Below are 144,179 nucleotides of genomic sequence, written 5' to 3'. Positions count from 1 at the left end.
CGTGTACCGACCTCTCCCCCTTTTCCGCCCTCCAGGGTGGGGGAATCGGTGTAAAAAATATCACCTTTTGGTGCGAGAATAACCACATGCGCGCACACTGGAACATGATCATGACCCATAACAACGAGAACTACACGTGTTCAGCAAAATCAGGTCCAGAGTCACCTAATTCCCTTTTTCCACCTTCTCCAGTATGCGTATACCCCCCATTTCTGTTTATCTTATCCAATAGTAGCTTTGACTCCTGCTCCAATGAAACCTGCTTTCTGTCTCAGTGTTGGGATGCGCGTAACTTTACCAACGCTTTGGTAGTCCGCATCCCCCGTTAGGTCCCTGTTCCCATAGACGCCCCTAACACCATGACTCTGTTTCGAGAAAGGCGCGATTTCGGTGTTACAGCCGCCATAGTGCTCCTGATCTCCGCGACTGCGGTCGCAGCCACCGCCGCTGGTATAGCTTTAGACACCTCCATCAAATCGGCTACAGAGCTCAATAACCTTGCAGCCTCAGTAGCTTCTGCCCTGGACCAACAGTCCACACTTGATGGCAAACTGAAAGGAGGAATAATGATCCTCAATCAACGCATAGATCTCGTGGAGGAACAAATGGAGGTGCTCTGGCAAATGGCCCAATTGGGATGTGAGCGGAAATATCGTGCCCTCTGCATCACTAGCATTCAATATAAAAATTTTACACGGGCAGCTAATCTGTCACGAGACCTGTCCCAGTATCTTTCAGGAAACTGGTCCCAAGACTTCGATGGGACACTAGAAGAGCTGCGGCGAGAAATTATCCACATCAACTCCACCCGTCTAGATATCTCCGTAGCGGAAGGACTCTCTTCCTGGTTCCTCAGAGCTCTCTCCCACGTCAAGGAGTGGGCGGGCATGGCTGGGATGGGCGTGTTCCTGCTTGGAGGTCTCATGCTCTTACTCTGGTTGTTATGCAGACTCCGCAACCAACATAAGCAGGACAAGGTGATCCTTGCTCAAGCCCTAATGGCGATAGACGTTGGCGCCTCTCCCCAAGTGTGGCTCAACATGCTTAAGAAGGAAGCTCGGCTTTAGCTTGAGGTAGCTCTTGCACCCTGAGCCCATGTGGCACTGCACCAGGCCCGAGTACCTCAATGCTTAATCACAGCTTTCTTTAAGAAACTCATGGTGCAAGAGGGTTGAGAAAAAGGGTCCAAACCCTTTGTACCAAGCGGTCCCAACGCCAGCCAGAGGATGCGAGGCAAAGCACTGCAAGAGGTCTTGGACCCCTCTGAGAGGCATGCCTGACTGCATAGGGGTAGATGCCCAGAACCCCTCTCCAAAAAGGGGGCATCAGGAAGTATGATGGAGGTCAGGCCTCTGTCTCCGCCTCTGCTGGCAAGTTCCGCCTTGAGCTTCTGTTAGACAAAAAAGGGGGAGATGTTGGCAGCCGCGCTCAGAAAATAGCGCCCAATGCAGGGCAGCCGGAAGGCCCCGAACTTCCTAATGACAAATCATCCCACACCACTAAACTACATGCTAATTGCGCCTTGGCATAAGGACCAATGAGACCCACCAAATGGTTATGCTAATAAGGCATATGGAGCCGCACCAACCAGGTCAGAGCATGAGAACTATATAAGCAAGCCTCTCCTTCCCCTCTGGGTCCTGCCCAACTCATTTGTTTCACAAAGAGCTGAAGAATAAAGCTTTCTGCAGAAGAATCCTGCTGTTGTTGCGTGCTGTTCTTGCCGGCGAGGACGGGGCGCGCAACAAGTGGTGCCGAATCCCGGGAACCAGAACATCACCGGCACAGGGAGGACCCTTCAGACATCTGGAGAGGATTCAGAACTGCAGGTCAGAAGAAAGCCCGGAGGGGTAAGTTCCGAGAGGCCCCTGCTTTTTAGGATGATGGTTGATGGTTCTCTGTAAATAAGGAGGCACCATGGGGAATGCACCGTCATTAGTCACGGCGCTGCAGACAGCTCTCAAAGAGCGAAACTTGAAGGTCTCCAGCAAAGTCTTAGGATCTTTTGTGAAGGAGATAGACCGTGTGGCCCCCTGGTTCATTTGTTCAGGGTCCCTCTCAATCCCGAGCTGGGACAAACTGGGGAAAGATCTTGATAGAGAGGAGGAGGAGGGTAGCCTGAGGGGAGGCACCAGGCCCCTCTGGAAACTGATTAGAGCTTGTCTGCAAGATGAGAGATGTGAAAAGGTAATAAAAGAAGGTCAGAGAGCATTGACAGATATCCAAGAGAGCATGTCAGAAACGGAACGGGAAACAGAGAGCGCGCGCGGCCGAAAAAAGGCCACAAAAACGAAGGTAAAGAAACCTCAGAGTGAGGGAGAAAGCCCGCCTAGGGCAAAAGCGAAAGAGCCCCGAGAAGCGAGTGACAATCGCCTCGGAGAAAATAGTAAATACCCCTGGAAAGAGTTGAGGGACCTCCAACTCTCCAATAGGGAATCTGAGGAGGAATTAACGTCCGCAGAGGAAGGGGAAGAAAATAAAACCGCAGAGTGTAGAAGTAAGGGAACCAGCAAAGTTGAAAAGCGGACCAAGGAAAAAATGAAAGCAGGGTGTCCCCCGACGCCCTTTGCCCCGCCACCTTACGTGAGTGGCGCACTCTCCTTTTGCCACCCAGATACTCTTCAGGCAATTAGACAAATGTTTCCTGTATTTGAGGATAACGGTGTACGCTCTCACCAGCCCCTGAGCCATAAACAAGTTAAGGAGTTAGCAGAATCCGTTCGGGCTTATGGAGTCAGTGCTAACTATACCATAGCACAAGTTGAGAGATTAACAGAGACAGCCATGACACCCGCAGACTGGCAATATGTAACTAAGGCATGCCTTTCTAGTATGGGGCAATACATAGAATGGAAGGCATTGTGGCATGATATCAGCATGACCCAGGCACGCGCAAACGCGGCCGAAGGACAGCCTGCATGGTCATATGATATGCTGACGGGCCAAGGACAGTGGGTAGCCGACCAGACCGCCTTCCCCTTACAGGTATATGCACAAATAAACACGTGCGCCGCCAAGGCATGGAAAGCCCTCACCAACAAAGGAGAAGTATCAGGCAATTTGACAAAAATTATTCAGGGGCTGAGCGAGCCATTTTCTGACTTTGTCGCTCGTATGATAGAGGCCGCAGGCAGAATATTTGGAGATCAGGAACAAGCAATGCCCCTAGTGGAGCAATTAGTGTTTGAACAATGTACCAAGGAATGCAGACAGGCGATAACACCCTGGAAACAAAAAGGGATACATGCCTGGTTGAAAGCCTGTAGAGAAATAGGAGGGCCACTCACCAATGCGGGCCTAGCCGCGGCCATATTACAGAGCCACAAACAAGCCAGGATCACTAACAGAAGTATCAAATGCTTTCAATGCGGGAAATTAGGACATATAAAGAGAGAGTGTAGGAGCCCAGCTTCAGAACAAACAACCCAAAAGACCCCTGAGTTGTGCCCTAAGTGTAAGAAAGGCAGGCATTGGGCTAATGAGTGCCGGTCTATTAAAGATATAGAAGGGAAACCCTTAGAACTGCCAAAAAACGCCCAGAGGGGCCCCCGTCACCAGGGCCCGCAAATATATGGGGCAACCAGCACGCAAGTGTCATTCGGGAACAACCAGGCCCCCCAAGGAGAGCCACTTCAAGTTCCGCGGGATTGGACATCCGTGCCACCACCAGAATAGTGTTGACTCCACAGATGGGAGTTCAGCCTATCCCTTCAGACTTTAAAGGCCCCCTACCACCAAATACCATTGGGTTACTCCTAGGGCGCTCTTCTGCTGCATTGAAAGGCCTGGTAGTTCATCCCGGAGTTATAGATCAAGATTATGAAGGACAGGTAAAAATCATGTGTTCGGCTCCCAGAGGAATCTATCCTATATCCCCGGGAGACCGCATAGCCCAGCTCTTAGTTTTACCTAGTCTCCACGCCAATTATCCTGCTACCAACACGGAGAGGGGAGAAAGGGGCTTCGGCTCCTCTGACTGGGATTCAGCCTTCATAGTATTAGATTTAGCAGACAGACCAAAATTAACTCTTCAAATAGAGGGAAAGAGCTTTGAGGGAATCCTAGACACTGGAGCAGATAAAAGTATTATCTCTGCAACCTGGTGGCCCTCCAAGTGGCCTGTGACCCAATCCTCACATTCATTACAAGGTTTAGGATATGAGTCAAGCCCTTCAATTAGTGCCAAACCATTGAAATGGCGAGCCCCTGAAGGACAAGAGGGTACAGTCACCCCTTATGTACTCCCTCTACCGGTCAATTTATGGGGGAGGGATGTCATGAGAGACTTAGGCCTCAAACTCATTAATGAATACTCCACCCCCGCCCAAGGCATGATGATGGACATGGGATACATCCCTGGCAAAGGGCTGGGGAAACACCAACAGGGACACATAGAGCCCATCCTGCCCAAAGTAAAGAATGACCGTCACGGCCTGGGTTTTTCATAGGGGCCATTGAAGATGCCATGCCCATACCTTGGCTCACAGAGGAGGCCGTATGGGTTCCTCAGTGGCCCCTATCCTCTGAAAAATTAGAAGCAGCTCATTGCTTAGTGCAAGAGCAGCTCCAAGTGGGACACCTAGAACCCTCTGTGTCCCCATGGAACACACCCATATTTGTAATCAGGAAAAAGTCAGGATCATGGAGGTTGCTTCATGATCTGAGAGCAGTAAATGCTCAAATGAGAATGCTTGGACCCGTACAGCGGGGACTGCCACTCCTCTCTGCCTTACCCAAAGAATGGAAAGTGCTCATAATAGATATTAAAGATTGTTTCTTTTCTATACCTCTAAGCTCCAAGGACAGGGAAAGATTTGCTTTTACTTTGCCAGCTATTAACCATGAACAACCCAATGCCAGATTTCAGTGGAAGGTCCTCCCTCAAGGAATGGCAAATAGCCCCACCATATGTCAACTGTACGTTCAGCGAGCGCTAGACCCAATTCGTAAGACCTATCCCACGCTAAAGATCATCCATTACATGGATGACATCCTTCTTTGCTCCCCACAACCAGCGGAAATAGAAGAAGCATATATAGATCTCACTAGATCCCTAGAAAATTGGAGACTGAATATAGCAAGCGAGAAGGTCCAAAAATCTAGTGTTAGCAAATTCCTAGGAGCAACCATTTACACAGATGTAATTTGCCCCCAAAAGCTTGAGATAAGACATAATCAATTGCGAAATTTGAATGACTTCCAAAAACTCCTAGGGGATATTAATTGGTTGCGCCCATACTTAAAGATACCCACCACTGAATTGACTCCACTATTTAAAACCCTAGAAGGAGACCCACAACTAACGTCACCGCGCTCCCTCACACCTGAGGCATTACAAGCCATTCGCAAAGTAGAACAGGCTTTGATGACAGCACAATTAAATAGAGTGCAATCGAATGAACCCTTTGAGTTGTGTGTGCTTCCCACCCCGGAGCTGCCAACAGCAGTTTTATGGCAGCACGGCCCACTGATCTGGATCCATCCCCAAGCCTCTCAGGCTAGGACAATAGAGTACTATCCGGCAGCCGTGGCCAAACTTGCTTTGAGAGGAGTAAAAACCTCCATGACACATTTCGGAGAGGCTCCAGCTAAAATTATAACCCCTTACAGCGTAGAACAGATACAAGTATTATGTGCTATGAATGATGATTGGGCCATACTTGCTTACAGTTTCTCAGGAACCTTTGATAATCATTTCCCTAAACATCCCCTCATCAACTTCGCCAAAAATCATCTCCTAGTATTCCCTCGGGTCACTAGCCTAACCCCGCTGCCTCATGGAAAAACAGTTTACACGGACGGGTCTAAGACAGGCACAGGTGCCTATGTCCATGATGGCAAAGTTGTGACAAAAGGCTACACGCCTGACACTCCACAAATAGTGGAATGTCGCATAGTCTTAGAGGTCCTACAAATCTTTCCTGAACCTTTAAATATTGTGTCTGACTCCTGTTATGTAGTTAATGCAGTCAAATCTCTAGAAGTGGCCGGGCTAATTAAAGCGTCCAGCCCAGTAGCCACTTTGTTCAAACAGATACAATCAGCACTACTTCATAGGCAATCTCCTTTGTATATAACTCATATCAGAGCACATTCAGGCCTTCCCGGGCCTATGACCCAAGGCAACCACCTGGCAGACCTCGCAACCAGAAGCATAGCCTTTCCCCTGCTAGACCCTATCACCACAGCTTCAAAATTCCACACACAATTTCATGTCACTGCCGAAACACTGCGCAAGCGGTTTAGCATAACCAGGGCCGAAGCTAGGAACATTGTCCTTAGCTGCCAACATTGCTGCAGCTTCCTTCCCACACCTCATGTTGGGATCAACCCCAGAGGTATTAGGCCTTTACAAGTTTGGCAAATGGATGTGACGCATATTTCGTCTTTTGGGAAACTGAAATATGTACATGTATCCGTGGATACTTGTTCAGGAGTCATCTTTGCCTCCCCATTGTCAGGAGAGAAAGCTTCCCATGTCATCCAGCACTGCCTTGAAGCTTGGAGCGCATGGGGGTTACCGCAGATTCTGAAAACAGACAATGGCCCAGCCTATACCTCTACAAAATTTGCTCAATTTTGTCATCACATGGGGATAAAACATATCACTGGCCTTCCCTACAACCCACAGGGTCAAGGGATTGTGGAACGCGCGAACCGCACGCTCAAATCCTATTTACTTAAACAAAAAGGGGGAATTGAAGATATACCCCCCACACCAAAAACTGCCATAGCCCTAGCACTTTTCACTATAAATTTTTTGAATCTGGATGCTCAAAGCCATACAGCAGCGGATCGCCATAATCAGTGGCCAAAAGACCCACAAGAACTAGTAAAATGGAAGGACGTGTTATCTAACCAATGGAAGGGCCCGGATCCAATCATAATCAGATCCAGGGGAGCTGTGTGTGTTTTCCCCCAGGGTGAAGAAAACCCCTTCTGGATCCCGGAGCGCCTAACGAGGAAAGTCCTAAACAAAGGAGATGACTTCGCTGTACCTCCTGACCCTGCTCCTGACACTGGAGACCCCGACTCAGGGAGTATTGAGATGGGGAATCCTGTCTGCCTTTCCTAAGCCTATGCCTGTCCGTTTCAATGCAGCCGTTTTTCCGCGCTTTTTCACTACCAATACTAGTATGAACTTGCCCTACTTAGTTAAAGACACCCTAGTAGCTCCCCTGGGAGAAAACCGATCCTTCGTAACTAATGGGTCATTATGCTTCACCACTCAGAATCTAGCTGGCTGTATCTCCCTGAAACGGAGGAAATACGGATGGTTCAGTGACATAATTCTAGAGGCCAGTAGCCTCCCCGTTATGTCAGCTAAATTTGAAGGGCCTAATAAGGAAGGGAGCCCATCCTATAAGAACATGACTATCCACCAGATGGTTCTCTGGATCAATGGCACATTTGTACACTCTCCCAGGAACAATTCCACCGACAGGCCTCGTCAACCCAAATATGCCTCCCATTGTGTGGGCGACTATGAGGGAGAGCTGTGGCCCTGGACTGACTGTCAGTCAACTGTAGTAACGTGGGCAACTGAGAGGCAGGAGTTTACCATCTCCCCAGATATGGAGGGACGGCCAGCCAATGAGGCTTGGTGGCCAGTAAAGGTGCTCGAAGGCGAGTTTCGTCAGCAGCTGAGCATGAACCCCTTCCATAAATGGATGCTGTGTGGAGTCAATGGCTCGTGTACCGACCTCTCCCCCTTTTCCGCCCTCCAGGGTGGGGGAATCGGTGTAAAAAATATCACCTTTTGGTGCGAGAATAACCACATGCGCGCACACTGGAACATGATCATGACCCATAACAACGAGAACTACACGTGTTCAGCAAAATCAGGTCCAGAGTCACCTAATTCCCTTTTTCCACCTTCTCCAGTATGCGTATACCCCCCATTTCTGTTTATCTTATCCAATAGTAGCTTTGACTCCTGCTCCAATGAAACCTGCTTTCTGTCTCAGTGTTGGGATGCGCGTAACTTTACCAACGCTTTGGTAGTCCGCATCCCCCGTTAGGTCCCTGTTCCCATAGACGCCCCTAACACCATGACTCTGTTTCGAGAAAGGCGCGATTTCGGTGTTACAGCCGCCATAGTGCTCCTGATCTCCGCGACTGCGGTCGCAGCCACCGCCGCTGGTATAGCTTTAGACACCTCCATCAAATCGGCTACAGAGCTCAATAACCTTGCAGCCTCAGTAGCTTCTGCCCTGGACCAACAGTCCACACTTGATGGCAAACTGAAAGGAGGAATAATGATCCTCAATCAACGCATAGATCTCGTGGAGGAACAAATGGAGGTGCTCTGGCAAATGGCCCAATTGGGATGTGAGCGGAAATATCGTGCCCTCTGCATCACTAGCATTCAATATAAAAATTTTACACGGGCAGCTAATCTGTCACGAGACCTGTCCCAGTATCTTTCAGGAAACTGGTCCCAAGACTTCGATGGGACACTAGAAGAGCTGCGGCGAGAAATTATCCACATCAACTCCACCCGTCTAGATATCTCCGTAGCGGAAGGACTCTCTTCCTGGTTCCTCAGAGCTCTCTCCCACGTCAAGGAGTGGGCGGGCATGGCTGGGATGGGCGTGTTCCTGCTTGGAGGTCTCATGCTCTTACTCTGGTTGTTATGCAGACTCCGCAACCAACATAAGCAGGACAAGGTGATCCTTGCTCAAGCCCTAATGGCGATAGACGTTGGCGCCTCTCCCCAAGTGTGGCTCAACATGCTTAAGAAGGAAGCTCGGCTTTAGCTTGAGGTAGCTCTTGCACCCTGAGCCCATGTGGCACTGCACCAGGCCCGAGTACCTCAATGCTTAATCACAGCTTTCTTTAAGAAACTCATGGTGCAAGAGGGTTGAGAAAAAGGGTCCAAACCCTTTGTACCAAGCGGTCCCAACGCCAGCCAGAGGATGCGAGGCAAAGCACTGCAAGAGGTCTTGGACCCCTCTGAGAGGCATGCCTGACTGCATAGGGGTAGATGCCCAGAACCCCTCTCCAAAAAGGGGGCATCAGGAAGTATGATGGAGGTCAGGCCTCTGTCTCCGCCTCTGCTGGCAAGTTCCGCCTTGAGCTTCTGTTAGACAAAAAAGGGGGAGATGTTGGCAGCCGCGCTCAGAAAATAGCGCCCAATGCAGGGCAGCCGGAAGGCCCCGAACTTCCTAATGACAAATCATCCCACACCACTAAACTACATGCTAATTGCGCCTTGGCATAAGGACCAATGAGACCCACCAAATGGTTATGCTAATAAGGCATATGGAGCCGCACCAACCAGGTCAGAGCATGAGAACTATATAAGCAAGCCTCTCCTTCCCCTCTGGGTCCTGCCCAACTCATTTGTTTCACAAAGAGCTGAAGAATAAAGCTTTCTGCAGAAGAATCCTGCTGTTGTTGCGTGCTGTTCTTGCCGGCGAGGACGGGGCGCGCAACAAGTGGTGCCGAATCCCGGGAACCAGAACATCACCGGCACAGGGAGGACCCTTCAGACATCTGGAGAGGATTCAGAACTGCAGGTCAGAAGAAAGCCCGGAGGGGTAAGTTCCGAGAGGCCCCTGCTTTTTAGGATGATGGTTGATGGTTCTCTGTAAATAAGGAGGCACCATGGGGAATGCACCGTCATTAGTCACGGCGCTGCAGACAGCTCTCAAAGAGCGAAACTTGAAGGTCTCCAGCAAAGTCTTAGGATCTTTTGTGAAGGAGATAGACCGTGTGGCCCCCTGGTTCATTTGTTCAGGGTCCCTCTCAATCCCGAGCTGGGACAAACTGGGGAAAGATCTTGATAGAGAGGAGGAGGAGGGTAGCCTGAGGGGAGGCACCAGGCCCCTCTGGAAACTGATTAGAGCTTGTCTGCAAGATGAGAGATGTGAAAAGGTAATAAAAGAAGGTCAGAGAGCATTGACAGATATCCAAGAGAGCATGTCAGAAACGGAACGGGAAACAGAGAGCGCGCGCGGCCGAAAAAAGGCCACAAAAACGAAGGTAAAGAAACCTCAGAGTGAGGGAGAAAGCCCGCCTAGGGCAAAAGCGAAAGAGCCCCGAGAAGCGAGTGACAATCGCCTCGGAGAAAATAGTAAATACCCCTGGAAAGAGTTGAGGGACCTCCAACTCTCCAATAGGGAATCTGAGGAGGAATTAACGTCCGCAGAGGAAGGGGAAGAAAATAAAACCGCAGAGTGTAGAAGTAAGGGAACCAGCAAAGTTGAAAAGCGGACCAAGGAAAAAATGAAAGCAGGGTGTCCCCCGACGCCCTTTGCCCCGCCACCTTACGTGAGTGGCGCACTCTCCTTTTGCCACCCAGATACTCTTCAGGCAATTAGACAAATGTTTCCTGTATTTGAGGATAACGGTGTACGCTCTCACCAGCCCCTGAGCCATAAACAAGTTAAGGAGTTAGCAGAATCCGTTCGGGCTTATGGAGTCAGTGCTAACTATACCATAGCACAAGTTGAGAGATTAACAGAGACAGCCATGACACCCGCAGACTGGCAATATGTAACTAAGGCATGCCTTTCTAGTATGGGGCAATACATAGAATGGAAGGCATTGTGGCATGATATCAGCATGACCCAGGCACGCGCAAACGCGGCCGAAGGACAGCCTGCATGGTCATATGATATGCTGACGGGCCAAGGACAGTGGGTAGCCGACCAGACCGCCTTCCCCTTACAGGTATATGCACAAATAAACACGTGCGCCGCCAAGGCATGGAAAGCCCTCACCAACAAAGGAGAAGTATCAGGCAATTTGACAAAAATTATTCAGGGGCTGAGCGAGCCATTTTCTGACTTTGTCGCTCGTATGATAGAGGCCGCAGGCAGAATATTTGGAGATCAGGAACAAGCAATGCCCCTAGTGGAGCAATTAGTGTTTGAACAATGTACCAAGGAATGCAGACAGGCGATAACACCCTGGAAACAAAAAGGGATACATGCCTGGTTGAAAGCCTGTAGAGAAATAGGAGGGCCACTCACCAATGCGGGCCTAGCCGCGGCCATATTACAGAGCCACAAACAAGCCAGGATCACTAACAGAAGTATCAAATGCTTTCAATGCGGGAAATTAGGACATATAAAGAGAGAGTGTAGGAGCCCAGCTTCAGAACAAACAACCCAAAAGACCCCTGAGTTGTGCCCTAAGTGTAAGAAAGGCAGGCATTGGGCTAATGAGTGCCGGTCTATTAAAGATATAGAAGGGAAACCCTTAGAGTTGCCAAAAAACGCCCAGAGGGGCCCCCGTCACCAGGGCCCGCAAATATATGGGGCAACCAGCACGCAAGTGTCATTCGGGAACAACCAGGCCCCCCAAGGAGAGCCACTTCAGGTTCCGCGGGATTGGACATCCGTGCCACCACCAGAATAGTGTTGACTCCACAGATGGGAGTTCAGCCTATCCCTTCAGACTTTAAAGGCCCCCTACCACCAAATACCATTGGGTTACTCCTAGGGCGCTCTTCTGCTGCATTGAAAGGCCTGGTAGTTCATCCCGGAGTCATAGATCAAGATTATGAAGGACAGGTAAAAATCATGTGTTCGGCTCCCAGAGGAATCTATCCTATATCCCCGGGAGACCGCATAGCCCAGCTCTTAGTTTTACCTAGTCTCCACGCCAATTATCCTGCTACCAACACGGAGAGGGGAGAAAGGGGCTTCGGCTCCTCTGACTGGGATTCAGCCTTCATAGTATTAGATTTAGCAGACAGACCAAAATTAACTCTTCAAATAGAGGGAAAGAGCTTTGAGGGAATCCTAGACACTGGAGCAGATAAAAGTATTATCTCTGCAACCTGGTGGCCCTCCAAGTGGCCTGTGACCCAATCCTCACATTCATTACAAGGTTTAGGATATGAGTCAAGCCCTTCAATTAGTGCCAAACCATTGAAATGGCGAGCCCCTGAAGGACAAGAGGGTACAGTCACCCCTTATGTACTCCCTCTACCGGTCAATTTATGGGGGAGGGATGTCATGAGAGACTTAGGCCTCAAACTCATTAATGAATACTCCACCCCCGCCCAAGGCATGATGATGGACATGGGATACATCCCTGGCAAGGGGCTGGGGAAACACCAACAGGGACACATAGAGCCCATCCTGCCCAAAGTAAAGAATGACCGTCACGGCCTGGGTTTTTCATAGGGGCCATTGAAGATGCCATGCCCATACCTTGGCTCACAGAGGAGGCCATATGGGTTCCTCAGTGGCCCCTATCCTCTGAAAAATTAGAAGCAGCTCATTGCTTAGTGCAAGAGCAGCTCCAAGTGGGACACCTAGAACCCTCTGTGTCCCCATGGAACACACCCATATTTGTAATCAGGAAAAAGTCAGGATCATGGAGGTTGCTTCATGATCTGAGAGCAGTAAATGCTCAAATGAGAATGCTTGGACCCGTACAACGGGGACTGCCACTCCTCTCTGCCTTACCCAAAGAATGGAAAGTGCTCATAATAGATATTAAAGATTGTTTCTTTTCTATACCTCTAAGCTCCAAGGACAGGGAAAGATTTGCTTTTACTTTGCCAGCTATTAACCATGAACAACCCGATGCCAGATTTCAGTGGAAGGTCCTCCCTCAAGGAATGGCAAATAGCCCCACCATATGTCAACTGTACGTTCAGTGAGCGCTAGACCCAATTCGTAAGACCTATCCCACGCTAAAGATCATCCATTACATGGATGACATCCTTCTTTGCTCCCCACAACCAGCGGAAATAGAAGAAGCATATATAGATCTCACTAGATCCCTAGAAAATTGGAGACTGAATATAGCAAGCGAGAAGGTCCAAAAATCTAGTGTTAGCAAATTCCTAGGAGCAACCATTTACACAGATGTAATTTGCCCCCAAAAGCTTGAGATAAGACATAATCAATTGCGAAATTTGAATGACTTCCAAAAACTCCTAGGGGATATTAATTGGTTGCGCCCATACTTAAAGATACCCACCACTGAATTGACTCCACTATTTAAAACCCTAGAAGGAGACCCACAACTAACGTCACCGCGCTCCCTCACACCTGAGGCATTACAAGCCATTCGCAAAGTAGAACAGGCTTTGATGACAGCACAATTAAATAGAGTGCAATCGAATGAACCCTTTGAGTTGTGTGTCCTTCCCACCCCAGAGCTGCCAACAGCAGTCTTATGGCAGCACGGCCCACTGATCTGGATTCATCCCCAAGCCTCTCAGGCTAGGACAATAGAGTACTATCCAGCAGCCGTGGCCAAACTTGCTTTGAGAGGAGTAAAAACCTCCATGACACATTTCGGAGAGGCTCCAGCTAAAATTATAACCCCTTACAGCGTAGAACAGATACAAGTATTATGTGCTATGAACGATGATTGGGCCATACTTGCTTACAGTTTCTCAGGAACCTTTGATAATCATTTCCCTAAACATCCCCTCATCAACTTCGCCAAAAATCATCTCCTAGTATTTCCTCGGGTCACTAGCCTAACCCCGCTGCCTCATGGAAAAACAGTTTACACGGACGGGTCTAAGACAGGCACAGGTGCCTATGTCCATGATGGCAAAGTTGTGACAAAAGGCTACACGCCTGACACTCCACAAATAGTGGAATGTCGCATAGTCTTAGAGGTCCTACAAATCTTTCCTGAACCTTTAAATATTGTGTCTGACTCCTGTTATGTAGTTAATGCAGTCAAATCTCTAGAAGTGGCCGGGCTAATCAAAGCGTCCAGCCCAGTAGCCACTTTGTTCAAACAGATACAATCAGCACTACTTCATAGGCAATCTCCTTTGTATATAACTCATATCAGAGCACATTCAGGCCTTCCCGGGCCTATGACCCAAGGCAACCACCTGGCAGACCTCGCAACCAGAAATATAGCTTTTCCCCTGCTAGACCCTATCACCACAGCTTCAAAATTCCATACACAATTTCATGTCACTGCCGAAACACTGCGCAAGCGGTTTAGCATAACCAGGGCCGAAGCTAGGAACATTGTCCTTAGCTGCCAACATTGCTGCAGCTTCCTTCCCACACCTCATGTTGGGATCAACCCCAGAGGTATTAAGCCCTTACAAGTTTGGCAAATGGATGTGACGCATATTTCGTCTTTTGGGAAACTGAAATATGTACATGTATCCGTGGATACTTGTTCAGGAGTCATCTTTGCCTCCCCGTTGTCAGGAGAGAAAGCTTCCCATGTCATCCAGCACTGCCTTGAAGCTTGGAGCGCATGGGGGTTACCACGGATTCTGAAAACAGACAATGGCCCAGCCTATACCTCTACAAAATTTGCTCAATTTTGTCATCACATGGGGATAAAACATATCACTGGCCTTCCCTACAACCCACAGGGTCAAGGGATTGTGGAACGCGCGAACCGCACGCTCAAATCCTATTTACTTAAACAAAAAGGGGGAATTGAAGATATACCCCCCACACCAAAAACTGCCATAGCCCTAGCACTTTTCACTATAAATTTTTTGAATCTGGATGCTCAAAGCCATACAGCAGCGGATCGCCATAATCAGTGGCCAAAAGACCCACAAGAACTAGTAAAATGGAAGGACGTGTTATCTAACCAATGGAAGGGCCCGGATCCAATCATAATCAGATCCAGGGGAGCTGTGTGTGTTTTCCCCCAGGGTGAAGAAAATCCCTTCTGGATCCCGGAGCGCCTAACGAGGAAAGTCCTAAACAAAGGAGATGACTTCGCTGTACCTACTGACCCTGCTCCTGACACTGGAGACCCCGACTCAGGGAGTATTGAGATGGGGAATCCTGTCTGCCTTTCCTAAGCCTATGCCTGTCCGTTTCAATGCAGCCGTTTTTCCGCGCTTTTTCACTACCAATACTAGTATGAACTTGCCCTACTTAGTTAAAGACACCCTAGTAGCTCCCCTGGGAGAAAACCGATCCTTCGTAACTAATGGGTCATTATGCTTCACCACTCAGAATCTAGCTGGCTGTATCTCCCTGAAACGGAGGAAATACGGATGGTTCAGTGACATAATTCTAGAGGCCAGTAGCCTCCCCGTTATGTCAGCTAAATTTGAAGGGCCTAATAAGGAAGGGAGCCCGTCCTATAAGAACATGACTATCCACCAGATGGTTCTCTGGATCAATGGCACATTTGTACACTCTCCCAGGAACAATTCCACCGACAGGCCTCGTCAACCCAAATATGCCTCCCATTGTGTGGGCGACTATGAGGGAGAGCTGTGGCCCTGGACTGGCTGTCAGTCAACTGTAGTAACGTGGGCAACTGAGAGGCAGGAGTTTACCATCTCCCCAGATATGGAGGGACGGCCAGCCAATGAGGCTTGGTGGCCAGTAAAAGTGCTCGAAGGCGAGTTTCGTCAGCAGCTGAGCATGAACCCCTTCCATAAATGGATGCTGTGTGGGGTCAATGGCTCGTGTACCGACCTCTCCCCCTTTTCCGCCCTCCAGGGTGGGGGAATCGGTGTAAAAAATATCACCTTTTGGTGCGAGAATAACCACATGCGCGCACACTGGAACATGATCATGACCCATAACAACGAGAACTACACGTGTTCAGCAAAATCAGGTCCAGAGTCACCTAATTCCCTTTTTCCACCTTCTCCAGTATGCGTATACCCCCCATTTCTGTTTATCTTATCCAATAGTAGCTTTGACTCCTGCTCCAATGAAACCTGCTTTCTGTCTCAGTGTTGGGATGCGCGTAACTTTACCAATGCTTTGGTAGTCCGCATCCCCCGTTGGGTCCCTGTTCCCGTAGACGCCCCTAACACCATGACTCTGTTTCGAGAAAGGCGCGATTTCGGTGTTACAGCCGCCATAGTGCTCCTGATCTCCGCGACCGCGGTCGCAGCCACCGCCGCTGGTATAGCTTTAGACACCTCCATCAAATCGGCTACAGAGCTCAATAACCTTGCAGCCTCAGTAGCTTCTGCCCTGGACCAACAGTCCACACTTGATGGCAAACTGAAAGGAGGAATAATGATCCTCAATCAACGCATAGATCTCGTGGAGGAACAAATGGAGGTGCTCTGGCAAATGGCCCAATTGGGATGTGAGCGGAAATATCGTGCCCTCTGCATCACTAGCATTCAATATAAAAATTTTACACGGGAAGCTAATCTGTCACGAGACCTGTCCCAGTATCTTTCAGGAAACTGGTCCCAAGACTTCGATGGGACACTAGAAGAGCTGCGGCGAGAAATTATCCACATCAACTCCACCCGTCTAGATATCTCCGTAGCGGAAGGACTCTCTTCCTGGTTCCTCAGAGCTCTCTCCCACGTCAAGGAGTGGGCGGGCATGGCTGGGATGGGCGTGTTCCTGCTTGGAGGTCTCATGCTCTTACTCTGGTTGTTATGCAGACTCCGCAACCAACATAAGCAGGACAAGGTGATCCTTGCTCAAGCCCTAATGGCGATAGACGTTGGCGCCTCTCCCCAAGTGTGGCTCAACATGCTTAAGAAGGAAGCTCGGCTTTAGCTTGAGGTAGCTCTTGCACCCTGAGCCCATGTGGCACTGCACCAGGCCCGAGTACCTCAATGCTTAATCACAGCTTTCTTTAAGAAGCTCATGGTGCAAGAGGGTTGAGAAAAAGGGTCCAAACCCTTTGTACCAAGCGGTCCCAACGCCAGCCAGAGGATGCGAGGCAAAGCACTGCAAGAGGTCTTGGACCCCTCTGAGAGGCATGCCTGACTGCATAGGGGTAGATGCCCAGAACCCCTCTCCAAAAAGGGGGCATCAGGAAGTATGATGGAGGTCAGGCCTCTGTCTCCGCCTCTGCTGGCAAGTTCCGCCTTGAGCTTCTGTTAGACAAAAAAGGGGGAGATGTTGGCAGCCGCGCTCAGAAAATAGCGCCCCATGCAGGGCAGCCGGAAGGCCCCGAACTTCCTAATGACAAATCATCCCACACCACTAAACTACATGCTAATTGCGCCTTGGCATAAGGACCAATGAGACCCACCAAATGATTATGCTAATAAGGCATATGGAGCCGCACCAACCAGGTCAGAGCATGAGAACTATATAAGCAAGCCTCTCCTTCCCCTCTGGGTCCTGCCCAACTCATTTGTTTCACAAAGAGCTGAAGAATAAAGCTTTCTGCAGAAGAATCCTGCTGTTGTTGCATGCTGTTCTTGCCGGCGAGGACAGGGCACGCGACACTGAACTTTTTCCACAATTGGATGAAACAGAGTACAGTGCTCAAATTCATAAATAGAAGGATCATGCTCATATTCTTCTTTTATCTTCTTAAAATTACATCAAAATTAATGGTGTTTTGATTCCATATTCTTATTATTCTGGATATCATGAGAAATTATTGAATATACAGTTTGCAGTCACACAAAAAAACATTTTAAGGACCTAGTTTCCAAAATCAGACATACTTGGGTGCATAGCTCTCTTTATTAATAAAGTTATTAGCAAACATGGGAAAAATTATATGACACCTCTGGATCTTCATGTAAAATAATAATAATAATAATAATACTGATTCCATAAAGTTGTTGAAGAAATAAATTTAATATGCTTTATGTCAAATCTGGAGAATAATACATCCTCTATCAATAATGATGATAATCATTATTATTGCTGTTATGTTGAACAGAAAAATAATTAAGTGAAAAATGACTCATTTATTAGTTAATCTTTAGGGCCAGCCTGGAGTTGGAAGAACCTGAGCCTAAACTAGAACAGTCTCTTTGACTTCAGTTTCCTAATCTGTAGCCAGAATTATGTACAAGCCATGATTATGTCTAAAAACTAAGCTGCTTTAACTCAGTTCTGTGCAACTAGAACCAGAGGCTTAATGCTTTAGTGGGACATTAAAGATGAAATGATCCCATCTCCTCTTTTTTCTAGCTCTGTTATCCTTGATAGGTTAATTTCCCTTTCTGAGCCTTTAGTTTCTCATCAAAAATATGGGTAGGAAAATAATTTGCAAAGATATGTTGAAGTTTTTGAAGTATAAAATGAATGATATTTCTTGCAATTAACCATATAAAATGTGGCTACTGTTTAAGAACTAGTTAAAAAAATAATACGTAGGTTGAAGAATATTTTAAGGGTAATACATTTTAACATATTATCAGAAAAACGTATGGAAGTGATCTTGCATTATCAGATATTCTTTTCACTATCCTGAAACTGGCTACTCGTCAACATTTCCTAATACAAGTTTTGCTGTCTTTTAAAATTCATGAATAGCACTTAATAAATGCAATACCCATTGTTCCAATCATCTTCTGTTGTAATCTTCTCTTTATTTATATTTATACTCCCATTGTCTATTTTTGAGAAATTTTTAAAGATGATGATATGGAAAAAGCACATCTGAAATAATTAGATCTGGTGGAGAAATTAGGTGAAAGGGGTCAAATTACAAAGTTACTATAGTACAACAAATAAGCTCTGGGGATGTACTGTACAACATGATGACTATAGTTAGCAATGCTTTATTGTATATTTTAAAAGTTGCTAAGAGAGTAGATCTTAAAAGTTCTCATTACAAGGAAAATAATTTAACTATGGGAGGTGATGGATGTTAACTAAACTTATTGTGGTAATCATTTTGCAATATATACATATATCAAATCATGTTTTATAGCTGAAAATTATACAGTGTTTTATGTCAATAAAACTGATAAAAGTATAAAAGCTGGGCATGCTTTTCTTGAAAATATCTGATGGTTATAATGGCATCTGGGCTACATTTTGATGAAAAATTCATGAATGACTATTACAATTGAGGCTATCAATGGAGAAAAAATATGATTCAGTATGGAATGGGGAAAAGACAGTTATTTCCCAGATAACTGGTGTTGGGAAAACTGGACAGCTACATGTAAGAGAATGAAACTGGTTTACTGCATAACTGCATACACAAAAGTAAAATTGAAATGGATCAAAGACCTGAAGGTGAGGCATGAAAGCATCAATCTCTTAGAAGAAAACAGAGGCAAAAATATCTTGAACATAAGTATGAGTAACTTTTCTCCTGGGTACATCTCCCTGGGCAAGGGAAACAAAATAAAAAATAAAAGAGTGGGACTACAACAAACTGAAAAGCTTCTGTACAGCAAAGGTCACCAGTAGCAGAACAAAAAGGCAACCTACAGTACGGGAGAATATATTTGTAAATAATTCAGCCAATAAAGGGTTAGTATCCAAAATATACGAAGAGCTGATATACCTCAACACCAAAAAAACCTTATTTAAAAAACCCTATTAAAAAAATAGGTGGAGGACATATCTCCAAAGAAGAAATACAGATGGCCAACAGGTACATGAAAAGATGCTCCACATTGCTAATCATCAGGGAAATGCAAATCAAAACCACAATGAGATATTGCCTCACACCAATCAGAATGGCCACTATCCAAAAGACAAGAAATAGCAAGTGCTGGTGAGGATGTGGAGACATGGGAATCCTACTACCCCATTGGTTGGAGTGTCAATTGTTGCAGCCACCATGGAAAGCAGTATGGAGTTTCCTCAAAAAACTAAAAATAGAAATATGATTCAACCCAGTAATTGCACTTCTAAGAATATATCTGAGAAAAAACAAAATCCCTGATTTGAAAGATATATGCTCTCCTATATTTATTGCTACATTATTTACAGTAGCCAAGAAATGGAAGCAACCTAAGCATCCATCAATAGATGAATGGATAAAGAAGATGTGATACATATACACAATGGAATATCATTCAGTTATAAAAAAAAAGAAATCCTGCCATTTGCAACAACATGGGTGAACATAGAGGGTATGATGCTCAGTGAAATAAGGCAGGTGGAGAAAGACAAATACCATATGATGTCACTTATTTTTGGAATATAAATATATATCAAAACAGAATGAACAAAAGAGCAGCAGACTCAGACACTGAGAAGTGACTGGTGGTTAGCGTGGGGGAGCGGTTGGGGTGGGTGCATAGGGACGTTGAGGAAGATAAAGGGGCACAAAAATTCTCAATCATAATGTAGGTTGGTCACAGGGATAGTAGTATAGTATAGAGAATACAGTCAATGATTCTGTAACATTTTCCTATGTTGACAGATAGCAGCAGTATTAGTGGGGGAGAGGATTTAATAATACATGTAACTGTTGAACCACTGTGTTGTATGCATGAAACTAATATAAGATTGTATATCAATGATACTTCAATTAAAAAATGTGAGGGCAAAGAAATATGACTTGCGTAGAGAGAAAATAGGAAAGAAATGAGTTTATATATTCAAGACTAATATTTTAAGGCTATTTAGAAAGTAGCAAGAGTTGTAAGTGCTTATGCCATAGGAGCAAATGATTCGGTGAGTAAAATCTCTTTACTTCTACTGTTTGATTTCTTAATATAACACAGGATATTTAGGATATCATTTCAGTTTCATGATCAAGTGAATTAAAAATATACTACAGGTCATGTGAAGCTGGGTGCCAAGGAATTAGGGTTGTTATTGTGTTGAGATAAGCCTCCCAAAATGTTTGCAGATAGATGCAAATAAAGGGAAAAAAGGCAGGAACAAGTGTACAAAGGATCCCGTCAACTGAAAATCTATCATTGCATTAAGCAAATAGAAAAAAACAAAAAAAGGGGAGATACTTATTGCCGCACAACTAGATACCAGATATTTAACATAAATTGACCTTTCAGTTCTCAGAACAATTTTGCAAGTTATGCATTATTTTCATTTTACTGATAAGGAAACATGAAACTTAAAGACGTAAGTAAATAGGCCTAGATTTCCTCATTTATTCAGTACTATTTTGGGTGGTTGGATAGTATCAGTGGACAAAACCAGACAAATTCTCTGCCTTCATTGAGCTTACATTTCAGTGTTAAAAGAAAGGCAACAAATACTAAGTTGCGTAATATATTAGAAGGTAGTAAGTACTTTGAAAAAGAAAAGAAAAAGCAGGTAAGGAATCTTTGGTTTGGAGGGGCATTTTGCACTTTCAAATAATAATCCATAAATGTCCTTGAGATGGTGACAACTGAGAAAGATCCTGCAGAAGTTAAGGAGTTAGACCTGTGACTGACTGAGGGAAGAGCACTTTAAGCAGAGGGGACAGCAGGAACCTACGACCTAAGGTGGGCCCCTGCCTGGCGCTTGCCCTTTGGAGAAGCAGCAAGATCAGTGTGGCTGGAGCAGAGGGATGACGGGGGAAGAGTGGGAGAAGGCAGAGCTCTTTGGTGGGACTGCCTAACACCTGGGGCCTTGCAGGATTTGTGAGCACCATGGTTTCGAATACGAACGAAGTGCAGAGTCGTTGCTAGGTTCTGGACTGAGAAGTGACAAAACCTTACATATGACATCTTTCAAAGATGTCTGGCTGTTGTATTGAGAACAGTAGATGATGGTTGAACGAGAGAGAGCAGCCTGGAAATCATAATCCAATTTAGAGATCATGTTTGCTGAGTCCCGGTTTATTGCAGTAAAAATAGTGAGAAATTGCTGGATTCCAGAGATCATTTGAAAATACACAGGGTTTCCTCATAGACCGCATGTGGGGAGTAAGAAAGTCAAGAACCACAAGATTTTTGTCCTGGGCACTGGAAGGAAGGGGTTGCCAGCAACTGAGAAGGCTGAGTGTGGGGCAGATTTGGGGGAGAAGAACATTAGCTCTGTTTTGAATATGTTGAGTATGAAATGTTTATTAAATATGCAAGCTGAAATGGTGAGAAAGCATTTGGATATGAGTCTAGAGCTCTGGATAGAGGTCTATTTGGGAGAAATACACTGGGGAGTCATCAAAGTGGCATTTAAAGTTATGTGACTGAATGAAATTATGAGGTTAATGGAGATGGAGAAAAAATAGAGAAAGGGGACCAACACTTGATAGGATTGGGAAAAATAGTTTTTTTCATGGCATTATTTGGAACTTCCCCTGTGATAACATAATATGAAACAGCTTTAAAATACAGGTGAGTCGGGCATGTTAATAGAAGATATTTAAAATTCTGAACTTCACAGCTTCACAGGCTTGAAAGAGGTTATTTCAGGTCACCAACTGTATTTTCTAACCTATGCGCAGGAAATTAAACCAAAACCAAACTGAAACCCATCCAAACAGTTGGATATGCTTTTCCTATGGATAATCTGATGCTCCAGTGTAATATCCATATGTGGCATAATTAGAGACAATTCTAAAGAAGATGAACAAGTTAATTTTAGGTATTTTAAGCACAGAAGTTCTTCTAACTGTGTGTCTAAGATTTTAAGTGAAAAGTAAGTCTATTTCATTACATGAAGCTGACCACATCCTATTATTCTAAACTCTCAGCAATTCCTTATGGGAAAACTAAGTTTAAGGTTTTCTTCAGCTTCTCACCTGCCTTGTCATCCTCTTCCTGGTAATGAGATGGAAGACGTTCAGTTACAAATGTAAAAGATAATTTCCCTCTCCCTTCTGGGTTCTTGGTTTAATAAAAAAAGAGATAAAGAGTAGAAAAACAGACAGAAATTGAACATGCAGTATACCTCCAGTATACATGGGAAAGACCCAGGAAAACTAAGTGACTCCCCTTAAGGGTCCATGCCATCACCTTAAGTACCATGATCCAGTTAAAGACAAAATATGTTGGGTGGGGTTGGAGAGGTCAGTTATGGGAGGTTACCAGGAAAAGCACAGTAAGAAAGGGTAGGTTGTAAACAGATTCGCAGATTTGAATGTCTTCTCCACTGATCAGTTCCTAGAGTCAGTCATCCTCTTCCTGGTAATGAGATGGAAGACGTTCTTACAAATGGAGATCTCCCTTGTAACTGAGCATGTCTCTTACAAAGTGTAATTCCTATAGGGTTTTCACAGTTTCTCCTTTATTTCGTAAAAATAACCTGCTCAAGATAATCCTTATGCCAAAGAGACGTATTTTGGGGTGACAGATTCTGTTCCCCTTCACTTCCTTATATGATTTGTTCTCCAAAACTTGTGTCTGATAAAATTTATCAATACAGTTCTTCTTTATATACCTGTAAAATCCAAAGTCATATTCTGATTCAGCATGGAGGACACAAACAAGACTACTCTCTAAATAAAGATCAAAGGCTAATCTTAGGCAGCAGAGTATCTTGTGAAGCTTATTGAACATGGTTGTAAACAAGTTGATATATATAGATTGGTATTGGTTGAAAATTTTATTAGTATATACATCTGTAGGACCACAATACAATACTAAGTGATGGTCACTTGAGAAAACGTTTTCTTTAAAAAGAAAAAAAAATCAATTAGGCATACACTCAAGTGGTAATAAGAAAGCTTTGATAGTTTTCCAAGAGCTGCATAGCCAAATGAAGGGTTAGTTCATAAACACAAGTACTGCGAACACTTTGGTATGAGAAGGCTGAGATCCTCATTGACTCAAAAGTGTAAAAATCAGACTTTGAGTCTCTAATAAACTCCACTCAAGATATGTAACGCTAAGTAAATCCCTTAATATATCTGAGCCTCCTTATCTCCATCTGTAAAATGGGAATGAAGACATAAGACTTGCCCAGGTCTGAATGTTGTGAGGGCCAAATGAAATAATGCAGTGAACGATTTTGAAAATTTCAAGTTCTGGACACCTTAATTATGTAACAAATGTTAAAACAGCATTACCTACATGACTATGTGGATTTAGTAATTTTGACCAATTTGCTTTCTTAGCAAGGTCAGGCTTTTAGAAATTGGAAATAAGACTCGGAGGTTCACTTAGATGCCAGGAGTCTGGTGATGAAATCACAGAAACTGTTGTCTGCTTCTGTCCAAGAAAGTCAGTCCTAGTTCTATTGTGTTTTTGACGCTAGTGGTCAAGAACTGACCGCAGACGAGTCCAGCACCTTGAAAAACCTTCTCTGTGCTAACACTGCCCGGACCACCCGCCCGCGCTCCGCCCCCAATCCTCTCTAGCTCGCGACTAGAGGACATTTCTGCTGCTCAGAAACCCTGCTAGGCCGGGAGGGGACGGGGTTGTGACGATTCTTCCGCGCCGAGTCGGAATCCCCCTTCCCGTCCCCGCCTCCCGCTCTCTGGGCTCCGGGCGCCCGGCCCGCGGTGCCCGCAGCAGCCCCGACCGCGACTGCGGAGCCGGGGCGACGCGCGCCACGGCGCAGGCTCCGCGGTCCGAGCAGGCGCGTCACCGGTCGGCGGGACTCCGCGCCCCGCTCTGCGCCCGCCGCGCCCCCGCCGTCCGGGCCCCGGGCCGCCGCGTCCTCCCTGGCGGCTGCGGGCGGGGCCGCCTCGAGGTAGGGCCCAGGGGCTCCGCTCGGGAGGGCGGCCGGGCGGGGGCGCGGGCGGGAAGGAGTGCGGGCGGGGGCCGGGCCCGGGCCGGGCGGCGCGGCGGGCACTGCGGCCGCGGAGGAGGAGAGAACTGGCCCGCGCGGGGAGCGGGGCGCCGGGCCGCCGAGGCGGTGGTGCCCGCGGGGCGCGACGCGGGGCCGGGATAATAGGGGACGCGGGGGTGGCGGGGGCCTCTTGGCGTGGTGTGCTTTTTTGGGGAAGATCCTTCAGTCCTTATAGCTGTGCTCCTTGAAAGGTTGGAGGTGAAGAGAGCCCAGGGTTGAACTTCCCTCGGGACCCTGCAGCCCGCTAGGACGGCCCTCCAGTTTCCGGGGACGAAGGTGAGGGTGACTGTCACCTGCTGCTGTGGCCGCAGATGCCGCCCTAGGCTGGGTGGAGGGGGCGTCCAGGGCTGCACGTTGACGGCGGAGAGGCTTCTGTTGCTTTGGGTCTGATGAGCCTCCTCTTATGCGTTCAGTGGAAGGGACCCGGGAAGCAGCCCTCCTGGCTTGCCTTAGGGCCCCCTAGGATAAATGTGAGAAAACAAGACTCCCCGGGAGAAAGGGAGATGGGAAAACATGACATAGAAGAAGCAGAAATAGAAGAGTGAGATGGGAATTAAGTGAATGCTGAGAAATATGACAGGTCTCTCACCCTGCAGAAAACAATGCAGGAGAAACAATTTACGGGTTGGAAATGAGGGACACAGAGGAGGCTTACATATTAGAGTGTAAACCTTAACGTTTAGTTGGGTTTTTTTTTGATGCATTAGATTGGTGAGAATATAATTCTCATTTGAATGTGGAAAATGTTATTAAATACGGCTAAGAAGATTTATTTGGAAGAGTCTCACCATACGTAGTGTTTTATTGCTTATAATGTCACCGAGAAATTCTGGAGTCAGAAATCTTTTTGATGATAAGTGTTAGTATCATGTAAGTAGGAACGCCAAAAAGCAGACTTAAATCAATATGCACTTTTTTTGGCTAAAGGGTAACTTGAAAATTTAGTGTTTCTAAGTAAAAACACAATGAATTTGAAGTGTGGAACTCTTTATAATTAATTTTTTGAAAATCTTTGAATTCTTTAGTTAAGGAATTATATTTTCCTTTAGAATTGTTTGCTTTTGAAAAATATACACGCAGAATTTAAACAATATAGAGATTAAAAAAGAAAACAAAAAATCCAAATGTACTAGCACAAGATAATATTTTAACACTGTTAAACATCCTTCCAGGTATCTTTGTAAACATATACTGATAAATGGAGCAATTTACAATATTATATAATCATAGAATCAAATTTTGCATACTTACTTTTTATGCCTCATTGGGGTCGTATTTCCTATGAACCATTATTTAAACTAACTTTTCCTATTAAACCATCACAAAATGTATAGTGCAGTATAACAAGGTAGGTTTGAGCAATGAAAATTTGATGTACAAATGCACTAATCATTGGGTGGTAATGGTCATACTCCTTAATGAGATGTATAGCTATCATTTGCTTCATAAATATAAGGCTTTTTTCTTATTCTTTCTTGTAGATCGGTCTGCTGAAAATTTAATTTTTCAAGATGAAGTTTTTATTGGCGATTATCTTTCTGATTTTAATATCCTTGTGGGTTGAAGAAGCCTATTCTAAAGAGAAATCTTCCAAGAAAGGGAAGGGGAAAAAGAAGCAGTATCTATGCCCATCGTACGTTCTTCATGTCTTATATTCTTATAAGGAATAATGTTATTGCTTTTTTATCAAATATGGTGGTTTATTGAAACATGTCAGCAAAACTTTTCATATCAAAAATGTTTGTACCCATTAGTTTCATAGATAGAAAATGACAGGCTGAAGAGAGATTTAGAATGTGATAGAGAATTCCCAGTGTTAAAAGTAAAGTTTTATTAAGTTTTGTAAAGTGCCCTAGTCTTACATAATTTCTATTCATCTTTTATAAAAGCAGGAAAAAAGTTACTCTTTCTTTCTTACACCAAATATGCAAGTTTAATTGGATACTGAGTTTACATGTTTTGGGCAAATACCAGTTCATGAAGCTGGTTTTTAAAAAATACTCCTGAGTGAATATTCACTTAAAAAGTCAGATAAAACTATGATTTTAAAGTCTATTTAGTTTATATTGAGGCATGGAAGAAGACATTTCACATGGTAGATCAATTTTCAATTTCAGCATTTTTTTTTGTAAAGGACTTGTATTAGGAAATTAGAATATTTCTCAAAAAATATGTCATTACATTTGAAGTTACTTGTAAAAAAAAAAAAAAACCTAAATCCAGTCACTCATTTCCTACCAAAACAACAACAGAAAACTTTTGTGGTTTGAACTTTGTTTTTTTGTCTTCGTTTATTTTTTTTTAATAGAAAGGTTCATATAACTGGTGACTAACAGGAATTAATATTCAGTAGTTAGAGTAGTTGAACAGTATATAAATAAGCAATTTTCAAAAATATGCGCTTTTAGGTAACAGTGTAACATTTGCAGTGATCTGGAATAAAAATTAATTTGCTGTTACAAGTCATTTTTTATGATTTCTTAAATGCCATATTGATCACAGGTAAGAGTACTTAAATGTAGATTCCCTAGTTTTATAGATGTTGTTTAAGAGATACTGAGGTTCATTTTGAAAGCATAGTTTATAAAGAAAGGATATGATATTAGAATTAGTATTTTGGAATGGATATTTGCAGGAATGTGGGGGATGCAAAGTCTGGGGACAGTATCATGATCCACTTAGTCTAGCATTAAATAAAGCTCCCTATTAAGAAGGATCTCCTGGTTTTCACCTCAAATAGTCCTGCTTATTCCATTGCTACATAGTCTGATGTCAGGACCAGATTTCTAGGTGTGTGGTAGGTGGGCCTGAGTTATATTCATGTGTCCCTCCTTGGCCATCTGCCTGGTTGGATATGAAGTGTCCAGTGGGGCAGGTTTGGGAATAACCACCATCTGCCACCATCACTGCTCTTCACTGTTAGAGATTTTGTTCCACAGCAGGGAGATTAGCATTCAATAGAGAACTGGGCCTTATCAGACCTTATTCTTCCCAAGTGAAAGGACATATTCTCATATTTTAGATATTCTTTACATTAACCTTTTATTTGATGAATGTTGAAATATTGTCATAAACTGCTGTGTATGTCTTATAGTCAGGGAGATTGTCCGTGTTGCCTCAACTCAACTTCTGTCAGTCAGGTTGCTCTGTATGCGGATAGGGCTCTTTTCCATTTCCCTCCTTTTCCTCATCAGATGTCATCAAAGAGTTCTGAAGATGCCAACAGCAAGCCTGGTAACTACTGTCATGTTGCAAGAGCGTTTGGGGGACATTCTATCCCTTTTCAGAATTATACTATTAAATTGTCTTATATGTTAACTGAATGTGTACTTGTATAGTATCTGTAGTTGAGAGATTTTTAAAGTTAAGTCTTATGGGTTAAGACTAATATAATAAATATTCTCTTTTGGTGAATATGGAAATCTTCAAGTGGAAGGCCCAACATTTACTTTGTAATCCCATATCACAGGATTTTAGATATGTTGAGAAATTATTGAAATTTTATCTGTGAAATTTTCTATCATAGTTTAAACATTTATTTTTATTTTTTGTAATTATGAGACTAAAGCTTTATTGACAGTTACCCTGGTGATGCTGCTAAAAATCTAATTTATTAAAAAGTAGATGTACCTTAGAGAATTAGATTTGTATTGAGCATTTTAATAATAATTTATATTTTCTTACCACTGAATTTATAAACTTCAGAAGACTCGAGTTTTCTCTGGCTATGGTTGGATCCATAGTATTACATTTCTTTGAACATCAAGATTAAGGATGTCAGCTATAATAATATAATGTGAAAAAATATACAAATTATTTATATCTTAAAAATACAATTAGCCCATCTTATGTAAATTGATTAAGTATAGAATATCTTGATTAAGAGGAATATTTGAGATCACAAAATCTGAAAGCTAGGTACAGTTTTTAAATTCTCCTCAATGTGGTGAGATCTTGCCCAGTGATATTTTGATTTATTTACCTTTTTTTTTTGAGTAGAGTTAATGAAGCAGTAGGATTGTGTAGACATATGCACTTAATGTTTATGTAAGTGTAGTTAACATGAACTTTGATAACTTACCATTTTCCTATTATAACAACATCCACCTGCACCCTTGAGACTATGAATAAGAGGAAAATGTTTTAAAATAAAGAAGAAATGAAGAATTTGGGGTCCTAAACATTTCATCTATAATTTTGATGTTGAGCTAGAATTGTATCATAAACTTTTCCTGGCTCTTTACTATATTTTTAACTTGCATTTTTTTGAGATGTATAATATAAATATTTATGCTGCTGTGCTTTTTATGTGTAACTGAAACAGCAGTGCCCCACTGACTTGCTACCTGATAAATTTCCTTTCCAAAAATTTTAGAAATTTAATATATATTAAAATATAAGAAATAAACTTAAATGAGAAAGAATACTTTAAGTCGTTGAACACAGTTAGCTTTTGATTTTACAGCTTGGGATTTTACCTTAATCTATTAATCTGATTTTCTATATATTCTGCCTGAGTACTTTTGTCCAAATCTATCACTGTAACAACCACCTATACACTGTTAACTCCTGAGTCTCTGCATCCAGCCCAGACCTCTCTGAAGAATGCCATACCCATGCATCTAACATTTCTACATGGCCATCCCATTTTGACCTGAAACTCAGAATGATAAAACCTGAGCTCAGAAATCCTCCCCACCACTCCAAATGCAGGGTACCCTTTCCCAGAACATGCCGCCGTTACCTCCTCTGCTATCCAAACTGAAATGCTGGGGATCACTTTAGACCTTCTCTTTCTACCTTGGCTTTTCAAATTCATTAGTCTTCAAGTCTTCTCAATTCAGAGCATACAGCATCGTTGGAATGTGTCCTCCATTTTCATTCTCATGTGGACACTGCTTTAATTATTCCCCCCACCTTTTCTGGTGAATTTTTTGTTAAGTCTCCCTACCTCTTGTCTTCCTCCATCAGTTCATATTCCACACTAACCCTAGAGTGTATTTTCTGAATCTTCAATCTAGTCAAGTAGTTCCAATGCTTAGAGACTTTTTAAGGGACTCCATCACTTTCTACATAAGGTTCTGATTTCTTGGCTTCACAAAAGGCTCTTGCTGGACTGGCTCTGACAACTCCAGCATCTTTCTATCCCAGTACCTCCCCTACTCAGCCCACACATGAGTCAAGTCGCATACATACTTGCTCTTTCCCACCTCTGCAAGTGTTCTTCCCTTGACCTAAACTGTCAAAGCTTTCCCTCTTTCTTCAGTCGACCCCTTGCTCGATTTGAAGTGGTCTTCTTCAAATCCATGGCTATAAATACCATTTATTCACTGTTGACTCCTGAGTCTGTATGTCTGGCCTTGACCTCTCTGAAGAGCACCACATGCATACATCCAACATTTTAATATGACTATTGTGTAATGACTTCAAACTCAAACCCTGTTATCTCCTTGGGGAAACCTTTCCTAATTCTTACAGTCTGGTTTAAATAACCACACCCTGTGCCTCCACGGTTCGTGAATTGCCTGTCATGTTTATAATACTGTACGGTAGTCATCAATTGTGATTACCTGCCTTCCTCACTAGATTGTAAGCTCCTTGAGAGCAGTGTCTTATTGGCTAGATCACTAGAGATAATTATAGTGCCTGACACAAAGCATACTTACAATAAAAATTTGTTTAAAGAGTTAATAAAAACCTAAAGATCTTTGGCTCTTATAAGTCATTATATCTGGATATTGTTAAGGTACTTGAAATAACTTATATGATCTCTATGGACAATATTTAGAAATATGGTCTCAATATAGAAAAACTAGAGTTAACAACTGGTTGTTCGTGAAACATTGTCAAACTGTATGATGTTTCCTGGTGAAATTTTGGCCTTATATTCAACATTTTATCATTGTTGACTAAAATAAGACTATTGAGAAGAAACACTTACCCAAACTGAGGATAATGTGATATTGGGACACATAGTGAATATGTGCAACAGAATTAGGATTCATTATGACTTGAATGGGTTAAAGTAAAGGTTGAGTCTAAAAAGATTAAAGTATGTACTTTGGTCCAGAAATCAATGGTACACATCCTATACAGAAAAATTAAGTATAGGATGGAGAAACCATAGTTTGGTACAGCACATTTGGAAAACAATATTAAGTAATAATCATGGTACAAATGAATGCACACACATATATGACATATGTGACATACATGTGATAATAATCTGTGATATATATATATGCACATATCTAGCTAAGGAAGAAATTAGTGTTCTTATTTACTAAGTCTATGTTAAGTATAGCACTTAATAGAATGATATTTAAAGCAAAATTTTTAGAGATTTTTGCATTGTGCTAGTCAGTATTTTCCTGGGTAAGAATAATAGTTGAGGTAATTAAATTATGTATTAGGATGAGCTGAAGAAACAAATGTTTGCAAGTTGTTTTCAAATTATTGAAAAACCATGATATAGATGAGGAAATAGACTCTGTTCCTTGGCACCAATAGTTAAAACCGGGATTAATAGGTAGAAGCTATGAGGAGAAATATTTTTGGCTCCAGGTTAGGAAGAACTTTTTAATTGAGTTCTGCCTAGATATAAGTGACTGGGAACAGAGGTAGTGGATTTCAGTATAACTGGAGGACCTCAGTCATGAGGGGTAATTATTTAGCAGACATATTTTATAGGAAGTTTGGACATTGGATAGTGGTTAGACCAAATGGTGATATTTAAGGTCATTTCAATCTGTGAGAGTTTTAAGATTTTTAAATTCTAGTATATTGCATTTGCTTACAGCCTTACGATTATCCAATTGTGGAATGATGCAGAGAATCATCTTTTAAAAATTTTATCTTGACAGATTTAAGTAGTTCTGTCTTTATTTTTGATGAATTATATTGGAAAGCTCTACCATATAAAGTAAATATATCTTAGTCTTGTTTTAATAATAAGGATCTTAAAACCCTTGGTGGTAGAATTTCTTTTTGAAATTTCATGTAGAGTCAGATTTTTAAAATCTCTTTCAAACACAGGAAATCTTTCTCTTTTCTTAAATCGATAAGAACAAATATGTCAAGCTACTATTCTCAAGAAATAATGATTGAAGGATGACAGAATTAATTATCTGATCCTGCCTGCCATAATTTATAAGAAGGAAGCATAGGTTTGTGATTTATATTTATATGTGTGTTCTATGTGGAAGCAGATCACACTGAAATATACTTTCAGAATTTTGATTGAATAAACAAAAACAAAAAAAATAGAACCACTTCAACAAAAAACCAAAACACTACTTGTCATTTCTATTTGTGCTCATAGCAGACATAACACTTTTAATACTGGAATTTGGCCAGACTGTAATCTCTTGGCACATTTTTGCCATCCCTGAGCTGGGGAACATTCTCCCATTTGTAGAGGACTGTTTGACCTTCAGGCATCTGATAGTTTACAATAAGTGAACTAATATGTTTACAAGTTACATTTAAAGTCTCTTCCAATTTTGACCCATACTTGTAACTTAGGTATGGGAAAGCTTAATAATAAGCCCTTAATTGATATTTGATGAGGGCACTTATTGTTTATATTAGTGTGATGTTATATTAGCATGTGTTCATTCTGTCTCTTTTCTCCAAAATGTTGGCAATCTAACTTTAAAATCATGACAAAGAAATTTGTTGCTCTCTTTCTATGTGTATGATGATAAACATTGTGACTTCTTAATATTAGTTTTTCACAAACTAAAAAATTGTGTTTAAAGGTGTTTGATATTTATTATGAGAATTTTTTTTGTCTTCCTCAAAGACATATGTTACCATTTGACAGAATTTGTACACATCAGTTCTATGTAGTAAGAAGGGTAGAGATCCTGTAAATAATCAAAGAACTCATATGTTGTCTCATGTTAGCCATCATTTTCCTGTTCTGATTTTCTCATCTTCTATTCATTAATAGACTGGATTGATTTGTGTTTAGTTACAGTTTTTTACTTCTTAATGTAAATATTCAAGAAAAATCCATTGGCGAAAGATGAAAGGCTGACTTGAAAAGGGTACAGATAATCTATATAATAGATATTGAAAATTGCCTATGTTATTACTGTAACATATCCAGATCAAATATTTCACTGATGTTTAGTTATGTATTTCTTACTACTTGTTGAACAGTTCCAATTTAGTGGCATGCTAATTGCAATCAACTGACTCAGTGATCTTCCCTTTCCAAATGATTTCCCAGGTTTTGGAATTGGCATCCTCATGACTCTAGTTAATCAGACATGAAACTTAAATGGAATCTGTCTTTCTCTTAAAATGATTTCCTTTATTTGTCATGTTTATTGCATTTCCACTTACCATCATTCTGAAGAATTTTCATCAATACTTTCCTAATTATTTGCTTTTTTTTCTCTGCTCATTATTGTCCATTTTACCTATTTCGATTTCCATCTTGCTAATCTTTTGTGTAGGAACCATGATGTGTGCTTATTGCCTGATGGACCCAGTACAAACTCTTCACTTTGATTTCCAAGGGCCTCTCTAATTTACATCCTAAACTTTATGTGAAATTACTGTCTTATTTTAGGAAGGCTGGTCTGTGCTTGTGCCTAAACTTGCCATTATTTATGCTTAGACATGCTTGTTTAGAATGATAGCGTCCTGCTAAATTATGCAGATCTTACTAGTCCTTTAGGGCTCATCTCAAATGCTGTTTTGCCTTATGAAACTTTTTAAATAATTAGAAATTTCAGTTGAAAGTAAGATTAGTATAAATAACATGCTATGACTGTTTAATACTTAGAGGTCCTGGGCATTGACAGAAATAGTATTTGTAAGGAAAAAAGTGTTCATTTCTTGGGTGGCTATATTACACCCGGAGCATTGCGTTCCATTCTGATTGCCACTGGTTATGGGTGATAAAATTACCTCGGAGTTTGCTTATAGAATCATGATCAGGATTTGCAGGAACATGAAAGTCTGTAGTTTGATCTATAGTACTGTTTTCTTTGAAGAACAGGAAAGTAATCACCTGGTATTTGAGGAGTTGTCAAATAAGATGAACTAGATTTCTTTTGTATGACCCCAAGTTATAGAACCAAGACCAAAAAGAGAAACATAGAGGAAGACAAGCTCAGTTTTAAAGGAAACAATAGAACTGTCCAGAGAGAAAATTGATTTCTTTGTGAGGATGTTTGTTGCCAGAGTCACTAAACAGAGCTTCGTAGGGACGCAGCCCGATGCAAGAATCACTGGGAAGTTAACAGAATCTAAAAGTTCTTTTCATTCCCAGTATTTCATTAGCCTATGAACAGAACTAAAGTCAGACTCCCTCCTCTTGATTTCTTAGATTCCTTTTCGTCCATACTGTATGTTTTGATACTTGATTAGATTTAACACTCATATTCTTTATATAATGTCTTTTATTTTCTAGTGGAACCGTATATAGTGTTAACTCTCTAATATTTATATGCACCTTATATTTATCTATCTCACTTATTTGTCGTTTAGTTAGAGCTAACCCTATATATGGTTAACTCTATAACATGTATACATATGAAGCTCTTGGCAAAGATTTTTGAAGTAGGCACAATATTAATGTACATACACATAATTTACATGTATATACACATATGCACACACATATATACATATATATATATAAACACACTTTCATATTCTGCTTATTTCAAAGTCTTTGCATAAGAACTTCATTTGTGCTCACTAAATCAAATACAATCAAATGGGTGACCAATTATATAGAAAAATTAAAAATCAATCTTTTGATGGGTCAGCTCCCTGGGATCATGGTTAGAGTTGTTTAAAGATTGTTTAAAATTCCCTTCATATGTCTGGTAAATCATGGTGGATGAGGCTTTGTAAAAAAGGAGGAAGAATACAGCTCCATCTCAGCTGATTGGCATTCTGACTTTCAGCAAGTCACTAATTTATCTAGGTCTCAATTTTCGCAGTTGTATAGTAAAAATTTTGATCTCAATAGTCTCCTAGTTTCATTAGTTAGTTGATTTTTTTCACTGATTCATTTATGACAACTGTATATTTTATGGCTCAGTCAAGTTTTATTTATGATGGGTTTGGTACCTTTATATTCAGGGTTAACTACTTTTGTTTTTGGCACTATTTTTTGCTTTATGACTGAGAACCAGTCAAGACAAACCAAAAGGAAAGGACACACAAAATTCTGTTTCTTGACCAAGTTAATTACAAAGGGATCTAATTTCAGACTTCATTTATCAAAATATAGTTATTAACTTCACTCTGAAGTAGAAGAATATATTTGGAAGGTGAATTGTCTGTATTCTTAGCCTACCAATTTTTCACAAATTAAGGAATTTAACTTACAAAAATGTGTCTTTTTTTCCTTGAAGTTGAATAATTTCTGTAATACAATAAAGAATATATTTGCAGAAGTCTTCTGCATTCACTTGGAGGCTACCTAAAAGAGGCACATCATTGCTTTGCTCCAGAGAGCCGAGAACCTATTTTTATTTGAATATTCATATACTGTATGGTCCAGTAATTTTATTTGCAAGAATATATTTAACAGATGCATACAGTGTGTTCCAAAAGACATGTTAAGTAGCCATCATAGCAATATATTTTTTAAATTTTTTATTAAGGTACCACTGATACACACTCCTATGAAAGCCTCACGTGAAAAAGCAATGCAGCTAGTACACTCACCCACATTACCAAGTCCCCACCCTTACCCCAATGTCCATTTGTGTAGTAAGATGCTACAGATTCATTTTTGCTTTCTCTGTGCTGCACTGTTTTCCCCATGACCCCCCATACAATGTGTACTAAACATAATACCCCTCAATCCCCATCTTTCTCCCTCCCTCCTGACCCACCCTCCACACCCCTCGCCTTTTGTAACCACTAGTCCCTTGGAGTCTGTGAGTCTGCTGCTATTTTGTTCCTTCAGTTCTGCTTCATTGTTATACTCCAAAAAGGAGGGAACTTATTTGGCACTTTCTCCACCTGGCTTATTTCACTGAGCATAATATTCTCCAGCTCCATCCATGTTGTGGCAAATGGTAGGATTTTTTCTTTCTTATGGCTGAATAGTATTCCATTGTGTATGTGTACCACATCTTCTTTATTCATTCATCTACTGATGGACACTTAGATTGCTTCCATATCTTGGCTATTGTAAATGGTGCTGCAATAAACACAGGGGTGCATATGTCTTTTTGCATCTGAGAAGTTGTATTCTTTGGGTAAATTCCAAGGAGTGAGATTCCCAGGTCAAATGGTATTTCTATTTTTAGTTTTTTGAGGAACCTCCATATTGCTTTCCACAATGGTTGAACTAGCTTACATCCCCACCAGCAGTGTAGGAGGGTTCTTTCTCCACATCCTCACCAGCATTTGTTGTTCTTAGTGTTTTTGATGCTGGCCATCCTTACTGGTGTGAGGTGATATCTCATTGTGATTTTAATTTGTCATTCCCTGATGATTAGTGATGTGGAGCATCTTTTCATATATCTGTTGGCCATCTGAATTTCTTCTTTGGAGAATTGTCTCTTCATATCTTCTGCCCATTTTTTAATTGGGTTATTTGCTATTTAGGTGTAGAGGTGTGTAAGTTCTTTATATATTTTGGATGTCAAACCCTTGTCTGATATGTCATTTACAAATATATTCTCCCATACTGTAGAATACGTTTTTGTTCCTTGATGGGGTCCTTTGCTGTACAGAAACTTTTCAGTTTGTTGTAGTTACAAGTGTTCATTTTTGCTTTTGTTTCCCTTGCTCAAGGTGATGCATTCAGGAAGAAGTTGCTCATGCTTATATTCAGGAGATTTTTGCCTATGTTTTCTTCTAAGAGTTTTATGGTTTTATGACTTACTTGCAGGTCTTTGATCCATTTTGAGTTTACTTTTGTGTATGGGTTTAAACAATAATCCAGTTTCATTATCTTGCATGTTGCTGTCGAGTTTTGCCAACACCAGTTGTAGAGGTTGTCATTTCCCCTTTGCATGTCCATGGTTCCTTTATCGTATATTAATTGACCATATATGGTTGGGTTTATATCAGGGGTCTCTCGTCTCTTCTACTGGTCTATGGTTCTGTTCTTGTGCCAGTAACAAATTGTCTTGATTACTGTGGCTTTGTAGAGGAGCTTGAAGTTCGGGAGCATAATCCCCTCAGCTTTATTCTTCCTTCTCAGCATTGCTTTGGCTATTTGGGGTCTTTTGTGGTTCCATATGAATTTTAGAATGATTTGCTCTAGTTCATTGAAGAATGCTGTTGGTATTTTGATAGGAATTGTATCAAATCTGTAGATTGCTTTAAGCAGGATGGCCATTTTGACATATTAATTCTTCTTATCCATGAGCATGGGATGTGTTTCCATTTATTGGTATCTTCTTTAATTTCTCTCATGAGTGTCTTGTAGTTTACAGAGTATAGGTCTTTCACATCCTTGCTTAGGTTTATTCCTAGGTATTTTATTCTTTTTGATGCAACTGTGAATGGAATTGTTTTCCTGATTTCTCTTTCTGCTAGTTCATCGTTAGTGTATAGGAATACAACAGATTTCTGTGTGTTAATTTTGTATCCTGCAACTTTGCTGAATTCAGATATTAGATCCTAGTAGTTTTGGAGTAGATTCTTTAGAGTTTTTTATTTACAATGTCATGTCATCTGCAAACAGTGACAGTTTGACTTTTTCCTCGCCAATCTGGATGCCTTTTATTTCTTTGTGTTGTCTGATTGCCATAGCTAGGACCTCCAGTAGTATGTGGAATAGAAGTGGGGAGAGTGGGCATCCTTGACTTGTCCCCTATCTTAAAGGAAAAGTTTTCAGCTTCTCACTTGTAAGTATAATGTTGGCTGTGGGTTTGTCATATATGATCTTTATTATGTTGAGATACTTGCCCTTTGTACCCATTCTGTTGAGAATTTTTATCATGAATGGGTGTTGAATTTTGTAAAATGCTTTTTCAGCATCTATGGAGATGATCATGTGGTTTTTGTACTTCTTTTTGTTGATGTGGTGGATGATGATCATGGATTTTTGAATGTTGTACCATCCTTGCATCCCTGGAATAAATCCTACTTGATCATGATGGATGATCTTTTTGCACTCCGATTTCTAGTATTTTGTTGAGTATTTTTGCATCTATGTTCATCAGGGATATTGGTCTGTACTTTTCTTTTTTGTAGTGTCTTTGCCTGAATTTGGTATTAGAGTGATGCTAGCCTCATAGAATTAGTTTGGAAGTACTCCCTCTTCTTCTACTCTTTGGAAAACTTTAAGGAGGATGGGTGTTAGGTCTTCACTAAATGTTTGATAAAATTCAGCGGTGAAGCCATCTGGTCCAGGGGTTTTGTTCTTAGGTAGTTTTTTGATTATCAGCTCAATTTCTTTGCTAATTCCAATTGTTAATTGGTCTGTTCAGATTTTCTGTTTCTTCCTGGGTCAGCCTTGGAAGGATGTATTTTTCTAGGAAGTTGTCCATTTCTTCTAGGTTATCCAGTTTGTTGGCATATAATTTTCCATAGTATTCTCTAACAATTCTTTGTATTTCTGTGGTGTGATGTCCATAGTCATTTTTCTTTTCTCATTTCTGATTCTGTTTATGTGAGTAGACTCTCTTTTTTTCTTGATAAGTCTGGCTAAGGGTTTATCTATTTTGTTTATTTTATTGAAGAACCAGCTCTTGCTTTCACTGATTCTTTGTATTGTTTTATTCTTCTCAATTTTATTTATTTCTGCTCTAATCTTTATTATGTACCCACTTCTCCTGACTTTGCGCCTCGTTTGTTCTTCTTTTTCTAGTTTCATTAATTGTGAGTTTAGACTGCTCATATGGGATTGTTGTTCTTTCCTGAGAAGGCCTATATTGAAATATACTTTCCTCTTAGCATGGCCTTCACTGCATCCCATAGATTTTGCATTGTTGAATTATTGTTGTCATTTGTCTCCATATATTGCTTGATCTCTGTTTTTATTTGGTCATTGATCCATTGGTTATTTAGGAGAATGTTGTGAAGCCTCCATGTGTTTGTGGGATTTTTCATTTTCTTTGTGTGATTTATTTCTAGTTTCATACCTTTGTTGTCTGAGAAACTGGTAACATTTCAATCTTTTTGAATTTACCAAGGCTCTTTTTCTGGCCTAGTATATGATCTATTCTTGAAAATGTTCCATGTACACTTAAAAAGAACGTGTATTCTACTGCTTTTGGGTTCTGTAGATGACTGTTAGGTCCATCTGTTCTAATGTGTTGTTCAGTGCCTCTGTTTCCTTACTTATTTTCTGTCTGGTTGATCTGTCCTTCAGAGTGAGTGGAGTGTTGAAGTCTCCTAGAATGAATGCATTGCATTCTATTTCCCCTTTTAATTCTGTTAGTATTTGTTTCACATAGGTAGGTGCTCCTGTGTTGGGCACATATATATTTATAATGGTTGTATCTTCTTGTTGGATTGACCCCTTTATGTAATGTCCTTCTTTTTCTCTTGTGACTTTCTTTGTTTTGAAGTCTATTTTGTCTGATACAAGTACTGCAACACCTGCTTTTTTCTATCTGTTAGTTGCATGAAATCACTTTTTCCATCCCTTCACTTTTAGTCTTTGTATGTGTTTGGGTTTGAAGTGAGTCTTTTGTAGGCAGCATATAAGTGGGTCTTGTTTTTTTATCCATTCAGTGACTCTATGTCTTTTGATTGGTGCATTCAGACCATTTACATTTAGGGTGATTATTGGTAGGTATGTACTTATTGCCATTGCAGGCTTTAGATTTGTGTTTACCAAAGGTTCAAAATTAACTTCCTTAGTATCTAAGAGTCTAACTTAACTCATTTAATATGCTATTACAAACACAATCTAAAGGTTCTTTTTTTCTCCTCCTTTTTCTTCCTTCTCCATTCTTTATATATTAGGTATCATATTCTGTACTCTTTGTCTATCCCTTGATTGACTTTAGGGATAGTTGTGGTAATTTTGCATTTGCTTAGTAATTAACTGTTCTACTTTTTTATTGTGGTTTTATTACCTCTGGGCACAGCTATTAAACCTTGGGAACACTTCCATCTACAGCAGTCCCTCCAATATAGACTGTAGAGATGGTTTGTGGGAGGTAAATTCTCTTAGCTTTTGCTTATCTGGAAATTGTTTAATCCCTCCTTCAAATTTAAATGATAATCTTGCTGCATAAAGTATTCTTGGCTTGAGGCCCTTCTGTTTCATTGCATTAAATATATCATGCCACTCCCTTCTGGCCTGTAAGGTTTCTATTGAGAAGTCTGATGTTAGCCTGATGGGTTTTCCTTTGTATGTGATCTTTTTTCTCTCTCTAGCTGCTTTTAAAAGTCTGTCTTTATCCTTGATCTTTGCCATTTTAGTTCCTGTATTTCTTGATTTTGTCTTTCTTGGGTCCCTTGCGTTGGGAGATCTGTGCACCTCCATGGCATGAGAGACTATCTCCTTCCCCAGGTTGGGGAAGTTTTCAGCAATTACCTCCTCAAAGACACTTTCTATCCCTTTTTCTCTCTCTTCTTCTGGCACCCCTATAATGCAAATATTGTTTTGTTTGAATTGGTCACACTGTTCTCTCAATATTATTTCATTCTTAGAGATCCTTTTTTTCTCTCTGTGCCTCAGCTTCTTTGTGTTCCTCTTCTCTAATTTCTGTTTCATTTATCATCTCTTCCACTGTATCTAATCTGCTTTTAATATCCGGTGCTCTTCAACGATTGGATCTCCAACCAGAATTCATTACTGATTTCTTGAATATTTTTCTGTACTTCCTTGAACATGTTAATGATTTTTATTTTGAATTCCCTTTCAGGAAGATTCATGACATCAATTTCATTTGAGTCTTTCTCAGGTGTTGTATTCATAATTTTACTATGAGCCAGGTTTCTTTGGAGTATTGTATTTGTATATAGTGCCCTCTAGTGCCCAGAAGCTCTACTCTCTGGAGCTGCTCAGCCCCTGAGGCAATGTTGGGTGTCGCAGGGGAGCAGTCTTGGTGTATGGGGGGAGGAAAGAGCTTTTGCGTGCTTCCCGGCTGCTATGCCTCACTCCACTGCCTGAACCCATGGGCTGAGCACACAGGTATAAGCCTCTATGTTTTGCATCTGTAGTTGCTGTAGACGGGGCTTCCCTCTGGCTGGCCTAACGCCAGGGTAGGGTTTGCTGGTTTGTGAGCCAGGTGGTGCTTGCCAGGAGAAAGGCGCAGTAGGCTGCGTATCACGGAGGGAATCCTTCGAGCTGTGTAGCCAACCAGGGAGCTGCAGCACCTGAAGATCGAGAAAGTTCCCAACCTGCTGGGCAGAGTGCACCTGGACAATTTTGTCTACCTGTCCTTTCTCCTGAGCTTAAGCTCTGTGCAATCCTTGCCCCTTTAGCAGCCCTCTTGCTCTTAGGAAGTCTCTCAGACTGCCTGCCTTTCTTTTTTCCCAGAGCAGCCGGATATGGATCCCTGCTTCCACAAGTGGCTGGAATCTCAGTCTCTCCAGGAATTCTTCCTATCTTAGTTTTCCAATCCCCTAATCACAAGAGTACTGTGAAAGCACCATGAAATGTAGGTTTGTGCTCCCAGAGCAGATCTCTGGAGTTAGGTATTCAGCAGTCCCAGGCCTGCACTCCCTCTCTGCTCTTTCTCTTCCTCTCGCCGGTGAGCTGGGGTGAGGGAAGGGCTTGGGTCCCGCCAGGCCACGACTTTGGTATGTTTTGTTCCATGAGGTTTATTCTTTTCTCCTGGTGTATGCACTTTGGCATAGCCCTCTTTCCTGTTGCTCTTATAGGATTAGTCGTGTTAATTATATTTTCATATTAAATGCGGTTTTAGGAGGAAGCCTCTGTCTTACCTCTCATGCCACCATCTTCTGAATATTTTCAGTGATGCTAAAGCCATCTATGAACACATCCCCACAGGTAGCATATTGCTGTGCAGTCAAAATTTGGAAGACAGTTTCTTCAGCTCCATTGTATACAAACTATCCAAAGCACTCCCATTTCTGGATTTTAATGGAGATATTTTTCACAGCTAGGATGACTGGATACTTAAAATGTATCTTTGTGAGTTCCTTAATAAGTACTGTGGAACTCAGCAACTCCTGCCGAGGGTGCCTCAGGCATTCATTTTGTACATCTTCATCTTCAGATTCTCCAGATAATTCCCTGAACGCTTTTTTCTATATTTTTAAGATGAGAGGCATAGAGGTGGATGCTCTTTAGGTGTCTGGTCCAGAAAGTGTGGCTTCATGAAAGCTAAACTGGGGGATAATCTCAAAGGTGTTAAAGTAGAAGGGCGTGGGACTGCAAGCAGCGAATGCCAGGTTCAGACCAGAGCTGCATCCTGCTTTCCTAGAGCCAAGCCTCTGCATCTCCCCGAGAAACACACACAGCGAGCAGGGCCGGGGCTCTGGGCGGCCTGGCGGCTCAGGCCCTACATGTGGGTTCCTGAGCAGACCTGTGCACACCCGGCGGTTTGACCACCTCCGCTCCACCCTCCACTTGCTGCCTAGATCCCTCCCAGAAGGGGCGCCCCCTTCCCGGCTTCTGGGCCTGTGCTGCACTCCTGGAATTTTTGCAGACACCGGAGCTCGGCTCAGCTGCACCTGGGTGGCTCTTGCCTGGGGCGCCTCCCTCAGTGCAGCCAAGAGAACTTTCCCAGGAGCTGCTGCTGCCTGGTCACCCCCTGAGAACCTTTTATAAATGAGTTCCTTTACCATAGATACTTTATGGAAATTGAAACTTAAAATTCATGATGCAAATTATTCAAATTTATGTACATACAAATGCTCCTCTGAGAAATGATATAAATATGAAATAATATTTCTAGAATTCTGACAGAAATAGCAGCAAAACACTGATTAAGTCACTTATAGAATATGTTGGATAACTTGAAACCTCTGACCTTTACTAGTCCTCACGTAAGAAAACAGTAGTAAGAATTAATGATTATTCAAGGAAGTTTACTGCTCTGATTCTTAAGAATAACCTAATAGAAAAAAGGCTGGCATGCTAGTGAATGGATGTGTGCAGTCTTTGTGTCAGTGTTCATCTCTCAGTTACACTGTGGACATAGCTGACAAGATAATCCATGGGTTTTATTGCCACACTCTTTAATATAAACTAGAACATCTATAATATTTTTGGTTCAATTCTACAAATGTAGATGTTTTCCGTTATTCAGAATTTTTGTTGATTTGTGTGTTCATCTAGTCTTGGCTGGTTCTTCATTGTATTTCCAACAATCCTTTTGCTTGGCCCTTAGTGGCTTTATTTTTCTCTCTTCCTAATATCTATTGTAGTCTTTTAGTTTACCCTTTCAGTCTTAGTATACAAACCTAACTTTTACTTAAAATTAAAAAATATAAGTCCATGGGTAGCAACTCCCTAGTGTCTATCTTCGCTCTAAAGCTACCTATAACATCATCCTTTCTTTTCTCCTTTTCTCCTTACAGGAAAAGATAGTTTTTTGGTTAAGCCCCTGCATCCCATCCCCTCCACCCTCTTTTGAGACATATATCTCTGTCACCTTACCTCTGCTCTCCCAAGTTTTCAAATTTCTTCTCTTCTTTGGCTTTTTTTTTAAGGGCTTACAAATATTCTGAAGGGTCTTCCCCCTGAAAAAAATACAGAGTTTTTATATTCCTATTTTGTTAACTTTGTTTCTCCTTGTGTTCATTGCTGTATTTCTTAAAATAATAGCCTGCAATGGCCTATACTCATTACCTCTATTCATTATTTCTTTTCCTTGAATTTCTTTAAATTTCAAAAGCCATACATTCTTATTGTAACAAATGAAACAATATATGCCACTTAATCATTCTATTAATATTGACTCCTGTTACCACTGTACTTTTTGATAAAGATACTTAATTTCTTTTAAGCAAATCTGCTTTGAGTCCTTAAATTACTTGATAAAGACTAATGATTATATTCTACATCCTAGAATAGTCTCCTACTCCATCCAACCTGCCTTTGGCTACCATAATTTTACTCATTCCTGGATTTTTTTTTGTACCTCTGATTACAGTAGACCAGTTACCTTCATGTGCTGTTCCTTTTCCGTCTGTATTCTGTCTTGAGATACTGGGTCTTACTAGATATTCTGATCTTGAGTTTTACCAGATATTCATTGGTCCTTTTAGCTTCTTACTCATCAGTTTTCCCCTGAGTAATTAATTTCTGCTTGTATCTGTGGTTGCTCACACATCTTTATCTCTAGGTATAACTGCTCTTGTGAATTCCAGATAATTATTTTTTTAGCTTCCTACTGGACCTCATAATTAACATATCAAACCGGCTCTACCATCTGCACTCCCCAATTTTGTACCCAGCCTTTCATGAGAAACTGCTTTCGTGTGCTTTTGCCTAGATCATCTCATTAGTTACTCGTCCTGTTGATTCTTGCTCAGAAATTATTTTTGCATCTGGTTACTTCTCCCCACCTCCACTGTTAGGGTCTTTGCCAGGTTCTAATCATTGGGCCTTGAGTCTGTTATTGCAAGTACTAGACTCCTGAACTCCATCCTGTCTTCTCCGCTATAGTTCATACTCTACGGTACCAGCTGTCAAACTGTTGTTCTCAGAACCCCTTTACAACCTTAGAGATGTTTTCTGTAATGACATAAAGAGCTTTAATTTATGTGGGTTACATCTACCAATAATTGCCTTATTATGAATGGAAACAAATTTAAAAAGTATTTATTCATAACATCTCTTAAAATATCTATCTCCTTTACATGTTAACATAAATATTTTTTAAATTAACTATAAAACAAAAATAGGAAAAGTGGCATTGTTTTACATTATTGAGTTATCTGTTCAACGGCTTACTTAATGGAAGACATCTAGATCTTTCAATTGGCTTTGTGGTATATTTTGGTTAAAGTATGTGAAGAAAGTATAACCTCACACAGACATAACTGGAAAAGGAAGAGTAATTTAATAGCTTTTCATAATTGTGAGTATTCTTGAGTGTGATGCCAAAATTCAACAAGTGAGTTTTATAAAAGCTAGTTGCAGTAAAATCTGAGATCAAATCAGTGAACATTTTGTTCTCTGTTGCACTAAAATACAGTGGTTTTGAATTTTTTTCCAAAAACACTTGATTAGTTCTGTTACTGTTTATGGTTTTCCTGAGTCTTGATTCTTTCCTTTTGAACAATTTAATTTATGCTTAGTTTTTTTCCAGTTTTATTGATATATAATTGACATACAACATTGTACTAATTCAAGGTGGAAACAATGATTGATGACTGATAAGTGTATATACTGCACAATGATCCCTACAATAATTTTCGTTAACATCCATTACCACATACATTTATACATTTTTTTCTCCTGTGATGACAACTTTAAAGATTTATACTCTTAGCCACTTTCAAATGTATAACATAGCATTGTCAATGGGTGGCTTTTTTGTCCAAACTTGATTTTATAACATTATGCATTGGTCATTTGAGAAATGGTGGTTTGCTGAGTTTTGTAAATCTTCTAAATGTTGATGCATTTCATTATGCAGTATCATAAAATCACATCCATTTAATATCACTCCCAATCTCCTGGAGAGTCTGTAAGTATTGGGAAACTGTCAAGTTCATGGTGATGAATATTAAGTTTTCTGAAATTCCAATTTTTGTTTGAAAATTTGTATTTCATTATTGACAGCAAATCTCTTTGTAGTTTTTCTTGATTTATAGGCTCTCTTCATTCACTTTAAAAAAAAGTTTGCCAAATATCCAAGACTGAATTACCGTAGTTTTTTTGTGGTGTTCCATGAAAATTGTGTTCCATAAAAAGTGTCTAGTTCAGCTAATAAGTCAGTCACCCAAGCACTTTTTTCTTTAGGAGGATTATCAGAGTTTGGTGTGCAGCAGAAGTGCTATATGGATACTTCCCATTTTTTTCACACAGAATATTAAAAATTTTAATTTCACTAGGTTTGCATTCCAAAATGTAATGAAATTAGTATTTTTTTTACTGCTTCTTTAAGAACACACTTAGGACACTGTTTTATTTGTTTTTATGTATTTATTATTGTTAGTGTATAGAAATGAGGAATACAGTGACTGTTAGTTCATGTTAAGTATTATTTTCTTGGTTTGTGCATGAGCAATTTTATCCACCTTTGCTTTTGTGACATCAGTGCAGATGTCAGCAAAGTGAAACAAAGGAAATAGCATTTAAATCATGATAATGGTGATGATGATGATGATGAAAACAGTCTGACTCTGTGGGCCCCCAGAAAAGATCTTAGGGACCGTCAGGCATCTGAGGACTACACTTTCAGAACTGCTCTTCTATGGTATTAACAGATTAAATTGTAATTCTCGATGTATATCTAATCATTTATGTCTCTGACTGTGGCCAGCCTTTTCTCTTTTCAGTTCTGCCCCCCACCTCCAGCATGTTCCTGGCATGCTGAGCTTCTTAGGGTTCCAGGTCTTTGTGAGCCTGCACTGTTACGTGTGCTGCAGTCACCTAGAATTTACCCTGTCCCTTCTCCCTTTTACCAGTTACATGCTTCCTTTCCCTCCAGCCTCTGCACAGAAGTCACCTACTCTATGAAATCCCTACTCTATGCACAATTAAATGATAAAGAAATAAAATTAATTATGACAAAATTTTTCAGACTAATATTTAGTATCATATGGGTTGGGGAACTAGAACTCTGGTAAATTAGGTTGGATTGGCTAGAATAAGAATTACATGAAAAAGGTAAAATTGACATTTGAAGCTGCCATTAATATATCCATGATAAAGATGAACTCTGGTAGGTTATTTTTGAGAAACTGTGCATCATCTTATCAAAATTAGGTAGGTATAGTCAGTTCTGGTTTATCAATGGGATGAAACGGAGTAGTCCTATAAGCAACTTTAAATGAAAGGCGCAATCATTAGTATTTTGAGGGCATTTATATTATATTCTGGGACTTCACAACCCTTAAAGCAAATTTCTAATTTAGAGCAAACAGAAAATGATGTCCTTCTGGCACTTAACTGACTTACTGACTGCTTCCCATTTCATGGTTTAAAATGAATAATGTTTATTCAGTTATGATTTATTGAGCATCTGCTGTGTGCCAGGCCCTGTCCTGGTGCTGGCAATATGGCTATGAACAAAACAAAGTTCCTGCTCTCAAGACATTTAATACTAGTAGGTGACAGGAAATAAACATGTAAATATGAATTTTCAATATGTTAGATAGTGATCAATGCCAAGGAGTAAACTAGAGCAGTATAAGGGAAATTGAGGTCATAGAGTTCTTATTTTATGTGTGGTGGAAAAGGATCTTTCTGACAAGGCAAGATTTGAATAAGGAGCTGAAAGAAGTGAAGATGAATATCATGGTAACTTGCAGGGACCATGCTTCAGGGAAGGGACACTGAACACCACGATTCTGAGTCAAGCTTATTAGTTGAAAAACAGTGTAGGGACCAGGAGAAGACTGGATGATGGGAAGAATTGGAAAGCTTGTCATGCTCAACATGCAGGGCCTGGGAGGCCGTTTCAAGGATGAGTCCCCTGTTTTGGGCCTGAACAGCAGAAAGAATGAACTTTCCCTTTCCTGTGATGTCTATCAGAGAGAGCCAGGACTTCAGGGGAATCTGGGAGTTTGCTTTGTTCATGTTAAGGCTGGGGTATCCACTAGAGTTTGAAGAGGAAATGTCCACCAAGTTGCTGAATAGAGTCAAATTCTGGGGAATGTGTGGTCTGGAGGTATAAATTTGAGAGTTGTAAATTAATGAACTGAATGAGATCACCCAAAAAGTAACTTAAAAAAGTAACGATGGCAGAAACGACTGTTTGAGGATGAAGATAAAGAAATGAAGGAACAGGCAGAGGAGAATGAGAAGGAGTCGCTAGTGAAATAAGACCAAAATTACCAGGGTAATGCCTTTTACTTAGAACTCAGGTTAAGAAAATCTCTAGAAGGTGGTAGGGATCGATAATGTCAAGTGCTGCTGTTAGATCAAGAGAGGTGAGGGTTGAGAAATTGGCCATTGAGCTAGACGACATTGTCGCCCTTGACAAGACTTGTTTCTAATGATGATTACAAAAGCCTGGTTAGATTGGATTTAAAAGACATTAGAAGAAATGGGAATTTGCAAGTATTAATTCTTCTGAGGAATTGTGATGTAAAAGAGGGCAGAGTAATGGGCTGTAATGGAGGGGATGGAGGGTGAAGGGAGAGGTTTTCACAGATGGAAGACAATAAAGCATATCTGTAAACTGATTAGAAGGTTCTAGGACAGAAAGTTTATGCTACACAAGAGAGAGGACAATTGCTGCAGTGGTTGCTGTAGAGAAGTGGGAAATGTAACCTTGAGTAGCATCTTCATTTCTTTTTCCAACTTATCTCTGAGGTTCACAAGGATAGATAGAGGAAAATTAGGTAAGCCATTATTTGCTAAAAAGTTGTATTAAGTTGGGAACAAAGAGGAATTTCATCTGTTATTAGCATATCACACCTACCAACCTTGCCATTATTCTCCACTAAAACACAGATTCAAAATAACATCCCTTGTTTGGGGAGTTTTAAGAGTCAAAATCTTTTGATACAGAACATAATATCACCTATATTTCTCTTAAATCTCCATCACATAACCCTACAGGATCTGTAAAACCCGTGTGTGTTTTAACTGACTGATACCCCTGTGCCATGCAATAGGTAACTAGTTGTGGTTCATCGTTCTTTGTCCATGGGCTCCAAAAGATCAGTTTACAGAACTTCAGATTGTTTCCTTTCCGTATACTTGTGTATTTGTCTTTGGAGGCTTCTTTCTAAAGTGTTGCACTAATTACCTATCAGTAATGTGTACAATTTAGGGGAAACCCCTATCTGAACAGGAATATTAAGATTTCCTTATGGATAGCAGATAAAATTCTTACAGTGACCTTGCAGAGGAAGAAATATAATTTATAAGACATGAACTGCTACTATCTTTTAAATGTTATTCTAAACTTCTCATATCAGAAATAAAAACAGTTTTTGAAACAGTTTTTTTGGGTATCTTCCTATAGAAATGATCAATTGCTGATTAAACTATTAATTAGGACAAAGAATTTTATTTAATTATAAAAACAAGTTGCTAGAATTCTAAGTGATAATGTTCATAATTCTTAAGTCTTAGTTCATGTGAAAATTCTTAAATTTCTACTTTAAATAAAGTCTAACTGTAGTCATTTATAATCACCTGTATTTGAAAGTCTTTTGTGCTTATGTCCTAACAGAAACCATACTATAGAAATAATAATTGCTTATTAGATATAAAGAACATTTTAATCACATTTAATTTTAAGTAAATATTAGTATTTACTTATGTTATTTATATAAGTAATCTGTAATTACTTATATTTTCTTTAAGAAATGACCACTAAGGACAGCTAAAGTTGAAGTAGGATCCTTTCTGTCTCAGCTTTGGCTGAGGCCTCAAGGACCAAGTACAAAAACAGTAGAAGCCAAGAACCTCCACAGAGCACAGTTAGGAAACAGACCTCTTATATATGTCATGTAAAGAGAACAATTTTATGACCTTAGTGGTTCAACGTCTACCTCAATGATTTAGAAGGGTTAAGATTCAAGAGACCGAGTAGGAGAAATTCTCTGGAGGAGGTGGATGCAGTGGCATTTTCCATACGATGCCTTAGAGATCGGAGGAAAGTGCTTTTCCTTATTTCCAACCTGTGAGAGGCAGACTCGTGTGCCCTGCACGTTGGCAGGCTCACAGTGGACTGGTAGCTGCCTCACACTAGAGAAGTCAAAGGCACGGCTGTGACCACCGGCTAGAGGTAGGAGAACAGGGAAGAGGGCTGCCATGAGATGGAAATGCATTTTCTGTTTGTCGGGAAAAAGGATTTGGGAGTATTTACCGTGACTCGCATGAGGGTCACACGAGAGAACAGAGAATGAGGCAGCGGCACAGTGAGAGGAAGAGTGGGTGAGAAGGTGCTGGCTTGAAGTTTGAAACAAAGGAACTTCACCCAAAAGGGCCTAGGAAGGTAATGGAACCCCAACAGTGTGTGCCTGTGAGGTGTGGACAGAATGCCTGGGGCTGAAGGTGGAGTCAGGAGTTGCCAGCTGGAGGAAAGGCATGGCCATTTCCTGGTGATTGAAATTACAGGTTCTCCAAGAGGGGCTTTGAGAGCCCTGCAAAGATGCTGTGAACTAATGAAGCAGAACGTAATCATGCCCCCAGCCCCATGGTGGGCCTCCCTGTCTGAGGAAGACCTGGCTGGGGATGAAAGGGGTTTCATTTTTTAATCAAGCTCAGAATTTTTGATTATTACCATGGACTGGGAATCTGAACTATAAAAGTGACAGTTTCCGTGGACTGAAAATGCGCTGGGGACATTTTATTATCTGGGAAATGACTGAAATGCTGTGAGATATGCTGGAGGTTTCATCCAAGTACAGTGGAAGTTCTAGCTCACTGAGCAGGTTTGGTTGGGTGCTGGGAGAAACAGAAATTCTTTATAATTGACTCCTGTAGATTCTAGCTCATTCAATAAAAGGTTACTTGGTTTCCAAACAATGGTTGATAGGAACAAAAGAGGCTTACTTTTCATTATCCAGATGCCACTGCTTATTGCCTGGAAGCAGTTTATCTCTCCGAATGGCACTCATACTTGTTGCCTTGTATCTCGTAGTGGGATTTCTATCCGGGACATGCATCATTGTTCAGACATGTGTGCCTGAAGGTATTTTAATGAAGATGCAATTCAAAATAGACAGTTTTCTCTATGTTACAAATAATTTTACACATTAGAAATGCTACAAACAGAAGGGGCAGAGAGTTGTTAAACCAAAAACATGCCAAGTAGTGGCAGTGGCCTTTAGTAGCGCACTCAGTGCACTAGGTTCCCTGACAGCAGAAGTCCCTTTATCCAGAGGCTCTGTAGTGTCCTGTGTAGTGATTTACTCTAAAGGGTAAATTATGATGCTTTAATTACTAATTTCAGTTCCCAGTTTCTGCTCTGGCCACTCTTTACTTAAGCTTGTTTTTAAGTTTTGGTTTTTAGAGAGTAAATATTCTCTTTTACTAGCTCAGTACCATACATTTCTAGAAATAAAAGAATGAGTGTATTGATTTGGAAAATACATGAATTTACAGTACATATTTATGTAAGAAATTAGGATATCCTATGTATTTGTTTAACTAAACCACATACTGATAAACATCAACTAATTTGGACTCAGTTCTTTTCTGACTAGTCAACTGCTTTTCTAATAGATTTCCTGTGCTTATGATACAAGATGGGTTACTGTGAATTGATATATAACACAAAATATTAGGTACTTGTCTTGAGTTCTTTGCTTAAATTGCCTAAAATAACTGCTTCATAAAGATCTGTTTTCAGAAGCAGTTATTTTCTAGGATTATTAGTCCTGTTTACAAATGAGCTAACAGTCACTGAGATTAAGTATCTAAAGCCATACTGTTGGTCAGTGGTAAACCAGGAATCGCACTCAGGTGGCCTGGCTCCAGAAGCAGTATGCTTAATCACTGATGGTGCCTCTCAAGCCAAAACCTGTAAGCTACATAATTTTTAGCCTTATACCAAAGGCAAGCTCTTCAGTATATGGTTTAGGAAGGCTCTAAATGATATGCTGATAACTTAAAATTATTATAAAGCCATATAGCAAAAGCATGTATAACAATGATGTACCATTCAAAGAATAATAGAATAAACTCCTGTGTATCCATTACCCACCCTAAGAACTGGAACATGGCTGCTGTAATTTTAACCTCACCAAGTTACAAGTGTATAAATCTATGACAAATGTTTGTTTGTAAATTATCTGCCAGTTTTTATACAAGATTTTGATGGGCTGAGAAGTACTATGGCACCTAAATTTGTACAACTGATTTTATTTTCATTTTTTAAATGTGGAGGTACAACACACATTCAGGGACTACACAGATCTCAAAGGTTCAGTGACTTTTTACACATGTGTTTACCCATGAATCTATCACTCAGACCAAGATACAGAACATTTCTAGTACTCTAGAAATTTCCCACATACCGTATCTTAGTCAGTACCAACATCCATACAGTAATCATTATTCAGATTTTAGTCACGTTAGATTGGTTTTGCCTGTTCTTGACCATCATATCAATGGAGCCATAACAGCATGTCCTCTTGTATTTGGCTTGTTTTGCTGAACATTGTATCTGTGACATTTGATCTCTGTTGGAGTAGCAGTAATTTCTTCCTTTTCATTGCTGTACAGAATTTAATTGTCTTGAATACATCACTCTCCATTTGTCCACTTTATTGTCAAATGACAAATCTGAACTTAGGTAAAGAGATTGTATTTGAAAAGATTGTTGCAATAGGGAGAATGCTCTGACTTTGAGACCTGTAAGCATCTTAAAAGTCAGGCAAAAAGGGCTTTTGTTTGTAGGATGCAACCAGGTTTTGGGGAGTGCAAGGAGCAGGTGGCAAAACTGGACAGTTTTTCTTTCCTGCCAGCCAGGTCTTGCAGGAGTCTGTTAAGAATAGTTCTGCTCTGCAATGATTGATAACCTCAGGGGCAAGAGGAAATTGAAGGGCCCGTGGGGAAGAAAGAAGCCTAACCAGGTTGGTTCAAGATATGTTTACAGGCATCTCCACTGGTCAGTGAAGACAGTTCAGCTACTCATTCATGCGATGAAAAAGAGAAGTTTAGAGGGTGTCTGGTCTTGTCATAAATAAACAAGGGGTTGTCTCTGAGTCTTATTTAGGTCATCTGGGGAGAGGGGTTTTTGCAGTAAGGTGCTGCCCGGAACACAAAAGGGTGGAGTTATTTCTCAGCATCCCAATGTCTGAGGAGCTCAGGTAAAGTTCCACTATTGCTATTGTTACCACTGATGAACATTCATAATGTTTTTAGTTTGGGATCATTGTTATTTGGGTTCATTTAAAGTGTTATGAACATTTTTACACATGTATTTTGGTAGACAAAAGCATTCATATCTGTTGGGCATATGCCCAAGAATGAAAATTCTATATCATAGGGTATGTGAGTATTGAATTTTAGGAAATATGGACAGTTTTCCAATTATACTCCATCATCCATGTGTGAGAGTCCCAGTTGCTCCACATGCATGTAAAAACTTATCAGCAGTTACATGTATTTTTTCAGTTACATATATTATCAGCAGTTATTTTAACTTTAGCCATCTGGCATGGGTATAATGATACCACACTGTGATTTTTCACATGCATTTCACTGATAATTAATGTTGGTGCTTTTTCGTGTATTTATTGGACTTTCCCCTATCTCTTTTGCAAAGTTCCTTTTCAAGTGTTTGCCCAAGTTTTTTAAAAATTTTCTTTTTTTTATTGATATGCAGAAGTTCTTTATACATTCTATGTTACTTTTTGTCATGTATATTTACTACAAATTTTCTCCAATCTTTGGTATGCATTTTTCACTTTCTTAATGGTATCTTGTGATGAATCAAAGTACTTATTGTTAATAACATTTGATTTTTTAATCTTCTATTGTTAATGTCTTTGTGTTTTTTTTAAAAACTCTCTACTCCAAGGTCATGAAGATAATCAGTATTTTTTTCTAGAAGGTGTATTGTTTTATATTTCACACTTAGCTATTTAATCCACTCAATTTATTTTTGGTATATGTTGTGGGGTAGAGACAAGACTCCTTTTTAAAATAGGCACATCTTGTTACTGCACCACATTTATTTAAAAGACTGCCCTTACTCTACTAAACTGCAGTTGTACCTTTATTGTCCATCACTTGCTTCTCTGTTCTGTCCCACTTTTGTATTACTGCTTAGCCTTGTGCCAATAACATACTCTTTTCACTGTAGAGGAATGCCTGTATGTCTTCTGCTTTGTTTTTCTTCAGTATTACCTTGGCCATTCTAGGTCCTTTGCATTGACTTATAAGTTTCAGAATCAGCTTTTGTATTTTCATACAGATGGACACAAAATGCTAGGATTTTCACTGACATAATATGGATTCAATTCTGTTTCTAATTTATATTCAAACATTATATGAAAAAGTAAGCAAGAGAAAAATCATACATGGGAAAACAATGCAAGCAAGCTAATTGGGAATGAAGATATTTACCACAACACTGGAATAACCAACTTTTCGTGAACATGGCTAGACCTGTGATAATAGTTATTTGAAGTCTTATGAAATACAGACCCAAACACTAAATGGAGCTCTTTAAGGAATGGGAACTTGGGATTATTTGATTCCTGTCCTGTGGCCAGTTATTCCATGAATCAGTGAGCTTCATGGGGGCAGGTCTGTATGTTTTGTTTCCTGGTATTTTTTCAGGGCCTAGGAGTGGATATGTACACATATTGTGTGTGTGTGTATATATATATATATATATATATATATATATACACAGATACATATGGTATATGCATGTGTGTATGTGTGTGTATATATATACACACACATCATATATATATATCTATATATATATCATATATATATATATGATACCAGAGTTCTTGTTTGCAGAGTTGAAGAATGAACTTCACAAATGTGCAAGGTAGGCAAGTGAGGGAGAAGCTTTTATTTAAAAATAAATTGAGAGGACAGAACTGGGACAAGAGAGTTCATGGCTGGGCTTTGCTAGGGGTTTATATCTTATTTTATACTGAGTTGCCTATTTTTTAACTGGTTCCTGCCTGGAGGCTATCTTTTGTTTTAACCAATCTCACTGAAGGATGCCTATATTCCTAACTTGGTATTTCTACCCTAAAGAATTTGTGTGACTCTGACTTTGCTTAATGTTTAGCAAGGAGTTTCGGTAGGAGTATCTTTGCACACTATTACACTGTTCTGACTGAAATTATCCTGCTTTGCTTTTTCTGGAGGCCTTCACCGTACCCTGTCTAAACCCACTGTGTGTGTGTCTATATGGATATAGACACACACACAAAGATATATATATATATATATGTATAATATAAAATGTATATATACAGTGGATTTTTTGGGGGAGAAATTGTCAATGGGAATTATTAACTTTTTTTTCCATTTTATTGTGGTAAGAAGACAACATGAACTCTATCCTCTTAACAGATTTTCAAGTGTATAATACACTGTTGTTTTCTGCGGGCACAGTGTTGTGCAGATCTCTAGAACTTACTCATTTTGTACTGAAGTTTTGCCTGTTTGTGAGCAACTCCCCATTTCCCTCTCACTCCAGCCAACCACAATTTTATTCTTTGCTTCTGTAAGTTTGACTGTTTCGGATACCTCATATAAATGAAATCCTGCAGTATTTATGTTTCTGTGAGTAGCTAATTTCACTTAACATAATGTCCTCAAGGATCATCCTCATCAGTTGCCTAATTGCAGGGTTTTTGTTTTTTTAAGGCTGAATTGTATTCTATCGTATGGATATGGACGTTTTTAATCCATTCATCTGACAATGGGCACTTACGTTGTTCCCACCCCATGGGCGTCGTGGATGTGATGCTCTTGGGGGTGCAGACGCTGGGAGGAACTGAGGTTTGTGGTCCAATGTCTGTGGGCTGAGGGTGTGGGAGAGGCCGTGGTGGGTACTGCTTGATCTAACCGCTGCTTTGTTACCTGTGGTCCCGGGACAGGAGTGCAGGCCAGGCCCCATCATTGTACCACACAGGTGAGATAGAAGCCAGTCCCCAAGGTAGCACCTGGGAAAGCCGGGATGTTAGATGTGAGGTCCCACTCCCCATCCTCTGGGAGAAGCTGAAAGCCGAGCCTAACCTCTGGATGGCATTGCTGAGCTGTGCCAGGGGCGGGGACTCTGGCAGGAAGGGTCTCTGCTTTTTCTACTGGTTTCATTGCATCTGGTTGGGTGACGAAGCCTCTCAACTAATTTTCTGGATTTCTGACAAAGGGAATTAATCTGTGTTGCTGTTGTGTCAGTGTGTCCATGAAGGGAAGGAGAGTCCAGAGCTGCTGATTCCATCTCTGTGAGATCCCTCCTCGTCAAACCTAATAGATGGACTCCTTCGTTCCATTTCTTTCCTTTATCCTCACTGTTCTATCCACTCCAGTCTGCCTCTGTCTCTTTCTCAGCTAACAAACAGCTCTGTTTTTTGCTAAATCTCACAGAGAGTCTTCAGTCCTCATCTTAATCTTTCAGTGGCATTTAACTAACCCTTCTATAAAATTTTCTTTTCCCTTGAGTTCTGTAGACACCACACAGTTCTGGATTTCTTCCTTCCTCTTGAGCAGTTTATTCTTTGTCTTAATTACTGGCTTGTCTTCCTCCAGCTGCTTATTAAATGTTGGAGTTGCTCAGGACAATTCATTGTCTTTCTCTGACTGTAAACTCTTTTCTAACAAGTGCCTCATCTATCAGAGTTTTGAAATCCTGACCCCTGTGAGATAGGGCAGAGACATGGGGCAAGCATCATGATTAATTGTCCAAAAAGCTGAGATATAAACAGTATATAAGAACAGGAAAGATTCTACCTTAAGGCTAAGATTCCATTTTAATAACCAGGAAGTTAGGAGGTAAGATTCCTAACATATTCTTTAGCAAACAGAAAATAACTCATCCCACTTTGGGGGCAGAGCAGGCGGTCAAGATTGATATGTTTCCAGAGGGAAGCTGCTATCCTGGAGAGGAACCAGCCAATTTCTTGTGTTAAGTTAATTTTGAAGAATTACCTCGAGGACTCACAATAAAGGAGAATAGACATAATGTCTCTCACTGGTGATAAGCATCCTGAAGCTGCTTTATAGTCTATACCCCTGGCCCTTTGTCACATTCCTGAAAATCCTTAAAAGACAGAATCCATGGCCTTTAAAGCATGGCTCCACTCTAGCGTTGACTGCACTTTCCTTTCTTTAAGTGTGTTCTTTTAAATAAACCTTTCTTACTGCTCACCTGTTTTTGTGGACTGTGTTTTTGTCTCTGCACTCTTCCAGTGGTAAGTTCTTTGTTTCTTTGCTATTTCATTCTACTTCCCAGCCTCCATTTACTCCTGATAAGCAGGGAGGGCTTCTGAGAGCTATGATTTAGGTCTGAAAATTCCCACCACCTGGGTGACCTGGAAGGAACTGCAGCTGCGTGATCTGCTCTTTAGTAGCCTGCCTGAAAATCTCTTTTCTTTGAGAAGTTCTCAGAATATAATCGCACTCCATCCCTTGCTCTGTGGCCCCCTCAAATCCTGGGGTGGTAATGGCTAGTCCCCGCACTGTGCAGATCCACGCTGATACGGGATGCCGAGTGACCCCGGCTTAGGAGTTGGCAAGGGAATCTGCCCTGTGTAAGCTTTCTTTCCCTCCCTCTACACTTCCCTGCTCTCAGCTGCCTGCAAGGCAGCTGCCATTCCTTTTTACCCCTGCTTTAATGAATTCCTTCCTTACCTACATTATTCCAACCTGTTCGAGAATTCTTTCTTATTCAGAGTCCGGAACCATCCCCTGTCCAGGTTGTTTCATCTGGTACTCAGGGAGAGCCCTCCCTGGGTGCAGTTGCCTGGCAATGCCTGGGTTTCATCCAAACTAATTGAATGTGGAGGGGAGGCAGGGCTGGACATCTGCCATCTGGGTGCTCTCTGGAGAATTCAGTGCACAGCCAAAGCTGGCTCGACAAATTAATCTGAACCCACGGTTTTCAGTATCACTTTTATATCAGAGTAATCAACATTTGTGCTTTATTGTTAAATGCATAACCAGCACATGGCACCATGCATGACATATAGTAAATGCCCAAGAACTTTGTTAACTGGATTCAGGAATGACTAAATGAGAAATGTAGGATATTGATAGTTGCATAAAGGTTAAGCTTTTGTTGTTTTTTAAGGAATCTTATTTAGCTGATAATGTAGGTGGAGTTCTCTCTTAAAGACTCTCTGAGATGCAGATTTACATGCAGAAAGGATTGCTTTTGGAAGACCTCTTGGGGGTGAGGAAAGCAGGTTCAGACACAGGATCATTGCAGTTGCAGTGGAATCATTAGCTGATGCCAGAGGGAGCTTGGAAGCCAGGATGGCCTTTCGGAGTCATCTCAGTTAATAAAAGGGGCTGGGATACCACTGTATCACCACAGCAAAGTCTTCTTCCAGAGCAAGGCACCTTCCTTTAGCTGAAGGCTCTTCCAGAAGAGACCCAGATCAAAACCATAAACAGCCAGCATTTCTGGCAGTGGCCTCCATTCTGAAGGAGCAGTCTAGGGGATGTGGTACCACAGGTAGAAACAGATTCTCAACTGAACGGAATCTTAGAGATCACCTCATTGAAACCTTCGATTTGAAGGTGAGTCTACTGAGGCTAAGGGAGGGTGAGTGATTTGCCAAGCATCATGGGAATCTTAGAGTTTGTCTGGGGCTAGAACTCCAATCTCTTGACTCTCAGACAAGTATTTCTTCAATTATACCCTCACTTAACTTTATTGGGTGTATGAGTCTGGGATTTATCTAATTAGAATTTCAGTTACATCAGAAAGGAAACATTTTATATTTATGTTATGTATGGAAAATTGAGAAAAAGATAATTGTTGTTTCAGTTGCAGTTAGTAGCAGAGTTAGAGGTATTACTGTGGATTCTTACTTGCTGAGCCAGGATGTAATACTGTTTCTGTGTAGTATAGAAAGTAATTGCACAGTAAACATTTTGTTTGTAAGATTTAATTCCTCATTTCATTAGGTTTGTATCAAATTAGTAAACCAGTAAGAAATGGTGAGAATGTATGTTTTACACTGTGAGAGGAAAGTGCCATATAAGTACTTATAGTATCCATAAGATGAGAAATCTTACATATGATATGGAGTTAAAAAAGGCCGTAGGCTTTGATGAGATGTGACAATTGCCTGTATCCAAAATTCAGCATCTCTCCAAATGTTTCTACTTTGTGAAAAATATTTTTCTTTGAGCCATCGATGATGTGATTGAATAATTGAGGATAGGCAAGGTTTGAAAATATTTCCACGGGATCCAACAGTTTTTAAGCCCAATTGTGGGGTAAGGAAAAATGAATGCTGTGGAATGCTATTCTTAATTATGATTCTTGGCTTATAAGAGCTCAAGAGAATGTGCCACATGCATACACATATACCAATAAAAACATTGTTTGAAATAAATATAAACTAATTAAATTCAACTAATCGTGTAAAAGGTATCACTCACTGTATTTATAAACCTGTTCACAGTTTAATCTGTGAAAACAGAATGGAGAGTAAATACAGAAGCTGTCAAAAGAGAATAATAAGTTATATTATCAATGTGAAAGTACAAACACAAAGAAATACTGTAAAATAACCCCACAAATATCTGGATTCATAGATAACTACTGGCTTAATTTATTTCCAGATCATTGGTCCATTTTGAGTTTACTTTTGTGCATGGAGTTAGGCAGTAATTCAATTTCATTCCCTTGCATGTAGCTGCCCTATTTTGCCAACATGAGTTATTGAAGAGGCTGTCTTTGCCCATTGTATATTCATGGCTCCTTTATCATATATTAATAGATTATATATATGCGGGTTCTCTATTCTGTTCCATTGATCTATGAGTCTGTTCTTGTGCCAGTACCATAATTTTTTATTACTGTAGCTTTGTAGTAGACCTTGAAGTCATGGAGTGTAGTCACCCCAGCTTTGTTCTTCTTTCTCAGGATTGCTTTGGCTATTCAGTATCTTTTGTGGTTCCATATGAATTTTAGAATTATTTGTTCTGGTTCATTGAAAAATGTTGTTGATATTTTGGTAGGGATTGCATTGAATCGGTAAATTGCTTTGCGCAGGATGACCATTTTGACAATATTAATTCTTCCTATCCATGAGCACAGAAAGATTTCCCCCTTATTTGTGTCTTTATGTCATGAGTGTCTTACTGTTTTCAGAGTATAGGCCTTTCACTTCCTTGGTTAGGTTTATTTCTAGGTATTTTATTCTTTTTGATGCAATTGTGAATGGAATTGTCTTCTGGATTCTCTTGCCGCTGGTTTGTTAGTATATAGGAATGCAACAGATTCTGTGTGTATTAATTTTGTATCTTGCAGTTTTGCTGAATCCAGTTACTAGTTCTAATAACTTTTTGGTGCAGTCTTTAGGATTTTTCTATATTTAATATGTCATCTGCAAATAGTGACAGTTTAACTTCTTCCTTACCAGTTTGGATGCCTTTTATCTCTTTATGTTTTCTGTGTGGACATTAAGTTTTGATCTCTTTTGGGTAAATACCAAGGAGCAAGATTACTGGATCATTTGTGAGAAACTACCAAACTGTCTCTTGAAGTGACTGTTTCGATTTTGCATCCCCAGCAGCAATGTATGAGAGTCCCTGTTGCCCCACATCCTCATTTGCATTTGGTCTGGTCAGTGTTCTGGATATTGGCCATTCTAATAGGTGTGTAGTAAATTATCTCATTTTAATTTCCCTGATGACATAAGATGTAGAGCATCATGTTTATTTGTTTATTTGCCATGTGTGGATTTTCTTTGGTGAGGAGTATGTACTCCCCCCCACCCTCTCTTTCTATTTTAGAATAGTTTTAGATTTATAGAAAATTTGCTGAAGTACAGAGTTCATGAACACCCTGCATGTTGTTTCCCCAATTATTAACATCTTACATGAGTATGGCACATTTTTTACAACTAAAAAAACAAACAATATTGATAAACTGTTATTAACAAAAGTTAATCTGACTTAATCACCACTGAGGTGAATCACCTGGCCGAGGTACTGTTTTTCAGGTATCTCCTCTGTGAAGTCCCCCCTTTCTATACTGTACTCTTTGGAAGGAAATCACAGCTCACCTTAAGAAGTGGGGAGATAACGCTCTACTAGTTTGAGAGCAGAGGATGTATTTGGAATTCTGCACAGGAGAATTGTCCTTCCCCATTTATTTATTTATATAATCATTTATTTATATCCATACACCTGTGGGTTTTTATTTTATACTTAGGAATACAACTTTATTTTATTGCTCAAATCATTCCAGATGTGGCCATTGGAAGATCTTTCAGTTGGCTTCTGTGTCCATTTGACATACTCTCATAATTTTATTTTTTGCACTTTCTGTCACATTTAGTTATTTTTTTGATTACTTTATAAAATTCTCTTCTCTTGCTTTAGATAAGGATACGAGCATTTGTTTCCATGAAGGAGAGTTGCTTAGTTAGTGGTCCACAGATTTCTCCCCATTGCACACTTCATGTGCATTTTTCAGAGAAGAACATAGCTTTTATCGGATTCTCAACAGTGTCTGTAACCTAAAAAATTGGTAAAGAATCACTGTTCTAGAGTAAAAAGGAGAAATAATACAACCAACACATGTTATGTACCTTGTTCTTTCCTTGCTGCTACATGCTTGCTTCAGTTCATGTCCAGCTAAAAGCTGTGCAGCTCCCACACCCAGATTGCTCAGGCTGGTGTATGCCATATACGGTCAGGTCTGAGAAGACCTCTGACCATTGTTGTTGTGTTTTTACCTCTATGGAAAAATAAAGCAGTCCATTTGGATTCAAATTCCTGGTTTGAGGGGGAGAAGATGAATAAAGTTTGCTCATACACAACAGTTTTGAAATGGAACTCTGCCATGTAGCCACTAAACGGTCACGTAAAAATAAGAATGTTCTACAGTTAATGGAAAACTGAGTGTCCCTGTTGGAAAGAAATTTTTTGATTTTTCCTTTTGTGCTGGAAAACATTACATCATACAGCTATACAGCCTGATACATTCCTTGCATAACTTTACATACTAGTAATGACATTGTTCAAGTTTAGGCAAGTGAACAAAAGAGGTCTGGTCGTAAAACAGCTTTTGATATAAAACATTATATTCTCTAGTTATTTGATCACTTTGCTAGAGTAGAGTAAGTTACTTTCTTAAATTAATATCATATTCCCATAAAATAAATCCTGTTTTGTAATAATAGCAGAATTGTTGATAGATTTCTTGAAATAAAACAAAATGGTTTTATCAAATGGATAAAACATTGGACTGAGATTCGGACTATGAGGACTCTAATAATGAAACAGGCATTAAATGTGTGATCTACTTAAATTATTTAACTCTTTTTATACCTTCTTATTCTGTATAACTAGTCACTTTCTAAATTATGAGGTTATGTATAGTAAAATGCAGACATAGGAAAATATGCTCCATGGAAATTATTTCAACTCTTTGGAAGAAAATGGCATAGCTGTCTAAAATCTTTAAATATATTTTAAAAGTGTAGAGATGACTTTAATGTTAGTTTAGTATTGACTGAACTAAAAAAAATGATTTGGGTAGGAAAAAAATCCCTGAATTCATGCATGTGAATATAAACTACATTTGATTTCACTTACATTTTAAAAAGTCTCTGAATTTCTAATATAAAGAAAGGTGAACTGTTTATTGATATTCATATCAACTTAAGTACAGCAATGACCTGAAAATATATGTTGACACAAATAACACAAGAAAAGGAACTATAACATTTGATATGTTCTTTCTTTAATTACAATGTGTTTTTTTTTTTTTTTAGTTTTCATTAACAAGAAAGATTTTCCTTAACTGTGGAGAGAAATAAAAGCATTTAGAGATGGCTAGAGGGAAGAGTGATGTTGATAAGCTGTACAAAGGGCAAATTCAGATTTCCTATGAGGAATGATACTAAAAATGAGTAAGATTAATAAAACCTAAGGTATAATATAATCTGTATTTATATAATGTAATACATATATCTTAAAGCAACATGTGGATGCTAATTAGAAGTAGATAATATTTCACTTCCATTATGACAGGCTTACGTGAAATAACTAGGAATCAAGATCACCAGGTTTCATTCTTGACTCTGCCACCTTAGAAAAGTCTCTTACCTTGTGTCTTAGTTTCTGCACGTACCACATACTCTATTGCTCCATTTATCCACCTGCTGCACACTCTTTCTGTCTGCTGAAAACAGCTCTCTGTCTCTCTATGTGGTTAGTCTTTCTCCTGTTTAATAAAGTGTGTATTTGTGATTTTCAAATGAAAGAATGTGATGGACATAACGGTTGGTTCTCCAGCATCTATTCCGGACTATCCCAGTTGGTAGCAGACTATTGATCTGAGCCAGTCATGGTTGTTTCTTCCTCCTTGACAGTGACTGGCTCAGCAATGGCCAACGCTGGGAAGCTTCTGAAGCCCTTTCTTCTAAGAGGACACCTCAGGAAGAAGTACTCTTCTTCATCTGGAAATGATGTGTGGACCTGCTGCTTCAGTAGCATTTATAGGTATCCTGAGGCAGAAGGCAACTTTGAAAAGCTGGCAGATGGAAAGTACTTGAGTCAATGTGCATTTAGTACTATACAGGAATTGTGGGAAATTACAAAATACAGAAGCCATGATTCCCTCAAGAATCATACTGTCTGCGTTTAGTCTGTTCAGTAGTACACATAGATGAGAAAAAACAACTACAAAACAATTGCCAAACAACGTATTTATCAGTCTGTGTTCTTTAGAACCTATGCTGCACCTATGGACAGGAAGACATTCGAGTGTCCCCTGTAGACATTGAGGCAAGCATTTGGTTAGAAAGGCAATTTTAAAGGACAAGTTGGGCTCAGGTTAGTATGATAAAGAATGGAAGTTAAGATATTCCAGGGAGGGGGTTTATTCTGAACCAGTGAAGGGAGGAAGAACGTTTGGTGTAGTTTGTTAGATGGGCTAGAAAATGAGTGTGACTGACACAGCTTACCCTGTAGAGGAGGAAAAGCTTTTCCCTTTATCTCAATAGCTGGTTCTGTGTTATGAGCTGATGACAGGCATATTAACAGGAAAAGTACAAATTTATTAATTTTTAATATTATGTGCCTCAGGGACATCACAGCAAAAAAAAAAAAAAAGTACCCTAACAAAGTGGTGAAATTTGAAAGCTTTAGTACAGCCTTAGTAGGGCAAACCCAGAAAGGAGGTAGGCCTCTTAAGGGAGAGTAAATGACTTTTAGGAATGATGAATGGGCCCTTAAAGGTATAGATGTGAGGTATAATAGTGGCAGTTTGTCTGCGTGTGGTGTCCAGTTCTAGTGCCCTCTCCAGTGATGAGAGTCAGTCTTTACTGGTCGATGGAACTATGGCAGTAAGGATTTATGACAATTGAGCTCCTTTTGAAGGATCTGTCTTTAGGCAGCTAAGAAGAGTTCAGAGAAAGCCTCTTTCTGCATTTGCTGTTTCTCAAGTGCCTTTAGCTCAAAATAATCCTTATGCCAAAGAGGCATATTGTATGATGGCATATTCCACCACACTTTCCAGATGGAAGAAAAAAATCAGGCTAGAAAGTTCTCGGCTACTAAAATGAGTGTTGTCTTTATGTTGTGTGGTTATTTCATTGCTTAAAATGAATATGCTTATAAAGGATTTTATAACAAGACACAATAATAGCAGTCCTTAATTGATCCAATACAATTGTAGTTTGTAACAATTAATTCTGTTTTTCTCCCCTGAATAAGAAACCTTGTAAATTGGTTTGAACACTAATTTTCATCCTAATATTCAGTTTTCCCACATACTGTCATTCTCTTTAGAGTTTCCTATCTTTTGGTAAGGGATAACAACCGTCTCTAAAGAAGTTACAATTTCACCTGCAATAAAATGGGAACTCTCATTACCAGTCCCCAAGTCCCTGCAGCTGTGATACTGAAGCTGATAAGGCTATGAGAAGCAATTTTAAAAAATCTATATAAGCTCTTACACCTTCAGGAGGTTAAGTTAATTACCTTCATTTGTTTCTCTACTGTTTTGAATCCTGATATCTACTTAAACAGATTGTCTGTATCAATTCATAATATTTTATTTATGAAATTGACACTGAATAGACAGTGCTAGATGCTCCAAGAATAGTTTGAACTTTTCTTGTGACTGTCTTGGATTTGTGTGTGTGTGTGTGTGCATTGGCAAAACTTACAGGTGGTAAAACCAACCCAAACACATCATAAACAATGAAACATTGCTTGTATAAAAAAATGCTCTCAAGCAACTAAACTTAGTCAAGATTCATTGTTCAGTTAATTAAAATGGAAAAACATGGCAGTTTTTCCTCTTTTTGATAGTTGACAGCAAATATATATATAGAGAGAGAGAGAAAGGGACAGCTGTATTTTATAGCTCTGTCAGGTATTTTCTTTGTTTAATTGATCTGATAATTGAGAACCTTCTTTTACCAATTCTTCCCTCCATCCCCCACCATGTATTTAACTGGATGAGAAAACTCATTGTGTATTTCTTGGGCAGTATCATTTTATAAATGTGAGCATGATTGTTTCAGAAATATTTGGACTATCTCTGGCCATACCATCTTAAAGTATCACATACTCATTAGCTTAGGCAGAAAGTTAATACTGTATGTTATTAAAAAGCAACTTTTTTTGCTACTATTTCTTGTTATCACATTGCACTCTGTGGATAAAATGAAGGTTCCTGTGGCCAGAATTCTCACCTGGCCCTGGTTGGCTAGCTCACCACACATGTGTGGGCAATATGTTGTTATTGACTCTATATAAAGAGCTCTGCCCAGTGCTCTGGGTGATACGGTGGCACAGCTGCAAGGCTGCAGGAGAGCAGAGCAGAGGCTGGCGTGGTGGCAATGCTGAGGACAGAGGCCCAGAGGATGGCTGTGTGGGCAGAGAGGCCTGGAGGACCACTATGCAGGTAGAGAGGCCCAGAGGCAGGGACTGGCTTGCTGCATGCAGACTCACTCTGAGTGGATGGGATTCTAGTGATTAACCTGCAACCATTGAAATAAAGTTGGGTATAACCCTTTCACCCCAAGAATGTTCTACTCTCATTTCTTTGGTCACATTAAATCCATAGTGAACTTGCCTGGGGCTGACAACTATTGGCAAGAGGTTGAAACCTACTGGAAAGTGTAGATAAAATGAGAGATCCTGTGGCCAGGAAGCTCACCTGGCCCTGGTTGGCTAGCTCACTACACATGTGTGGGCAAAACGTTGCAATTGACTATATATAAAGAGCTCTGCCCAGTGCTCTGGGCAGCACAGTGGCATGGCTGCAAGGCAGCAGGAGAGCAGAGCAGAGGCTGGAGTGGTGGCAGCACCTAGGACAGAGGCCCAGAGGATGGCTGTGTGGTCCAAGAGGCCTGCAGGCAGAGACTGGCTTGCTACATGCACACTGGCTCTGAGTGGATGGGATTTTAGTGATTGACCTGCCACTGTGGAAATGAAGTTGGGTATAACCCTTTCACCCCAAGAATGTGTCATGTCTTTAGTCACCCTGAATCCATAGGGAACCTGCCCAGGGCTGAAACCCATTGACAAGACAATTGGCATAGTTGGCAGGATTCATTGTTGACCGAGGAAAAAGAACAGGTTGCCCTCGTGGAAGGAGTCTTTCAGCAGGCTTTACCTATAGACAGGGACACATTCAACTGTTCCCTGTGGACATGTGGTACTGTGAAGGGGTGGAAGACTGGGGTCCACCCGAAGAGAAAGCTGACTGAAATGGCATCACAATGAAGTGCTGTGGCCTGAGAAGGAGCGGCATGAGAAGAAGCAGGATGGGAGTGCAGGCTTCCAGGTGCTGTGGGGCAGGTGAAGGATGTAGTGGAGCTGTCAGCCCCAGAAACGGAGGAGTGGAGGTTTGACGAGCAGGTGAGGGTAGGCCCTGCCAGTGCCAGAGGCATCAACCCCTCCTTGGGTGAGACCCCACCTGCTTGAAAGCTGGTGGAAAGCCAGAAGGACTTGGCGGCTGTGGGTTCCTCCAGGAGAGGTGCAGCCCCCTCCCCAGGCTGTGGACCACTCCATGCTCCGCTTCTATCCTCGGGCTCAAGCACAAAAGGAAATACAGTCTGCTTCTCAAAGGAAGAATTTAAAGGCCCCATGAAGGTCAGGAAGACCCAGATGTGGGTTGACTTGAAAAGGCAGGAGCAGACAGAAAGAAATTGGATGACTGGAGCTATGGTGACAACTGAGACCAGAGCAGCAGTTCTGGCTGCTGAAGATGTACCAGAAGGCAAGATAAAGCAACAGGACTGGCCTGTGTCTGCAAGACTTTATGCTGGAGAGGCTGGAGAAGGTGGGTATTCTAAGGCCCACCCATGGTCATTTGGTTAACTCCTTTGAGTAGAACTGGTTTGAATATAGCCAGGATGACCACTTGGTGGCAATGGATCTCCTCAGGCTTGAGGGTTATAATTTGTTAGAACTGGTTTGAATACAGTCAAGATGCAATGAATCTCCTCCAGTTTTAGGGTTATTATAATTTGTTGTAATTTTTGTTATTTGTATATTCTCATAGCCTCTGTTGTTATGGAGTTTGGTTGCAATGCTCCAGCTTTCTTGCATGGGGACCATTGCAGAGGATTGAGGGCACATAGATTAAGAGGTGAGAATCCTAGAGGGGTGGAGTGCGGATAAAATGAAAGTTCCTGTGGCCAGTATCCTCACCTGGCCCTGGTTGGCTAACTCAGTACACACGTGTGGGCAATGCATCATTACTGACTCTATATAAAGAGCTCCGCCCAGTGCTCTGGGTGACACGGTGGCACAGCTGCAAGGCTGCAGGAGAGCAGAGCAGAGGCTGGAGTGGTGGCAGACACCGAGGACAGAGGCCTGGAGGATGGCAGTGCGGGCAGAGAGGCCCAGAGACCAGCTTGCTGCCTGCAGACTCTCTGTCAGTGGATGGGATTCTAGTGATTGACCTGACACCGTGGAAATAAAGTTGGATATAACCCTTTCACCCCAAGAACGTTTCACTGTCTTTTCTTTGATCTCACTGAATCCATTGGCAGGACAGTAAGACATACTCCCTTTGTGTTTGTCTGCATTTTGATTGTAGCTTGTGTCAGGACAAGTAAGATGTCTGTATAATAATTTTATTTAAAAGAAAGTAAATGGATATTTAGGACAGTGTTTCATGCATTTGGTAAAATTAAGTGCTAAAATACCTTTTCTGTTTTTTATTTTTATAACAGATATCTTTTGGGCTTCTAACAATGTCTAGTACTTTTCACTGACCTCTGTTTGGAAAAGCTATGCTAGAGTTGAGGATTTGTCTCAAAAAACAAAATATTTTCCCCAGTGAAAACTGCCCATTCTTGTTGCTCGCTGTTTCAAAATACTTATCAGGATTTTGTTTTGTTTTCTCTTATAGCCAGCAGTCAGCAGAGGATCTTGCCCGAGTACCTGCCAATTCCACTAGCAATATCTTGAATAGGCTATTGGTCAGCTATGATCCCAGGATAAGACCAAATTTCAAAGGTTTGTTATCTCCCCCAAATCGTCATTCTTTGCAATTTAGAAATTGATTTTGTTTGTATAAAAACACTTAACTTGTGATATTTAAAACAGGGTTTCAAATTGACATGTTATTGTCCTGTAATGTGCTTAGATTCACAGCAGTTTAATTGCAGAAATGTTCAAAGATAAGCAAAATATTCTCAAAGTTTCATGTTTCCCAGTTAAATAATAATAAAAAAGGCACATTGTGAATTAATAAACTAACCTCTGTAAAATGGGTTTTCTAAATACTTTGTCTTCTTATCCACAGTGATTTAAAACTCTTGCTCTGGATACAGATCTTGGTTTCATTCACAGCCATCAGAAAGTTACAATTTGTAGGGGAATGGCAGTGTACTAATTCAGAGATAGACAATAGTTCTATATTTAGTTTCTTTTTTACTTTCTGTTAGTATTTCACATTGATAAAAAATTCCTTGTACTCTTTTGCTGAAAAAAGATTGCCATGTCATTTTTAAAAATGTTGACTTTGTGAATAAAAGTGACTCTTTTCTACAACATAGATTGTTTTTACTTCAACAGAATATTACCATTTATCACATTTTTGAAGAACCAAAACCATACTTGCAATTAAAATCACAAGAAGATTGTATAGGTGTGCAGACTTCCTCCCTGCCTCCCTCCCTGCCTCCCTCCTTCCTCCCTTCTTTTTGTCATCTTGATTAGTTAGGAAAAGCTTTATAAGAAAAAAAAATCTCTGGAAAACTGTAATCCTTATGGCTGGTTAAGGACAGGTATTAATGTAGATCAGATTAACATTATAAGACTTGACTTTTTTTTTTCCCTCACAGTAAAAGAGTCTGCAGCTGTTTCTAGTCAACTGAAGTTATATGACTATGTTGTAAAAACAGGGGGTTTTTGTTCATTACCAGAACCTATTCAGTTACTTTCAACAAGAGCCATGGTCTGAGTTGTCACATGTCGGCCATATATTGATTCACCACCTGGTTTTCATCAGTCAGTGCTTATGTAGCTGAAAGGCCATATTCACATTTTCCCTTTGTTAGCCCAACCAGGGGGCCCGCCTTGAATTAAAGAAAAAAAAAAAGAAAACAAGAAAGAAATTCGCAACATTACACTTTAGTTCTCACTCCATGAACTTTCAAAATTATTTTCCAACAGGCCGGGCAAAAATTTTATAAAGATTTTGTTTTATATCTGATTAACTTTGCATTTTCATGAATTAAAAATCAAAATATAGTAATTATAAGTAAAATTTATTCAATACTGCTTTACCAATTAAAGTAAGAATTTAAAATGATTATAAGAATGAAAAAAACATTTTTAAATGATGTTTTTTACACAGTAATTTACATTTTCTTAAAGTAAATGCGTCAGCCCAATTAAAACAATTTTTAAACATAAATGTATTTTCCCATAGTCTATAATTTAAGAGCTAAATGCATCAACTCAATTAAAACAATTTTTAAAGATAAAAGTATTTTCCCATAGTCCATAATTTAGGAGAAATATTTCTGAATAAATATATAAAATACAGCTTAACTCATTTGATTCCTATTTAGAAAAATTAGTAAGTAGCAATTTCAGACGTGGTATACTGAGACCATAGATTTATAATTTTTTTTACATCACATGTGAATTGGAAAAAATAAAAATCAAGTACTTAAACCATAAAAATATGAAAATTCTGACCAAGATATTCATAGCTACTTTATTTTTATTTATCTGTAATTTTTGTTCACAGGCATTCCCGTTGATGTAGTAGTCAACATTTTTATCAACAGTTTTGGATCCATTCAAGAGACAACAATGGTAAGATTATAATTAATTTAATATTTTTTCTTATCTAAATTTTAATTGTGGATAGTGAAAGTAATACTAAAACTGGAAAATAAGGTGTAACTCTAAGGAAATGCATGTTCTTTTCTAGTATAAAATATACAAATTCCATTTTGTTATGTCAGTGATTTCAATAACTGCAATTTTGCAATTCAAGTTTTGCCTTCATACACATTAACACTTAGAGACTTGGAAGAATTAATGTACTTACTCTGAACAACTAATTGGATAGCACCTGGGAAAAGGATTTATTCAATGAATATCCAGAGCAATGTTTTTGCCCTAGTATGATTATATGTATGAGCGTTCAAAAGTATCTACATGTTCACAGTTTTCTTTTCCTCCAGTTTCCTGAGGAGAATCTTTGTTTTCTCTGTTGTACGAATTTTGTGATGTTTGGAGCAGAGAATTTAGGGCAACAGAGTTCCTTGAAAAGATTATGTAACAAAAGGAAAGGGTAAGGAAAGGTAAAGGGAGTGGGAAGGAGTTTCATGCAGTCTCCTTGCTTGAAACAGAGGAGAGAAGTTTGCGGGAGTAGCTGCTATTCATGATCAGTTGGATATTAGGGACAATGACGTCTATAAAGTACTGTGAGTAGGTTTACTGAGTCTCAAAAGACATTCAATAAAGTGTACTTTTTGATGTTTCAGAATATTAGATTTGTATCCTCTGATAAAACATATGCCAAAATGATGCTTCAAATGGGAGAAAGAAAGCTCAATTTTTGGTATTTTTTGAGATACTTACATTTTTTGTAAGTCATATGTGTGGATAAAATGAGAGTTCCTGTGGCCAGGATTCTCACCTGGCTGTGGTTGACTAGCTCACTGCACACCTGTGGGCAATACATGGCTGTTGACTCTATAAAAAGAGCTCTGCCCAGTCCTCTGGGCGCAACATGGTGGCAGGGCTGCAGGAGAGCAGAGCAGAGGCTGGAGTGGTGGCAGCACCGAGGACGGAGGCCCAAAGGATGGCTGTGTGGGACAACTGTGTGGACAGAGGGGCCCAGAGGACAGCTGTGTGGGACGACTGTGCAGAGAGGCCCAGAGCACAGCTGTGCAGACAGGGGGGCCCAGAGGCAGAGACTGGCTTGCTGCATGCAGACTCACTCTGAGTGAATGGGATTTTAGTGACTGACCTGCCACTGTGAGAATAAACTTGGGTATAACCCTTTCAGCATGAGAACAGTTTGCTGTCTTTTTCTTTGGTCACACTGAATCCATAGCAGACTTGCCCAGGGCTGAAACCCATTGGCAAGACAATCATAATATAAGGTTTGAATGAAAAGCCTGGTATTAATGGTTAAAGCACAGTATGATTTTTTCATAGAATATCTCAGACTACAGAAAGAATTTAAATATATTTTCCTTTCTATAGCAACATAATGTGTTATAAAAGCAATTGTATGTTGCATTTAATTTATGACACTTATTTTTATGTCTAATTGTGTTGAGAATGCTATTTACTTTTTATAGAAGTGTGTATCTAGCCCCTGAATAATTGGTTTTTTTCTTAGTGTGTAGATACTTTTAGAGAATTATTTAAAAGAAGATTTTGGAATCAAGTCCAAAGCTCATTTCCAGTGACTTTTTAGTTTACCTGAATTGCATGGATGTACCCTAGAAGGCAGCAGCTCCAGAATGAGATACAGACCACCAAGTATTACTCAAAAGACAATTGTAGCACTCACTGGTTGAAAATGTGGTTAGTCTACCTAAGCACTTCACTTTGCAAGAGTAAGAGGTGACATTTTTTTCAAGATGAAACTTTGAGGGGATCAGTTTGGTCTCTGTACTCTTCTCTGTGCCCTGTTTTATTTCTCATGGCACCATCACACTAATCCTAAAACAACCGCTACTGAGATACTCTGACCTGTTGTTAACATTCCTACTTTATCTTGCAATTTGAGGCAGTTAATGAGAGGGTATTTTTTTCTCATTTTGTGGAGGCTACACACATGTCGTAGCTCGGGAGGTACCATGAATGTATCTTATTTTGTAAAAATTATTGAATATCTTCAAAATGTGAGACTCAAACCTCTCTAGATCCCATCACTAGTTATTTGATTCTCTTGAGTTGAAAACACTAGAGAGAGAGATATTAGGAAAGGGAGAACTTCTTACAGATTATTTGAGGATTATAATAAAATATTTCATAATTTCTTAGATAATTTCCTATTGTTCTACTGCACATATCCATCACAGTAGCTAACCCAGAATACTTACTGCTGGGACCGGAGTCAACCAATTCTCATTACAGGCTCTCTGCCCTTACTATTTATCGTGATCTCCATTTCTTCTAATAAGATCTTTTTAGGGCTACTCTGCTCACCTTGTGCCATCTTTTCAATCCAATGTTTCATCTCTTATCATTTGTTTGTTACTTAAATTTGATAGCTGCTTTCCTTGAACTAAACTATTTTTTGTGTTTTCCTTTTATTCACTTTTGGACTATAAACCTCCTAAAGTCAGAACAATGTATTTTACTTTTAAAAAATGGATTTAGTTAGTTATTGAAGTATAGTTGATATACAATATTATATTGGTTCCAAGTATACAACATAGCTATTCAACAGTTACCTACATTATTAAATACTCATCCCAAATAGTGTAGTTACTGTCAACAAAGAAAGATGTTACAGAATTAACTATATTCTCTATGCTGTATTTTAATCCCTAATTTACATTATGATTGAAATTTTGTGCCATCTACTTTTTCATTCTTAAAACCCAGAAGGCATTCAATAAATAGTGAACGTATAATAATTTCTAATATTAGCTAATATTGATTGAATAACTGAGCAAATACATTCTCCTACTTGCTTAGCACAAAGTGAGTTGAAGTAACCATAAAACAGTTTGCAAAGCAAATTTAAACAATAGGCTCATGTTGAACATGTTTTGGCTAAATGATAGACTAAATAATGTTATTATTGTAGAATGTTAATATTAGAGACCTTTGTACAGAAGAACCTAATTACTTATATATGCTGTTTATTTTGCTGAAATGACCTGGGTGTAAACCAATCTGCTTTTCACTTTGTGTTGTGCAGACACAGCCGAAAAATTTTAGAATCAGAGCCAAATTCACCAGAGACTTAAATGTATTACTTTATCATAATTGTACTATTTTGCTTTAGCAATGTCTATTTCATATATGCCTATAAAACAGAGTTTTATAGACATGTCTTTTGTGGCTGTCATATTTTTCGATTTGCTCAGTCTTTAAAAAAAATGCTGTAGTGCCTTGTTTAATAGTTAGAAAAGGCACAGGTATTTTAGATAGAGAACATTAAAATGCCTCCTAAGGAAAAAAAAAGTAAGACAAAACCTGTTCTTTGTTACCTGTTTGTTACAAACTCTGGTCAAAATGATAGTGAGGACTCAGGAGGGCAGCTAAAGAGGTATACATGTATGGACAGGAGTTATGTTCAAAGAGGATATTTCTTTTTGTTTTTTCTTCCAATCGGTGGATTCATTTTATTATTTTTTCATTTGATCTATACATTGTGAAAGGATTCTCTTCATCAAGTTAATTAACACATCACCTCACATATTTACTTTTTGTGTGGGTCAGTGGAACATTTTAAGTTCTCTACCCTTAGCACGTTTCATTTGTATGATACAGTATTATCAATAAAGTCACCATGTTATACTTTAGATCCTCAGACCTTATTCATCTTATAACTGAAAGTCTGTAGCCTTCTACCAACTCCTTCCTGACCTCCCGTGCTCTCTGGCAACCAGCCCCTGACAACCACTTTCCTTCCTTGTTTCTATGCCTTCCAAGTTCATCCATATTTTTGCAAATGTCAGAATCTTCTTTTCTGAGGCTGAAAAATATTCCACTGTATATATACACCACACTTTCTTGATCCATTCATCTGGTGACAGAGATATAGGTTTGTTTCCATACTTTGATTATTAGGAATAATGCTGCAATGAATGTGGGAGTCACTGAGATACAGTTTTTATTTCCTTTGGATATATCCCCAGAAATGAGATTACTGGGTCATATGGTAGTTCTATCTTTAATTCCTTGATGAACCTCCATACTGTCTTCCACTGTGACTGTAGCAGTTTGCACTCCCACCAGTAGTATGCAAGGGCTCCCTTTTTTTCACTTGCTTGCTATAATTTTCCCTTGTTATTTTGATAATAGCCAGTAAGCTTATTTTTTACAAACAAAACAACAAAGCCCTCAAAACAAGATAGGAAAGCAGAGTACTAAGTTTATCTGAATGCAGGATATGTGTTCATGGAAACAGTATGGTGGACAGTACATGCATTGTGATATCAGACAGGCTCGAGCTTGAAGTTGTGTGCTTAATGTGTCATACCCTAAAAAGAGTGAAAAAAATTACAAAAACTACAGCAACAGTATCTTGCCCAGCATTGTTAACTCTAGTGGATGGTGACTCTCTGTGTGTCATGCATTTCCAATTAATGTAGTATTTCACAATAGACTCTCATCCTAAAGAAAATGCTAGAGAAAAAAATGAAACATTTATATAAGCTTATTAGTAGCCCCATTATACAGTTGTGGTTTTGTTTAAGAGTTGCCTGGAAATTTCCCCTACAAGTATCTGCTGAAATAAAAAAGTGTTAACATTTGGGAAGCCTATTTCCCAACACTTTCTTCTCCAATTCAGATCTTTCTACCTTAACTAGCAGTTGCTTATTCCAGAAAGTAGAACGCACAACACAGAGCTTGAGGATGGATGTGAGACATGAAAAGCAGCAAGTCAGGTGGCAGAGGGATGTAGGGCAACTTCTGAATAGAGAGGGCAACCCACTCCTCTTGTGTATAAAGTTGATTATCACATAAGTAACCAAGGTTGTAGGCAATAACATTGTTAGAAAATTTTAACCAATTCTACTTGTAAAACATTCCTTCCTGCTTATTTGCTTTTTAATTCATATGCTATCTGTTGCTGGCAGAACTAAAAGTAATCTCACATTTATTCACAGACCACAGTTTTATATTGGAGGAAAAAGTACAGCCATTTTAATATTCCTTAAGCTCTTCCACACCTCCATGGCTATATGCTCCTTCAGCTTGCTTTATGATCTCATTTAGAGCTTTATGGTTGCTATTTCTCATATCTGTGCATTCAATTTCATTCTGCTACCTTACATTTTTGTGAGGTATCATTACTAATACTGTAAAGGGTATTTACTGACATTAATAGCATCACCAAAATTGTCAAGTAAATATAATCATCCTAATTTGAAGTTGCTAGAGCAGTTGCACCTAATTTGATCAGTTTATATGATACTGCTTGTGACATGAAATAAGAGCATTCAAAACAATGAGAAGAATGGTTTGTTAGAGGCTAGGTGGCATCTGCTTTATGGTTATGTTTACAGTATTTGTTGATTTTTTCCATTAAATTCTTATCCTTGGCTTAAATCAGTGGAATTTTCATAATTGAAAATGTGAACTATTACACTAATGGGGAAAAAATTGGGTATTATGACTTATTGTAATAATTTATACACAGCCCCTTTACCTCATCAGAAATACATTAAGAGTTCTTTCATGGAAATAAAAGTGTGCTTGTTCGATATAATCCATTTTCTTTATTTGGCGCAGGCATACTTTTTAATTATGTTGAATTATGATTGCTCTACAATTCAAGATCCTATCGGATTGTTTATGGCTTTCTGCTGCGTAACTTTTTGTTTGGTTTAATAATAGACTTCAGCAATTTTTGAGCAACACAGTTGTGCCCGTCAAGGAAAAAAAAACATACTTGGGATCAACTAAAAGAGCTTAATCCTAGTCCTTCTCTAGTTCTTAGTTCTAATTCTCATCTTTGTTGTTTTTAAACAATTTTACTTTATAAATTTCCTTCTATGTGGAGATTCAAGTTTCTTAAAGCATGTCTTTTAGTTTACTATTATATAATTATGTTACTCTTAATACTAATAGTTTATTCTTATAGTTTATTGCTTTTATTATAAACTTCCCAGCATAATTTCATTTATTATAGAATAGTATTAGACTTATTTGTCCCAATTTTTTTTCTATTTTGTCTTAGATACATAAACCTTAAAATGTTTTATACTTATTTTTTTTTTCCTGTTCATCTTCAGGGTTTGTACCCTGTAGTAGGTTATATAATGGTCCCTCAAAAATGTCTACATCCTAACCTTCAGAATCTGTGACTATGTTATTTTACATGTTAAAGGAAACTTTATGTATGTGATTAAATTAAGGATCTTGAGATAAGGAAGCCTATCCTGGTCATCCACATGGGCCCAGTATGATCACAGGGGGCCTTTTAAGAAGGAGGCAGGAGGATCGATCAGTAGTAGAAGATGCGATAAAAGGCAGAATGAAGTTGGAGTTTTGCAAGGAAGAGGCTGCTAGCCAAGAAACGTGGCAGCCTCTATGAAAAGAACTTCTAAAAAAAAGGCAAAGAAACAGATTCTCTCCTTAGGGCCTCCGGAAGCCATCAGCCCTCCAGACAACCTTAACTTCAGCCCAGTGAAACTTACTGTGGTATTTTCAACTCCAGAACTGTAGGATAATAATTTGTGGTATTTGAAGTCCCTAAATTTTTGGTAATTTTATTACAGCAGCAGTTGGAAACTGATATACATGCTGATTAACAACTGTTGTTAAATTTTTTTCTCCCAAATTTGGCTGGAGGATTATCTGTTACATATGGCTTTCTCCCAAATGCTTCTGGAGGGTTATATGATTATATATATATATATAAATTTTTCCATATATGAAAATGCCAAAATAATCAGTGTTTTTTAAAATTCAATTATTACTAAAAAGTTTCACTCATTAAAGTTATTCATAATAAGGACATAGTTTGAAAGAATATCTATGTTTTCAGTAACTAAAAATATACTGTATCCCTTTCTCTTTTCTTTGTCAAATTTCCTTTTTTTAGTGTCTGCCTTAAATGAAGAATACTTGATTGTGGATCCTTTCCTCTTCATCTTTTTTTGTCCTAACTAGCTAGATTATTCAAAGGCATTGGTGATTAAACATCTTAAGTAAGAGTATTGTTTTAAGCAGTAAGGAAGGATGAGAAATGTCCAAGTTTTATATTTTCCTTCCCATAATTTGTCATTGTTATAGTGGATAGAGGAAAATTAAATTAATGATATAAATAATGTGATACAAATATCCTGTCAAAATGTCACAGAAGTCATTTCTTCACTCATACATTAAAGTATGCTGGGTACTTCTGTATAGCCAGTCCAGCAGACTGGTACTCTCACGGAGTACTGTAGTTTAATGGGGCACCATTGCACCTCCTAGCAGGCACTCCTAATAAAAATGGAATATTGGCATGGGTCTAGAAAAAATAAATATTCACAAGCTGTTACTAATATTTACACATTTTTGAAAACATGACATTGAGAAAAATCACTAAAATATAACCTAAGAAATGTTACTGACATTTTGTTAACTTGCAATTTTTACATGAACTTTTCTAACCTCACTGATGACTAAATTTAAATCCTTTTCAAACCAGGCTTATAACAGCTCTGTTGACAGAACTTTAATTATAAGGCTGCCAGATGCTATGATTGCTGATGTGCTTTATTTCCTTGTATACTAATTTTTTTTTACCATAGTGTAAAGAAAACAAATGAGTTAAAGATTCCATATGTGAGAGTTAGGTAAAAATTATAGTAACCAGAGAAACCATCCTAACAACAATATGAAATATAAACAGTTCTTAATGTTAAAATATCAATGAAACGTAACCAGTTTTAATGCTTTGTTGTGAAATGTTCTGTTGCCTTGAAGAGAGAGTTTTATTTGGGAGTTCATTGGGACTGAAAATTTTGGAGAACATCCATTTTCCAGATAATGACTAATAGTGTGCTCTTCAGAATGAACAATGAGTAGTACTTGTCACCAAGTTCTTTAAAAACAATTAAGTCATTTCCAACTGATAAAAGAAATCTGTTTCTGGTGGGAATTTGTTCATTACAAAATAAATGATAATGCTATAATTACTTGATTGAGTAATTAAAAATGAAAATAAATAGATTTCAAATGTAGTTATCTTACTATAGAGCATTTGAAATGCCAATAACTAGCAATTATTTAGTAATACTCATAAAACATGAACCAAAGCAGTTAACTAATGAGCTTTTCTCTTTTAATGAATGCCGAGCTCAAACTATTAATTTAAATTGTAAGGTTCTAAACATTCTTAAAAGATATATAAGCTTGTTGCAACTTGTATTCAATCATTATAATATGTGGCTACATGGATAATAGAAAAGCATTTTGACACACTTTTCATAATGAAATAATAAGATACAATGAGCAAAAATGGTATAATGGATTAAGCAACATCCAGTTTTTCAGTGATGCTCATTATAACAACAACTCCGGAATTCTAAAAATAAAGCATTACAGTAGAGGCTTATGTGGTGTGTTAATTTTACATAGTGCAGCTGAAAGCAAGAAGAGTGTAGCAAATGCTTGATAAAACATGTTAGTACTGTTTCAACATGTGTGACCTCACAGGGGATTACTGTTGAGAATAATTGTTGGTCAGTCAGCATAGTACAGCACAAACTGAAAGACTACATGCAGAAATTTTTTGGGAGGCAGAAATCACTGTTACCAACATCATAAAAGAAAGCAGTTTAGAGGATATATCCTAATAAAACAAAATACTTTTTAGTGCTTAATATGGCTAGTGTAGATCATGTACTGTATATATTATCTCATTTAATCCTTGTAAAAACCCTGTACGTGAGTGTATTATTAGCTCCATCTTATAGATAGGAAACTTTGTCCTCTGTAATCTTGCTTTTGATATGCTACTCTGCCAAGAATGTTTTTGCTAAAAATCTTCAGTGGCTTCTGCGGTTGTTGAAAGTATTCAGTTTGATTGTACTTGACCTTCTATGGCACTTGCTGTTGTTTACCATCTCAAAGCTTTTGCCCTTTAAAACATTCTTGGGGTTTTCTTTTTCTGTATTCTAGCTTGCCTTTTAAATGTCCTTTCCATGGTTATTTTTTCCCCCTGCATTCCTACTCTAATAATTACTTTTGGACAAACTCTCCAGTAGTTTTGATTTTTTTTTTTGGTTATGTTTTCAGAGTTCATTCATGTGGTAACATATAGCAGAATTTTATAACTTTATGATGGAATAATATCCATAGTGTGCATATATATAAACCACATTTGGGTTCTTCATTCACCTGTTGATGGACACTTGGGAAGTTGTTCCACCTTTTGGTTATTATGAATAATGCTTCAGCATGGGTGGACAAGTAGCTGTTGGAGTCTTTGCTTTAGATTCTTCTGGTTATATGCCTAGGAGTGGAATTGCTGGCTCATATGGTATTTCTATGCTTAATGTTTTGAGGACAAAGTAAACTTTTTAAAAATTTAAAAACACACATACAATGAGGATATATTAGTGATTTGTTTAACTCATGAATGAAGGATATAGCAGGATAGTAAAGCTGATTCCATGGTGAATTTGGACTGAAGAGAAAGAATGCTGAAGTTAGACTTATCATCTAGATACAGACTGGTTTAATGTTACATAGGACAATAAAGGCATAATCTTTGGGAATATCTTTTCTACCTGGCAGAAGTCATTAGCATGTGTATCATACAAAACTTATTTGTAATTATCAATTTTCTATAAATCATTAATTTTACAGAGTTTGGGCCCTAATGAACAGAAATGACAAGTCAGACAGTTACATTTTCCTAGAGAGTCGTACAACCATTAGGTGGGCTTGTTAGGAAATGGTTTAGTTTGATAGTGAAAAGGCAGACAGTAATCTTTTTGCCTGATCTCCAAATTGTGGATTTTTTCTTAATTTGGTGTTGATACCCTTTCATTTTGTTTGTACTGTTTAGCACTCACTTTTAAAAGTAGACTGTATTTCTTAGTACAGAAATTTTAGTACAAAAAGTAGAGAAATTTTAGGTTCACAGCAAAACTGAGCATAGAGTTCCCATATCCCCACCTGCATGTATAGCCTCCCCAACTATCAACATCCACACAGAAAGCATACATTTGTTACAATCTGTGAGCCTACATTGATACATCATCACTAAAGTCCATTAGGGTTTGCTTTTGGTGATGTACATTTTATGGGTTTTGACAGCTGTATGATGGCATGTACCTACTATTATTGTTTCATACAGAAGAATTTCACAGCCCTGAAAATTCTCTGTTCTTCCTGTTTCTCCCACACCCCAACTCCTACCAGCCATTGTTTCCTTTCACTATTTCTATAGCTTTGTCAATTCCAGAATGTCATATAGTTGAAATCATGCAGTATGCAGCCTTTTCAGGTTAACTTCTTGCACTTAGTAATATGCATTTAAGGTTCTTTCCTATCTTTTCATGGCTTGATAACTCATTTCTTTTTAATGATGAATAATATTTCATATCTGGATATATTATAGTTTATCCATTCATCTATTAAAAGATATCTTGGTTGCTTCCAAATTTTGACAGTTTCAAATGAAGCTACTATGAACATTTGTGTGCAGGTTTTTTGTGGATATAAATTCTCAACTCCTTTGGATAAATATCGTGGAGTGCAGTATGTTAAGAGTGTATTGAAAGTTTTGTAAGAAACTGCCAAAGAAACTGTCTTCCAAAGTGGCTTTACCGTTTTTGCATTCACACCAGCAATGAACAAGAGTTCCTGTTGCTCTACATCCTCATTTGTATTTGGTGTTGTCGTTGTTCTGGATTTTGGCCATTCTGATAGATGTGTAGTGGTATTTCAAATTAGTGGTTTAATTTATATTTCCCTGATGACGTCAGATATGGAACATCTTCTTATAAACTTATTTCCTATCTGCCATCTTTGTGTCTTCTTTGGTGAGGTATATATTAAGATCTTTGGCCCATTTTTAAATTATTTGTATAAAGTCTGGGAGTACTCATAGCTATGTCCTTAGTGCCCAGAGCATGAAAAGGAATATGTCGTTAATAAATAATCTTTGAATTGAATAAATGAGACAGCCAGTCAATCACCAAGGTATTTAGGAGGAATTTGAATAAATGTTTCTGAAAGCATAAGATGTACTCCATGGCTGGATTCCTAAGGATGTAAAATGGAAAGGAAATTAATTTACTTGTGTAGCTGGTACTATATTAATCTTTTATAGTGACTGTTTTATTTAATTATCACATTAGGGTATTAGCATTCCTATTTTTTTATATTAAGAAACTGAGCTGAGAGAGAGTAAGAAATTTGCTCAGGGTCATGGCTTCTAAAATTCAGAGCTGAAATTTTAATCAGGATCTTTATATTTCCAACCCATGTTGACTCCATTATACCAGGCTTCATATTTTGATTAATATTATTTTTAAAAAGTTATTTATGATAGTATACAGAATGAAAAGGGGGTTGACTGTAATTAAAACATTCTTATTTTATGAAGTTTAGAATTTTTCTCATGGGTTTTATTTTATTATAGCCTCAGATACTATGTAAGGCTATATAGGGCTTTAATCAGCTTTCTGCTGATTAAAATGCTTTGAATTGCTATATGATATAAATATATTCTTGGACTGGTAGATACATTGATTCAACTTCAAGAAGGATTTAGAAAAAAGCAATATATTCTGAATTAAAGGTCACCATTGCTTTAATTTCTGTTAGTTATCTTCAATATTCTCTTCAGAAATTAATTACTGAGAAGCAAACCAGCATGCATTCTAACATGTGATAACTTTGGTCTAGATAAAGAATACTGAGGACTTAATATTTGCATGTCTATTCATATATATAATATTTTATTAAAATAAGAAAAACTAACATCAGGCTAAAACAAAGCTTCCTTATTCTAGAAGCCACATTGGCAAAGTTGCTTGGGAGCTGCACCCACGTATAGAAAGACTTGTCAAATGTATGATAATCTTTCAACTGTTACTTTATTTTCGTCAATCTATATTTCTGGAAAAGATTTCATGTGTAAAATGACAATAACAAGATACAATGAAATAACTGAAATAAGGCTAAATGTGCAAGAGCCATACAATCATAGTTATTCCAAGATAAGAGAGATAAATTATTAATTATTTTTAGTTAATTATAAATCATTAGTTCAATTAGCTATAGGATTTAGCCTTCAGTTCCCTACCTGTCAGACAAAACAAAGCAAAACATGATTGATGCCGGGTTCTTGTTCAGGAAGCTGAAGAATGAGCTTCACAAACACTCACGGTAGGAGAGCGAGAGCAAGGTACAGGCTTTTATTTAGAGATAAAGTGAAAGGATGAAGCTCCTGGCTCAGCCAGGAGGGGACAAGAGAGTCCTGGGTGGTGCATTGTCTAGGGGGTTTTATAGGCAGTTGAGGATTTTTCCAGAACAAGAAAAAAAGCTTAGGGGTGTGGACTTAGGATATTTACAATTAACTTAATACAAGTAACCTCCTGCTCTGTTGATTTCTCCCTGAGATAACAGCATCTTGGTCTGGGGGGCATATGAAACAAAGCCACCTGCTCAGCCTCCAAGTTGGGCTGAGGCATTGTTTGCTAAAGAGTAAGTTAAGTGCAATCTTATCTTTAAGGTGGAATCCTTCTTGCCTTTACTTTGTTATGGCTGGGCTTGCATGCTCAATTAGTTTGCCAAGTTTGCAAAATCACTTCATCAGATCTGAAGACAGCACATAGGCCTGGGCCTTTTAGCATGTTAAAGTGAATCTTACACATGATTATAAACGATTAGCATAAAATAAACATGTGCTACTCTTCTTTATCTGGGGTACACCAACTATCTCACTGAAGAATGACTCTAGAGCTGAATGTTTAACACAGAGTTTAGTAGGGGTTTTCCTTGCTTGTAGTTACATTGCTCTGACTGCAAATATACTGCCTTGTTTTTTCCAGAGGCCCTCACCCTACTCGGACTACACCCATGGTCCCTGTCTCAATGATGAGATATTGAAGTTCCATACAACCATCAGAGCATTTTTGATATACCAATATATACTAAATATAAGTGTGAGTGAGTGTGTGTGTGTGTCTGAGGAGTAGATGTATTTTCATAAAGCACTTTATGCCTTTATGACTGAATATGCCTAACACATGGTAAATACCTATATAATGATTTTATGGTAATATATATATAAACAAATGAAAAATTAAATAAAAAAGAAGCCATCTTGTGTATTTTCATTTAATGATCATTGACCAAAATAAGGGGCCATGGCTTTAGTAACAAGTTTTTCAAAGATACATAGGCAACCTCATCTAGTTATTTTTTTTACTGATCATAAACACAAGTTAGGGACATGTATTTTATCCTAATAGGGTGAATGTGTGTTTTAAATACAGCAGTTTAAACACAGTTTTTGATGATTTACCTTGACAAGACACAGCTCTTAAGTAATAAAATAGGTTTAGTGCATATAATTTTAAAATACCAATAATTTTAGCAGATCATTTCAGGGAAGTAGATACTTTTTAGCAAGTAGTTTGAAGTTGAACACTGTATATATCAACCATGTGCTTTAGCTAAGGTAGCAAGTTTTTTATTAGAAAATGATTGAACCTAATGTGTGTTCCTTCTTAGATGGAGGGCCATGCCCTCTTGGGTGAGATGGTTAAAAACTTAGGCCCATAAGCACCATTGTATCTGCTAAACCCTCACCATGTGATGTAGATAGAATTTTGTCTTGGACATATTTGAGTTAATTATTATAATCACAATCACAGTCAGATATGAAGTAATAAATCAATTTTATTAAAAATTATATTGTATATATATTTTGAAAAAAAGTTCATGTAGCTGTCTGTACAATGCAGGTCTTCATTTTCTAGGGTCCTAGGTCTCCCTTGCTACCTCCTTGACTCCATGTTCATTTGATTACAAAAATGTTATCTTTTCTTTCCAGTGGTACAGATATGTTCAATGTTAGTTTATATAATTCTTAGTTCATTTGACTTTGACACTCCCAAACCATCTGCATATGATTCTTAAGACTCATTTATATTAAATGTTGAAGTTTTTATAAGCATCAAGTTTAGAGTAGCTATAAAATGTAGACAGATTAAATCTTCCTTCACTGTCTGTATTCAGTAAGTATAAATTGTTGCTGGGTGCCTTAACCTTCTCTGGTTACCACACAGTTTGAAGGTCATATGAGAAAGTCATTTGTCCAAGTTTTTCTAGAGTCATTGCTCATTGTTTATGCATTACTCTATATTTTATACATAGATAAAGCACGTGCCTTAATATTCCATAGAAATGGTCTTATTATTTAATGAAAGATGTTCCATCAGAATCTTTGTCTATTTGATTATTTGGATTTTGATTTGAAGTTTAAGATCTAATTCATTTTGGTCATGCTAAAAGGCTATATGGATAGATAGCATATTGTAAATTTTTATTTTTATATTTTTATATTTTGGTATCATTAATGTACAATTACTTGAACAACATTATGGTTACTAGACTCCCCGAAGTATCAGGTCCCCACCACATACCCCATTACAGTCACTGTCCATCAGCGTAATAAGATGCTATAGAATCACTATTTGCCTTCTCTGTGTTGTACAGCCCTCCCCATGCCCCCCCAACATATTATGTATTCTAATTGTAATGCCCCTTTTTCCCCTTATCCCTCCCTTCCCACCCATCTTCCCCAGTCCCTTTTCCTTTGGTAACTGTTAGTCCATTCTTGGGTTCTGTGATTCTGCTGCTCTTTTGTTCCTGCAGTTTTTTCTTTGTTCTTATACTCCACAGATGAGTGAAATCATTTGATACTTGTCTTTCTCCACCTGGCTTATTTCACTGAACATAATACCCTCAAGCTCCATCCATGTTGTTGCAAATGATAGGATTTGTTTTCTCTTGTGGCTGAATAATATTCCATTGTGTATATGTATCACATCTTCTTTATCCATTCTTCTACTGATGGACACTTAGGTTGCTTCCATTTCTTGGCTATTGTAAATAGTGCTGCAATAAACACAGAGGTACATATGTCTTTTTCAAACTGGGCTCCTGCATTCTTAGGGTAAATTCCTTAGAGTGGAATTCCTGGGTCAAAAGGTAAATCTATTTTTAGTTTTTTGAGGAACCTCCATACTGCTTTCCACAATGATTGAATTAATTTACATTACCACCAGCAGTGTAGGAGGGTTCCCTTTTCTCCACATCCTCGCCAAGATTTGTTGTTTGTCTTTTGGATGTTGGTCATCCTTACTGGTGTGAGGTGATATCTCATTGTGGTTTTAATTTGCATTTCTCTGATGATTAGCAATGTGGAGCATCTTTTCATGTGCCTGTTGGCCATCTGAATTTCTTCTTTGGAGAACTGTCTGTTCAGCTCCTCTGCCCATCTTTTAATTGGATTATTTGCTTTTTGTTTGTTGAGGTGCATGAGCTCTTTATATATTTTGGATGTCAACCCTTTATCGGATCTGTCATTTATGAATATATTCTCCCATACTGTAGGATGCCTTTTTGTTCTACTGATGGTGTCCTTTGCTGTACAGAAACTTTTTAGTTTGATGTAGTCCCACTTGTTCATTTTTGCATTTATTTCCCTTACCTGGGGAGATATGTTCATAAAGGAGTTGCTCATGTTTATGTCCAAGAGATTTTTGCCTATGTTTTTCTAAGAGTTTTATGGTTTCATGACTTATATTCAGGTCTTTGATCCATTTCTAATTTACTTTTGAGTATGGGGTTAGATAATGTTCCAGTTTCATTCTCTTATATGTAGCTGTCCAGTTTTGCCAACACCAGCTGTTGAAGAGACTGTCATTTCCCCATTGTATATCCATTGCTCCCTTATCGTATATTAATTGACCATATATGCTTGGGTTTATACCTGGGCGCTCTAGTCTGTTCCATTGGTCTATGGGTCTGTTCTTTTGCACGTACCAAATTGTCTTGATTACTGTGGCTTTGTAGTAGAGCTTGAAGTCAAGGATCGTAATTCCCCCCACTTTATTCTTCCTTCTCAGGATTGCTTTGGCTATTCAGGGTCTTTTGTGGTTCCATATGAATTTTAGAACTATTTGCTCTAGTTCATTGAAGAGTGCTGTTGTTATTTTGATAGGGATTGCATTGAATCTGTAGATTGCTTTAGGCAGGATAGCCATTTTGACAATATTAATTCTTCCTATCCATGAGCATGGGATGTGTTCCCATTTATTAGTTTCTTCTTTAATTTCTCTCCTGAGTGTTTTGTAGTTTTCAGAGTATAAGTCTTTCCCCTCCTTGATTAGGTTTATCCTAGGTATTTTATTGTTTTTAATGCAATTGTGAATGTAATTGTTTTCCTGATTTCTCTTCTAGTTCATCATTAGTGTATAGTAACGCAACAGATTTCTGTGTATTAATTTTGTATCCCACAACTTTGCTGCATTCAGATATTAGATCTAGTAGTTTTGGAGTGGATTCTTTAGGGTTTTTTTATGTACAATATCATGTCATCTGCAAACAAGGACAGTTTGACTACTTCCTTGCCAAAATGGATGCCTTTTATTTCTTTGTGTTGTCTAATTGCCATGGCTAGGACCTCCAATACTATGTTGAATAGAAGTAGGGAGAGTTGGCATCCTTGTCTTGTTGCTCATCTTGAAGGAAAAGCTTTCAGCTTCTCACTATTAAGTAATGTTGGCTATGGGTTTGTCATATATGGCCTTTATTATGTTGAGGTATTTGTCCTCTATACTCATTTTGTTGAGAGTTTTTATCATGAATGGATGTTGAATTTTATCGAATGCTTTTCAGCATCTATGGAGATGATCATGTGGTTTTTGTCCTTCTTTTTATTGATGTAGTGGATGATGCTGATTGATTTTCAAATGTTGTACCATTCTTGCATCCCTGGGATGAATTCCACTTGATCATGATGGATGATCTTTTTGATATATTTTTGAATTAGGTTTGCTAATATTTTAGTGAGTATTTTTGCATCTATGTTCAGGAGAGATATTGGTCTGTAATTTTCTTTTTTGGGGGTGTCTTTTCCTGGTTTTGGTATTAGAGTGATGTTGGCCTCATAGAATAAGTTTGGGCATATTCCCTCCTCTTCTACTTTTTGGAAAATTTTAAGGAGAATGGGTATTAGGTCTTAACTAAATGTTTGATAAAATTCAGCAGTGTAACCATTTGGTTCAGGAGTTTGTTCTTAGGTAGTTTTTTGATTATCAGCTCAATTTCTTTGCTGGTAATTGGTCTATTCAGATTTTCTGTTTCTTCCTGGGTCAACCTTGGAAGGTTGTATTTTCTAGAAATTTGTCCATTTCTTCTAGGTTATCCAGTTTGTTGGCAGATAATTTTTCACAGTATTCTCTCATAATTCTTTGTATTTCTTTGATGTCTGTATTGGTTTTTCCTTTCTCATTTCTGATTCTGTTATGTGTGTAGGCTCTTTTTTTCTTGATAAGTCTGGCTAGGGGTTTATCTGTCTTGTTTATTTTCTCTATGAATCAGCTCCTGCTTTATTGATTCTTTCTATTGTTTTATTCTTCTTGCTTATATTTATTTCTGCTTTAATCTTTATTATGTCCCTCCTTCTCCTGACTTTGGGCCTCATTTGTTATTCCTTTTCTAGTGTTATTAATTGTGAATTTAGACTATTGACTTGGGATTGTTCTTCTTTCCTGAGAAAGGCCTGCATTGCAATAGACTTTCCTGTTAGCAAATCCTTCACTGTGCCCCACAGATTTTTTGTTGTTGAATTATTGTTGTCATTTGTATCCATATATTGCATGATCTTCGTTTTTATTTGGTCATTGATCCATTGATTATTTAGGAGCATGTGATTAGGCCTGCATGTTTTTGTGGGCTTTTTCATTGTGTAGTTTATTTCTAATTTCATACCTTTGTGATCTGAGAAGCTGGTTCGTACAATTTCAGTCTTTTTGAATTTACTGATGTTCTTTTTGTGTCCTAGTATATGATCCATTCTTGAAAATGTTCCATGTGCACTTGAGAAGAATGTGTATCCTATTGCTTTTGGATGGAGTATTCTTTAGATGTCCATTGGGTCCATCTGTTCTAATACATTGTTCATTGCCTCTGTTTCTTTACTTATTTTCTGTCTGGTTGATCTGTCCTTTGGAATGAGTGGTGTGTTGAAGTCTCCTAAAATGAATGCATTGCATTCTATTTCCCCCTTTAATTCTGTGAGTATTTGTTCCACATATGTAGGTGCTCCTCTGTTGAGTGCATAGATATTTATAATAGTTATGTCCTCTTGTTGGACTGACCCCTTTATCATTAAGTAATGTTCTTCTTTGTCTCTTGTTACTCTCTTTGTTTTGAAGTCTATTTTGTCTGATACAAGTACTGCAACTCCTGCTTTTTTCTCCCTATTAGTTGCATGAAGTATCTTTTTCCATCCCTTTACTTTCCATCTGTATATGTCTTTGGGTTTGAAGTGAGTCTCTTGTAGGCAGCATATAGTTGGCTCTTGTTTTTTTATCCTTTCAGTGACTATATATCTTTTGATTGGTACGTTCAGACCATTTACATTTAGGGTGATTATCAATAGGTACATACTTATTGCCATTGCAAACTTTAGATTCATGTTTACCAAAGGTTCAAATGTAATTCCCTTACTATCTAACAGTCTAATTTAACTCACTTTTTATGCTATTACAAACACAACCTAAATGTTCTTTCTTTTTTCCTCCCCTTTCTTTCTCCTCCATTTTTTGTATGTTATGTATCATATTCTGTACTCTTTGTCTATTCCTTGGGTGACATCTATTTGGCCTTAGGAATACTTCCTTCTATAGGAGTCTGTGCAAAATGCACTGTAGAGGTGGTTGTGGGAGGTAAATTCTCTCAGGTTTTGCTTACCTGAAAATTGTTTAATCCCTCCTTCAAATTTAAATAATAACCTTGCCAGCTAGAGTTTTCTTGGTTAAAGATGTGTCTGATTCATTGCATTAAATATATCATGCTACTCCCTTCTGCCCTGTATGGTTTCTGTTGAGAAATTTGATGATAGCCTAATGGGTTTTCCTTTGTATGTGGTCTTTTTTCTCTCTCTAGCTGCTTTTAAAAGTCTGTCTTTATCCTTGAACTTTGCCATTTTAATTATTATATGTCTTGATGTTGTCTTCCTTGGGTCCCTTGTGTTGAGAGATCTGTGCACTTCCATGGCTTGAGAGACTACCTCCTTCCCCAAATTGGGAAAATTTTCAGCAATTACCTCCTCAAAGACACTTTCTATCCCTTTTTCTCTCTCTTCTTCTGTTACCCCTATAATGTGAATATTGTTCTGTTTGAATTGGTAACACAGTTCTCTCAATATTCTTTCATTGTTAGAGATCCTTTTCTCTCTGTGCCTCAGCTTCTTTGTTTTCCTCTTCTCTAATTTCTATTCCATTTACCATCTCTTCTACAACATCCAATCTGCTTTTAAATCCCTCCATTGTATGTTTCATTTCAGATATGGAATTTCTTAATGATCGAATCTCTGTCTTAAATCCACTCCTGTGTTCTTGAATATTTTTCTGTACCTCCATAAGCATGATTATGATTTTTATTTTGAACTCTCTTTCAGGAAGTTTGGTGAGTTCAGTTTCAGTTGGTCCTTTTTCTGGGGTTTGTAAGATTTTGGTCTGAACCAGTTTCTTTTGACACTTCATATTTCTATGTGGTGCCCTCTAGTGCTCAGAAGCTCCAGTTTCTGGAGCTGCTCAGCCCCTAGAGTGAGGTTTGGGGTCATAGGGGAGCGGAGCTGTTGCCTGGGTATAGAAAAGATATGTTTCCTGATTTCTGTCTGTGGTGCCTGTCTCCAGTATCAGAGCCAGTGAGCTGAGCACACAGGTGTAAGCCTTTGTGCTTTGTGTCTCTAGCTGTTGTAGGTGGGGCCTCCCTCTGCCTGGCCTGAGGCCAGCACAGTCACTGCCAGTTTGCAAGCCAGTGCTGTCCAGCCAGCAAGAAGGCTCGACAGGCTGCATGTCATAGTGGGGGGCCTTGGAGCTGTGCAGCCAGCCAGAAAATGGAGCACCTGAAGCTCCTCAAAGTTCCCAACCAGCTGGGCAGAGCGCGCTCAGGTAACCTGTCCAGCTCTCCCTTCTCCTGTGCAGCAAGCTCCATGGAAACCCCACCCATCAGTAGCCCTCTCGCTGCTAGGAAGCCTCTCAGACCATCTGCCTTTCCCTTGTCCCAGAGCAGCCGAATGTGGATCCTCATCCTCCACAAATGACCGGAATCTCAGTCTTTCAAGCACTCCACCTGTCCCAGCTCCCCAACCTCCAGAGCACCACACAATGTATGTTTCTGCTTGCACAGCAGATCTCCAGGGCTAGGTTTTCAGCAGGCCCAGTCTTCCACCCTCTCCCCACCCTGTTTCTCTTCCTCCCTCTGGTGAGCTTGGGTAGGGGAAGGGCTTGGGTCCCGCCAGATCAAGGCTTTGGTACATGACCCAGTTTTGTGAGGTCTGCTCTGTTTGTAAAGTCTGTATGCAGTCTGGTTCAGCCTTCTTTCCTGTTGCTGTTTTAGGGTTTGTTGTATTAACTATATTTTCATACTATTTGTGATTTTGGGAGGAGTTCTCTGTCTCACCTCTCACACCGCCATCTTGAATCTATGTTGTGAATTTTGAATGATTGAAAATAAGAAAACCAAAGCAAATATAATTTATACCTTGTACACTTTTGTGCATATTGAGTTCAGCATAAAACATTAAAATCAACAGATCTGAGCATGATGCCTCAAATGCTGACTTTGTATATACCAATAACCCAAGGTGTACCAGAACCTTATTTCACAGACAAGTGCAAAATATATTAAGATATTAAACATGTTCCTGTGTTCACATATTCTTAAAATTTGTCTTGATGTAATTAAATTTTTACAAAGTTTTAAGAATAAAACTTTTGGACACAGGCAAAAAACTTAAGGGAAATCAACAACTATTTAGTGGTTTTCAAAACATGTTTCTATTAGAGTTGAATATGCCATAATATTTACAAATTTTGCATGTACTTTCATCTGTTTTGCATAATCCAAATCTCATTTGACTGTCTCTAATTCTTTCTATAAGTGTAATCATGTACAAGAATAACTAGTCAAAAGTAGCTTTTCTTTTTCCTTCTCAGGAAAAAAAAATAGAATATATGGTATATAATTTATGTGGTTTTTTATTGCATGTTATTTTTGCATTTTCTCTACTATTTAGTAAAAGACAAATATAAATATTTTTCCTTGGCATCTTGCCTATTTTTGACCAAATTTTCTACTTTTTGGGGAAGAATAACAATAATATTTTGCAGTCTCATGCTTTTTGATAATACCACCTAACCAAATGGTATAATTGGTGTTTGTGTAAAGCTAAATTTAAATTCTGACCTTTGAGCTATCAAGTGCTACTGAAATGCCTGTAGAGAGTAAATAGATAGACACAAGGGTCTTTTTGTGTTGCTGATGAAGCTCTTTATACTTTGTGACTAAGCTCTTTGGATCCTGGTTGATGTTGGAAGAACATTTGTACTAAGACAAAAAATATTCCTGCTGCTAATCATTGAAACCCTTTTTATTCTGCCACTGAATACATTTTTTTAAATAGCAATACACACATATGTACACACATTTTTTTCCAGGACTACAGAGTTAACATTTTCCTGAGACAAAAATGGAATGATCCCAGGCTGAAGCTGCCTAGTGATTTTCGGGGCTCAGATGCACTGACAGTGGATCCTACAATGTACAAGTGTCTGTGGAAACCTGATTTATTTTTTGCAAATGAAAAAAGTGCCAATTTTCATGATGTGACCCAGGAAAACATCCTTCTCTTTATATTTCGGGATGGAGATGTCCTTGTCAGCATGAGGTAATCTAAATCTTTAGTATTTGTACATTTGTATTTTCCTTTTATTATCACTGTATCACAGAGAAATATATTAAATGACTTCTAAGACCTGTTTCTACTTTCAGGTTATCTATTACTCTTTCCTGCCCTTTGGACTTGACCTTGTTCCCCATGGATACACAACGTTGCAAGATGCAACTTGAGAGCTGTATGTAAATAATACCCGAAGTCACTAAAGAATGAAAATGTTTGAAATTTATAGGCTATGCATTCTACTAATATCTTAGATATTTAACAATGGTAAAACTAATGCTTTTGATACAAGTAGTCATTAAAATCATTTATGTAGTGAAATTACAGGTATTTTTATATATAACTATAATTTTAGATACTTTTACTATATTAATTTGTACTAAGACAAATTATTTTGATACCAGTATTTTATTTCAGTTAGTTTCATGTAGGTGTGCACTTCTAACTTATTCCAGTTGTCATCTTCATTTCAACTAGTAATGTAGATAAGGTAAGGGAGAAAATGATGACAAAGGAAAAAATAACTTTTCTGATGTTAAAACCACATTTTCAGAGAAAATTTGGAAAACATTGAAAACATTCTCTAAATCCTAGCAAGCATTCCTTTTCCATGGATGTGTAAAACATTATATTTTATAAAATTGGAATTTCTGTTTTTTTATAATCATATTAGTTTTCAGTTTATGAAGGATGCAGTAAGAGTATGAATTGAAATGATTAAAATATGTTAATTTACTATGATGCTTATCTTTTGGAAATAAAAGTAGGTAATAAGACTTGAAAAGTGAACACAAATGTAAGAAATATTTAGCCTCAATACCTATATAACATGTCCAATTTCTGCAGACTGAAGAATAATAACCTTTAAAATGTCTTATATATACTTGTTAGATGATATGATCCAAAGTAACTTAGTGCTTATTTGTTGTTTAAAAAAACTTCTGAGCCAGAGACGGGTAAGATTCCTCAAGGGAGGAACAACCTAAGACAGGCACAGTCGCAGGGGGGCCATCAGGTGAGAAATTGGGGATCAACAGAGGTGAGGCTTAGAACCTCACCTCCCCTGTTTTGAGAAAAATCTTCTGCATCCTTGGATGTTTTACTGCCCTTGTCTAGCTTGGATTAACACATAGTCTACAGGCACACACCTGATCATCTACATTTGCTCTCTTACAACACTAAACTATGTTTTTTACCTTTATCTTGCATCTACCTACCACTTCAGCATTTTATTAAAAATAAATAAATAATAATAATAATAATAATAAAGAGAGAAATGTGAGATCCACATATAAATCAAGTATAAAAATCAAATGAATATTCATATTTGACCTGATTGTTTATAGTTCATAATGCGTGATCAAAACCGAAAGCTTCTGTGATGACTGCCCTTGTACTGCTCACCATGTAAGAACTTATTCACTATGTAAGAACTTTTTCACCATGTAAGAACTTGTTCGTTATGCTTCAGAAGACTGGAGACTGATGAAAATTAGGCTTGAGGTGGATTAATGATTGTGCATTGAGCATTGACTCCCCTATACAGAATTTTATTGTGTTAACAACCATTTGATCAATAAATATGAGAGATGCCCTCTCAAAAAAAAAATTTCTGAAGCTAGATCTTATATTTGAAAAATATTTATTACTTTCTAAGTATAAAGTGAGATTTTGCAGATATAAATATATGTATTGTATATATGTATGTCTGTGTGTCAATACATATTTGTATAAAAAATTCCAACTGTATTTATATTCAGTTCTATTACCAGATGCACTGAAGCATTGCCTTGAAAAATATATGTGCTTTAGATTGAATGGCTGACTATTACATGCTGTAAAACTCCACTGGATCCTTGAATTGTAGACATATTGTCTAAAGTCAAAATAGGAGTTTCGTGATGATATGATGTCCACTAGAGGGATTGTTTTATTGTTCTTCTGTGGCAATGCAACTTTTTTAGAGAAATCATAGCTATTTCTTAAAAAAAATAAGTGCTTAGGGCTTAAGTTCCTTTTAAAATTTCCAGGTAGCATATTTCATGATTGTAAATGTAGATATTCATCACTTAACTTACGACTATTTTATTAATGACAGTTCAGAATTCTAACATAGGGAAATGTATTACTGTAATGACACCCTAGGATTTTAAGTATTTGCAATTTGCTGATTATTCTAGCTTGTTCTTTCTTTAAGCCAGTTATCTGTAATTCTGTACTAATACTTTCCTACATGGCCATAGATTTTTTAACTCTACATCTTTATGAAAATGTTAATAATTGTATTTCAAAGTAATGTTTTATTTATTTTTGTTTATAGTTGGTTACACAACTGATGATTTACGATTTATCTGGCAATCAGGGGACCCTGTGCAGTTAGAGAAAATTGCCTTGCCTCAATTTGATATTAAAAAGGAGGATATTGAATATGGTAACTGTACCAAATACTATAAAGGCACTGGTAAGTAATATTCTTTAAATTAAACAAAACAGTCCTATTTCAAAGATTCATTTTAATATTAATACATGCTGAGAACAGAATAAAAGAAAATTAATTTAAAAATAAGTATTTATAAGTAGTTTATCTTTACATTAATATAGTTAAATCTTTCAAAAATTATATTTGCTGAAGTTTCTTAAAACTTTTTTTTATTACTAGGTAGTTTTGCTTTTTTTATGTAATTCTGGATAAGAGGTTTTTGACTTTTTATTTTAGTAATGTAAACTCTCCTAGGCAATGGTTTTCTTAGATGTTGCCAAGAAATTCTACTCTGACAAGATTCAATTTGGGAACAAACATTATGGATATGAACAATGTAATCCATATATACTTGTCTTCTGGGCAGATTTTAGATGTTGGTTGACCCATATTCTTAATTTTAAAATGTATTGCTCACTATGCTATGCAGGAAGCAAAAATGTGTAAAATAATTGCACATCAGTAAATATTTCAGATGTAATATTTTTGTCCTAGGTCAAGATGAAACAGCCAATTATGAAAAGCGCAATAGAGTCACCTTGTTCATTAAATTATATCAAGCCTTGCAGAAATGAAAACAAAATATTCAAAATCAACACTTTCATAATATGATTAGTATTCAGTATTTGGGTCTCTGCTGCTAGTTATAGGTTATTGAGGGTTTTAGATAATAAATATAGCATTTCCCTTAGCAATATAAATACAGAAATGATCAAATTTTGACCATTACATTAAAACTAAGAAGTTCTACTTGTGTACTGCCACACAATTCTAATTCTGTATCACAAAGATATTCAGGGATATAATTAAAGTTTAAATTTATTACAATATTTATGTTGACTTCGCAAAAATAAAAACATATAGTGTAATTGTATAGAATTTATAGAGATCAGATGTTTGGGCTAAAATGCCATTATGATATAAAGGACAAAATATAATTTAAAACATTCTTGTCGATATTTAGATAAAAGATGGAGTTAGTATATGCATGTTTATAGTGTTACAATAAATGCAAAGCTAGCCAATTTAGAGATAAAGTTAGTTAAAAAAAGTCTGTTCTTCAAATAAATTAACAGATTATACAGTATTTATATATAACTAGTGCCTTCTCTTATAAATTTACAGTATAAGACGAGAGAAAATAAGCAAATATACTGATAAAAGAATTAACAAGTTTTTTAAAAGGAAGAACAAATTTCTTAAAAATTTGACCATCAAAGCACTCAGTGAAGTCATAGATATGTAAATTTTTGATATGGAAGTAATCTTACTGATAATTCTTATCCAGCTCCTTTAATACATAAAATAACTAGGTGCAGGGTGAGTGAGTGACTTATGAATGTTATTCTAATTAAGGAGACTAACTAGTTTTTAGGGATTTTTACAGTTCACCTAGTAATGAAAAGGTAAGCTTGAAAGCCAAGTAAAATCCTTCTTCAATTGTTGTGTGAAAGTATATTTAGTATATAGCTTTCTGAGTTCTTACTATATTTCATGCATTGTTTTAAATGCTTTCCAGGAATTCTATAATTTAATCTTCACAACGATCCCATGAGTTCAATACTTTTATTATTCCTATTTTACACATTAGCATAATGAAGCAAAGATACTTACCTAAGGCATAGTGTTACTAAGTGATATGCTGTCAGAGTGAGTCTGACATTGCTACACTTTCTATGTCATCAGTCCTATTATGCTTTGAAAAAGTTACCTACATTCTGATTATATGCTTAACTTTTTTAAATGAATGGTTTCTAAATTATTTTGAGAAATTTGTAATAGACCCTATTAAAATTTTAAACCTCATCTAGAGATGAAAATAAAATTAATATTTTAAATTCTGATATAATGTAATAGCATAAAGTTATGTAATAGCCTGAAAATTCAGAGGAGATGGCTATCCATTTTTTCACCTTTAAGCCCTACATTTAGAAGTATCCTTTTGGGGACTCAGTACTGAGTAAAAGACCCCTGTCCTGTTATAGATTCACAGGCAAATATGGTAAACAAGTAAACAAAGTAAATATAAGTCGTTTTAGTTCTAAGAAAAAATCAGAACATGTATTGTGTTAGACTATTTGGGATAATATTCAGAATTGATGAGTAGTCTTCTGTGGCTTTTTGAGTTATCATAAATAAGTCATTGATCTCTCATTAGCTACAGAAAATAACAAAAATTATAGCTATCATAATAATTGACACTACATTTCAGTAAACATGCTTTATCAGTGTCTACATAAATCATATTAATGTAAGTAAAGCAATGTTTGAATAATATTTAGACAGGTATTCAGAAAATATTTTGACTTAAAAATATTTAGAAATATTCAGAAAATATTCAAAATATATGAAATGCTTGAATAGTGAAAAATAAGAAAAAATGATTAATTATTTTAAACATAAATAATCATAAATAATGATTTGGCTTTAACTTTGCTAAAAGTTTATGTTTTTAATAATTGTAGAAATTCCAAAGGTAGATAAATATATAGGAAAATAAGTACACAAAAATACTTAAATTGGAAGCCTAAGTGAATAATAATGAAATAACCGCACAGGAAATAGAAAGTAAATTGAATTTACCGGTGTACATTTGTATCATTTGCTGCCCACCTGCCTCTCATAAACATAACAGTACCAGGAAAAGTTCAGCAAAGATCAAGAATGCTTCTCATAAAAGTTTTATGGAGCAAATCACTATAATATCCAAGCCAATACTCTACTGCCAAATTCATCCAAGTACTGAGAAGCTCCCCTAGTGGGTGCCTTTGTAACGGGGTACCGTGGAAACTTGATTCAGAACAGACTCATGTTATTTAGGCTGTCATTTAAGAGAGGTAGAAAGGGATGCAAAAATTCACATTAAAGTGAGCAACTCTATAGTAAATTGTTCCAATATTTGTGACAACGTAGGTTACCCAAAGATATTAATAAGCACATATGCATTGTTTTCTATTTTATATGCATTAGTCGAATATAAAGTTAACTTCAGTAAATGATGCTATTACAAAGCCAGGTACACCAGAACCACTTTTTAGGAAATACTGGGAGCCTCTTAATTGCAGCAAATTGGACTTATGAAATACTGTATTTTGGAAATTTTGCACATGATTGTTAGTTAGAAACATGTTTTTATTTTTCCAAGCAGGAACTTAAGATTAGTGGTAGAGGACAGAAAAAGAGAGGACATTTTTTCATTGTTGTGCCTTTTGTATCTTTTTAAAACCCGTGAACAATTTAAATGAATTGCCTGGTTTAATGAAATTAAAATTTTTTTAAAACAAAAACTGCATTTCTTGTTTATGATATAATATGCAAACACTTGGCGTAATTAGAATATATCTAATATCTTTCTAGTCTCTCAGAAGTAGCAATGATTCACATTGGAAAAAGAATAGATTTCTAATGTAAGTTATTTGGTAAGAGGATGTGAATAGCTATTATTTTATTTTATATTAATTAAGACCCTATTGTGTGCCACTATTGCTGTAGGTACTATTAATGAATAAATATGAAGATTTTCCTGGTGTTGGAAGTATGTACTTATTCTTTCCAACCAGGTAAAACAAATAAATACCTTAAAAATGTAAAATAGTAAAAGGTAATATTGTCCTATCTGCATAATTCTTTCATTTTTTCATTGTTTATTCATGTATTTGCTTCAACATTTTTAAATAGGTATGTACAGTTTAAGCAGAACACCACTGATGGTATTTTACCTTTGTGGTAATTGTATATAACCTTACTTTTGTTGAATAGTACATGACAATTTTACCTAAATTAAGTACTTTAGGCACTAAGTATTGTATTTAAATTGCTAAACAAAAGACTAAAACTTAAAAAATCATCCAAACATCAGGAAATGTCTACTCTATGCCAGTGGAGGGAGAATATTTGTGCCACTTTTCTTACTTAAATCAGCAAAAGCTATTATAAAGCTGCCCATAATTTGTGATTAATTTGGGTCACCGGTTGATGTTCTGGCAGCTCTAGAATTATGTTGTAAAGCAATTTCTGCATTTATCTCAACTTGTGAAAATGAAATCCTTTTCCTCAATTAGAGTATATTTGAGGGTCTGGAGTGGACGAAGAAAGAAAATTGAGAGAAATGTCAGATGTTTGTACTTTATAATCTATTATCTAACACACACAAAACACTTCTTATCCTTGCTAATATTTACTTCCAATACTTTATTAATTTTTTAAGGTTTAAATGTGCATAGGAGTTATTGTGCCATCCTTTCTAGGTAAGTGGTACACATGTTTGAAGAATTGTTCTGACGGTGCATATAGTCCAGGAGTGTTCCTTTTAAGACTTGTTCTACTTTGATTTACTGCTCCCTATATAACTCTTTTATATAATTTTCTCTGAGAGTACCCACAGGTAATGAAAAGTGTAAGTCCCTTGCAGATTCTCTGAACAAAGACTTAAAAGCCGAGACACTGACATAGCGGAGCAGCATGTGGTATCTATTTCTCAATGGCATAATGAAGTCGTGAAAGGTCAGGTGAAGTAGGCCCCCTATTGTCATCCTTCTAGATCACATAAATTATATATATTTACAGAAAAAAAATTTTTATGGAGCTTACTTTATGAAACTGCCTCAAATAGAAGTGACTTTTGTAGGTGCACTATTGATTATAGGCACACTTACTGCAGCTGTATGTGGGTGCGAACCTCATGTTTTTCGTGGTTGTTTCTGAAAGGGTACTACACCTGTGTGGAAGTCATCTTCACCCTGCGGAGACAGGTCGGGTTTTACATGATGGGCGTCTACGCCCCCACCCTGCTCATCGTGGTTCTCTCCTGGCTTTCCTTCTGGATCAACCCGGACGCCAGCGCGGCCAGAGTGCCCCTGGGTAACGTGCTCCGCGCCGCTCTCGCCTGCCAGCCCTGCGTTAGCTCCACACACAGCTAACTACATAATCAACCATTTTGAAACCATGGGTTTCAGAAATGATATGGCAAACTTTTCCCTGTTTTTCCCTTCAACATTTGACATCAATCCAAATTTTCTTAATGTTTATGCACTCTAATTAAACTTGGTTTTTTTCTTTTCATGTCCTCAGGGCATTTTAAACTGTTAATCTGTCCTTTGACTCTCAGGAAATAATTTTTAATGACTTGTTTTCATAGGTAACTAAAGTCTAAAATCCTCCATACTGCCAAACTTAAATACTATTTTGATGGAAATCTTTCTAAATAGTATATGCTGTCTTATGGTTTTGATCAGGGAATATGTAATATAATTTATCTTTTTAGAAATGACTTAGCATCATTTTTCTAAACAACAGTTTTCGTGCACCGCATCATCTGGACTGGCTGGAGAGAGTGAAGGCTGGTTATCCACACTCTCCAATTTGTTGTTTTTAATGCTCTGTGACATAGCAACATCATTAACCAGACTTGAGAATTGTGTCTAGATAGGGGTGAAAAAGTCTCTGCTTGGGGAAATAACCAAGAGCCCTCCTTATGGGTAAAGTGAATAAACTTCAAAATAAGAACAACATAACACCAAATTGTGATTGGAATGTTTTAAAATGTTTCATTATTGTGTGTGTGGGTGTGTTTCTGAATATCACCTGGAACTTACATTGGAAGGCTGTGATACATCTGACCTCTTGGTGACTGATTGGTAGTAGCATTTCACTTTTTTCTTCCATCAGTAGGCTTTGTGCAAATCTCCCCCCTGACTTACTGGAGGAATTAAATAAAATACAGATTTTAACGAGTAGCAAATCAGGAAAGAAGCAGTGAAAATAACAATTTTACCTGAATAAAAAAATCTGGTGTTTTTTATTTAATAAAACCACAAAGACCAAATCTATGTCTTAATAACCATAAATAGGGGAAATGTCAACCTAAAAGTTGTGTATCTGTAATGATGACAGTGGCAACTGATTATTCCTTTAGGGAATGAGAATTAATTGTATAGTGTATTATACTGGGAATGAAATACCAAATCTAGATTTAAATCTGTAGGTTTGTGAAAAATATTCATTTTTCTCAAATACTTATGATTTGTTTGTTTATTAGAAATATCTTACTCTCACACAGTGATATAAACTGAAATGTCAGGCTGCTTAGGAGATTTCCCAATCCCTGACATATTCTTGAAGGATTTTGCTCTGTAAATCCCCATGAACTGCAGGACTTCTGATATGAAGTCCCTGAGCTGTCCATATAGTATCTAAGAGGCCTGTTGTATAGGCCAGAAATGTTTAATGGTTGAAAGTCATTCTCTAGAGTCAGACCTGGGTTTGAATTCCAGCTCTGTGCTTACTAGCTATGACAACTTAGACAACAAAGAGATCTAACCTCTTTAAACCATGTTCTGTTGAAATGTCAACAGGGATGAAAATATACTCAAGGGGTTACTTGGAGGATTGAAAAAATGAGTAGTAAAGCCCATGTTACACATTCAGAAGTTAATGATATGCCTCATTTATGTATTACTTTATTAGTACTTTTACACATTTTGATTCATTCAACAAATATTCTGCTGACTGTGCTAGGTTATATTCAAGAAGGTGAAATATAGTTAACAAAGTCAATACCTAATGAATAGCCAATAAAGTAGATTTTAAAAAGAAAAATGGTTACCCTCAATGAGTTAATATTCTCTTGGGAAGAAACAGAAACTAAGTACAATATATAATATATAAGATGATGGTAAGGAGAGAGAGAGTTCAGCCTCAGCAGCCTACTTGTCAGGAATTGCCTCAAAGAGAAAGTGATATTGGATAAAGAAATGGTGGAGGTGAAGAAATGATTCATTGTGGTTATCTAGGAAAGAGTGGGACTGGCTAGAGATCATTAAGCACAACATTCCTGAGGCAAGAGCATGATTAAGAGTACTTTGGGAACTTCAAGAAGGCCAATGTGGTTGGAGCAGACTAAGTGAAAGGGCAATTAGTAGATGAAATAAAAAAAGTAAACAATGGTGAGGGCTGGACCACATAACATCTCCATAGGTGTTCTGATGATCTGGGCTTTGTGAAGTCTTTGAGTGCTTTTGAACATGATGTGATTTAACTTTTAATAGATTGTCTTTGCCACCTTTGTTTAGAATAGACTGAAAGGGGGCAAGGGTGGAAGCCAGGAAAGAAGCTAGGGAGCTGTTTTAATAATCCAGGTGAAGTAATCATGGTATGAGCAGTGGTCATAAATATATGGTGGATATTTTAGAGACAGAGATTTGTAGATGAGATTTGTATGTGTGGTTTAAGAAAGAAGATTCAAGTCTAACTTCAAGGTTTCTTTGGCTGAGAAACTAGAGATGAAATTGCCATTAACTGAGATGGGAAAGCTGCGTGTAAAGTAGGTTGAGAAGGTAGGCAGAGCAAGAGTTAGTTTTTGGACATGCTGGGTTTGAGATGTCTTTTAGGTAGAGATGTCAGAGAGGCAGTTGAATGAACAAGTCTCAGATTTCTTAGAGATATCAGGGCTGGAGGGTAAGAATTTGATTTGTCAGAATATAGATCAGCAGAAGATCTGAACAGCCATTTTTCCAAAGAAGAGATATAGATGGCCAAGAGGCACATGAAAAGACGCTCCACATCACTGATCATCAGGGAATGCAAATCAGAACTTCAGTGAGACACCACCGCATACCTGTTAGAATTGCTATTATCAAAAAAAAATAAGAAATAACAAGTGGAGAAAAGGGAACCCTTGTACAAGTTGGTGAGAATGTTTACTGGTATAGTCACTATGCAAAACAGTATGAATGTTGCTCGGAAAAATGAAGAATAGAACTACTACATGATCTATCAATCCCATTTCCAGATATTTATCTGAAGAAATCAAGAATGCTAATTCACAAATGTAATGCATCCCCATGTTCACTGCAACATTATAGTAGCCAAGATATAGAAACAACCTAAGTGCCCATTGGTGAATAATGCATAAAGAAATTGTGTATTTATATGCAATGGTATATTATTTCATCATAAATAATGAAATGTTGCCATTTCTGACACTGTAGATGGTCCTCAAGGACATTATGCTAAGAAAATATGTCAGACAGAGAAAGACAAATATGGTAGCTCTCTTTCATGTGGAATCTAAGATAAAAACAAAACCAAAACTAAGCTCATACAGAGAAGAGTGGTAGTAACAAGAGGCATGGCGTGGGGAGTGGGAAAAATGGGTGAACTTTTTTTTTGTTTTTTTGTTTTTGTTTTTTTTTTAGTTTAAATAAACTGAATAAAAAGTTTCACAATATCATATTACAGCCTTAGGTTACATTTCTGGATATTCAGTTGATAAAGCTATTTTGATTCAGCATCTTTCCTTCTACTTTTCTCTTCCTGCATTATTCCAAAGAATTTTTTTAAAAAGCAGCTTGTCAATCTTTTTCTATTATGGCCCATCATTTTCATTTTTTTTAAGTTAGAAAAAAAATTATGTTGCATAAAATAACTAATTTACTCTAGACTCATTTTGCTTTTTTTTTTTTGAAAAATCAGATTTGTATTATAGTGATTTTTCTCTTGGACTCTTTTATCTATTTATTTCATTGCTAATAACAAACATCAATGCTTCCTCTATGAATTTTAGATAAAGATTTTTGTCTTTAGCTATTTAAGTATGGAAGCAACTATGCAAGTAACTATGGAGGTAGCTTTGTAATACTCTAAATAAATTATACTATAACACTCCCTTCTTCAGGTACATAAAATACTTTAGTTGCTGCCAAAAGGGAATATTTTTTAAATTAAGGTATTATTGATATACAATCTTACAAAGATTTCATATGAGCAACATTGTGGTTATAACGTTCACCCATATTATCAATGCCCAGCCCCACACCCCATTGAAGTCACTGTCCATTAACCATGTTAAGATGCTATAGAGTTGTTATTTGTCTTCTCAGTGCTATAAGGCCTTCCCCATGAGCCACCTACATTATGTGTGCTAATCATAATGCCCCTAAATCCCCTTCTTATTCCCTTCCCAACCACCCTTTCCACCCCCTTCCCTTTGGTAACTCCTAGTCCCTTCTTGGAGTCTGTGCATCTGCTGCTGTTTTGTTCCTTCAGTTTTGCTTTGTTGTTATACTCCGCAGATGAGTGAAATCATTTGGTACTTGTCTTTCTCTGCCTGGCATATTTCACTGAGCATAATACCCTCTAGCTCCATCCATGTTGTTGCAAATGGTAGGATTTGTTTTCCTCCCATGGCTGAATAGTATTTCATTGTGTATATGTACCACATCTTCTTTATCCATTCATCTACTGATGGACACTTAGATTGCTTCCATATCTTGGCTATTGTGAATAGTGCAGTGATAAACATAGGGGTGCATATATCTTTTTGAATCAGAAATCTAGTTTCCTTTGGGTAAATTCCTAGGAGTGGAATTCTTGGGTCAAGTGGTATTTCTATTTTTAGTTTCTTGAGGAGCCTCCATATTGTTTTCCACAATGGCTGAACTACTTTACATTCCCACCAACAGTGTAGGAGGGTTCCCCTTTGTCCACATCCTCACCAGCATTTGTTGTTCCTTGTTCTTTGGATGTTGGCCACCTAATCAGTGAGAGGTGATATATCTTTGTGGTTTTAATTTAAATTTCCCTGATAAATAGTGATGTGGAGCATCTCTTCATGTGTCTGTTGGCCATCTGAATTTCTTCTTTGAAGAAGTGTCTGTACAGATCCTGTGCCCATTTTTTAATCAGGTTATTTGCTTTTTGGGTGTTGAGGCATGTGAGCTCTTTATATTGGATGTTAACCCCTTATCAGATATGTCATTTACAATATATTCTCCCATACTATAGGATGCCTTTTTGTTCTGCTAATGATGTCCTTTGCTGTACAGAAGCTTTTTAGTTTGATGTAGGCCCATTTGTTCATTTTTGCCTCTGTGTCCATTGCCCAACGAGATGTGTTCAGGAAAAAGTTGCTCATATTAATATTCAGGAGATGTTTGCTTTTGTTTTCTTCTAAGAGTTTTATGGTTTCATGACTTATATTCAGGTCCTTGATCTATTTTGAGTTTACTTTTGTGCATGGAGTTAGACAATAATCCAGTTTTATTTTCTTACATGTAGCTGTCCAGTTTCATCAACACCAGTTGTTAAAGAGGCTGCCATTTCCCCATTGTATGTCAATGGCTCCTTTTATCATATATTAATTGGCCATATATGTATGGGTTTATATCTGGGCTGTCTGTTCTATTCCATGGATCTATGGGTCTATTCTTGTGCCAGTACCAAATTGTTTTGATTACTGTGGCTTTGTAGTAGAGCTTGAAGTTGGGAATCTTAATCCTCCCAGCTTTATTTTTCCTTCTCAGGATTGCTTTGGCTATTTGGCATCTTTTGTGGTTCCTTATGAGTTTTAGAACTACTTGTTCTAGTTCATTGAAGAATATTGTTGGTATTTTGATAAGGATTGTATTGAATCTGTAGATTCCTTTTGCAAGATGGCCATTTTGACAATATTAATTCTTCCTATCGATGAGCATGGGATTTATTTCTATTTATTGGTATCTTCTTTAATTTCTCTTAAGGGTGTCTAGTAGTTTTCAGGGTATAGGTCTTTCATTTCCTTGGTTAGGTGTATTCAGAGGTATTTTGTTCTTTTTGATGCACCTGTGAATGGAATTGTTTTCCTGATTTTTCTTTCTGCTAGTTGATCATTAGTATATAGTAATACAAAAGATTTCTATGTATTGATTTAGTATCCTGCAGCTTTGCTGAATTTAGTTACTAGTTCTAGTAGTTTTGGGGGTGAATTCTTTAGGGTTTTTTATGTATGACATCATGTCATCTGCAAACAGTGGCAGTTTAACTTCTTTACCAATCTGGATGACTTATTTTTTTGTGTTGTCTGAATGCCATGGCTAGGACCTCTTGTACTATGTTGAATCAACGTGATGAGAGTGGGCATCCTTGTCTTGTTCCCGATCTTAGGAGAAAAGCTTTCAGCTTTTTGCTGTTAAATACTATGTTGTCTCTGGGTTTGTTGTATATAGTCTTTCTTATGTTGAGGTACTTGTCCTTTATACCCATTTTGTTGAGAGTTTTTATCATGAATGGATGTTGAATTTTGTCAAATGCTTTTTCAGCATCTATAGGGATGATCATGTTTTTTTTGTCCTTTTTGTTGAAGTGATTTATGATGTTGATGGATTCTCAAATATTCTACCATCCTTGCATCCCTGAGATGAATTGCATTGATCATGATGGATGATCATTTTGGTGTATTTTTTTATTTGGTTTGTTAATATTTTGTTGAGGATTTTTGCATCTATCTTCAACAGGGATATTGGTCTATAATTTCCTTTGTTTGTGGTGCCTTTGCTGAGATTTGGTATAAGAGTGATGCTGGCCACATAGAATGAGTTTGAAAGTATTCCCTCCTCTTCTACTTTTTGAAAAACTTAAAGGAGAATGGGTATTAGGTCTTCCCCAAATGTTTGATAAAACTGAGTGGTGAAGCCATCTGTTCCAGGGATTTTCTTCTTAGGTAGTTTTTTGATTACCAATTCAATTTTGTTGCTGGTAATTGGTCTGTTGAGATTTTCTGTTTATTTCTGTGTCTGTCTTGGAAGATTGTGTTTTTCTAGAAAGTTGTCCATTTCTTCTAGATTATCCAATTTGTTAGCATATAATTTTTAATCATATTCTCTAGTAATTCTTTGTATTTCTTTGGTGTCTGTAGTGATTTTTCCTTTCTCATATATGATTCTGTTTTTGTGTGCACACTCTCTTTTTTCATGATAATTCTGGCTAGTGGTTTTTCTATTTTATTTTCTTGAAGAACCAGCTCCTGGTTTCACTGATTCTTTCTATTGTTTTATTCCCAATTTTATTTATTTCTTCTCTAATCTTTATTATGTCCCTCCTTCTACTGACTTTGGGCCTCCTTTGTTCTTCTTTTTCTAGTTTTATTAGCTGTGAGTTTAGACTGTTCATTTGGGATTGTTCTTCTTGAGGTAAGCCTGTATTGACTACAATGTACTTTCCTTTTAGAACTGCCTTTGCGGCATCCCACAGGTTTTGGGTTGTTGAGTTGTTGTTGTCATTTGTCTCCATATATTCCTTGATATCTGTTTTTATATTTGGTCATTGATCCATTGATTATTTAGGAGCATGTTGTCAAGCCTCATGTGTTTATGGGCATTTTTGCAAAGGGGAAATTGTTAAGAAATATGTTTCAGTAATAAGTGCTAAAGAGATTAATAATTCATGTTAGAGGTCACACCTCTAGTAGACATTGCATATATATCTTTCATTTTTCTTTATGCTCTTTTCTTATCATCTGGAATAGTGGTTCAAGGATTATGAGGACCTCTTTTAAAAATATAGAAATGTGTTTTTATATTCTTACATGATCATAGTATTTTTCTTTTTACTATCCTTTTATTCAAATGTTATGAAATGATAATGTGCTAATATAATTGAGTAGTACTTCTAAATATATTTTCATTTTATTTATCACACTTCCATGTATACATATTTGAAAAGTAGTTTATCTCAGGATGAGATAAAAATTATTTGGAGTTTAGACATAGTTAGTATGTACATACTTGCCATATCTCCTTGACCTTCTCTATTGGTTCATGGAATTTGTTATTAGCAACAAATACTATGTGTAATTTTCATTTCTTTTTTTTTTCCTTTTTTCATCCTCTTTTTCTTTCTTTCCTTTTTTTTCATTATCCAGTTTTTGGTCTTTCTCTTGTCATCAGTACATTGCTACTGTATATCTCTTGAGAAATTATTTTGCTGATCCTTTCTCTGAAATTGGCTGAAGAAGAAATACCTATCTGGATATCCTACAGTGATCATAAAGTTCTCTATGAACTGATGAGTAACTAACTATTGAATAATTGAGATGATTTTATCACTATAAAATTTGTTCTGCATACAATGAGCTAAATAACTTTATCTTTTACCCTGAATTTTTCATAGAGGTTTTTGTTTAGTTCACCCTCTCTGTATTATTAATTTATGAATACTCTATATTATTTGTTAGCTTTAACTTTTAACAGATATAGACCCAGCATCTGTTTGTAAGACTTGATATCAATTTTATGATATTTTCCTTGGTTTTAAATCTACACTTGATTTATTTTTACATTATTGAAGGAACAATTCTGACAAGTAAGGACTACATATTTTAAACATGTTTTGAAATATTATAACATGAAATCCTGGGATTTGTTAGAGAGGAATTCCATTAAATGAGGATAGTTTATTAAGAACACAACACAGTATTAAAATTATAAAAAATTACATTTTTCTGAGTAATGTGTTTCACATTTTCACATTTCTTTTTATTGGTTTATAATTTCTTAAAATTATACAAAATTTCACTATGATTATTTATGAAATAATTCCATTTGACAGCTATCTTAATATGATAGAACAGTATTGCTCAAAGAAATATTATTTGCTCAGATTTCTTACTCTGCAAAAAAATAAACCAAATGGATATTTCCTATTTTAAAGAAAGGGATATTTCCTTTTTCTGAAGATAAGGAACATAGTAATGTTCACATTCTCCTCTTCCTCACCTATCTCTATTTCTATTCTTTCATCTTTGAAATAATAAAATCTCAATAGAATTGACCACCATGGTTTCTAAATGAAAGCCTGGAGTTATAAATACCTCCCCATCCTCCCCCAAATCCATTAATGTCATATCCTTTCTTCCAGAAGTTAGCCCCTCCTTGGTGTCTTTGATCCCTTTTTCTGACTCACCAGTATGTGGCACGGGCGTCTTCTCCCCTTTCAGCATGACCTCCAGCTGTTATTGCTGCTGAAAATTGGCTAATCTTTCTTTTCAGCAAAGGTTTCAACTGTGTTGTGCTGTGACAGGGTTTTCAGTTCTTTTTCTTGGCCTTTATCTAACCTGTGTGCATACCAAAGTCATCTCTTTTCTAAAGTCTTCCCATCTTTCATGGGTACTTTTCCAGTCATTCTCTTCAGGACTGTGTCTCAATCTTTTTCTTCTTCCTTATGCTTTGTTTCTGTAATTATTATTTTTCTTTCAGTCTTTTTTGTATCTCTCTACCAAAGTAATGTGATTTAAACATTCTTTTGATTATGTCATTTCTCTTTCCCAAATTTCAAGTTTCTTAACGTTCTCTACCAAATTTGGTAAATTCATTATAGGGCTTTCAAGACCTTCTATAATCTAGTACTATTCTCCATTTTGCCGTATAGTTTCTACATATTAGGATAAATATATAAAGTAACAGGTATACTCCTGAGTTTTCTACAATTTAGTAATTCTGTATTACTGATGAGCATAAAATACTATGGAAACACAGGGAATGGTGTCAATACATTCTGTATGAAGGAATTAAGGAAAGCTTGTTTTTGATAGGTTGCTATGTCATATTTGATTAAGACTAGAAAAATTGACTCGGAAAGATGGTTTGCCAAATTAATTCCCATTGGTATAATTAGCTGTAGTTTACGGCAGTAATGGATATGATTTAGGATTTTTGTGTTCCTTTCCACTTCCAGGTCAGAAAATTTTAAGACCTATATTAACTTCTAAAATACAGATCTGTTAATTAGTTCTTAGTTTTCCTCAAGACCTAGGATAATTATATTATAACAGCGAAGTAGATGCTTATCAAATGTTTATATATCTAAATAATATTGTTTCCATCTGCAGAAGTCATTATATTTTGATAAAAGCCTTTCTAGTAGTCTTTTAGCTCTTGCATACTTAAAAAAATATTGACACCTTTCAGAAACCTCTGAAATGATGCAACTGATGGAAAATATTTTTTATGTTTTAATTGATGATTAACACCAAGATCGTGCTTGCCATATTCCCAAGGCAATCAAAAAGAGACAATTATATCTTTAATTATTAAGTTAATGTATTCATTAATTATCAGAGGTGGTGAAATCTAATACGAGAAAAGCATGCTTGGCCCCAGAAGTGAAATGGACTCACAGAGCCATGACGAACCTGTTTCCTACTTGACTTAAAGTGGGGGACCCTTGGCATCTCTGAGATTCTGTCTGACTCAGTGTATTACTGGTGGTCTGTGCCAGTGGCTCATGTTTTCCCATCCGCTCTCAAAACAAGAAGGGAGAAAGAGACAAAGAGGAAACAATGGGAGCATGGGCAAGTGGGAAAAGACAGAAGATAAATTATTCTAATTATCTTTGGGATTTTACAATTATATGACTTAAATTTATATAAAACTAGTTAGCTTTCTATGTGCAGTTAATATTACATATAGCAGAATTTTGTTCTTTCCTTGAAAAACTGGGATTATTTGCTTCCCCTGAAATAATCAGGAATATTCTCTACTTTGTCTTTTCTATTATATTTTCTAAAGTTGAGAACATTATCAGAAAATTTCTTTATATGTTCTCTTCTTCTGATTTGGTTGTTCATGGGTAAAATTCAGCTCTGTAGCTGTCTAAAATAAAGATGAAAAATGAAATAACTTTCTGTAATCAGAGAGCTCTGTGGCTTCTTCAGAGATACTACAGAATGTTTTAAACATATTTAAAACAGATGCAGACTGTGGTTTTACACCTTGGTTTAAATTTCTATTTTTCTTAGGTGCTATGTGTATATAAATATTCTCAATCACATTCAGTAGTCCTTTCATAAAAAGTATGTATGTGTTATTCCTTCTACTCTTTGGGCTTTAAAGGGACCTGATGAACATTTAGAAGTTACTGGAGAGGGATTTCATAAAAGAGTAGTGATTTCAGAACATTTCACAGGAGTGAAAAGCAACTTTGACTCCTGTTTCTGTTTCTGTAGGTATCTTCTCAGTACTCAGCTTGGCCTCTGAGTGCACAACCCTTGCTGCAGAACTTCCCAAAGTGTCCTACGTGAAGGCTCTTGACGTGTGGCTCATTGCGTGTCTTCTCTTTGGGTTTGCTTCTCTGGTGGAGTACGCTGTCGTCCAGGTGATGCTGAATAACCCCAAACGAGTCGAAGCAGAAAAAGCCAGAATTGCTAAGGCTGAGCAAGCAGATGGAAAAGGTGGAAATGCAGCTAAAAAGAATACTGTGAATGGTACAGGGACTCCTGTTCACATCAGCACTTTGCAGGTGAGAATGAAATTATCCAGTGAAAAGATTTCCCTCAACCTCTACAGTGTCAGGCGAGATGCCATAATGTGGCTGTAAAGGTTTGATAGGATTGGTATTCATTCATTTTTCTTTCGCAGATGAAAAAGAACTGAGCACAACATACTTTTTGGAAAAATACACCAAAAACACTTAGGTCAAAGACTAATCAGGAAAAAAGTCAATACCTTACCAAATCTCCGAAGACTTTCCATGGAATTAAGGATATACCTTTGCTTTGATGGTTACCATTGAATGTGTAGAGCTTACCAGAACTGCAGACGTAACCCCTGTTTCTCATTTGATAAGCTTTATGAAAGGCTGGAAGGCTGTTGGGGGCACTGACCTTCTGCCAATTCAGAAGGCTTAGGGGCACCCATGTTCACGGTTAAATCTCTTCTGACCTCTTCTCCATCAAGTTAGCTTTATATAGAACATGTCAGACAGTCTACTTATTTATTGGGTGCCCAGCCCATAGGGAAATTGTGTCCATAGTTTGGGATCTTTCCAGGTCAGTAGTGAGTAGCTGGAGAACTGGACAAGGTTGAACCCCTTCGCCTTGCCCTTCCCCTTGTCGTGGGTCTGAGAGTACTGGGCACTGCCTCTAGATCCAGGTGCTGATAAATCCTGAAACAACCTGCTGCTGCATGGATTAAGGAAAGCTGTCCACTTACTCAAAGTGCCCCTGATTTCCACTTGGTTTAGCATGGTAGTTCCACAGTCTGTTTCTGCTGGGTTGGGGGTAGGAGTCCATGCTGCCCGCCCAGTCTCCACTGACCCAGTGGCAGGGAATGGGCCTTGTTGCTGGTCCTTGGAGATGGAAGTCCCAGCTCCCTACTTGAGCTTCTCTGATACCACTTCAGTGGGAGTGTTGGGCCCTTCATTACAGCCTCTTGAGACATAGTTCTCCACTCAACCATTGCTGGCATGGCTGAGATGGGGTCACAAATTTTTTCCGTTGTGTATGGCTGGAGTAGAGAAGTTGCTGTCTAAAAGTTTTCTATCTTGCTAAGCTGCCCCTTTCTTTGTCCTTAGGCTAAAGGGGTCATCAGGCTTCTATTAGGGCCAGTTCTGTCTGCACCCACTGGCGTTTTCAGTTCCAGCTTCTTCAGCTCCAAATCTGGGACATATGAGGCAAAAAGAAAACAAGACCTCAGCACCATGCCATTGCTCAACTCCCAAGGTCCCCAGCTGATCTCAGCCTTTTCTCTACCTTTCACAATCTTTTTTGTTTTATATAATGTCCAGGATGTGTCTACTCCATCTTGCTGGGAGTCCCCCTATATTATTTTCGAGTCCCTCACAACCTCATTGTATGTGCGTCATGCTACCACACTCTGGTGATTAAATAGACATATCCATAGGCTACTTGTAACACCTTGATTAATATTGCAACTGCTGCCTACTAGGCCACTTCAGACTGCCTTCCTGCACCAGGAACACAACTTTTCAGGGAAATTATTATTCTCAACCCCATACTTTACTTTCCTCTCTGTTACATCCAAAACTTCCAAATAATACCTAGAAATGTTAACAGTGCTCAAGGACATGCTTCAGTATATCAGAGAACCAGTGACTGAAGCATATTAGCTTTTTGTGAGAAACTGGTTTTCCTTCTTAGGCATAAACTTAGTTCTCCACACCAGAAATGGAAGGAAGAGTAGTTGGTACACTTACACTATATGGAGCTGTTCATGCCTTGAATTTTGACTCCAACTACAATCACTCCATTTACATCTCCCTCGTTACCAGCTCACTAATCCCCTGACTCACTAAGTTACGAGATGTGGAGACAGAAAGCAAAGATGTTCTATAGAATAGGTGTTTGATTTCCATTAGTGCCAAAATGAGCTCCATTTTCAGGAGCCTCAATAAGTACAGAAATTCCCTAGTAACAGAGAACACCAATGTGTAAATGGTCTTGTAATCTTAGTATATTCCAAGAAGTGGTGTATTGATGGAGGGGAAGGGGACTCACTAGAATCAGATTTTCAGAGTACTGTAGAACATGTCAAGATTATCTGTGAACATAGACATAAAGGATAAGTAGGAACAGTGGAAATCTTAGTAGCTACAATTGGAAGCATTAGAAAGTTTTTATCTGCATCCTTTGTTATTCTTGACAGTTTCATTATCATACAACCTCATTTTTGCTCCCAGTAATTTTCAGAAGTGACAGGTTTATATGATGAAAGTAAATGAGATACATTCCTATGAGGAAAAAATTGAGAAATTATGAAGTAGAGGTTAATATAACCAAGATCACTTCTAAGAATATGTTAAGTACAGCTTTATTGATAAGCCATTTATAGCTTCATTTATAAGCTGTATCCCTCCCTCTTTGTGTGATATTATAATTGTTTAAAATAGTATTTATATTGTAAACTCTTGTACTTTTATATAAATGTTTGACATGATAATTATGTGTAGGTAATAATAACTAAAAAAGAAAGTTATGTTTTTGTGAAATCACTGATGAATGGGAGAAGGTGAGACCAGCCAACTAGTTAATGAATCATGAGCTATTTCAGGAGCCTGAGGACATCTCAGGAGGGAACCTAATTTTATTCAGTTTTGTCACATCCTAAAAAATTACTTCTGTGGTAGAGGGTCTCTCTACTAATTCTCACACATTCACACGGACTCCCACACATGCACATAACTGTACTCACTTTATATATAAGCATCTTCAATACATTTATGGAAGACTTCTTAATAAATTAAATGATTAAAAATTTAGTATAACTATATTGAAACTTTATGGAGTGCTTTTCCATGTTATTACTTTAATACTGAAGAAATTTTTACTGACATGTTTACTACATTTAATAATCTCTCTGAATAAACATAAGATTCTATCTCTACATTTTTAATACATTGAATAAAACCATGCCTTAATCTTTTACTTTGTGAAAAAGTAAAGATCGCTGAGCAGTCATGCTTCTCGTCTATTGGCAGAAGCTAATGTGTACCTTTGTTTTGGTAAGTGGATCTGAAGCAGAGTCAGTACATCTAAAGCTTTTGTAATAGAGAGTTCTGAAGAGAAAAAGAAAGACTGGGGTATCCCCAGAGGCCCACATTTCCAAGACCACTCCGAGAGTCTGAGAGTGATGCAGAGATCTGAAATGTGGAGTGTGTTCTCAGCTTCTTCCCCCATCGCGGTGGTGACTGTGATTCACTCTTTACCGAAGCTCCCTGACACATACTGAGACCTGCACATTCTGCAGCCAGCCTGGGAAACTGGAGCCTTCAATGCGGTCTTCTGTTTGATTCACTTTATAGGGAGTATGGGTGCGTGTGATTGGATGTTTGTGTGTGTGTGTATGTGTGGTGACGGAGCTTGGATGACAGACTGCTCACTGAAAATGGCCTTTGTGAAATTTTAAATTAGAGAATTTAAATGGACGATCTGGAAATAAATTATATATATATATATATATATATATATATGAATAATTCATATATATGTATATGTACAAATGAGTTCATAGACACACACACATGAACGCTTTCCCAAAGTCACATTTAAATAATTTAGATGTAGTTGCTACCTTTATTCTCTCTTGTATTTCATTGATCAGTCCCTATTTTTTGCCAGACATATTCATAGACACAGTGTATAAATCAATATGAACAAAACCCTGAACCTGTGGTGATTTACCTCATCAAGACATAATTCTTTTAAGCTAGGCTGAGCTCTCCCATTGGTAAATTTTAACTGCACATTTGTGGGAATCCTCTTTCTGTAGGTTGGCCTCTGTTAGCAAAAACAAAATCCTATCCAAGATGGAATTATTTCCACTTTGGCTATTTTATGACATTCTACAAACAGATTAATATCATTTTTTTTAAGTATGAAACCTTTAGAAGGGTGAACTTCTAGCGCCATTATCCCCATTCCTACTTGTTAATATTTTCTTGTGTATTTTTGTACAATTATATGTACATAAATGTCTTTTTCAAAAATTTTTGCCAATGTACAAATATCTATGTGGTATAAAGTATATAATAATAAAGCCAACTTGTACAGCAGCTCAAAAAATAGCATTACCAGTAGTTGTTCATAATTTTTTTTAAAAAGTAGAAACAACTTAAAGTATAATGACAGAGAATGTATAAATACAGTTTAACTTGTTTTTTCACTCAGCATATCTTGGTTATCTTTGCTTTCTACTTTTGGACACTGATATCTGGCATTTGCCCAGAAAATATATCTCAGTGTTTGTTTAGATAAAGGGTAGTGTCCTGGTACCTGCAGTACTGCTGGGGAATAATTTACTTTACTTTTTACATTAAGTATAATTTTTGCCCAGCCATAATCTAGTAAATGTAAATAGACTGCACATAATTAGTCAAGACACTATACTAACAAAGCAAACACTAGAGTAATTATATTGTACTACCAATATACAATGACATAGGTTCCATTATCATTAAAAAACTGTAAATATCAATAGTGAAGTTTCCAAAAGTGAATCACAGAACTCCGGAGTAGGACACTAGAAACTGAAGCAACAAAATCAATGGCTCACCTTCCGTGGTCTTTTGTGACATCAGTGGTACTTAAAACATTCGGGTAGCTTATATCTCTGATTGCTAAAGAGAGTTCAGTCTGAAATAACTATTTTGTGTATTTTAGGGAATTGATTCGAATTTGGTAATTCAGAGATTAGCAACTGAATAGTCTCTGTAAGCATGTTATCTTGCTGAAATATAGATAGTTTCTTTGGATTCTCGGAGTGTGGTTGGCTAATTCAACTTTAGTCCGTAAGTTAGGAATGCCCTTCACTAGTAAATACTTGGTTCATGATAATTGTGGCCATCTTTTAGTTCTTATTTGTGAGTGTGACTCAGAGACGCAGTCTGTCTCCTTGGATGGATCAATGCCTCTGCTCATTTATAACCCATCCTGTTTGGAAACAGGAGCCACAGGGGAGCCAAAGGTTAGAAATACTACAGGACTTCTGTGATCCGCATCACAGTAATATGGTCTGTGTCATAGCTGAATTTGGATTTTTATTTATGGGTCTGTCAACTGAGAACTCTTACAAGCCTGGGAGCATCTAATAAATGATGATTTATGTTTTGATCCCTTAAGATAAAATGACCCATCATTGTAGAGCCCTAAATATTCAGGTAATCTGATGGTTTGATCAATCGACTGTTTGTTTGACAAAAAGAGACCACAAATAATAAACTGATTAAACCATCAGATTTTTGAAATATCCTTTTGAAGAGATGTTTTATAAATAGAAAAATCCTAAATGTATTCTATGTTTAATTTTTATTCTCAAGGTTGGAGAGACCAGATGCAAAAAGGTTTGTACTTCGAAGTCGGATCTGAGGTCTAATGACTTCAGCATCGTCGGAAGCTTGCCGAGAGATTTTGAATTATCTAATTATGACTGCTATGGAAAACCTATCGAGGTCAACAGCGGACTAGGGAAATCTCAGGCGAAGAACAACAAGAAGCCTCCGCCCGCCAAGCCCATTATTCCAACCGCAGCAAAGCGAATTGATCTTTATGCAAGAGCATTGTTTCCTTTCTGCTTCTTATTCTTCAATGTTATATATTGGTCTATATATTTATGATGAATCTTTCCCATTTGTATAAAATAAAATCCCATGTTATTGTGAACAACCTCATTCATAATGCCAATCTGAAAATTTTTGCACTTTCATAGCAATGTATTGCATTTTGGATGCCATTTGATTGTAATAAAAATGTGGCACTTTAATTTTGAATGGCAGCATGATCTTGTATTGTCTCTGCTCTAATAATGATGTATATATGTATAACAAACATACTGCTTTAAGAACAATGAAGGATAAGCATACCACATAAAAGAAAAAATCTAAACCATTATCTTCAGTTAGTGTAAATTGAAAATACTTCAGATAATTCTGATAATAAAATGATGTGCACGCTAAATCCTGTTATGATCACCATTCTAATGTATGTAGTATTTTAAATTTCCTTCCTTGTAACCTTCAGAGAAAGCCATCTTATTCTTGTATAATTTTAGATGGTATTATCACAGATTAAGAAAATTATATTACACATTGTTTAAAGTTTATAAGTAGAAATATATCAGCTATAAATATGTGGACTCTGTGAAGAAATAAAGTTGAAAAAATTGCTAATTTGTAAAATCAGCTCATTCTAAAGTGTGCCTGTGTTGTCAAATGCTGGGTAGTAATATATAGTAAGCATTTTTGAAACAAAGGGAAATCTATATTTACATAAATTCATACTGAATTGTAGATTCTGATAAAAATAAAAGATGAATATATTGATTAAATATTTCTGATAAATTCTATTTAATCCACCTTAAAACCTATATGCATTTTCATGGATTTTATCTTGTGATTACAGAGTATATAAAATCACTGTGCCTTAAAAAGAGCCATAAATATTTTAAATTGGAATATAGTCATAGATATGTTATTTCATATCATTTTTAAGAAACCAAGAGGAAAATACCCTGTTACTAGAAGTAACCTGACTTGGGGAAAAACAGTCCATAATTATTAAAGGATTTTAACTTTTTCATTTTACTAAAATACTTACATATTTTTAAGTAAAATTAAGAAATGCTTTTGTGAATTCAATTATTTCTTTTTTTCTTATTTGGATATTTTTAAATTTGTTATGAAACATTTAAGTAAATATTTTTGTTAGGCCTCACTTCCACTTGTATTTTCTTTTTTGCTAAAAGTCTACACTACTTACTTATATTTATTTAGTTTGAACTTATTCCAATCTGAAAATAGGCACTTTCTGGTCTATAAGACTCTCATTTCCTAGTAATATCACAGCCAATGTACCTTTTTATTTCTCCAGAGCTGAAATTAGAACTATCAATAACTCCCATAATATAAACATAAGACCAAATAACTCTGTCTATATTACTTGGAGAATTTTGTTACAGCTGAGAGTTTGTATGGTCAATTCAATAATAAAATGTGTTTAAATAGTGTTCATGCAAATCGCCATATGTAATCAAATGCTATTTTATTGAAGATTTTTATTTTTCAGATTCCCAATGATTACTAAATTTTTTAAAAAATAAGGTGTAATATAATGCTCTGTTGTCCTTCAGCACCCTCTAGTTGCAAAAGCTTAGTCATCTGAATATTTTTAAAATGTGTAAGTAACCCTGTTGATGGGCTGTAATATCCTGCTAGGACAAGGGCAGTCACTTTTTAGTGGAACTTTTGTGGGAAAAAAATGTCTTGAGTAGGACTCAAATCATTTAAAATTTTATTTATAATATACTTGTTTTTAATTTTTTTCTATATTCTTGGAAATTCCATTCATATTAGGAAGTTTGATTTAGACACAAAGTTTTAAGTGGAAAATATACCAACTGGAAGACAGGTCTTGTTATATAAGAATGTTGAAAATAATTTGAATTTCATTCTGTACAGTAATACTCTAGCCTACTAAGATCAATTTTAAAACCCAAATATATATAAATAACTATCCCAGGATTGTGTATATAAAACTTCAAATGGTACATAAGACAGTGGCCGTAACAAAGCAGTAGTACAATCATGTCCACTCCCCTTACTTTATAATGTGACCCTAAAAAGAGCCATAATATTTTAGAGACTCAAGGATTTGGTCACTTAACCCCAGTGTAGTTCTGATGTGTATTCTTTAAATACTGTGTTTCTCTAGGAGACTTGCAGTACAGCTACCTGGATATCAGTATCTCAAATTCAGTGTCTCCAAAATAAAATTTATCTTCTCACAAATCAGTAGGTTATCTTCTATTTCTTTTGACACATCACTATTCCAGTAATCCACATTAATATTTTTTCTGAAATATTTTATGTTGCAGATATGATATCCCTTCCCTTTAGTGTGTTTCCTAAACAAGGACATCCTCTTTTTGTAACCACAGTAAAACCAGGTATTCATATCAAGAAAATAACATTGATAAAATATTATAATCTAGAGAGTTTTTTAAATCTGTACATTGTTCCACCTTTTTTTTTTTTGGTTTGGGATCCAGTCCAGTTTTACATATTTCATTTAATGGTCACAAAGTTAATTTCTTTAAAATAAAGTCTTGATCATGGAATTCTGCTCAAACATCTTTAGTGTCTTGTGTCGTCCTGTGAACTAAGTAAAAAAAAATCCTCTCTCTGACATAAAATTCTCTTATTAAATGTTCAAATCTTTTGCAGCCCTTTCTCACACTACTTCTCTGCTCATCTCTTAAACTTCAACCAAACTGATTTTGAATTTTACTTATTGTGATTAAGCAGTGATTGGTGTGCTAAGTTCAGCCAGATGCCTTTCCTTTTAGACAAGTGGTTACTTTTATGTTTCACTGTTTCTTTTAAGTGGGCCAATCTTGGATGTTGTGTCTTCAAATACTCATTTTAACTAATAAGTTTTTATTCAACACTGTTTTTTAGTCACATGGTTCCATCTGTATTGAATAAAGAAATTAAAATTTTTGTTTCCCATTACATATGTAGTGTGCAAATTTGGATGCTCTAAATCCAACACAATTTATCATCTATATTACTCAGAAATTCAGTAGACATAAAAAGTTGGATGTGAAATTTTTAAAGGCCAATTCCAAGATGAGAAATAGTTTTAATCTTTTTCTATAACCTTAATCAAAGCATTCTTGTTAGGATATTTACCTAGCTTTTGAATAGCAGATTTATTGCAATTATATTTTCAAATTAAATGCTTATGTTTATAATATACCAGTAACTTAACATTCACTGATATTCCTCCCACCCCTGCTCTTTTTTTATGAAGCTAGTCTTAACCTTTTAAGAGGCTAAGGTCAAGTTCTTTTTCTTTCAAAGCATTAACCACATCAGTGGAGTGAAAATTCTTTACAGACTTTCTTGTGATTAATATTAGTGGATAATATGGATGCCATATTCAACATTGGTTATGCTCTTAAAGGGTATATACACTTATATGCATAAACTTGGTATTTTACATTTTAATATATTTTGCATTTTTACTACATAAGTGTACATGCACAGATATATACGCATATATTTTTTTGTTTTGTGCTTAGGAAAAACAATGAGAAAATTCATGAATTCTGTTCTAGTTGGAATTTATTCCAAACAATAAGTTCATTTTCACTCCCTCCCAAAGGCATTTTTAAATTTCTTAAATCTCACATATCACACCCAAAACAGTTATTTCTAAACCCTCTCAGAGTAGAATAGTGAACAAAAAATATGGTAAGTCAGTAAATGCTTATGGGTACTTACTATGTTAAAGGTCTTGTGTTAGCCAAAAACTGTAAAGATGAATAAATTATGTATTCCACTCTTAAATGATAGCCATTGGTGTGAAAAGGAAATAATACTAAATGTATAAATCTCTATAATGCATATTATTAAGAAGCTTAAGGAGAAAATCAAATATTCATCTTAAAGAAAGAGACCCGTCTTAAAGAAAAATAAAAAATACTCCAAAATAACTAAATGCCATTTTATGCTAATAATTTTTCATAAAAATTGTGAATTGTAAAATGCAGAAATATTGCAATAAAAATGTTAAATATCAAAAAACAACTTGAATTCTATTTCCTAGTTAACATTTCCGAGGAAATAATGATCAGTAAAACAAATTTTCCTCAGATGATGATGTAATGGCTGCACTTGATGTTTGTTTCTTAACCAAAACTCCTGTCTGATCTTAATCCTATAACTGGAAACAATTTTCAGTAAATTCTAATTTACAGCCTGAGGCAATTGTAGCTCAACTAATAATCATTCACAATGAAGTGGCCCAAAGGAGCCAGAGCCCTTTTGCAAGTTTAGCAACAATGCAGTCAAACTACAGTCCCTTTCTCAATTACCTCACCAAATACGGATTTTATTAGTCGATTAGCATTGCCCCGCCCTGTGCCATTGATGACACATAACAGAAACCCCATTTTGTGTAATGGTAAACAACATGAAGAGGCAAATGATTCTAGCTTTTGAAAAGCTCAGCTTAGTTTATTGTATGTTCCCATGGGATGGTCTTTCAAGCGTTTATTGGAGTTGGAAATGCAGCAGGTGGAAAATGACGTTTATCAGTCTGCGAACACCCTGTCGGCTTCTCGGAGGACTGCACCTCAGGCCAGAGCGCTGTCAGCAGACTCCTCTTCAGGATATGAATTTGACAGACATTGTATCTGCTTACTTTACTAACAAATTTAGGCATTTTTAAAATATAAATCTTAGAATCTGCAGGCTTGTCAGCTACAAAGATGATCTTTAACTTATAACTGAGACAATATTGTATGGAACTCATTAAGAGGGAATACCTAATAAATTCTGCCTTGGACTATTATAAAGCCTCTTTCTAAACACAGCTGCACTTTTCTGGTTCATTCATATGTGTACTCAAAAGCCCTTTCATTCAAAAATCACTAGCATTTCCAATCAGTCCACTGATATCTTAGAAGCTTTCAAATTTCTAGATGGACTAATTTAAATGTACAAATAAAAATGTTAAATTTTTTAAGGAATATTTGTGGTACATGCATCATATAAAATTAATCTAAGGGTCTAAATTAAACTGGAGGCTGGTTTACTAAGTACACATATAGGAAGGCAATATAGGGGTAGTAGAAAGATTCTTGGACTGGAGATAATCATACCTGGGTTATAGTTTATTTACAACCCTGCAAACTTTGTCAAAGGATCTACTTCTCAGTTACCCTACTTTTAAAGAGGGAATAAAAATAATTTAAGGATTACCAGATTACAACATGTAAATCTGTCTTTTATCATGGTTGGTTACAAGCAAGGACTTGGAAGCATACAGTCTAGGCTAGAGTCTCACTAATGTAAATCTTGGAAAAATTATTTAGCACCTGTGAGCCTCAGTTTCCCCAGTTACAAAACATGGGAAAGGCTATTAGTGACAACCTTATAACATTATTCTGAGGATGTAAGTTATTAATATATGTAAAGTGCTTAGCAGATTTCCAGGGCATAGTAAGTATACAATAAATTATGGTTATTATTATCTTGTTTTATTTCTTACTACTACTACCAATATGCTGTTTTTAGCACTGAAATTACTTCTAATGAACTTGCAGTTTTTCAAAAGTTCTTTGTTAAAATAATGATATTTTGATAACATGCATATTACTTCTGCCATTTAGGTATTTTAGCATCTGTGATCATTGAGACCAATTTTGAATATAAAATACTGTAAGGATAGGAACAATAGCAGGAACTATAACTTGCAAACTAAAATATTCTTGGAATGTGTAAAGGAGTCATTGTAATATTTACCAGGAGGTCCATAATTTAAAATTAGGTTGTCAATAAAGGAAAGCAATAATGCCAAAAATTCAAAATCCACATGTATAAGAGTCATATTATACATTTATCCTATAAAAAATTAATTAAAAAAAAAGAATAAGGTGAAGAATTTCCTAGACATCTTTAACATAATGTGCAAATTGTACTCAATTCCTTATAACTCATGCATGTATGGTACTAATAAAGCATAATTAATGCTCATAATGACTATCCTGGAAAATACTGCATGATCCTGTATTTCTTTCTGAAACAGAGAAATACTAAATCATGTTCAATGGAATTAATATTTTAATATATTTTGTTATATTCTTATTATTTAAAAATTGGTAATACAACTACTAAACATAATGGTTATTCTCAATTAATCCAAATATCCAATTAACCCAATTTTGCATAAGTGATAATATATTACATTCTGAACTTCATATTAAAATATGAGGGCAACTTATAAGTAATAAAATCATATTTAATTCTCCTTAAGACAATATATTTTTATTATAGCCACAATATTTATCTATTTATTGTAGAAATATTTGTTGAACACTTAACACATGACAAATATAATGCTGGGAAGATACTAATATATATGAATGCATATATAAATATGTAAGAATATATATACATAAATGTATATTTCCATGTGTGTATAAGTATAGGTGAATATGCATAAATATTGTATAATATTACTCGGTGTTTTATTTGCAACTAAGATATACTATATTTTTGCCCTTTTGAAAGTCCTACAGGGTACCTATTTTTGTTAAATGGAACGGTTTCATATTAAGTTTCCATTAGGAGCTCTTTGAGAGAATTCCTATTTAAGGATCAAATAAAGTAAGTATGTGATAATTGATATGAACCAGATGGCCACAGAGAAAATCTTAGTCTCAACAGATTGTTCCATTTATTTATGTGTATGCTATTCACTGAAGACCATGCCCATTCTGGTTTATACCCAGGTTCATTCTGCCCCACCTCATAAAATGAAGTTTGTCCTCCCAAACCCTATCATTCTATAGATCAAGAACAATTCCTGTTTTCTATATGCCAAATGGTTCTGGAAGGAGACCCATCCACTTGTCTCCCCACTCACTTAGTCTAGTTCATGTGGATTTACATATGATTCTGGCCTGAATCTAAAACCCTTCCACAAAGGCCAAGTCACTCCTGTCCTCCAGCAGGTTTTAGCATTTATAGAGCATCCTTTCTTGATGTCTATGCATGAGCCCTCATTCTTGATCACAGCCCATATCCCAACTCTCCTTGCCCTTTTATGCTCCCATTCCTGTGACGCAACCCTCCCAAGTGCCTTCCTTTCTGTGAGTTTCCTCTGTGCCCGCTGGAATGCTCACACCACCCTAAATGAAACCTTAGCATCCTTAAGGTTTATGTATTTTATTCCTTCCACTGTCTTGCCTGTACTTAATCAGAACTCTCCAGAGAACTGTTTCAGACCTCAAACCATGAAAAAAAAAAAATATTGAACAGATCTACTTCAAGTGGCCCCCTGTTTATTGACCCTTGCTATACATGGAGAATAGGACCTGAATTAGCACTTTTCTTGTTCTCTAATAATGTTCCCAGACTTTTTCTTTCTCTCCCCATGTGTCTTAGTAAGATTGAGCTACTATACCAAATTGCCACAGACTGGGTCACTTAAACAGCAAACACTTATTTCTCACAGTTCTGGAGGTTGGGAGGGCTGGGAGTTCCGGGTCAGGAGGTTAGCATAGTCAGGTTCTTGGGGAGTGCCCTCGTCCTGATGACACGGTGGTCTTCACACAGCAGAGAGAGCTAGCTAGCTCCTGGCCTCCTTATAACAGCACTAATCCCATTCAAGAGGGCTCCACCCTCACGACTTAATTACTTTCCAAATCCCCATCTCCAAATACTATCACATTGAGAATAGGGTTTCAATGTTTCAACATACAGATTTTGGGGGCACAGATGTCCACACCATTGCACTATGCAAAACCCCCTTCATTTGAAGCTTCTTATGTCATGCTTTTAAATGTGTGTGTGTGTGTATACATGTGTGTCTGTCTTTGAGACATTTTTTCTGCATATTAGTCCTCGTCAAATGCATGATAAGTAAGTATTTTACCCGATTACATGGCTCATCTAGTCCAGGCTTTTCTTTCCTGCATCAGAAACAATATTGGAGAAGATAAAAGTTTGGAACAACACATTTTCTACCATTTCAGTCCACCTGGATATATTTCTTCTGAAAAAGTAAGCATTTGACTGCTACCAATAAGCCAACATGGGAAAGGAAACATGATCACTTATGTATCTACCTTATTTTAAATTTCTGCTTGGAATAGACAATTCAAATACTTATTATTCAATACAGGTAATGGGAACACTCTGAAAGGTTTCGTTAGGTGTTTAAATGATTTGTTCTTCAGGCATATCTGTGAATAGGACATTTGAACTAAAACATGCTGACTGTGAGGGGTGATAAGTGGAAATAGGGGAAATAATAACAAAGGGAATAGAAATCGTAAGTGATTCACAACCCCAAGAAGGAATACAATTAACGCTATTTCCATGACAGTGCCTATTCTTAAACCAAATGCCCTCTTACTGGCACTGACTAGTGGCTGATGTTGAGAAAATGTCCTGAACTTATTTTTCCAGAGAGGTAGGACTGGAACTCCTGTTGGTACATGAGCTCTGCCAATGAACTCAACCTGGAAATTTTAGGGAAAAAGGTCACATTGAATACCTTGATAACTCAGATGACTTGTAGTTAACTCCAGCTATCATTCTGTTAATTGTTTTTAGAATACAAGAGCAGGCATAATTGAATGATAACTCTAATGGAACTCCATATCTGCCACTAATGATGACAGAGGGCTGGCATCTTCTCCCAGGAAGAATTTCTGGAACCTGATATATTTAAGGTTTAGTTCCAGGAGTGCTAGAGGGGGCTAGACAGTGAGGTACATTTATGGGAACACTATGGTAAGCCTAAGTTATAGTGAAATGTTAACAAGACCAGTGGCCTTTATTATTGTTCTCTAATGGCCCACTACCATAAACAAAAAAGGATATTGTCATTCCTGTCATGGAATTAATTCAACTTCAAAAGATAAAAGAGTGATAGAATATTACCCACAGAAGGGAAAGCTGGGCAGTGTTACATTATGACCCCTGGGTCTCAGGCTTTATGAAAACCTGTTCCATAAATGAGATACGATCATGTCTACAGACCAGAGGGAATCCACAGTTTACTTAACAAAGTCACCATTACCACCCATTTTTGGAACTGTATGTCCATTATAAAACATGGATTCTGTTAGGAAGGAATGAAAATGATACTGTAATTTTGCTGATGTAAATAAAACAAATATTTTCAAGTGGTATGCCAAATATTCCCTTTCTTTATTACTATAGTTTTGTAAGTAACAGAGTATTTGTAGGTTAATAGGTAGAGTTAAATAAAACCAAAGTTATTGCAGATGATGACCTCAAGAGTGGAAAAATATTTTGGGAGGTATATTTGAAAAACCAAATGACATAATCATTTTCATATAAGATTTTACAAGAAAAAAATACAGAATAAATATTCTCTTAAAAATTAATAATGTGGCCAGGATGGCGGCGTGAGTAGAGCAGCAGAAATCTCCTCCCAAAACCACATAGATCTATGAAAATATAACAAAGACAACTCCTCCTAAAATAGAGACCAGAGGACACAGTACAACATCCAGACCACATCCACACCTGTGAGAACCCAGCGCCTCGCGAAGGGGGTAAGATACAAACCCCAGCCCAACGGGAACCGAGCACCCCTCCCCCTGGCCCATGGCAGGTGGAGAGGAGTCAGCAAGGAGGGAGAGAGAGCCCAGGACTGCTGAACACCCAGCTCCAGTATTCCAGACAAGAGCTCAGACACAGTGCATGCATGGGGTCCTGGATAATAGGGAAACAGGGTGGCAGGACGGGTGAGCGGGTGCCCGAGGCTGACGCCAGAGAACAAAGAAACGGGAGCGGTTTTTTTTTTTTTTTGGTGAGTGCGTTTTGGAAGCCTTAAAGGGACAGGGACCACAATACTAGGGAAACAGGGAGGCAAGACCGGTGAGCGGGTGCCTGAGACTGGCGCCTGAGGACAAAGAAATTTGGGCATTTTTCCCTTTTTTTTTTTTCTCTTTCGTTGTTGCTGTTGTTGTATTGGTTTGGAGAGGGCTTTTTGGAAGTCCTAAAGGGGCAGGACAGGACACTTGGTCCAGAGGCAGGGAATCTGGGGATCTCTGGGCACTCTAACCCCCTGGGCAACAGGGAGCACAGAGGCCCCTTACGGAGATAAACAGCCTCCCAGCTGCTCCCCCTCCAACGGGGCTCCACCATTTTGGAGGAGCAGCCCCAGACCACGCCCACAGCAAAAGCAGAGATAAACTCCAAACCAACCGGGCAGGTATATGAAGCCCTGTCTGCGCACAGCTGCCAAGCATAAGCCACTAGAGGTCACTATTCTCCCAGGAGAGGAAGGCCACAAACCAACAAGAAGGAAAGCTATCCCAGCTGTCACTCGTACCAGCTCTGCAAACTATCTCTATCACCATGAAAAGGCAAAACTACAGGCACACAAAGATCACAGAGACAACACCTGAGAAGGAGACAGACCTAACCAGTCTTCCTGAAAAAGAATTCAAAATAAAAATCATGAACATGCTGACAGAGATGCAGAGAAAAATGCAAGAGCAATGGGATGAGATGCAGAGAAAAATGCAAGAGCAATGGGATGAAGTCTGGAGGGAGATCACAGATGTCAGAAAGGAGATCACAGAAGTGAAACAATCCCTGGAAGGATTTGTAAGCAGAATGGATAAGATGCAAGAGGCCATTGAAGGAATAGAAACCAGAGAACAGGAACGTATACAAGCTGATATAGAGAGATATAAAAGAATCTCCAGGAATGAAACAACACTAAGAGAATTATGTGACCATTCCAAAAGGAATAATATTCGTATTATAGGGGTACCAGAAGAAGAAGAAAGAGGAAAAGGGATAGAAAGTCTCTTTGAAGAAATAACTGCTGAAAACTTCCCCAAAATGGGGGAGGAAATAATCAAAGAGACCACGGAAATACACAGAACCCCCAACAGAAAGGATCCAAGAAGGACAGCGCCAAGACACAAAATAATTAAAATGGCAAGGATCAAGGACAAGGAAAGAGTTTTAAAGGCAGCTAGAGAGAAAAAGGTCACCTATAAAGGAAAACCCATCAGGCTAACATAAGACTTCTCGACAGAAACCCTACAGGCAAGAAGAGAATGGCATGATATATTTAATGCAATGAAACAGAAGGGCCTTGAAACAAGGATACTGTATCCAGCACGACTATCATTTAAATATGATGGTAGGATTAAACAATTCCCAGACAAGCAAAAGCTGAGGGAATTTTCTTCCCACAAACCACCTCTACAGGGCATCCTACAGGGACTGCTTTAGATGGGAGCACTCCTAGAAAGAGCACAGAACAAAACACACAACATATGAAGAATTGAGGAGGAGGAATAAGAAGGGAGAGAAGAAAAGAATCTCCAGACAGTGTACATAACAGCTCAATAAGTGAGCTAAGTTAGGCAGTAACATACTAAAGAAGTTAACCTTAAACCTTTGGTAACCACGAATCTAAAGCCTGCAATGGCAATAAGTACATATCTCTCAATAGTCACCCTAAATGTAAATGGACTTAATGCACCAATCAAAAGACACAGAGTAATAGAATGGATAAAAAAGCAAGACCCATCTATATGCTGCTTACAAGAAACTCACCTCAAGCCCAAAGACAGGCACAGACTAAAAGTCAAGGGATGGAAAAATATATTTCAAGCAAACAAGAGTGAAAAGAAAGCAGAGGTTGCAGTACTAATATCAGAAAAAATAGACTTCAAAACAAAGAAAGTAACAAGAGATAAAGAAGGACACTACATAATGATAAACTGCTCAGTCCAACAAGAGGATATAACCATTCTAAATATATATGCACCCAACAAAGGAGCACTAGCATTTGTGAAAAAAATACTAACAGAACTAAAGAGGGAAATAGACTGCAATGCATTCATTTTAGGAGACTTCAACACACCACTCACCCCAAAGGATAGATCCACCAGGCAGAAAATAAGTAAGGACACACAGGCACTGAACAACACACTAGAACAGATGGACCTAATAGACATCTATAGAACTCTACATCCAAAAGCAACAGGATATACATTCTTCTCAAGTGCACATGGAACATTCTCCAGAATAGATCACATACTAGTTCACAAAAAGAGCCTCAGTAAATTCCAAAATATTGAAATTCTACCAACCAATTTTTCAGACCACAAAGGTATAAAACTAGAAATAAATTCTACAAAGAAAACAAAAAGGCTCACAAACACATGGAGGCTTAACAACATGCTTCTAAATAATCAATGGATCAATGAACAAATCAAAATAGAGATCAAGGAATATATAGAAACAAATTGCAACAACACAAAGCCCCAACTTCTGAGAGATGAAGCGAAAGCAGTCTTAAGAGGAAAGTATATAGTGATCCAGGCACACTTAAAGAAGGAAGAACAATCAAAAATGAATAGTCTAACATCACAATTATCAAAACTGGAAAAAAAAGAAGAACAAATGAGGCCTAAAGTCAGCAGAAGGAGGGACATAATAAAGATCAGAGAAGAAATAAACAAAATTGAGAAGAATAAAACAATAGCAAAAATCAATGTAACCAAGAGCTGGTTCGTTGAGAAAATAAACAAAATAGATAAGCCTCTAGCCAAACTTATTAAGAGAAAAAGAGAATCAACACAAATCAACAGCATCAGAAATGAGAATGGAATAATCACGACAAACTCCACAGAAATACAAAGAATTATTAAAGACTACTATGAAAACCTATATGCGAACAATCTGGAAAACCTAGAAGAAATGGACAACTTCTAGAAAAATACAACCTTCCAAGACTGACCAAGGAAGAAACACAATAGTTAAACAAACCAATTACGAGCAAAGAAATTGAAATGATAATCAAAAAACTACCCAAGAACAAAACCCCGGGGCCGAACGGATTTACCTTGGAACTTTATCAGACACACAGAGAAGACATAATACCCATTCTCCTTAAAGTGTTCCAAAAAATAGAAGAGGAGGGAATACTCCCAAACTCATTCTATGAAGCCAACATCACCCTAATACCAAAACCAGGCAAAGACCCCACCAAAAGAGAAAATTACAGACCAATATCCCTGATGAATGTAGATGCAAAAATACTCAATAAAATATTAGCAAACAGAATTCAACAGTATATCAAAAGGATCATACAGCATGACCAAGTGGGATTCATCCCAGGGATGCAAGGATGGTACAACATTCGAAAATCCATCAACATCATCCACCACATCAACAAAAAGAAAGACAAAAACCGCATGATCATCTCCATAGATGCTGAAAAAGCATTTGACAAAATTCAACATCCATTCATGATAAAAACTCTCAGCAAAATGGCAATAGAGGGCAAGTACCTCAACATAATAAAGGCCATTTATGATAAACCCACAGCCAACATTATACTGAACAGCGAGAAGCTGAAAGCATTTCCTCTGAGATCGGGAACCAGACAGGGATGCCCACTTTCCCCACTGTTATTTAACATAGTATTGGAGGTCCTAGCCACGGCAATCAGACAAAACAAAGAAATACAAGGAATCCAGATTGGTAAAGAAGAAGTTAAACTGTCACTATCTGCAGATGATATGATACTGTGCATAAAAAACCCTAAAGACTCCACCCCAAAACTACTAGAACTGATATCGGAATACAGCAAAGTTGCAGGATACAAAATTAACACACAGAAATCTGTAGCTTTCTTATAGACTAACAATGAATCATTAGAAAGAGAAATCAGGAAAATAATTCCATTCACCATTGCATCAGAAAGAATAAAATACCTAGGAATGAACCTAATCAAAGAAGTGAAAGACCTATACTCTGGAAACTACAAGTCACTCTTAAGAGAAATTAAAGGGGACACTAACAAATGGAAACTCATCCCATGCTCATGGCTAGGAAGAATTAATATCATCAAAATGGCCATCCTGCCCAAAGCAATATACAGATTTGATGCAATCCCTATCAAAGTACCAGCAACATTCTTCAATGAACTCGAACAAATAATTCAAAAATTCATATGGAAACACCAAAGACCCCGAATAGCCAAAGCCATCCTGAAAAAGAAGAATAAAGTAGGGGGGATCTCACTCCCCAACTTCAGGCTCCACTACAAAGCCATAGTAATCAAGACAATTTGGTACTGGCACAAGAACAGAGCCACAGACCAGTGGAACAGATTAGAGACTCCCGAAATTAACCCAAACATATATGGTCAATTAATATTTGATAAAGGAGCCATGGACATACAATGGTGAAATGACAGTCTCTTCAACAGATGGTGCTGGCAAAACTGGACAGCTACATGTAGGAGAATGAAACTGGACCATTGCCTAACCCCATATACAAAAGTAACCTCAAAATGGATCAAAGACCTGAATATAAGTCATGAAACCATTCAACTCTTGGAAAAAAACATAGGCAAAAACCTCTTAGACATAAGCATGAGTGACCTCTTCTTGAACATATATCCCCAGGCAAGGAAAACAACAGCAAAAATGAACAAGTGGGACTACATTAAGCTGGAAAGCTTCTGTACAGCGAAAGACACCATCAATAGAACAAAAAGGAACCCTACAGTATGGGAGAATATATTAGAAAATGACAGATCCGATAAAGGCTTGATGTCCAGAACATATAAAGAGCTCACATGCCTCAACAAACAAAAAACAAATAACCCAATTAAAAAATGGGCAAAGGAACTGAACAGACACAGGAACTCTAAAAAAGAAATACAGATGGCCAACAGACACATGAAAAGATGCTCCACATCGCTAATTATCAGAGAAATGCATATTAAAACTACAATGAGGTATCACCTCACACCAGTAAGGATGGCTGCCATCCAAAAGACAAACAACAACAAATGTTGGCGAGGCTGTGGAGAAAGGGGAACCCTCCTACACTGCTGGTGGGAATGTAAATTAGTCCAACCATTGTGGAAAGCAGTATGGAGGTTCATCAAAATGCTCAAAACAGACCTACCATTTGACCCAGGAATTCCACTCCTAGGAATTTACCCTAAGAATGCAGCAATCAAGTATGAGAAAGACAGATGCACCCCTATGTTTATCGCAGCACTATTTACAATAGCCAAAAATTGGAAGCAACCTAAATGTCCATCAGTAGATGAATGGATAAAGAAGATGTGGTACATATACACAATGGAATACTACTCAGTCATAAGAATAGGGAAAATCCTACCATTTGCAGCAACATGGATGGAGCTGGAGGGTATTATGCTCAGTGAAATAAGCCAAGTGGAGAAAGAGAAATACCAAATGATTTCACTTATCTGAGGAGTATAAGAATAAAGGAAAAACTGAAGGAACAAAACAGCAGTGGAATTACAGAATCCAAAAACGGACTAACAGGTACCAAAGGGAAAGGAACTGGGGAGGATGGGTGGGCAGGGAGGGATAAGGGGGGGGAAGAAGAAAGGGGGTATTAAGATTAGCATGCATAGCGGGAGGAGGGAGAAAGGGGAGGGAGGGCTGTACAACACAGAGAGGACAAGTAGTGATTCTACAACATTTTGCTACGCTGATAGACAGTGACTGTAATGTGGTTTTTAGGGGGGACTTGGTACAGGGGAGAGCATAGTAAAAATAGTATTCTTCATGTAAGTGTAGATTAAAGATTAAAAAAAAAAGAAAAAAAAGAAAGAAAGAAAGAAGAGGGGGATTACTCCTTGATAGGATAAAACTATTGGTAAATCAAAGATTAACGCATGCTTTAAATATCCTTAATTTTGATCACTTAAAGGGTGTCAGATGACCGGCTATGGAGGTACTCTTTTCTGATAATATTCCTTTCTCTTAATAAAAAAAAAAAAAGCAGTTCCTGTGTGCTGACCTCCAATGAGTTCTGCACAGTGGTATAGAGGGCATGTCAAAGTGTGGGCAAAGGGTCTGTTTGGTTTTATGCAGAACATCAAGCCCTAGCTTGGCTACCCAGAAAATGAACTAAGATACGATATGAGGAGGAGCTTCCAGCATCAGCACTCTCTGGAGGACTCGTGCCGGGGGATAATCATCAAAAAGCCTCCACAGTGATCCAGGCGATGCTGCGGTTGTGGCTGCGTCCATCCTACCGTTTCCTGGACTTGCCATTGGAATGAGGAGGGAGATGTCTAGGCTGGCATGTGCATACAGTGAGACAACGAATTTGAGTGGATCTGTACTGTTGGAACTCAACCAGGAGTTGAGAGAGGTGCAAGTTGTAGTGCTCCAAAATCTTACAACTATAGACCATCTATGGTTAAAAGAACATATAGGATGTGAACAGATGCCAGAAATGGGTTGCTTTAATTTGTCTGATTTCTTTCAGACTGTTCAAGTACAGTTGGACAATATCCATCATATCATAGACAAATTCTCACAAATGCCTAGGGTGCCTAACTGGTTTTCTTGGCTTCACTGGTGATGGCTGGTAATTATAGATTTGCTTAGTTTATGTCACCGTATTCCTATTATGTTAATATGTGTGAGCAAGTTAGTTAGTAGTTTAAAACCTATACATGCTTAAGGTACTCTACAAGAAGATATGTCAAAGAAATAATCAATCCTCCCATGTTTTCTTCCATATGCTACCTCTATAGCTTTTCTTCTTCCTTCTTAATTACAACCCTTAAATAGAATTCGTGTCTCATATCGAATTTACTGAGCATCATAATTCCTCCAGGTGGTAAAGATACCTCAAGACAAGTGCTGGGCATAGAAGCCACAGGGCATAAATCTGCAAAGAAGTAAAAAGCTGACCTTTTCAAATAATATGGCTTCTCTCTCACTTACCAACTTTACATCTCCCTGTATGGCCCCGGAAGATGACTGGTTAGCCAGAGACGGGTAAGATTCCTCAAGGGAGGAACAACCTAAGACAGGCACAGTCACAGGGGGGCCATCAGGTGAGAAATTGGGGATCAACAGTGGTGAGGCTTAGAACGTCACCCCCCCTGTTTTGAGAGAAATCTTCTGCATCCGTGGATGTTTTAAGGCCTTTGTCTAGCTTGGATTAGCACATAGTCTACAGGCACACACCTGATCATCTACAATTGCTCTCTTACAACACTAAACTATGTTTTCTACCTTTATCTTGCATCTACCTACCACTTTAACATTTTATTAAAAATAAAAATAATAATAATAACAAAGGGAGAAATGTGGGATCCACATATAAATCAAGTATAAAAATCAAATGAATATTCATATTTGACCTGATTGTTTATAATTCATTATGTGTGATCAAAACTGAAAGTTTCTGTGATGAATGCCCTTGTACTGTTCACCATTTAAGACCTTATTCACTATGTAAGAATTCGTTCACCATGTGAGAACTTGTTCGTTATGCTTCAGAAGATTGGAGACTGACAAGAATTGGGCTTGGGATGGATTAATGATTGTGCATTGAGCATTGACCCCCCTATACAGAATTTTATTGTTGTTAGCAACCATTTGATCAATAAATATGAGAGATGCCCTCTCAAAAAAAAAATTTAATAATGTCTTCATCAATATGTTTCTTAATATTTGAAATAACTACAGATGCTGGATATAAAATTGCCTGTGAAAGAAAATCTAAGAACTATGAAATAAAATGATCCCAGATAAATAGTTCAAAAATGGTGACCGATGGGGCTTAGTAGCTTTATTAATACAAAATAATCTATAAAATGAAATATGAAGAGTTATGAAAAATTCCTGAGATCTTGACCTTGAAGATCCTGACAGTCAGAAGGTAGATCGAGAAGGAAAAGGTTAGCAGCAGACTTGCTGTAGTCTCTCCCTTTATACTGAGTGTTTAAAAAGAAAAGAAGACTGATCAGTTTTCCTTATATATATGCTTATAAAAGTGGCTAACACATTACCAGCAAGAGCTGTATATTTGGAATGTTTTTAGGAGGGTGTACCTGGGCTGCCTATGATAATCTTGGCTAACAAACCTGAAATATATGGATTCCATTGTTTCTTGGAAAGTGTAATGCAAGCTAGGCAATAAAAATTTCAGACAATTATAATAAAGGAGTTGGTGAGAAATTTTTAAAAAAGGAAGTACTCTTTTACAGAGAATGAATAAAGATATTCAATACATTTAGGTGATAGAGGAAAAAATTTAGATATACTTTTAAAGATTTTACATACAAAGAATATAATATGTATACACATATATATATGATAAAGTAAAATGAAATCAAAATGATCAAAGAAACAGCAGGAGTGAGAAAGAAAGGTAAAAACACACTACAAAAACAGCAGAAGTGTGCTCACATAATTTGTATTAAAGATGGCGGTGTGGGAGGTTAGACAGAAACCTCCTCCTAAAACCACATATAATATTAAAATATAGCAAATACATCTAATTCTGAATAAGCAACAGGAAAGAAGGCTGTGGCAGACTGCCTACACCTGGGGAAACAGCACACCTGAAGAAAAAGGGTAAAGTACTAAGGCCATGATCCAGCGGGACTCAAGCCCTTCCCCCACCCCAGCTCACCGGAAGGAGGAAGGGAAATGGAGTGGAGAAGGGGTGGAGGCCTAGGATTGCTGAACACCCAGCCCTGGAGATCTGCTCTGGGAGCATGAAATTACATCACATGGTGCTCTAGAGATTACTGGGGTTGGAAAGCTAATACAGGTGGAATACTTGGAGAGACTGATATTCCAGCTGCTTGTAAAAAATAACCAGTCACTCTGTGGCAAAAGAAAAGCAGGCAGTCTGACACACTTCCTAACAGTGAGAGGGCTGTTAAAGGGGCAAGGACTGCACAGATCTCGCTGCTCGGAAGAAAAGAAAGGTGGACAAAACTGTCCAGGTGTGCTCTGCCTAGCAGGTTGGGAACTTTTAGGAGCTTCAGGCACTCCATCCCCCTGGCTGGCTATACAACTATGAGGCCCCCAACTGCAAAAGACACCCTGTTGTGCTTTCCTCCCCACAAGCACCAGCTCACAAAACAGCTGCCACCCCATTGCACCAGGCCAGCCAGACAATGGCCCTGCATATGGCAGCTTCAAGCACAAAGCATAGAGCTTCTTTGTGCATGCTCAGCCCACTGGCCCTGGCAGTGGATATAGGCATTACAGCTAGGAAGCAGGAAAGAGTTCTTTCCTCCTGACAGGCCCCAGCACTGCTTGCCTGTGACCCACACCATTGCTCCAGTGATTGAGCAGCGCAAGAGAATAGAGCTTCTGGGCACTGAGGGTGCCACCTACAAATATGAAACATCAAAGGAATCTGGTTCAAACCAAAATCCTACACACAAGAAAAAGGGAAAAGTGAAACAGAACTCACCAATCTTCCTGAAAGAGATTTCTAAATAAAAATCCTAAACATGCTCACAGAGCTGCAGAAAAGTATTCAAAAACTCAGGGAGGAATTCAGGAATGAGATGAAAATGTTGAAGAATTCAGTATCTGGAAAGAAACATACAATGGAAGGATTTAAAAGCAGATTAGATGAAGTAGGGGAGACTGTAAATGAAATAGAAATTAGAGATCAGGAATACAAAGAAGCTGAGGCAAAGAGAGAAAACAGGATCTCTAGGACTGAAAGAATATTGAGAGAACTGTGAAGCCAATCCAAACAGAGCAATATTCACCTTATAGGGGTACCAGAAGAAAAAGAGAGAGAAAAAGGGATAGAAAGTGTTGTTGAGGAGGTAATTGCTGAAAACTCCCAAGCTGGGGAAGGAAATAGTCTCTCAGGCCATGGAGGTGCACAGATCTCCCAACACAAGGGACCCAAGGAAGACCACACCAAGACATATAATAATTAAAATGGCAAAGATCAAGAATAAGAACAGAGTATTTAAACTAGCCAGAGAGAGAAAAAGATCACATATAAAGGAGAACCCATCAGGCTATCATCAGACTTCTCAGCAGAAAACTTACAGTCCAGAAGGGAGTTGCATGATATATTTAATGCAATGAAGCAGAAGAGCCTCAAACCAAGAATACTCTACCTGGAAAGGTTATCATTTAAATTTGATGGAGGGATTAAACAATTTCCAGATAAGCAAAAGCTGAGAGAATTTACATTCAGAAAACAGTCTCTACAGTGTATTTTGGAAGGACTGCTATAGACATAAGTGATCCTAAGGCTAAATAGTTGTCACAGAGGAAATAAAACCACAGTAAAGAAAATAGATTAATTATTTACCAAATGGATGCAAAATCAAGTTAACTATCCCCAAAGTCAGTTAAGGTACAGACAAAGAGCACAGAGTATGAAACCTAATATATAAAGAGTAGAGAAGGAAGAAAGAGGAGGAAAAAAGAACAGAGAACCTTTAGATTGGGTTTGTAATAGCATACTAAGTGAGCTAAGTTAGACTGTTAGAACTGCAAGGAAGTTACCCATGAATATTTGGTAACCATGAATCTAAAGCCTGCAATGGCAATAAGTACATACCTATCAACAATCACCCTAAATGTAAATGGTCTGAATGAACCAATCAAAAGACATCAAATCACTGAATGGATAAAAAAAACAAAACTCATCTATATGCTGCCTACAAGAGACTCACTTCAAACCTGAAGACATACATAGACGAAAAGTGAAGGGATTGGAAAAAGATATTTCATGCAAACAATAGGGAGAAAAAAGCAGGAGTTGCAGTTATTGTATCAGACAAAACAGACTTCAAAACAAAGAAAGTAATAAGAAACAAAGAAAGACGTTACGTAATGATAAAGGGATCAGTTCAACAAGAGGATATAACCATTATAAATATCTATGTTCCTAACATAGGAGCACCTACATATGTGAAAAAAGAACTAACAAAATTAAAAGGGGAAATAGAATGCAATGCATTCATTTTAGGAGACTTCAAAACACTACTCAGTCCAAAGGACAGATCAGCAAGTCAGGAAAATAAGTAAGGAGACAGAGGCACTGAACAACTCATTAAAACAGATGGACTTAACAGATATCTATAGAACACTCCACTCAAAAGCAGCAGGATACACATTCTTCTCAAGTGCACATGGAACATTTTCAAGAATAGATCATATACTAGGACACAAAAAGAACCTCTGTAAATTCAGAAGGACTGAAATTGTACCAACCAGCTTCTCAGATCACAAATGTATGAAACTAGAAATAAATTAAGCAAAGAAAACAAAAAAGCCCACAAACACATGGAGGCTTAACAACATGCTCCTAAATAATCAATGGATCAAAGACTAAATAACAAACAGAGATCTAGCAATATACAGAGACAAATGAAAACAAGAACTCAACACCACAAATTCTGTGGGATGCAATGAAGGCCATGCTAAGAGGGAAGTATATTGCAATATGGAAAGAAGAACAATCCCACATAGACAGTCTAAGCTCACAATTAATGAAACTACAAAAAGAAGAACAAATAAGGCCTAAAGTCAACAAAAGTAGGAACATAGTAAAGATTAGAGCAGAAATAAATAAAATTGAGAAGAATAAAATAATAGAAAGAATCAATGAAAGCTGGAACTGGTTCTTTGAGAAAGTAAACAAAATAGATAAACCCCTAGCCAGACTTATCAAGAAAAAAAGAGAGCCTACACGCATAAACAGAATCAGAAACGAGAAAGGAAAAAATCACTATGGACACCACAGAAATACAAAGAATTATTAGAGAATATTATGAAAAATTATATGCTAACAAATGGAATAACCTAGAAGAAATGGACAACTTTCGAGAAAAATGCAACCTTCCAAGACTGACCCAGGAAGAAACAGAAAATCTCAACAGAGCAATTACCAGCAACAAAATTGAATTGGTCATCAAAAAACTACCAGAGAACAAAATCCCTGAACCAGATAGCTTCACCACTGAATTTTTCCAAACATTTAGTGAAGACCTAATACCCATTCTCCTTAAAGTTTTCCAAAAAGTATTAGAAGAGGGAATACTTCCAAACCTATTCTATGAGGTCAGCATCACTCTAATACCAATACCAGGCAAAAGCACCACAAAAAAAGAAAATTACATACCAATATCCCTGATGGACATTGATGCAAAAATACTCAACAAAATATTAGCAAGCAGAATTCAAAAATACATCAAAAAGACTATCCCTCATGATCAAGTGGTTTTTATTTCAGGGATGCAAGGATGGTACAATATTGTGACATCCATTGACACATCCACCACATCAACAAAAAGAAGGAAAAAAACCACATGATCATCTCTATAGATGTTGAAAAAGAATCCGATAAAATTCAACATCTATTCATAAAAATGACTGTCAACAAAACTGGTATAGAGGGCAAGTACTTCAACATAAAAAAGGCCATATATCATAAACCTACAGCCAACATCGTACTTAACAGTGAAAAGCTGAGAGCTTTTCCTTTAAGATTGGGAACAAGACAAGGATGCCCACTCTCCTTTTTATTCAACATAGTTCTGGAGGTCCTGTCACGGCAATCAGAAAACACCAAGAGATAAAAGGCATCCAAATTGGCAAGGAAGAAGTTAAACTGTCCCTGTTTGCAAATGACATGATAGTGTACATCACAAACCCTAAAGAATCAACTCCAAAACTACTAGAACTAATATCTGAATTCAGAAAAATTGCAGGATACAAAGTTAACACACAGAAATATTATCATTCCTATACAGTAAGGATGAAATAGTGGAAAGATAAATCAGGAAAACAATTCCGCTCACAACTGCATCAAAAAGAATAAAATACCTAGAAATAAACCTAAACAAGGAAGGGATAGATCTATACCCTGAAAACTATAAGACACTCTAGAGAGAAATTGAGGACAACAATAAATGGAAATTCATTCCATGATATTGGGTAGGAAAAATTAATATTGCCAAAATGGCCATCCTGCCTAAAGCAATCTTTAGGGATTCAATGAGATCCCTATAAAAATAACAACAGCATTCTTCAGTGAACTGGAACAAACAGGTCTAAAATTTATATGGAACCACTAAAGACCCCAAATAGCCAAGGCAATCCTGAGAAGAAAGAGTAAAGCAGGGGGGATTACACTTTCTAACTTCAAGCTCTTCTCCAAAGCCACAGTAATCAAGACAATTTGGTACTGGCATAAGAAGAGACTCATAGACCAATGGAACAGACTAGAGAACCCAGATATAAGACCAAGCATAAATGGTCAATTAATATATGATAAAGGAGCCATGGGTATACAATGGGGAAATGACAGCCTCTTCAACCACTGGTGTTGGCAAAACTGGACAGCTACATGTAAGAGAATGAAACTGGATTATTGTCTAACTCCATACAGAAAAGTAAACTCAAAATGGATTAAAGACTTGAATGTAAGTCATGAAACCATAAAACTCTTAGAAGAAAACATAGGCAAAAATCTCATGAATACAAACATGAGCAACTTTTTCCAAATGCATCTCCTTGGACAAAAGAAACAAAAGCAAAAATGAACACATGGACTACATCAAACTAAAATGCTTCTGTACGGCAAAGGACACCATCAGTAGAACCAAAAGGTATCCTACAGTATGGGAGAATATATTTGTAAACAACGTTTCTGACAAGAGTTTAACATCCAAAATATATAAAGAACTCACATGCCGCAACACTCAAAAAACAAACAACCCTATTAAAAATTGGGCATAGGATATAAACAGACATTTCTCCAGAGAAATTCAGATGGCCAACAGGCACATGAAAAGATGCTCCACATAGCTAATCATCAGAGAAATGCAAATTAAAACCACAATGAGATATCACCTCACACCAGTTAGGATGGCCATCATCCAAAAAACAATGGACAACAAATGCTTTTGAGGATGCCAAGAAAGCCGCCCCCTCCTACACTGTTGGTGGGAATGTAAATTAGTTCAACCATTATGGAAAACAATATGGAGGTTCCTCAAAAAGTTAATAATAGAAATACCAGTTGACCCAGGAATTCCATTTCTAGGAATTTACACAAAGAAATCAAGATCTCATATTCAAAAAGACATATTCACCCCTATGTTTATTGCAGCACTATTTACGATAGCCAAGATATGGGTGCAACCTAAGTGTCCATCAGTAGATGAATGGGTAAAGAAGATGCAGTACATATACACAGTGGAATACTATTCAGCCATGAGAAGAAAACAAATCCAACCATTTGCAACAACATGGATGGAGCTAGAGGGTATTATGCTCAGTGAAATAAGCCAGGTGGAGAAAGACAAGTATCAAATGATTTCACTCATTTGTGGAGTCTAACAACAAAGCAAAACTGAAGGAACAAAATATCAATGGGCTTACAGATTCCTAGAAGGGACCAGCGATTATGAAAAGGGAGGGATGGGAAGAGAGGGAGAAGGCAATTGAGGGGTACTATGATTGGTACACATGGTATGGGGGGATCATGGATAAGACAGTGTAGCACAGAGAAGAAAAACAGTGACTCAGTGGCATCTTACTGCAGTGATGGACAGTGACTGCAATGGGGGTACTGGGGGAACTTGATAATATGGGTGAATGTAGTAATCACAATGTTTTTCATGTGAATCCTTCATAAGAATGTTTATCAGTCATACCTTACTAAAAAAATGGCAGAAGTATCTACATATATATCACTAAAAACAATTAAACATGTCTATAATGGAGACATTCATATTATATTTGTATACATCTTTATTTTGAAATATTTGTTTTATCTACAAGAGTTTAAAAAATATGGAGTTTCGTGAACCCTCCACCCAGCTATCTCTAATGTTAACATCTTGTATAACCATATATATGTATGTATATAAGTATGTTAGATATAAGGCATATCTGTCAAACTAAAATATTAACAATAATTATTAACATAATTAACTAATTAACAGTCAACTAATTAAACAAAATTTCATTCAGAGTTTCCCCAATTTTTTCATTAATGTCTGTTTTGCAGAATCTCATCCTGGAAACCATGTTGTTTTCATCTTTAAGTCTTCCCAGTTCCCTCCAAACTGTGACAGTTTCCTTGGTTTTCATGACTGACACTCTTAAAGATTACTGGTCAAGTCTCTCATAGAATGTCCCTTGATTTGACTTTGCCTAATATTTTATTATGACTAAGCTAGGATTCACAATAGATTTTAGAATAATTCATGTAACATAATTATATACTGTTCATAAGAGACATACCTAATGCAAAGCAACACCAAAAACTTGAAGACGTCAAAGAGACAGTTTTGTGACAAAATTTCATTAGGCAAAATAAAATACAGAATTGAAGGGGAAAAAGCATGAAATGGGACTAAGGAGTAAAGTTCATACAAATAAATGCAATATCCACCAGAAATTATGTTCAATCTTAAACTCTTATGCATGCAGTTATGTGTGTATATATGTATATAATGCATATATAGATGTATAATGCTTATATAGAGTACAATATAATGTATACATATATGTATGCATATATCTATGGTGAGAGAAAAAGAGTATATTCATAAGGTCCCACAACATAGAGAGCCACGTCTAATAGAATTATGAGCAGAAAATGACAATTTTAAGACCTTTTTCTCACAGATTATGTTCACCAATCACAGTGAAATAACAAGTCAACAATGAAATGAATGTCAAAAACATAGGTATCCTTAGCAAAATGATAACTAGATGACTCATGAGGTTGGATGCTATAAGCCACATTCCTAAATCATTTCAGGTTATAGAATAAATAAAAAATAAACTTAAAGGCATTTATAACTAAATCTCAACAAAAATGCATATACATTTTTTTTTGCATGCTGTAGTACTTAGAAAAATTTATAACTTTAAGTGCATTTATTGGAAAATAAGAATGATTGAAAAAAATGGTCTAAGTATTTGAGTCAAGATGTTTAGGAAAGAACAACATAAAAAACCCCAAGAAAATAGAAGAAAGAAAATACCAAAGATAAAAGGAGAAATGATTGAAGTAGAACACACAACAGAATGATCACTTTAAGAAATGGATTCTTTGATCAAGCTAACAAGTCGAAAGCCTCTGTAAGTATGACCAAGAAAAGATAAAACATGAGTAAATATCAAGGTAAAAAGTGATAACAGTTTATACTAGAAATGATGGATGGCACAAGACATTATTTTATGAATAATTGTTAATAATCTAAAAATCTAAATGTAATGGGTAACTTCCTAGCACAAAATATAAATTATCAAAATTCACCAAGAAAGGAATAGCTTAAATAGATGAATTTTTTTAGTGAACCCAGAATCATGGATATTCCTAATCTACCTCAACAGCACAAGTTTGAATCTGTTTTATAGGAATTGTAGAAAACTCAAAAAGTTCTTAATTCTAAGCATATTTAATTTCTATCAGCATCTAGAAAGAAATAGGAAGATTCTTAACTCATTTTATGAGACTCATGTAAACTGGATGTGTATACAGAACATGGATGATATTAGAAAATGCCATTATTGGTCAATCTCACTTATAAATACAGATACAGAAATTGTAGGTAACTCTTAAAAGACGATATTAAATATAAGCATATGAAGTATTTAATATACAAAAAATAATACATCACAAACAAAACCACTTTATACCAGGATTAAATATATTATTTCAAATTAGAAAATCTTAACACAGTAACTACAAGCATACCTCAGACATATACTGGGTTTGATTCCAGACCACCACAATAAAGTCAATATCACAGTAAAGCAAATTAAGTGAATTTTTTGATTTCTCAGTGCATATAAAAATTATATTTACACTATATGGTAGTCTCTTAAGTGTGCAATAGCATTATGTCTAAAAAGCAATGTACATACTTTAACTGAAAAATACTTTATTGCTAAAAAATGCTAACCATCATCTGAGCCCTCAGCAAGTCATAATCCTTTTGCTGGTGGAGGATGATCTTGCTTCCACGTTAATGGTTGCTGACAGATCAAAGTGGTGGGTGCTGTAGGTTGGGGTGTCTGTGTCAATCTCTTAAACTAAGACAACAATGAAGTTTGTTGTATCAATTGACTCTTCCTTTCACAGTTTCTCTGTGCATGTGATTTTCAAGGTGTTCCCATTAGAGGAAGCTGGGTCAAAAGTCCGCGGTCTCTCCTATTTCTTAAAACTGTATGTGGTTACCTCAAATGAGTAATTGTCTCAAATATGTTATCTCAAAATTAAAATTTTATTTAAAAAATCAGTAAGTCCTCCTAAACCCTGATGCTGCTTTATCACCTAAGTTTATGTAACAGTCTAAATCCTTTCAATAGCTGTCATTTCAATAATCTTCACAGCATCTACACCAGGAGTAGAAACCGTCTCAAAAACCACTTTCTTTGCTCACTCATAAGAAGCAGCTATTCATCCCTGTAAGTTTTTTCAAAAGATTTCAGCCATTCAATCACATCTTCAGACTCCACTTCTCATTTTAGTTCTCTTGCTCTTTCTGCCACATCAACAGTCACTTCTTCCCTGAAGACTTGAACTCCTCAAGTCATGAGGGCTGGAAACAACTTCTTCCAAACTTCTGTTAATGTTGGTTGATATTTTGACCTCTTTCCATGAATCACGAATGTTCTGAATGGCATCTAGTATGGTAAATCCTTTCCAGAAGGTTTTCCATTTACTTTGCCTAGATCCGTCAGGGAGATCACTATCTGTGGCATCTACAGCCTTACAAAATATATTTCTTTAGGAGTAAGACTTGAAAGTATGAAAATGATTCCTTGACCCTTGGGCTGCAAAATGGATGTTGTGTTAGTGGGCATGAAAACAACATGAATCTGCTTGTACTCACCTATCAAAGCTCTTGAGTGACCAGGTGTGTGGTCAATGAGCAGTCATGTTTTGAAAGGAATCTTTCTTTTGAATGGTAGGTCTCAGTGGTGTGCTTACAATATTTAGTAAATGATGTTGTAAATAGATGTGCTGTCATCCAGGCTTTGTTGTTCCATTTGGAGAGCACAGGCACAGTGGATTCAGCATAATTCTTAGGGACCCTAGGATTTTGAAAACAGTTAATGAGCATTGGCTTCAACTTTAAGGCACCAGTTGCATCAGCCCGTAACAAAATTCAGCCAGTCCTTTGAAACTTTGAAGCCAAACATTGACTTCTCTCTAGTTACGAAAGTCCTAGATGACCTCTTCTTCCAGTAGAAGGCTGTTTCATCTACACTAACAATTTGTTGTTTAGCTTGCCTCCTTCATTCATCGTCTGAGCTCAATCTTCTGGATAACCTGATGCAGCTCCTACATCAGCACTTGCTGCTTCACCTGCACTTTGAGGCTGTGGATGTCATGTCTTTTCTTAAACCTTATGAACTAAACTCGGTGAGCTTCAAACTTTTCTTATGGATTTCTGCATCTCTCTTAGCCTTTATGGAAATGAAGAAAGTTTGGGCCTTGCTCTGGAGTAGGCTTTGGTTTAAGGGAACATTGTATCTGGTTAGAGCGTCTATCTGGACCACTAAAACTTTCTTCCTATCAGTAATAAAGTTTTGCTTTCCTATCATTCTTGTGTTCAGTGGAATAGTACTTTTAATTTCCCTTATGTACTTTTCCTTTGCATTCAGAACTTAACTGTTTGGTGCAAGAGGCCTAGCTTTCACCCTCTCTCAGCTTTGGGCATACCTTCCTTGCTAACTAACCTTAATTGTTTCTAGCTTTAGATTTGAAGTGAGAAACCCTTCCTTTCATTTGAACACTTAGAGGACATTACAGGGTTATTAATTGGCCTAATTTCAGAAGTTTTGTCTCAGAAAATAGGAGGAGGCTCACAGAGAGGGAGAGAGATGGGGAAAAGCTGGTTGGTGGAGCAATGAGCCCACACATTTGTTGATTAAGTTCATCATCTTATGAGGGCACAGTTAGTGGTACCCCAAAATAATTACAACAGTAACATTAAAGATCACTGATCCCACATCACCATAAAAAATATACTAACAATAAAAAAAGTTTGAAGCATTGTGAAAATTAACAAAATGTGACACAGAGATATGAAATGAGCAAGCACTGCTGGGAAAATGATATGGATATACTTCCTCAATGAAGGGTTGTCACAAACCTTCACTGCGTAAGAAATGCAGTATCTGCAAAGAGCAATAAAGCAAAGTGCAATATGACAAGGTGTGTGTGTATATATTAGCTATTTCATCAGGTGCC

At 37.6% G+C, this 144,179-nt stretch overlaps 1 protein-coding gene across 2 annotated transcripts; it reads left to right on the top strand.

Annotated features, from left to right (window-relative positions):
* Positions 1 to 23,929: 23,929 nt before the first annotated feature.
* Positions 23,930 to 117,713, top strand: GLRB (glycine receptor beta). 2 transcript variants are annotated; one of them, XM_073232537.1, is made up of 11 exons: positions 23,930 to 24,194; positions 24,485 to 24,569; positions 25,775 to 25,926; positions 67,334 to 67,440; positions 69,185 to 69,252; positions 90,834 to 91,063; positions 91,168 to 91,250; positions 93,396 to 93,536; positions 98,262 to 98,414; positions 109,312 to 109,604; positions 114,918 to 117,713. In XM_073232537.1, exons 3-11 carry the CDS (start codon positions 25,805 to 25,807, stop codon positions 115,212 to 115,214), a joined length of 1,494 nt encoding a protein of 497 aa, XP_073088638.1. In that variant the 5' UTR covers positions 23,930 to 24,194; positions 24,485 to 24,569; positions 25,775 to 25,804; the 3' UTR covers positions 115,215 to 117,713. The 2 variants fall into 2 exon arrangements, with proteins under 2 accessions (XP_073088638.1, XP_036848853.2); XM_036992958.2 differs by lacking the exon at positions 24,485 to 24,569 and having other exon boundaries at positions 23,931 to 24,194.
* The last annotated feature ends 26,466 nt before the right edge of the window (positions 117,714 to 144,179 follow it).

The sequence above is a fragment of the Manis javanica genome, chromosome 3, assembly GCF_040802235.1.
Source record: "Manis javanica isolate MJ-LG chromosome 3, MJ_LKY, whole genome shotgun sequence".
NCBI classification, from domain to species: domain Eukaryota; kingdom Metazoa; phylum Chordata; class Mammalia; order Pholidota; family Manidae; genus Manis; species Manis javanica.
This window is presented reverse-complemented; position numbering and strand designations above follow the sequence as displayed.

Excerpts from the sequence above, each read along its gene's own strand:
- GLRB (XM_073232537.1), top strand. The coding sequence starts at position 25,805 with ATGAAGTTTTTATTGGCGATTATCTTTCTGATTTTAATATCCTTGTGG. Across the intron at positions 25,927-67,333 it reads AAGCAGTATCTATGCCCATC|CCAGCAGTCAGCAGAGGATC; the intron begins GTACGTTCTTCA and ends TTTCTCTTATAG. Across the intron at positions 98,415-109,311 it reads CGCGGCCAGAGTGCCCCTGG|GTATCTTCTCAGTACTCAGC; the intron begins GTAACGTGCTCC and ends CTGTTTCTGTAG.